The sequence below is a fragment of the Schistocerca cancellata genome, chromosome 4, assembly GCF_023864275.1.
Source record: "Schistocerca cancellata isolate TAMUIC-IGC-003103 chromosome 4, iqSchCanc2.1, whole genome shotgun sequence".
NCBI lineage: Eukaryota > Metazoa > Arthropoda > Insecta > Orthoptera > Acrididae > Schistocerca > Schistocerca cancellata.
Window position 1 is genome coordinate 933809632 of NC_064629.1, and position 144179 is coordinate 933953810.

The following is a 144179-nucleotide window of genomic DNA, read 5'->3' on the forward strand; positions in this document are numbered from 1 at the left end:
GTACTGTTGTGCAAATTCCAGCAGGTAGGACTCTATAGGTGTAACCTCTTCGGAGGGGTCTCTGTGGCTGACATACTATTCCTGACAAGAGGCAGCACCCTTTATGGTAGTTTCACGTTTCAATGTCTGTTGAACTGCCTGATCTGACCAAGTAACATTAGTCCGCGTGGCCTCTCGACGATGGTACTACGGACGGTGATGCCAGGGGAAACGACAGGCTTCATATTTCCCGCAGACATACAGACAGCTCCACTGTATGGTTTAATAATCCAGGCATCTTCTTGTTACAAACGTAAAATAGTGTCTCATTCGCATCTCCAGGAGGGTATTGGTCACGACGGTACTGTTTTCGAGAAAAACATTTCTGGGAAAGATAAATGTGTTCACGTCTAATATAAATTTGTATGTATGGGAGCGTTTTTCGAAGTGTGGCATTGTATGGAAGTGAAACGTAGAAAATAAACAATTCAGGTAAGAACTGTAAAAAAAAGGAAGTTAAATGTGATGCTACAGAAGAATGCTGAAGCTTAAATGGGTAAACCAGATAACTTATCAGAGAAAATAAATTTGACTAAAAGAAGCGATCGACTGATGGTAAACATGTCAACATATCAAGGAATCGACAATATGGTAATGGAAAGAAGTGTGGGGTGAAAAGCTTCACTACAAGAAGAAAGCTGAAGTGGATGTTGGTAGCAATAGTAATACAAAGATGAGATGAATTGCACAGGACAGACAAGCGTGGAGGGCAGCATCAATTCAATCATCGGACTGAAGACCGCACTTTTTCACTTATTTATGCTGGATATAGAACCTCCTTTCTTATGCGATTTCTTTTCTACCTTCGGGACAATTGCAGGGTGCTTTTGCTTACTTGACGTGCTGGAGACGATCTGTTTAGAAACAGAAATGTCACGCGCGTCCATAAGCGCAGGAAACTAGAAATTTGATGCCGAGTAGCAACCAAAGCAAAGAATAACAACCGTAGCTTTTTTCATTATTTAGTTCTTCATTTTCTTCTATTCTTGGCTATGGCACTGCAAGCTCTTAAGCGCCTTTCACAATGTCTTCTCTCTCATATTCCACTCCTTTGTTAATATGGCTCTGGAACAGTCGCTTAAAGAGGCATGAATTTCTACATTAGCGTTGAATATAACTAACATAACTCAAAAGTGCTAATTTTCTCGTCTCGTAGAAATCCTACTTCGCGATGTAGCACGAGATGTCTGTTAAAATTTATTTTAGAGTTTCATGATATAACTGTTAAACATGAGGTGTCGTGAAAGAAAAATGAGAGAGGTGAGCCGTTCGCTGCCTGCCGTCTCGTACACTCCTGGAAATTGAAATAAGAACACCGTGAATTCATTGTCCCAGGAAGGGGAAACTTTATTGACACATTCCTGGGGTCAGATACATCACATGATCACACTGACAGAACCACAGGCACATAGACACAGGCAACAGAGCTTGCACAATGTCGGCACTAGTACAGTGTATATCCACCTTTCGCAGCAATGCAGGCTGCTATTCTCCCATAGAGACGATCGTAGAGATGCTGGATGTAGTCCTGTGGAACGGCTTGCCATGCCATTTCCACCTGGCGCCTCAGTTGGACCAGCGTTCGTGCTGGACGTGCAGACCGCGTGAGACGACGCTTCATCCAGTCCCAAACATGCTCAATGGGGGACAGATCCGGAGATCTTGCTGGCCAGGGTAGTTGACTTACACCTTCTAGAGCACGTTGGGTGGCACGGGATACATGTGGACGTGCATTGTCCTGTTGGAACAGCAAGTTCCCTTGCCGGTCTAGGAATGGTAGAACGATGGGTTCGATGACGGTCTGGATGTACCGTGCACTATTCAGTGTCCCCTCGACGATCACCAGTGGTGTACGGCCAGTGTAGGAGATCGCTCCCCACACCATGATGCCGGGTGTTAGCCCTGTGTGCCTCGGTCGTATGCAGTCCTGATTGTGGCGCTCACCTGCACGGCGCCAAACACGCATACGACCATCATTGGCACCAAGGCAGAAGCGACTCTCATCGCTGAAGACGACACGTCTCCATTCGTCCCTCCATTCACGCCTGTCGCGACACCACTGGAGGCGGGCTGCACGATGTTGGGGCGTGAGCGGAAGACGGCCTAACGGTGTGCGGGACCGTAGCCCAGCTTCATGGAGACGGTGGCGAATGGTCCTCGCCGATACCCCAGGAGCAACAGTGTCCCTAATTTGCTGGGAAGTGGCGGTGCGGTCCCCTACGGCACTGCGTAGGATCCTACAGTCTTGGCGTGCATCCGTGCGTCGCTGCGGTCCGGTCCCAGGTCGACGGGCACGTGCACCTTCCGCCGACCACTGGCGACAACATCGATGTACTGTGGAGACCTCACGCCCCACGTGTTGAGCAATTCGGCGGTACGTCCACCCGGCCTCCCGCATGCCCACTATACGCCCTCGCTCGAAGTCCGTCAACTGCACATACGGTTCACGTCCACGCTGTCGCGGCATGCTACCAGTGTTAAAGACTGCGATGGAGCTCCGTATGCCACGGCAAACTGGCTGACACTGACGGCGGCGGTGCACAAATGCTGCGCAGCTAGCGCCAATCGACGGCCAACACCGCGGTTCCTGGTGTGTCCGCTGTGCCGTGCGTGTGATCATTGCTTGTACAGCCCTCTCGCAGTGTCCGGAGCAAGTATGGTGGGTCTGACACACCGGTGTCAATGTGTTCTTTTTTCCATTTCCAGGAGTGTATTTTCTCACTTCGCTTTCTCTTTGTACTTCTTATACGAATAAATATACTTCATAGAAAATCTGTATCAAATAATACTTCAGATACCATAAGACTGGTAACAAATTTAAACACAAATATGTTTACAAAATAAAAATATTTTGTGTTCACTCACATTACCGAAGACAAAGATAACTTTGAAATTCAGAGTGAAATATCTGAAGGTTCAAAAGCATTTTAAATAGACTCAATACAGCAAATAATGTAAAAGATAATATAAAAGTTTGAAACCAAAACGCAAACAGGATCTTTTGCGCTCTGCCAGGTATCTTAAAAGAGAAGAAATGTCTCTAGGAAAACCGTACTATCCATCTATATGTTAGTTATACAACCTGTTATAACACGCATATGAAACCTGTTTTCTGACAAGAACAGAAATGTTTGTAGCAGTGCAGGACTATAAGTAAGCCAAGCGATTCCATAAAAACCATAGACGTGTATTAAATGAATGTAATGAGATATCAAGAAGAAGACTGTGTCAAAAGAATCTCCAGAATGATGAAGACCACCTAGACGGCGAAGAATGAGAATTTCATAAAATGTGGAATAGTAAGAAATGTTTTGGAAAATTATTTATTGCTGAGAGTACTTTAGAAAACAGAAAAATTTGATGAACTACTGTTAGATGAACAGAAAACAACTTACATCACTTCAAATTGCTTTGTAACAACAATAGCAATAATATTAACTTTCTTTATGTGATTGTGTATATTGAATAGGGGTGTAAGTGTACGAGGGAATTACATTTTTTCCCTCAATGTGTCATCGTACGTAGTTTAAATGTTGATCAACGTGGAATAATGCTTTCCTGTACTTTACCAAACCAAACGTGGCAGAACTATCATATGCATCCTCTGATCACAATGCAGACGTGCAATCATATATACCGTCAGTCCAAACGGTTTGGTAACTGAATTAGTAAAAAATCGAGAAAAGTTGAGATCATGAATTCTGCAGGTATTTTACTTAGTCCTCCTACTTGAATACAACGCACAGAATCTTCACACAACCAGGTGGCCCTGTCACAAAGGTTTCTTTGCGTTGTTGTTCGACTCGTGCATCACACTGACTAGAACGTCCGTCATTTCGTCAAAGCATTGATCATCGATGTTAATTTCTACACTTTGTAGTTTTGTGGAATGTTTGTTTTGATAACACAAAGTCTCATTAACCGTGACGATGTTTCCAGAAAATAACTGTCCTCATTTTGCCTTACAGGCAATTCTCTGTACGGATCCACACGTTGTTATTTTTGTTCGGGAGTCAAGGTCTCCAGGAAAAGCATTAACATACTTTTTTCTTTAGAAAATAAGTCTGTAGAATGTCTTCCACATTTGATTTACAGATATTGTTCCACTGCGATTTTTGATATCGTTATGTTGGCAGTGAAGTGAAGTAAATAAACACGCGAGATGCAGTGGGCTTGACAGAGTAGTTTTCAGTTCAGTCCCAGTACAGTTCAGTCGGCGCTGAAGACCGTCATGCAGGAAGAAACTACATCGTACATAGAAGCACCAAGTCGCCGCTGTAAAGGAATAGCAAGCAGCAGCCTCGCTGCCAGAAGTTAGAAGGTATCTGAAGACTGATTTTTCCGTACGCGGGTGACTCGTGAGGACGGGAAGGAGACGGCCTCACATCAGCAGTCACCTGTGAGCTGGGATGAAGATCTGATAGCCGAAGACTGGCAAGCTGGAGTCCGTTGTTCGAGTCCGGGACACTGGCCTTCCCCAGCCGCGCCGCTCCGCTGGCCGACGCACAACACCGTCACACATGGTCGCATAGAGAGAGAAACACTGGGACGCCACGGGACACTGGCCTTCCCCCATCGCGCCGCTCTGCTGGCCGACGCACAACACTGTCACACGCGGTCGCATAGAGAGATAAACACTGGGACGCCACATCCAAGGTATCACCATCTGATTCACGACTTCGTTCTCAACAATTAAACGGGCCACCGCACGATGAGCGTCTCCAGTCAACTGGGCGAAATGGCGACACGAGATACACATCGCCAGGCGTAATCAGACGCCGCCGCTCACGCAGCAGAGGCACCGCAAACGACACAGCTGCCGCTCTCCCAGCCAGAACAAACCAGTAAGGAGACCATTGTACAAATCTTTCAATAAAAGTTATCTTATGCGAAAATGCTGTTTCATTCTACCTCATAGCCGAGGCAACGAAGAACACACCCTGCCCACATGTTGTTAAGCGAGAAAAAGTTATTTATGTAGTGTTTTTCACCCTGACATAAAGCTTTAGAATCAAATGCCCTTTGTAGTAATGCTGATCTTGACAACTGACTAGCATCAAAAGAGGTTACCCAGTTACATTTGGTGTCAGAAGTGGGCAGAAACAACAGCAGAAAGAAATTATTCCACAACAGAGAAAGAATTGTTAAGTGTTATTTATGGCATCGAATACTTTAAATGCTACTTGTATGGTAGGAAATTCAAGGTTATTACAGACAACGCAGCTTTAAGATGGTTTCTTGGGTCAAAGGATCCATCTAGTCGTCTCACCCGTTGGGCCCTATGTCTTTCCGAAATGGATTTCGAAGTTATCCTTAAACCAGGCAAAAAACCCACGAATGCAGATTGCCTAAGTCGGAAAATAGCACTTTTGGAAGCAACAGGCCGAGATACTGACGACTGGAGAAAGGCAGAACATGAGGATACAGAATGCAAAAAATACACAACTCAAAAACAATTTTGCTTTGAAGATGGTGTATTATGCTATAAAACAAAACTTGGACAGCGAATTGTTGTTCCCCAACACCTTAGACAAGAAATAATGGCAGAGGCCCACGATCATATCCTTGCAGGACACGGTGGACAGCGGACTACCGAAAGACGCATAGCAGAGCGATTTTGGTGGCAAACCAGAAAGCAGGATGTTGCGCAGTACGTTCGTAATTGCATTGTGTGCGCACAACGAGCTGAACTTTCTTGTTTAAAAATACCCTTACAGAGGCTCCCCGAGGCTTCATGCCCATTTCAAATCTGTGGAGTAGATATCTATGGACCATTTCATAAAACACCAGCTGGTAATAAGTACGTTCTTACGATTATAGATCACTTTCCATGCTATCTAGCTACGGTGAGTCTCCCACATCAACAAGCAAATACAGTTGCCCAAGCTTTAGTTAACAACTGGATACTTAAATTTGGCGTACCTGAAGCTATTATCACAGATCAGGGATCTAATTTTATGTCTGAATTAATGGAACAGTTATGCCACTTACTAAAAATACGTAAATTACACACAACTCCATTACACCCTCAGTGCAACGGACACATAGAAAGAGTTCATTGGACAATTGGTAAGATGCTTTGTTATTATATTAACGAACAACATTCTAATTGGGATATGTACTTACCAACAATCGTGTCGGTATACAACGCCAAAACGCATGAAGCAACTGGGATGTCACATTATGAAGTGGTCTATGGGAGAAAGCTGCCGTCCCCTTCTGATGTAATCAGGCAGAAAAACGGAAAAGTCGGAGAAACAGTAAAAGATTTCTGTCGAAGGATTAAGGATGTATGGAAAAAGGTTCAAAAATCTAATACAAAGGCTTTCGAAAGACAGGAAAGATTAGGTAATGCCCAAGCTAAATATCCAAATTACGAAATCGGTCTGTGGGTGATGCTGTCAACCCCATACATTGCGAAAGGAAAAACGAAGAAATTAGTAACAAACTATAGAGGTCCTTATCAAATTATTGAGATCACATCACCAGTCAACATTAAACTGCCCAACCGAACTACTATTGTCCATGCAAGTCGTTTAAAACCTTTTAAGGGCGCTCCAGATGTAATTTCTTCAACAATAGTCTCTGCTTTTCCGAAGGGTGGAAGAAGTGCCCAGAGGGGAAAAAGAGCGGCCACGCCAGCACAACATACAGACATGGCACCATACAATCTTCGACCAAGGATGTGAATGTCCTAGTTGAATCATAGTAGACTGTGGATAGTATGCAAATGTAAATAATTAATAAATGATAATGGTTTATTTTTTAAGAAAAAAAAGTTGAACGTAGAAACATGTAGATCTTGTAGTTAACAATGTATTTCTTCTTTTCTTTGTTTTTGTATTTACTAGGTTGGTAGGTCCATAACCACGTAATTTGCTTTTTTTCAGAAAACGCCATGCAAGCATTGCCTACACAAAACCTATCCTACCTCAATGATTCCCTTGACAGTTCCCTTCTGAAGTCATTAGATATTTTCATAAACTCACAGAAAGGCCAAATTGATGCCAATGTTATGATGCAACATGTCTTAAAGTTAAAAAGTGAACACAAAACTAAAATTATAATGCTAGGAACGGGGGTATATCTGCAAGCTTTGTGTTGCTGTTTCTGCTTTGTACAGTTTTGTTTTATTTAAGACGAAAAAATAAGCAAAATAATAATATACCACTTAATCAGATCCCTGTTAACTGGATAGCGCTCTCTTAACTGGTGTATGTGGTTGTTTTTGAGCATTAGTGTTCATTCATTCATTCATTCATTTCATTGTTGCCCTTATGGACAGTGTTTGAACTCGAAAATCACATGATGACACAATTTTCACTTCTTTCCTTTCTTCCTCTTCTCTTCCCAAAATCTCTTCATCCTTTGGCTGTGCTCCTGTTTCCTTTGCTCTGTCCATAATGTTCCTGTCTTCTTTCTCTCCTTTACAGAAGCACCAAGTCCGCCGTTGTAAAGGAATAGCAAGCAGCAGCCTCGCCGCCAGAAGTTAGAAGGTATGTGAAGACTGATTTTTACGTACCCGGGTGACTCGTGAGGGCGGGAAGGAGACGGCCTCACATCAGCAGTCACCTGTGAGCTGGGATGAAGATCTGACAGCCGAAGACTGGCAAGCTGGAGTCCGTTGTTCCAGTCCGGGACACTGGCCTTCCCCCGCCACGCCGCTCCGCTGGCCGACGCACAACACCGTCATACGCGGTCGCATAGAGAGAGAAACACTGGGACGCCACATCCAAGATATCACCATCCGATTCACGACTTTGTTCTCAACAATTAAACCGGCCACCGCACGATGCGCGTCTCCAGTCAACTGGGCGAAACGGCGACACGAGATACACACCGCCAGGCGTACTCAGACGCCGCCGCTCACGCAGCAGAGGCTTCGCAAACGACACAGCTGCCGCTCTCCCAGCCAGAACAATCCAGTAAGGAAACCATTGTACAAATCTTCAATAAAAGTTATCTTATGCAAAAATGCTGTTTCATTCTACCTTATAGCCGAGGCAAGGAAGAACCCACCCTGCCCACATGTTGTTAAGAGAGATACAGTGTTTCATTTAGTGTTTTTCACCCTGACATAATGCTTTAGAATCAAATGCCCTTTGTAGTAATGCTGATCCTGACAATCGACTAGCATCAAAAGAGGTTACCCAGTTACAAACGCGACCCTCGCAGTAAGGCGAAATTCCGTGTCAGAGTCCCTGTCCTGCACTAACTTTCATTATGCAGCTGATGGTTGTTCACATTCGCAACTGAAAATACGCTTTATGTAGCACATATGCGGAACGAGATCGAATGTCAACTAAATCCCTGCGCCAATATCCAGGATATCGAACAGTTACGAAATTTGTAGACCAGCTACTTCCAGGTGGGAGAATTTTATGACACCCTACTCAACAGAATCAGTGCACACATGCGAGCCAGAGGTAATGTAATGTTATACTGACATGTGAGCTCAAATCCAGGTTCGTTCTAAATTTGATTCGATTTTGTAATCACTGAAATAACATCATCACATACCCTCTCCAAACGTGAAGTTTCATTTCTTTTTCTCCTGCGTTTCTCGGTGCTTCACTTTTATGTCGGGCAGTTGTGCTCGATGGTGAGTGTTCATCGTAGGTGAGGGTATCATCTGGAGTGCCCCAGGGAAGTGTGGTAGGTCCGCTGTTGTTTTCTATCTACATAAATGATTTTTGGATAGAGTGGATAGCAATGTGCGGCTGTTTGCTGATGATACTGTGGTGTACGGGAAGGTGTTGTCGTTGAGTGAGTGTAGGAGGATACAAGATGACTTGGACGGGATTTGTGATTCGTGTAAAGAATGGCAGCTAACTCTAAATATAGATAAACGTAAATTAATGCAGATGAATAGGAAAAAGAATATTGTAGTGTTTGAATACTCCATCTGTAGTGTAGTGCTTGACACAGTCACGTCGATTAAATATTTGGGTGTAACATTGCAGAGCGATATGAAGTGGGACAAGCATGTAATGGCAGTTGTGGGGAAGGCGGATAATCGTCTTCGGTTCATTGGTAGAATTTTGGGAAGATGTGGTTCATTTGTAAAGGAGACCGCTTATAAAACACTAATACGACCTATTCTTAAGTACTGCTCAAGCGTTTGGGATCCCTATCAGGTCGGATAGAGGGAGGACATAGAAGCAATTCAGAGGCGGGCTGCTAGATTTGTTACTCGTAGGTTTGATCATCACTCGAGTGTTACGGAAATGCTTAAGGAACTCGGGTGGGAGTCTCTAGAGGAAAGAAGGCGTTCTTTTCGTGAATCGCTACTGAGGAAATTTACAGAACCAGCATTTGAGGCTGACTGCAGTACAGTTTTACTGCCGCCAACTTACATTTCGCGGAAAGGCCACAAAGATAAGATAAGAGAAAATAGTGCTCGTACAGAGGCATATAGGCAGTCATCTTTCACTCGTTCTGTTTGGGAGTGGAACAGGGAGAGAAGATGCTAGTTGTGGTACGAGGTACCCTCCGCCACGCACCGTATGGTGGAATCGATAGAGGTCTAAATCCTTCGAGTGCTATTTACTACTTTTCAGCCACTAACACTTTAAGCTAGCAGCTAACGCTCTGTTTAAAATAATCAGTATGTCAATAAATCTGTACAGCCTCTATTGTCATCGTGGATCCGTAGAAATTAACAATTTTTAATCGTCCTTTTTTTTTTAAGGTTTTACTTTTCGTACACTGTCGTTCTAGCCGGGTATACATGACGCTACAAGATTTCTGATGTGGTTGACCAAAGTCCAAGAAAGTACAGAGTCCAATCCAACACACAGCACAGTCGAGTATTTCGTCGTCAACCTATCAAAAGACGTGGGAGGAGAGACCACGTAACTGCCTTCGCATTTCCCTGCACAGAGACGTTTGTGAATCTCACTCTTATGATCTGCTATTACTAAAGGGCATATAACTTAGGAAATCTGCCTCAACCTCGCTTAGAATTGGCATCTGGTCTACCTGCACTCCTCTTCTGTTTTGCATAAGTCTGGCTCTTGTACACTGCTTGACAAAAATGTGAAGTAAGCAGAAGGGGAGGAGGAAACTGAATGAAACCTCAAGGGTTAAATAGGATATGTGATGTTATATGAGTGATTACACAAATTCATAAAGGGCTCGGCAGTGTGAGCACACTTGTCATTAAGACGTTGCACCCACTGTATCTTCGATGCGTGCACTTTTTCGAATAGCAGCGCTGTCACGAAGCCGTTGCACCCTATCCTAAGAAAAAGCTGGCCCACAACTGTTCTAACTGGTCCCTGATATCTTGGAAACTTTCCCTAAATTGAGGTGCACGGAGACGCTTCGTAGAGGCACTTGTACCACCGTGTTGAAAAATGTGGTCGCCATACTGCCCCATGAGAGGTAACACAAGAGGATGCAGATTGTCCGTAACTTACCGTTGTGCACTTGGAGTAGTGCTGGACCGTAATTCATGACTAAACACAAGTTCTCGGACAGCAGCTGAAGATTTGAAGGGATCACGGCGTGCTAGGTGCACAATACGACTATCCTGCCTTGTAGTGGTGAGACGTGGTCGCCCGGAATCTTGATGACGAGTACGCCTGTCCTTATGTTCCCGTACTGTTCAAGGTTGGGTGACTGTCACCTCCGAATGCCGCGCAAATCTGTATATGGTACGATTCGACTAGCCAATCAACTGGAGACAATGAGGCCCATTTCGAACTGTGTCAGCTGCTGATAATGCTGTCTAACACTGGTACGTGGCATCTTCGTGTCCTTCAGAGCGATCGCTCAACATCTTACGCTGTTTACGCTTCCTGTAATAGACTACCAGGCGCGTTAACAACACTAAACATGAACAACACTAACGAACGCTTGTGGTCATTCACCCTGTCACAAAGAATCACTTACGCACCCACTGATGCTGTGTACGTGTAAAAATTTACATTGGCATCCGACCATATCTTCTGGGTGTTTTACTGTGTTTGTCATTCATGCAGTTGTATGGTGTCATACAGCAGTCAGATTGTCTTTTTCCGTATCTACGTATTATTTTCCCTGAAATATCTTGACTTACAGTGCGAACATTTTAGGTTAGGCTTTACCGTCACTGTTATTGAAATCAAATGAAACAACAAGTTTACTTTTTATTTAGCTCCAAGACGCGTTTCAAAGGTTGAAACCTCCACCATGAGAAGGATTTACATTTGTTAGTATAACGTATGTGTGACTTGTGTTACGATTTTTGGAGGAACTTATAGCACTGTCTAGTGCAGAAACAAAACACTATTTCAGAACATGGTTTTAGTGTTTTTTGACGAAAAAGTAAACGACATGTAAGGATAAAAATAAAATAAGTAGAGTCCCTTCAGTGGTCACAGATTCGTATCACTGTCGAAACACATCACATACATACTGTCATATTTTGTAAACAAATATGGCGTCTGGAAACCGTTAAGTGCAAGGATCATACAGCAAAAGAGAAACATTATCAAAAAGTACAAAGAATATACATCACAACAACATTATTACAGAATACGTTTTAAAGGATTTAGAGATCGTTGTTTTGAGGTGTTGAACACATGCGTTATAATAAATATATCAGGTTTTATATAAATCTGATTTTGTCAAGTTTATATAGCTTAAACTTCACACTCGTTTATGTAATCAGGTGCCATGTTGCAAGTCTTAAGTACAACAGTTATGTTGGCTACAGTTGTAAAATTATAAACAAATAACAATTTTTGCTTGGGATTCATAGCTAGCAATGAAGGGCTGCAGGCAGAGGGAGAGGAAGAGGAAAAATAAAGAGGGAGAGAGAGGGTGGAGGGAGTGATCGGATGAGAGCAAACTTTCCAAAGCAGGAGGTTCTTAAGATCATATCTGTTACATATAATAACAGACTAAAGGTTGGGGTAATACATTGTCTGATGCTTTAAAATATGCAAATAGATGTACAATTTGTGCTATTAGTTGATATACATATGATTTCAAGCTGACGGTGTGAACTAAAGTAATAAAACAATCAGCTATTGCAAATGCTTATGACAGCTCCATAGAGAGACCCTAAAGCACTCAATAGTGGCAAAGAAATCACATAACAAAAAACAAAAGAAAACAACAACTTTCATACAGTCCCATTTCTTGGCAAACCCAAAACCATTTTCTGAAATGGCGTTTTGTTTCTCCACTAGACAGTGCCATAAGTTCCTCCAAAATCGCAATACAACACACACATATGCCATACTAACAAATGTAAATCCATCTGATGATGGAGGTTTAAATCCTTGAAAAGCGCCGCGGAGGTAAACGAACAGTGACTGGTATCTTGATTTTTCATTTGATGTCATGACTTTTAACATGTACCACCAATCGGCATTGCCCGTTAGAATGACGCTCTGCATAGCTTCATCTTTTCTGGAGTGTCACATCACTGCAATGAACAAGCAATTCGTTTCATTGTGTTTATGTGTTCGCGTCCGCCCTGATCCCATCGTGCACACAATATACTCGGTTCCCTTGTAAAAACTAAATTATTCCTAAATCCATTTGAAACAAAATTCAGCGTTCGTTAACACTTCGAGTCCTTTTTGATTTCGTTGATCTCGTCACAATGAAGACACAATTGTATGCTATTTAAGATTACTAGCGACCGGAAAGCAATAAATACCTTCCAAAGTATTTCGATCGTTCGCTTCAGTTACTCTTATGAACTATTTCATCCGAGCTTACTTTTAGAGTGTGCATATAGTTGAGACGGAGTACGAGCTGGAATTCGACGGAGACGAGGAAGCAAATCGGCCGTGCGCTTTTCGTTGGAACCGTTCCTGCATTCACTTCACGTATTTTTGCAGATTCTGGCTCTAGGAGTTCGTTCTGATGAAATGTTTACTAAACGACACTCATATACTAATTTTCCACATTTTTCAAAGAAAGTGAAGACAGAATTGGATGCTCCGGGAAGCAGAAGTCTCCCGTTTCCAGGTTAATCGGCTTATCAGTAGTGTGGTTTTGTATGATAGAGGAGTTCTTGGGAGAGTACGATTTAATTCACAGCAAAGTGGGAATAATGTCTGTCGTGCAACAGACGTTTCAGTAATTAAAGTAGTCCAGAATGCCTCACACTCGAGTTCAATACCGTAGAAAAAATAGTAAATATCGCTCCTTTGCTCCGAAAACAGACGGAACTTAGCTGTATTCGACACTAGAATCAAATAATAAATAAAGTAATAAATAAAAAAGTTGTTCCAAAACGAATGAGTGTTAGCGACAACAAATCTTAAGTTAATTCCGTATCCTCGATTCTCAGAGGCATTTCCAATCATTTTTCAAACGCGACTTGTGTTCAAATTTCGTGCATACTGAATATGGTATCAGTGATGCGACTAGATTCGTCTTTTTCTTTGAGAAAGGTCACAGTACTTAGTAAGTGGCTGGTACTTATCTATTCTAGACACGTAGCTGGCGTTCCCCAAGGAACTGTGACACACTAGTCGCAGTTCTTGATATATACAAGCGATGGTGGAATAAATCAGATTACTCTACTTAGAGAGTTTGCAGAGCATTCCCACACGTGTACAAAGAAAATAATCCTGAATTTCTGTTACTTGAAAATGATTGATATTTAAGGATTGTCAATTCAGTTTAGTACCTAGGGATTATATTAAGGAAAATCTTAAATAGCAACGAAAGCAAGGATCGATGAACGTGAAAGACACAGAAACAGTTCAAAGAAGGGGGCAAGGTTTTATTGATACGGCAAGCGTATGGGAATAGCACTCATTAAAACAATGGCGTTTCCAGCGTTACGAAATCGTTTTACGAAATTAGAGTTAACAGCTTTCTCCTCCATATACCAATATATTATTTTCCTTCGGCTTGCATTGGGCGGAACGACTACAGTGATAAACTAGGAGAAATTACGACTGAAAGATTGAGATGTTAATTTTTCCTACGCGTTATTCGAGAATGCCACGATGGAGAAACTGTTTTAAAGTGGAGTTTTGCACTTTCTACGCAGCGTTTATGTGTGAATTGCAGAGTAATCATCTAGATGTACAAGGGAAATCAAATGAAAAAAGATTCATATGGAAAAAAATGGGTAAACTGTTTATTATTTCAGAATTAATCGTCATAACTGTTAAAAAGTTTATCCCACTGTGAGACAATAAGGTCAGTGTTTTGGTGGAAAGGTGTTAGCGGTTGCCTACGGACCTATGATTGTACCCTGGCGCGTATGCCTTTGTCTGAAGCAATTCGACGGCAAGGAATGTCTTTCTTTAGGGTTCCAAAACTATGTAAATCGCATGGGGAGACACGAAAGTTGTCTCAAGTACGCTTCAGAAGTTTCGCTTCGAAGCCCTTACACATGCTCCTTACAGTCCCGATCTTACCCCATGCAATTTCCATATTTTTGGAGTTCAAAGAAAGGCATTCCTGGCCGTCGATTAGTTTCGGACGAAGAGGTGCACGACTGGGTACAATCACGGTTCCGTAGGCAACCGCAACCATTTTCCATGAAGGCACTGACCGTCTTGTCTCACAGTGGGATAAATGTATTGACAGGTATGGCGATTACTTTTAAAATAATACACACTGTCTTGTCTTCATTTGACTGCTCCTTACAGACACAGATTCTGTCGTTTCTAAGACACCGCACTTTGGTTTGGTGTTGCAAGAGTAAATTAGTGTCTCGTTTTCCCTAGCCTTAGCCCTTCTAGTACGGTGACCACTTCTCCAGGATTTGGCATTTTTTTTATTCTGAATAACCCTCTTGGTGGTATGATAAATCAATATTGATTGTGCTTTTTTGTTTTGCCAGCTCCAGGTTTCTTTTGGCCCACACTTCTTTCATTCCTCGAGAATCTTTTTCCTGCTCTTCTTGTGTCCAGTATCTTCCAGTAGTAGTTTTTCTCTGTCCTGAAAACCCGCCTCTTCTATTGCTTCTTCACAAAGTGTTCTGTGTATTATTGTGACCAAGTCGGCCGACCGCGGTGGTCTAGCGGTTCTGGCGCTGCAGTCCGGAACCGCGGGACTGCTACGGTCGCAGGTTCGAATCCTGCCTCGGGCATGGGTGTGTGTGATGTCCTTAGGTTAGTTAGGTTTAAGTAGTTCTAAGTTCTAGGGGACTTATGACCTAAGATGTTGAGTCCCATAGTGCTCAGAGCCATTTGACCAAGTCGACTCCTACATTTTCAATATCTCTTAGTACTTACTTTATTTTTTAGCTTTGTAGCCGAATACCCTTCCAGAGGTGAAGGTGACGTAAGGAAAGGAAGTTGTGTAATTAATGTAAATTTGTTTTGTGTCTTATCACACTTTATCTTTGTGTATCGTATTCTCAAAGCCAGCACAGCATTTTCCTAAAAGAATGTTAGAAATAGCCCATAACCCACAGTCAGACTGGCTGTTTCAACAAATCACGATTATTAATTCGGCGCACAGATTCGATCCGTGTTTGTCTCCACTTACGGTCTCGCAAGCTAACGGGCTGTGCGTCACGCTGTAAGAATACGTCTGTAAGAGTAATTTGGTGTAATTCGTTTTTATGCTCATTCTGCAAACTGAAACTTTGTAGAGTCATGTCACAGCGCTCTTGACGGAGTGTGTTATCTGCCCCGTCTGCTGTGACGCGGATGTGTCGCAGAAAGTGCTTTGAGCTGTCTGTGATTTTTATGTGTTGGACACTTGCTTACTCACGCCTACAATCCAGCGTGAATTCGTCGTTGCTTTTATACGGCCGCGGTGAATTTTACTGGCAGTTAAGAACCACAGTCGCGAAAACAAACTACCGTGTCTGTATTTCGATCGTCTTGTTTACATGACGGTAGGCCCACACTGTCTGAATGTTTACTGCCAGTCGGATAATGAAGACGCTCGCATCTCGGGTATCACACATCCAGCGCAAAACATTCAGTTTAATGGTTCCTCTGGGAATGCGGAACTACAACAAATTAAGCGCCGAATTTTCACAACGAGTGGAGTGAAGAGGGTTGTATCGATACACCTGTCTTCGAAACTCAGATCTAGATACCTAAAACTACAAAATAAAATGTTTGATGTATTTTAACTTCGAGGTAACATCCTGGAAAAACATTGCGATTCTGGCCAGAACGGACTTATATAGAGTACACTCCTGATTCTCTGACTGAAATTTCCCCGATACGATGATTTGCGGCAGGAGAATAATAATGGCACATCACTTTGAACTACCAACATCACACTCGCAATTTTTATAGCAAATTAAAGGAACAACTGGCAAAACTGGAAGGAAACGACGTAAAGAAATAACAAAATGGTTCAAATGGCTCTGAGCACTATGGGACTTAACTGCTGAGGTCATCAGTCCCCTAGAACTTAGAACTACTTAAACCTAACTAATCTAAGGACATCACACACATCCATGCCCGAGGCAGGATTTGAACCTGCGACCGTAGCGGTCTCGCGGTTCCAGACTGTAGCGCCTAGAACCGCTCGGCCACCCCGGCCGGCAAAGAAATAACAATAAAAATCGAAATAATAATCACGTACTTCTTCTAATTTACTAAAGATGGCAAACAGCTATTTGTGTATTATGATGTTTATTAACAGATGGTAAATAGCTACTTACGTGATAACAAACTGCTATATCTCAACAAGACCTCCGTTGAGATTGTGACTTCAGCAAACAAAATTCTAATTTCTTTTTTATTTCCTATTAAAATGTCTGACTGACCTTACATATAATCAAGGTACTCTGCAAGTGACTACACCGTATGTGTCGGAGGCTATATATTATAACTATATTGAAGCTACTTTCACTGCTGACACGGTCTCCAATTAACAACGGCATGCAGATTCCTGTTTGGTAAGAAGTTTCCAGCCCAATTAAACACCTTTTCAGTCATTCATTATGAAGGTGCTTTATTTAGCTGAAAAAAGTTCAAAATAATATCGAAAGTTTTTTGGAAGGCAAGAAAGGTAATGTCAACCTGTGATACACTGCCTGGCGTCTTCTGGATATCATAAACGAAAATGGCAAATTAGATTTCATACGATCGGTGCTTGTGGAAAGACCATAAGAGTTGTTGGGCCTCCAGAAAGTACACATAGGCAATCAAAACGTATGTTTATGCTAATAATTTAATACCTCTTCCCTATCCCATTACATCTCACCCCATTGTTAATGATTTGTCATCCAGTCTGCACCAAATGCGTTGTTTCTGTTGCAGTCTACCCCGGAGAACTCTGTACAGTTACCGATGTGGTGTTAATCAACGCCCAATAACACCTTGTGCGTCTGTGTGTGTGTGTGTGTGTGTGTGTGTGTGAGAGAGAGAGAGAGAGAGAGAGAGAGAGAGAGAGACAGTGAAAGAGAGAGAGAGAGAGAGAGAGAGAGATGGTATGAGGTAAAATTTTCCGTGAACTCTTTTCAGTGTGAACCGAAATATAAATCGATTGACAACTAGCACAGCACAATAAAAACACTTCACGGTGTTTAATGGAAATCAACTTACGTGCCGTTTCACTAAATTATACGCTTTCCATTGCCTGTCAAAATACTGTCGAACTCTATTTATAAGCCTTTCCATCATGCGTGATTGCTTCACCTCATGTTTGGGAGAGTGACAGCTGATTGGCAAAAAGTTCACATATTCGGGATGCAGCCGCAGCTCTTAAATCCGCTGCTCCATTCGATACTGTGGTTTTAGCAGGGCAGGAGGTACGTCCGTACGGCAAGATGTTGCCTGCCATACGTTGCTGCTCGTCCTCGTCATACAGTCGTTGGCGAGCTTCTGGAACTGACAACTAAATGTCACGAAGTGAAACTCTCTGTAAGGTCGTCTGTGATCTGAATTGAGTATTTTGGTATAAGAGACACGTGGTCTTTGGTTACTCGTTGTAGAGTAGTAATTTAATTGAGATTTATTCGGTTTCGTACACCAATCACGTTCGTTTCTGTGGAAATACCTTGACAACAGTAAAAACGTCTGCAATATGAAATCACCGTAACACGGAAGGGTCAGGATTCTCGTAGTCCCCTATGAATAGATGCGAAGTACTGTGATGTGGTTGCCTTCGTTAGGACAGCAGCTCAACATAGCGCCGTTGTGCCACTCATCCAGTAGATTTGGTGAACCCATAAAGTGGTGCATATCGGCCAACTCTTCATTAGCAAACCTAACCATATCGCTGTGTATCGCTGTTAATGTACTACTAACGCTGCCGAATAAAGTAAATAGAGACAAACAAGCAGTACTGAATGCAAGCTCTCCTGCGGAGGGATAAGTGGGCATTGTTGTTTTCACCAGCAAGTACCATAAGTGAACAGAATATGTTTGTTAGCAAACAATACAAACAGCGCATACCATCGGCACTTGCACTTTTTCGCAAACAGTTTCAGTGCAACACAGACATACAGATAGATAGGGATAAAAAATCAAACCAATTGCAGCTACTCTAAGAAGCAACCGGAAACCGGCCTTCTCATGATGAAATACTCAGAAAACATCTCTTAACATTATCCGAAAGCTTTTTATTGTAGTTCGGATTCACCCTGTATATTTCCGTATTCCCACACAGAAATGGATACCATAGCTCTGAACAAGATTCTCACCACACAATCCACTAAAAATGCTAAAGATTAAAGGAAGAATAGTCCCTTGCCTCTGAAGTGGAGTGCGAGCAGTTCCGAAATTTGCTGGCAGATTAAAACTGTGTACAGGACTGGAAATACTCTTTCCTCTGGGAGGGCTAATTCAGCAGGATACGCAGGAGAGTTGTGTGATGCTGGAACCTAGGGTAGAGGTACCGGCGGAAGGGAAGGTCTGACGATGGATCGCAAGTTGCGACTGGATAGCTCAGTCGGTAAGAGTGTTGCCCACTAAACGCAAGGTTCCGGCTTATAGTTTTGGTGTGACACACAGTTTGAAGCTACCAGGAAATTTTGCGAAAGGTTACAACCCTTCTACTATTAACAGGGATGTTCAAGCAACGAAACGCTCTACTCATTACCGTAAGACTAATCACTGACAGAAACAGAACGCCTTAACACCCTGAGCTCACGAACTCCTTGACGAAGCGCTGCCAACGTGAGACACCAGCATTTTCATGTGGAGATTGTAACACAGCACCACAGACTACGCATCTCGTCCACACTTTTGGGTTTTAAGAAATGTCGAAGCACCGATGTGAGAAAAAGACAGTTGTCAGTATGGCAATGACTGCAGGACGAGTGATGACAAGATGGACAACTATGTGTCTTAGACGCAATGGGAGGACGTATACTTTCATACCAGTATCTGATCAGCCACGTTATGAGTTGACTTGGCGTGGGATTTGGACATGGCACGAAATTCCTCAACACGACAAGATGACGCGCGAAAGCTGTTTGCTTCCACTTCTCAATGAATACAAGAGTTCGTCCATAGCAGTGGGAATCGTACCTCAAACTGATGCTGGTAATGGACAGCAGTTGCGAATTGAATCAAAGTTTCATCGTTTCATAGCTTTTAAGTGATAAACGTCTCTTTGTAGTTCGGTAAGTATAGGACCGATGTTTCATCGTGTAACCCTTTTCATTTCCGTCAGTGCATGATGAATACCCAACGCATGAAAAAGAAAATAGTGTTAATTAACAAGTTAGTCTCAGTTGGATTGGAAGCCCTTTTATATTGACGGCCTTTGAAGAAAATTATTGGTCTGTGAGGGAAAGGAAGAGATTAAAAGTGCATGTGGTCTTTTTGGTAAACTAAATGACCTCTTAAAAAGTAAGTTTCAAATGTGTCTGAAAATGAACGAAGTCAACAGATTGTAGATACATTAAACAGGCTCTTTGCCGCATTGTAAAATATAATAAAAGACAGAGAGAGTTACCTAATGGAATTTACACTGCCTGAAAAATAAGTCAAGCGAAAAGAAAAAGAGGAGGAATTGGAATTAAACTTCGTGGGTTGAGAGTGTATGTAATTGAGAGCGTGCGTGAGCTTATTCAGTGATTACAAAAACGAGTCAAACTTGCAAAGAACTTGACAATATGAGTCCAATTATCAGTATGACATTACACCGAGGCCTACGAGAAAGACAGGCCGCGGCACGTACGTCACGAAGGTAGTCCTGTGCTCGCTCAAATCAGCAGACAAACTGCGTTTCTACACCTGTTAACTCGTAACTAGGCGTGTCCGTACAAACGAAAACTGTATATTCTACTGGAATCCGCTATTATAAGATCTTACTGTTATTAGTCCTATAATGATGGGAAGGTCATGGGCCTACTTATAATTTGTTACATCTGAACTGGCGTAAAATAAAATAAAATCATGCTAAAATGATTTTAGGTTGCATAAGAGACCACATCCAGCAAATAGTGAGTGCTGTTAAGCAGAAGAGACTAAATGCTATAAACACCCCGTTATACCATTTATATCGAGTATTGATCTTCAGTTAAATTTTTCTGTAGTACCGTTAATCAGTAAGACTTTATAATAGCATCTTCCACTGAAAGATGCAATTCTCGTTTGTACTTACACGCCCAGCTGCGAGTTAACAGGTTTACAAACGCATTTTGTGTGCTGAGCTGAGCGAGCGAGCGAGTTCAGGGTTACCTCGTGACGTACGGGCCGCGGCCTGTCGTTTCGTGGGCCTCTCGCGTTACATCCACACATGCAAGCGGTGTGTCGGCTGGGAAGGATGTCACAAATTCGTTGAATCGTCTCCTGAGACAAGGGGACTCACAAATGTTGTAACTGGTCCTTGACATTCTGGATACTGGCAATGGAGTGGAGTTGTCGCACGAGCTGGACCCACGCATGTTATATCTGGGACTGATGGGATGGGAACTTACTGGCCACATTGGCACCTCATTATCGCGCAGACAGTTCACAGAAACATGTATCATATGTGAATGAGCATTGTCCTGTTGAAAAATGGCGCCACTATGCTGTCGCATAACAGGTAACACATTAGGGCGCAGAATGTCCATGACGTACCGGTGTGTAGTCTGAGTTCCCTTAATCATTGTCAGTCGCTACTTGAAGTCATACACCGTGTTTTTCCACAACATGATGCTACGAGTAACACCAAAGTGGCCTCCGTATTCGTCAACGATAATAAACCGAGGTATTGCAGAATCGACATTCACTGTTGAACACAATTCGACAGCATTCATCAGCAATCACTGTTTGTTGGTCACGGCACCACTCCAAACGCACTCGTTGGTTGTGTTGTGTTACGTATGGGAACCTAATTCACGAGACCGTGTTGCTAGGTTACAGTCTCCGACCGATGTAGTGGGATGACACTGAACGTTGCAAGGAGTGCAGTACTTGTTCTGGGCTACTATGTGCTTTGTGCGCAGTACCGCCATCCTTCCTTTTATTGAACAGACGTGATCGACAGGAACCTTGACACCTACTATACCTGACGTCACGTTGCCATCTACTTGAAAATAAGGCCTTTGTCGCGTCCTTATGCCTCAAAAATATGAATATTGCACGATGCGAATAGCCTGCTAAATGGAGACCCACAATAAGGCCGGTTTCCCTCAGTTGCTGAAAACACTGCGACATCTCCGTGTCCTTCACTGTCGTCACTCAACACCTGAAGCTATTAAGGCACGTTACATGTTTCACAACAGTAAACACGAACGTCACTAATGCACACTGGTGGCCGTTCTACGTGTCACAGGGAATTGCAACTCCAATCGTTTACATACCTGCTGATGGTGTGTATGTGTACAAAACTGCATTGACATTCTATCAAGTCTTCTGAGTGCTTCACTTCTTTTCTTCAGGCAGTGCATTTAGCATCAGAATAAAGTAAATGTTACTCGTTTGTGACTGAAATCGTAGAACTAAACGCATTTAGTAAAGGTGGAAATGTCGACCCAAACGCTTTTGGCACACTGTGGTGTTTGGGGGAGGGAGGTACAGAGGTTAAGGCCTCCGCCTCGCAACAGGATGAGTTGAATACGAATCTGTCCTAATTTCTTGATTTGGATTTTCTGTGGTTAAGCCGATTGCCGACATGATACAATTTAAACACAGAAAGGCTATTTCTTCACTATCCTTGTCCAGTCCATTTGTAAGGACTTTGTGGTCGATAGATATCTCCGGTGGCTCGATACAGACTGATTGTATTTTGTTTGATTTCTTACCCTCATTTTCCTTTGTATCTGCATGGCACTGAAGATATCTGCACAACAGTGCAAATGTCGATGATATATGCTATGTATCGAGCTTGGAACGCCGGGCGGTGTAGCCGTGCGGTCCAAGGCGCTTTGCCACGGTTCGCGCTGCTACTCCCGTCGGAGGTTCGAGTCCTCACTTGGGCCTGGGTGTGCGTGTTGTCCTTAGCGTACGTTAGTTTAAGTTAGGTTAAGTAGTGTGTAAGCCTAAGGACCGATGACCTCAACAGTTTGGTCCCATAACACTTACCACAAATTTTCAAAAAAATTTGCTTGGAACCAAACTTGTTACACTCGCTCACAGTAATGTGTGGATATTTTTTGTTTTTCTGGCGGCATTAGTTGTGCGTTAACAGTGATATATGTGGATAGGTTTCTGATGTACTGGCCAATATGCACCACGTGAACGGGTCACTGAATGCAGTCTAATGCAGACGCTGTTATGTATTTGTGTATTATTCAAAACATTGTGACGTTTACACATACAAACGTGTATAACAATTACTAAGCTCTACAATATGCGTTTTACACATTATAAATTGAAAAATATGTATTTTTCATACATTCACCTTTAAGCATTTAGCACGTGTCACATTACAGCTGTTGTATACTTCACATCAAATATTCGAATATCCCACCACCAACGTCAATGCATTTGCGTACTATCTCAAGTAAATGCTGCGTTGCTTGTCTTAGTGCCTCTGCACGTTCCCTAATCAGGGTAGCAGCGTTCATGATGCAACCACGCAGTTCATCTCGCGTATTCATCTTTCGATCGTACACCTCAGACTTCATCCAACCCCTTAAACAAAAGTCTAATGGGGTAAGGTCTGGTGACCTTGATGTCCATTTAACTGTATTACCACGACCAATCCAACGATTGAAGTAAGACATATACGTGCGCGCCACTAGCCCAGAAATAACCGTAAATTAAGTATATTATGTCTCGGAAACCATTAGGAATACGGCATAAGTCCATACGAAGATTTTTGTTTCAAATGATAATTCCTCACACGCCCTTGAATACTAGACATTTCTCCTGCGACAACATATATACACTCCTGGAAATGGAAAAAAGAACACATTGACACCGGTGTGTCAGACCCACCACACTTGCTCCGGACACTGCGAGAGGGCTGTACAAGCAATGATCACACGCACGGCACAGCGGACACACCAGGAACCGCGGTGTTGGCCGTCGAATGGCGCTAGCTGCGCAGCATTTGTGCACCGCCGCCGTCAGTGTCAGCCAGTTTGCCGTGGCATACGGAGCTCCATCGCAGTCTTTAACACTGGTAGCATGCCGCGACAGCGTGGACGTGAACCGTATGTGCAGTTGGCGGACTTTGAGCGAGGGCGTATAGTGGGCATGCGGGACGCCGAGTGGACGTACCGCCGAATTGCTCAACACGTGGGGCGTGAGGTCTCCACAGTACATCGATGTTGTCGCCAGTGGTCGGCGGAAGGTGCACGTGCCCGTCGACCTGGGACCGGACCGCAGCGACGCACGGATGCACGCCAAGACCGTAGGATCCTACGCAGTGCCGTAGGGGACCGCACCGCCACTTCCCAGCAAATTAGGGACACTGTTGCTCCTGGGTATCGGCGAGGACCATTCGCAACCGTCTCCATTAAGCTGGGCTACGGTCCCGCACACCGTTAGGCCGTCTTCCGCTCACGCCCCAACATCGTGCAGCCCGCCTCCAGTGGTGTCGCGACAGGCGTGAATGGAGGGACGAATGGAGACATGTCTTCTTCAGCGATGAGAGTCGCTTCTGCCTTTGTGCCAATGATGGTCGTATGCGTGTTTGGCGCCGTGCAGGTGAGCGCCACAATCAGGACTGCATACGACCGAGGCACACAGGGCCAACACCCGGCATCATGGTGTGGGGAGCGATCTCCTACACTGGCCATACACCACTGGTGATCGTCGAGGGGACACTGAATAGTGCACGATACATCCAAACCGTCATCGAACCCATCGTTCTACCATTCCTAGACCGGCAAGGGAACTTGCTGTTCCAACAGGACAATGCACGTCCGCATGTATCCCGTGCCACCCAACGTGCTCTAGAAGGTGTAAGTCAACTACCCTGGCCAGCAAGATCTCCGGATCTGTCCCCCATTGAGCATGTTTGGGACTGGATGAAGCGTCGTCTCACGCGGTCTGCACGTCCAGCACGAACGCTGGTCCAACTGAGGCGCCAGGTGGAATTGGCATGGCAAGCCGTTCCACAGGACTACATCCAGCATCTCTACGATCGTCTCCATGGGAGAATAGCAGCCTGGATTGCTGCGAAAGGTGGATATACACTGTACTAGTGCCGACATTGTGCATGCTCTGTTGCCTGTGTCTATGTGCCTGTGGTTCTGTCAGTGTGATCATGTGATGTATCTGACCCCAGGAATGTGTCAATAAAGTTTCCCCTTCCTGGGACAATGAATTCGCGGTGTTCTTATTTCAATTTCCAGGAGTGTATATACCTGCAGAATTCGACTCTCGCGTTAGCAATTTGCTACGTCAATGAATGGAGCTTTTAGGCCTTACACGAAGCGCACCAGTCCACTTTTTAAAAGGATAGGCAAGTTACAGATTGAGGACACCTGTCATGTAGGGGAAGAGATCCCAGAATTTGACAGAAGCCATAAAACAGGACCAGTGAAACCAGACATAAGGCACTCGAAAACTGATATATACTGAAGCCCTAAATTTTACGTTAAAACACATCCCCCTTTAAGTGTGATTATTTATAACGTAGCAGATTCCTAGTATGAGATACTATTCCATATTCTGTGTGACCGTCTTGTTACTACAGAGCGTCACAGACCGATACTGGATTGGACTGCTTCCGGAAATACATTCAGCTGATATTCGGTGTAATTCAACTGCACAGAATAGCGCTCACCACACGCACGCGCACTCCCATTGTTCCAACAAAATTCCCCTCGAGTGTCAAACCTCGGAACTCTTTAATTTTTCTTTCACAGCAGCATCAAAGCAGGAGTCTTTTTGAGACTTAACTCCACTGCCAGACTGTGCTACGGCCGTACTTTTTTATTGGTTTCAGGTAAAGCCCATCTCACCCGGTACAAATACACTACTCGCCATTAAAATTGCTACACCACGAAGATGACGTGCTACAGACGCGAAATTTAACCGACAGGAAGAAGATGCTGTGATATGCAAATGATTAGCTTTTCAGAGCATTCACACAAGTTTGGCGCCGGTGACGACACCTACAACGTGCTGACATGAGGAAAGCTTCCAACCGATTTCTCGTACACAAACAGCAATTGACCGGCGTTGCCTGGTGAAACGTACCATCACGTTTCCGACTTTGATAAAGGTCGGACTGTAGCCTTTCGCGATTGCGGCTTATCGTATCGTGACGTTGCTGCTCGCGTTGGTCGAGATCCCATGACTGCTGGCAGAATATGGAATCGGTGTGTAACAATAATGTACCTATAATAATTTTTTTCTTTATGCATTTAGATAAATGTTTCTTTCTGAATTTATGTAAAATGATGTAAATATTATTTTGGATTTTTTTCCTTTTCGTGTCATGTTAAAGAAACTGTACACAACTTTTGAAATGAATGTCATTACTTATGTTAGATTTTAAGCAATTTGATAATCAAAGGAAAATGTATTTAATGTTAAAACTATTGTAAAATGTGTAAATTGTAATTTAAACACTTGGTCCATACGTAGGTAATGCATTAGAATATGTGTAGTAGAAAACCTGTGGTGAATACCCTACCTGTAGGGGCGCGGGAAAAGGTGGATGCAGGCGAGCGCGGGAAAACGCACACTGGCGCGGTTCGGCACAACGGGCTCAGTGAGTCAGTCGGAGTTGAGTATCGGTCAGAGGAACAAGTACTGTACCGAGGAGGCTATCTAGGAAAAGTGGATTCCATTGAGCCTCGGATGGGCCGATTCCGACGACTACTTGGCATGGCTATATTCTCAGGCACAAAACTGGAAAGATTACGACGCTAAGAAGAATGAAAGTGCCGATACTGTGAGAGCCTTAGCCGTGCTTGTATGTGTGCTGTGCTGCCCGCTATCTCGCTGCCCGCCATCCGCCGCAACTACGTGCACAGGTCAAACATTTAGTTCATCTTTAGAAGTGTATCTGTGTGGACCAGTGTTGAAACTGTTCTAACTGTTCAATAATAACGTGACTTTTACCAGAATTGCCTTAGACATCACTTATCCTTATCATTGACCTAGACAGGGTCCTTACCGCATATTGTGCAACCCGAGTATCCCGAACTGAAAGTTACAGTTAGTACTAAATTATCTGCAGATCGATCTATGCTATAAAGCAGTTTGAAAGTTAGGAGTGCAAATGTAAATGTTAGTAAAGAATATCAGTGGGATCAAATTGAAAGATAAAATTTGAATTGAGCTAGCAATGTTAGTTAATTAATTTGAGACTGAAAGAATAACAACTAATGGATTCAGTAATAAAAGGAATAAAGTAGTTATCCACAGATTGACAATTTTGAGTGTTAATGTACCTTCAGGACTTACTAGTTTCAGCATAACGACCGTAACAGTTTCAGGGCCCCCCCCCTTTCTCTTGCCTATTCTTGCACATTTTGAAGTGTACTGATCAGAATTGAACAGTAAAATTAATTGCTCTATTAAACCTAAGTGTATCAGTGTTTTTTTTTCAGTTTTAATAGTGACTTTGTATGTGTGTTTTCAAAATTGCTGATGCTAGGGTAATCTATGCCCGATTTCATTCTGATCAATATACAAAGTGCAGCTCGTAGTAATCATTGCTGTGTGGTGTTGTGTAATTTTAGCTCGTACAAATTAGTACAAAAGAAGAAAACCTTAGTTCAGTAGATTCTTTCTGGTTCTAAAGTTTGTTATAAAACGCAACATTACCACGTGTCATTATGCTTGTACATGCTACCACTTGTACAAGGAAAAAACTCACTAAATGCCTAATTAGGCTGGCGACCGTATTATTAATCATTGGTAGTATCTGCTGTGTGTACTTCTTGTCCATGCGAACGCGTAATTGTACTTTACATTTACTTGACGCATCACTGTAGTTACTTACTGAATAAGTCCGAATTGCTTCCATTAGGTACACGCGGTCAACTTACGTACTAAATCCTTGTTTACAAGGTGAAGCCCGTGAACTTATTACAGTACAGGCTTTATTGAGCTAACGCACGTCCGACAGGGCGGGAGTGTTACACGTGGCGACCGTGACAGGACATCCAGTTGTTGTCGGTTATAAACTAAAGACCGAACAGTGGATGTTCAGTGGCACGAATAGCAATAAAGTTCAGTAAATTAAACTGTAGTGTGAGTCAAGTATAATAGTGTGTGTGATTGGCATTTAATATGGACAAGAACGGGGACAGGATAGATGTGCCGAGCGAAATGGAGAATGCGGCTAGCAGTAGCAGGAGTCTACGCGGCCAGATAACAGATGGCGTTAGCGGAAGACAATTGGCGTACATACAATACCATGAACACGTCAACGAACAGATTGAAATGTCGCGATCACCTCGAACACAGCAAGGGACAAAACAGGAAGTAGGGGGTGACTTTGTAGATGATAGTGGGTACGTGAACGAATCCACTGACATATTTGATTCACCACAGATAAAGAAAGAACCGAAAGAAACTTATGAAGTAGAATCGGAACACACGGATTCCGTAGAACAAAACAGTGTAAAAATTTTGAGCATAAACGATCTATTAGAACAATTAACCAAACAAATTACAGGACAGACTGAACAGCTCAAAACACAGAATGAGCAGCTTAAAACACACGTTGATGAGCAGCTCAAAACACAGAATGAGCAACTTCAAAGACAAGTTAGCACTCAGGTTAATCAGCTAAAAACGCACGTTGACGAGCAGCTCAAAACACAGAATGAGCAGCTTAAAACACACGTTGATGAGCAGCTCAAAACACAGAGTGATCAGATTAAAGCACAGGTTGAAGGACAGGGAATTAAAATTAGTAAACAAATAGAACAAGTAGAACAAAAAGTAGGTAATTTAAGTTCTGTGGTAAATACTCTGAAATTTGAAATTGATACTATTAACAAAAATATGGATACTATGCAGGAGGAAATTGGAAACATTAATAGTAGATTCGATGTTGAAATTCTCAACATCCAAGAGAAAGTAGAACCTCTGGTTGAAACTAAGGTAGACGAAAAAGTTTTCGGTCTTAAAACTGAGATCGTGAACGAATGTCAACACGGGATATCACAGTTGAAAAAGGTAGTTTTAGACACTGAAAGGGATTTAGATCAAAAAGTAACCGGATGTGTTCAGAATTGTGAACAAAATGCTACGAAAATTCAAGGCAGAATTTTCGATCTAGAGAGCAGAATTAAAGATAGGCCTGGTGTGGTCTGTAATGGCGCACCAATTACGAAGCTGTTAGAAGGCGAGGAACGCTTCGATCCAGCCAAGAAACATAACGGGTGGCATCCGTTAGACTTCATAAAAAATTGCGAGAGAATATTTCCTGGGCACTTGTCTGATCAGGAAAAGATAAACGTTGTAATTAGCGCTTTAGCAGGTGACGCTAAGCGCTGGGGAATAAATTTAGATACCGAACGAATGACGTTCGAAGAATTTAGGCAAAAATTTACCGAAGAATATTGGTCTGAACAAAAGCAGGACCATTTATGGCGCGAGTTTATCATGGCAAAACAGCATGATAGCAGGGGCAGGAATTCTTTGAAAGATTTCTGCGAGTATTGGTACCGGAAATTGACACATTTAAAAGGCCGAAGATCAGATTCAGAAATTATCTGGGAACTGTATAAAAAGCTCCCAGAAGATTCCAAGAGGTATGTAGGAAGCAACCATCGTAGCTTCCAAGCATTTCTGGAAAGGGTCGAAGACGAAGACCATTGGCGCGCAAGTCGTGCCAATTATCAAAATTTTGGTAACCATAATAACCGACACAATGACGAAAGAAATGACGGCGATGGATTTCGCGTCAATATGATACAGAGAGGAAGAGGCAGAGGAAGAGGCAGGGGAAATTATCAAGGTCGCGGTAGAGGGTATGCCGCGCAAAATAATAACGACGCGGGAAACTAATTTCCGCGAACGTTGCGGGCCAAACGGAAGCGGACAATACATACCGGCCCCGAATTAAGAACAGATACCGGACCGACCGTAATGTAATGAGACAAGTTAGAGACAGGAGTGAAGCGACGCAATGTGTTGTGGCGAGACAAGCGTCAGGTGCGAGCCAGCGTGAGTCATATAGGCCGCACAGAATACTCCAGATTAAGGGGCGAGTGGAGCATCAGAGGGCAACGGCCCAGCCTAGCGGAACATCTGTTCAGAGAGAAGCAGCTAGCAATACGGCAGCAGTAGGTGCGAACGTAGCCGTAAGAGATAATGAAAATTTTACGAGTGATAATTCCGTGGCAAAGGAAACAATAGATGAGACTGTGAAAACACAGAGAGGTGCGGTTAGCAGTGTTTGCAATGAGGAAAAGGGCGATAATGAATTAGCAGAAGTAACTGATTGGCGTGTGCAGATCGACGATCTGTACAAGGGCCTAAAGCAATGTGAGTGGGAGGATGTTAAGAAGGAATATGAGGCGAAGAAATTAGTTAATAGAAAGGGAAATGATAGGGGCGTCAATATAGTGACGTGGCCCAAATGTGAAGAAGGGAGAATAAATAGCGCCGCGAAAAGTACGCGTGCTGCCGATAAGGGGAAGGTTAATGATAGGAAGGATTTGGAGGATGAAATCCTCAGCATTGACGAAGAAATAACTTCTGCTAACAATCCGCCAATAGTGCAAGCTGCTACCGAGAGGCACCGTGGAGAAGGGGCAGATGATTACATGAAAGTAATTAAAGTCCACGAGGATTACACCGAATATGAAGTCACAGTAGAGGTAAATAAAGCTGATGATGAGGCCGTTTCACCAAAAGAGGAGATTGAATTAAACTCTAAGCCTGACGACAATACCGAGGAAGAACTTAGTGCCTGTCTCAGAAAAGCCTTTATGTTAGAACCTGATAGCGATCCGGAATGGTCGGATTCCGACGATAGTTCAGATGATGAAATATACGTAAATACAGACAAAATTGAATATACTAGCTTTCCCTGTTGTGCAAAAGTAGCGTACTTAAATGAATCTGATGTGGAGGAAGAGAGTAGTGATGACTCTAGTGAAGATGTATTTTTCGGTGTAAAAGAAAGTGAATATACTTTTACTGAAAGAGGGTATGAAAAAATCAGTGAAATCAAAGGGGATGCAGTTAAGTACGATATTGCACCTAACAATGACGAAGTATCAAAACAAAATCCAGATGTTGTGACTGAACAAAGAAAGAAAGAACCACCGGACGACTCAGAGTTTATTTCGCAAAGGGTTCAGGTAATTAATGACTTTGAACTACCGGAACCAAAGAAACCGCCTGATATATGTGAAGTGAATGTTAAAAGCATATCTTGGGACGATGTAATCGTCGACCCGGATTTGCTCAAGGAAGACCACGATAATGAAAAACATTCGACGGTTAAACAAACAATAATACCAGTTGAAATTTATAACATGGAATTGCAAGTACTTCTTGATACTGGGTCTCAGATAAGTGCAATTTCCCAATCGTTTTTCGAACACATTTGTGATAGGCCTGGGCTAGTAATTATGTCAGTAACAGGTGTAAAAATTGTTGGGGCTACTGGCAAGGCTAGCAAGCCGGTAAAGAACCAGATTTTGGTTGAATTTAGTATAAAAGGACAAAACTTTGAACACGATTTTTTGGTTGTGCCAGACCTGAGTACTGAAATGATTTTGGGGATAGATTGGTTGGATAAAGAAAAGGTTATTATTGATTGTAGCCAGGGAGTGATCAAAATTAATAGTACATTTAGGAATTTGGAATTGAATTTTGAGGGAACTGGGAAAGTGTTTGAGTCAGAAATTGATTCTTTGTTGTTGGAGATTGACCAAGGGAATGATGGGTTGACGAACAAGTACGAGATGTACCATGTCCAGAAATTATTAAATGAGAGTGACAAGCAGGGGCATGAATTTAAGGGAATGGTGGAAAATTTAGAGGGAATATCTCCCGAACAGAAAGCAGAGTTGCTTGAAATTTTAGATAATAACAGCCCCGTATTTTCGGACAAACCTGGCCTAGTTAAGAATTTTGAATACCAGATTGAGACAATAGAGCATAAACCTTTCTTCGTAAGACCGTTTTCGATACCCATATCAAAGAGGCAGGCTGTTCAATTGGAAATAGATAAGATGATAGAGTGGGGGGTAATCGAACGAAGTAACAGCGAGTATAATAGTCCCCTTATCATAGTGAACAAAAGGGATGGGGGAGTGAGAGTAGTTATCGACGCTAGGACTTTAAACAAAATTGTAAAGAAGGAAATAGATAGGCCTGAGAATCTGGACGAAATGCTCCAAAAATTTTATAACGTAAAATATTTAACCAGCCTGGATATGACCGCCGGGTACTGGCAAATCCCATTGAGTAAAGAATCCCGTAAATATACCGCTTTTCTATTCGCCGGGAAATGCTATCAGTATAAAGTAGTGCCATTTGGGCTTAGCACATCTGTGGCAGTATTTATTAGGGCACTGGACTTTGTGTTAGGTAGAGAACTGAGTTCCCGGTTAACCATTTATGTAGACGATTTACTGATTGCTACAGAAACATGGCAGGAGCATTGCGAGTTATTACAGAAAGTTTTTGTTGCTCTACAAGCAGGGGGCATGACACTTAAATGGAAGAAGTGTGAATTTGTGAAATCGGAAATAAAGTTTCTGGGGCATATTATTACTACCAACGGTATTGGCAAGGATCCGGAAAAGTTAAGTGCAATATCGGGATGTCCAGCTCCTAGAAATAGAAAACAGTTGAAAGCCTTTCTAGGTTTGTGTGGATTCTATAGAAAATTCGTCAAGGGCCAAGTTTTTAATAGTCCTCATTTGAACAATTTACTTAAGAAAAATAGTGCTTTTGGGTGGACTGAAGAATGCATGAGAGATTTTGAAAACTTAAAAAGGGAACTTTTGAATGACAATATTTTGCATCACCCCATACTGTCAAAACCTTTCCATATGAGTACGGACAGCAGTGCTTATGGAATTGGCATAGAAGTATTCCAAGAAATCTGTGAGGGCAAGGCAGTCGAACACCGGACTATCGCATTTGCCAGTAGAACCCTAACAAGATACGAGAGAAATTACACTATTTCGGAAAAGGAAGCTTTAGCCATTATATGGGGGCTAAAGAAATTTAGAAATTATCTGTGGGGCCATAAGCTCATTATACATACCGACCACAAAGCTTTGACTTTTCTTAAAGATTGCCGTTTACTTAATGGTAGGTTAACTCGCTGGGCTTTGTACCTGCAGCAATTTGATTACGATATTTGCTATGTTAAAGGTACTGAGAATTACGTGGCAGATGCCTTATCTCGATTGCCTAATGGTATGAGTGAAGTGCCCAATGAAAATGCGGAAGAGGGTACTTTTCAGATAAGGTATATGAAAGAGATTTCAGGAAATAGGAAAATTGAGCAGATATGTAAGAATATGAGGTACCATCAGAATGAGGATTCAACCTGGAAATCAGTGAAAGTAAATTTTGACAGTGTGCAGTATCCTCAAATTAAGAAATATTACAAAATTTATAAAGGCATTTTATATAGGAGGAAAGATTTAGTTACTGAGGAATGGAGGGTATGTTGGCCAAACCAGTTTGATACTGATGTCATAGATTATTTTCATTTGGCATTGGGGCATAGTGGGCCGAAAAAATGTTTGGATAAACTGAATAAGGTCGTAGTGATTACTGGTAATGTAAGTAACAAGGTAAAGGAACGGATTAAGTCATGTGATGTCTGTCAAAAGACCAAAGTACCGAACAAAACTAGTAGGGGACCAATGCAAAGTACATTGCCTGAAGACACCCTAGACTTATTATCGGTAGATTTATATGGTCCCCTCCCAAAGACTTCGGGAAATTGTGCATATCTTTTGGTGATTTTGGAAGTATTTTCTAAATTTGTGAAACTATACCCCTTGAAAAAGGCCACAGCAAAAGCTGTATTTAGTAGGATGGTCGAATACTTCAGGACCATCGGGAAACCCAAGGCAGTACTATCGGACAATGGACCCCAGTTCATATCCAAAATTTGGAAAGAGGGAATGGAGAAAAATGGTGTGGAGGTTAAATATATTGCAGCCTACCATCCTGCAAGCAATCCGGTTGAAAGATACATGCGTGAAGTCGGGAGATTGTGTAGAACATACTGCAGTCACAATCATAGAGCCTGGGGTAGATTCATATCGGATTTTGAGAATGTCATGAACACATTACATCATGAAACTACAGGGTTCCCACCGGAAGAAATTTTGTTAGATAGAAGTAGTAAAAGTTTAATTGAAGAAAAATTAGAGTTTCCACCTTGTACAAGTTTGGGATTGAATCAAAAGAAAGAATTGGTAATAAAAAGGGCAAAGCAAAAAGCCGAATCTAGATCTAGAAGATACGATAAAAATCTAAATGTTTCTAAATTTAAAATTGGAGATCATGTTCTTCTAAAAACCCACGAAAAATCTAGTGAACTAAACCATGAAATTTCAAAATTTAAATATATCTATAATGGACCATATATAATACAGAACATTCCACACGAAAATGCTTACTACCTAATCTACCCAAAATCCAAAAGACCTTTAGGTGTAAGAAATATAGTGGATCTGAAACTATATGTTCCCAGAAACGAGTAATTGTGCTGTATCTTATGCTGAACCCAAATTGTTTCAAATGTAACTAATCTTTGTAAATGTCTGTATTCCATTGAAAGTGTACTAATGTAGTTATGTGAGTTTCAGATTACCAATTGTACTGTAACTATAAAAATGTACGGAGGAAAGGACTGAAAGGAAAGGATAAATGCTTTCAGACAGATAAAAGATGGAACTGTCTAAAATGAAAATGGGCGGTGTATGAACCATAATATGAAGGACTGCCAAATACCAATGAGGGCAGATAAATAGTTGATGGTAAATAGTAAATGTAATCCAGAGGATGTGACAATATGAAGTGAAATGGACTGCCCAAATCCGCATAATAGGCAGCAAATATGTGTAGTAAATTTTCTGAATATTATTTTGTGTATATGTTTTGTTTAGTAAATAAGGAAATGGATTGCTATTTAAAGCAAGCTGCGATAAATTATCCTACAGTGTATACGAAATATGCATTTGTTTTTGTAGTTAAATGTTTGCATTCCAGAATTTTAAATTATTTCTTTAAGAAATTTGGGAAAAAATGATTAAATTGCTATTTTAGTAATGTTTAAATGGGAAGTTGGACTGTGCAAAAGGCACTTAAGTAAATAACAAGATATTGGTCTTAATATATTAAAATAGTAAGAACCTAGATACAGTGAGTGGAAGGAAATATGTAGTGTAAATCTTCTTGAACTTTTACGTAAAGATTCAGAACCAGTGTATCATTGTTAAATTTAGTGTTCCCATAAAATTTGGACTTAAGAAAATTTTCTGGAAACAGGGGCATGTGTAACAATAATGTACCTATAATAATTTTTTTCTTTATGCATTTAGATAAATGTTTCTTTCTGAATTTATGTAAAATGATGTAAATATTATTTTGGATTTTTTTCCTTTTCGTGTCATGTTAAAGAAACTGTACACAACTTTTGAAATGAATGTCATTACTTATGTTAGATTTTAAGCAATTTGATAATCAAAGGAAAATGTATTTAATGTTAAAACTATTGTAAAATGTGTAAATTGTAATTTAAACACTTGGTCCATACGTAGGTAATGCATTAGAATATGTGTAGTAGAAAACCTGTGGTGAATACCCTACCTGTAGGGGCGCGGGAAAAGGTGGATGCAGGCGAGCGCGGGAAAACGCACACTGGCGCGGTTCGGCACAACGGGCTCAGTGAGTCAGTCGGAGTTGAGTATCGGTCAGAGGAACAAGTACTGTACCGAGGAGGCTATCTAGGAAAAGTGGATTCCATTGAGCCTCGGATGGGCCGATTCCGACGACTACTTGGCATGGCTATATTCTCAGGCACAAAACTGGAAAGATTACGACGCTAAGAAGAATGAAAGTGCCGATACTGTGAGAGCCTTAGCCGTGCTTGTATGTGTGCTGTGCTGCCCGCTATCTCGCTGCCCGCCATCCGCCGCAACTACGTGCACAGGTCAAACATTTAGTTCATCTTTAGAAGTGTATCTGTGTGGACCAGTGTTGAAACTGTTCTAACTGTTCAATAATAACGTGACTTTTACCAGAATTGCCTTAGACATCACTTATCCTTATCATTGACCTAGACAGGGTCCTTACCGCATATTGTGCAACCCGAGTATCCCGAACTGAAAGTTACAGTTAGTACTAAATTATCTGCAGATCGATCTATGCTATAAAGCAGTTTGAAAGTTAGGAGTGCAAATGTAAATGTTAGTAAAGAATATCAGTGGGATCAAATTGAAAGATAAAATTTGAATTGAGCTAGCAATGTTAGTTAATTAATTTGAGACTGAAAGAATAACAACTAATGGATTCAGTAATAAAAGGAATAAAGTAGTTATCCACAGATTGACAATTTTGAGTGTTAATGTACCTTCAGGACTTACTAGTTTCAGCATAACGACCGTAACAGTTTCAGGGCCCCCCCCCCTTTCTCTTGCCTATTCTTGCACATTTTGAAGTGTACTGATCAGAATTGAACAGTAAAATTAATTGCTCTATTAAACCTAAGTGTATCAGTGTTTTTTTTTTTCAGTTTTAATAGTGACTTTGTATGTGTGTTTTCAAAATTGCTGATGCTGGGGTAATCTATGCCCGATTTCATTCTGATCAATATACAAAGTGCAGCTCGTAGTAATCATTGCTGTGTGGTGTTGTGTAATTTTAGCTCGTACAAATTAGTACAAAAGAAGAAAACCTTAGTTCAGTAGATTCTTTCTGGTTCTAAAGTTTGTTATAAAACGCAACATTACCACGTGTCATTATGCTTGTACATGCTACCACTTGTACAAGGAAAAAACTCACTAAATGCCTAATTAGGCTGGCGACCGTATTATTAATCATTGGTAGTATCTGCTGTGTGTACTTCTTGTCCATGCGAACGCGTAATTGTACTTTACATTTACTTGACGCATCACTGTAGTTACTTACTGAATAAGTCCGAATTGCTTCCATTAGGTACACGCGGTCAACTTACGTACTAAATCCTTGTTTACAAGGTGAAGCCCGTGAACTTATTACAGTACAGGCTTTATTGAGCTAACGCACGTCCGACAGGGCGGAAGTGTTACAGGTGGGTTCAGGAGGGTAATACGGAACGCCGCGCTGGATCCCAACGGCCTCGTATCACTAGCAGTCGAGATGACAGGCATCTTATCTGCATGGCTGTAACGGATCGTGCAGCCACGTCTCGATCCATGAGTCAACAGATGGGGACGTTTGCAAGACAACCATCTGCACGAACAGTTCGACGATGTTTGCAGCAACATGGAGTATCACCTCGGAGACCATGGCTGCGGTTACCCTTGACGCTGCATCACAGACAGGAGCGCCTGCGATGGTGTACTCAACGACGAACCTGGTGCACGAATGGTAAAACGTCATTTTTTCGGATGAATCCAGGTTCTGTTTACAGCATCATGATAGTCGCATCCGTGTTTGGTGTCATTGCAGTGAACGCACATTGGAAACGTGTATTCGTCATCGCCATACTGGCGTATCACCCGGCGTGATGGTATGGGGTCCCATTGGTTACACTTCTCGGTCACCTCTTGTTTGCATTAACGGCACTTTGAACAGTGGACTTTACATTTCAGATGTGTTATGACCCGTGGCTCTACCCTTCATTCGATCTCTGCGAAACCCTACATTTCAGCAGGATAATACACGTTCGCATGTTGCAGGTCCTGTACGGGCGTTTCTGGATACAGAAAATGTTGGACTGCTGCCCTGGCCAGCATATTCTCCAGATCTCTCACCAATTGAAAACGTCTGGTCAATGGTGGCAGAGCAACTGGCTCGTCACAATACACCAGTCACTATTCTTGATGAACTGTGGTATCGTGTTGAAGCTGCATGGGCAGCTGTACCTGTACACGCCATTCAAGCTCTGTTTGACTCAATGCCCAAGCGTATCAAGACCGTTATTACGGCCAGAGGTGGTTGTTCTGGGTACTGATTTCTCAGGATCTATGCATCCAAATTGCGCGAAAATGTAATCACATATCAGTTCTAGTATAATACGGTATATTTGTTCAATGAATACCCGTTTTTCATCTGCATTTCTTCTTGGTGTAGCAATTTTAATGGCCAGTAGTGTACTTCACATAATGATAGAAATAAGATACTTTTCTGAGTTCATTACATAATCGTACGTGATAATTTGTGGACAACCTACATTAGTATGAGTGCACCATTACAATAAAAGCCAAAGCCACAAATTCTTCAATTTAAAATCACGTATTAAATCAATTATTAAGTTAACTTTTACAGAGGCGGATGGAACGACAAATACATTTGGCAACGGACTTACTCTTGAAACTAAGAGCTACTTTGTGAGGAAAATAACCCGCATTTCTTAAAGTAGTCTACAGTGTAGTAGTTCTTGGATGATTGTATTTATCACTTTGAGACGTTCTCGCCAATGAGTCAGAAACCACAACTTGGAGAAAGTATTAATTTTAACAAATGCCCTGTTTCATTAGTATTCATATGACTTGTTGTTAGTCTGTTAGTAGTAACAAATTCATTTCTCACGAGTACCGAGATGAGAAACCATGTGTAGGGTAGGATCTGTTGCTGAATCATCTAGCACCGTATATCTCTAATTTTACTGTCCATTCAATAAAACTGTCCATTCTGTTTTTAGTTGGCGAATCTGTTATGAAAATCACTGTGTTTTAGTCCTGTCATGAGGAAGTAGTTGCTGCACCATCTCCTCCAGTTGGTCTGCACAATGGGGGCTCGTAATACCGACATGTCACGGTATTCACCGTAGATGAACAAGTTCTGGCAGTTGTTTTGCTGTAGAAAATCGTGTGCAAAGGGTTTACAGTATTTCCTTCGGCTTTTCTCGTAAGAGACCTTCGGGCACTCGTCAGTACTTATTAGCAATTTGATTATTCGTAACTCGACTGTGTAAAGAATGGAAATACCAACATGTCACGGTATTCACCGTAGATGAACAAGTTCTGGCAGTTGTTTTGCTGTAGAAAATCGTGTGCAAAGGGTTTACAGTATTTCCTTCGGCTTTTCTCGTAAGAGACCTCCGGGCACTCGTCAGTACTTATTAGCAATTTGATTATTCGTAACTCGACTGTGTAAAGAATGGATTTATGAGACGTCGTGTTCGTTGACCGAAGGTGTTACATCCATTGCGTCTGCTGATAAAGCAAACATCTATCAAAAACACGTTGAATGCTTTGGATATTAATCCGAAAATAATTAGTATTCATCTGTGTGTTGGGCTTTTAAAGTGTCTGCAACATCTGAAGTTACTAGGTACTCGAGCAAAAAGCTGTGTAGCATCTCAATTTAACCTAAATCTAAGTAAAACGCCGCAACCTCCGTACGGTGCGTGGCGGACGGTACGTTGTGCCACCATTAGTCATTTCCCCATCTGTTGCGCTCGCAAACAGAGCGAGACAAAAACGACTGTCTAGATGCCTCCTTAAAGGACGTATTTTCTCTTACCTTACATTCACGGTCCTTACGCGAAGTGTACGTTGGCGGTAGTAGGATTGTTCTTCAGTCAGCTTCAAACGCAGGTTCTCTAAATTTTCTCAATAGCATTCCTTGAAAAGTTCGTCACCTTGTCGGTAGGGATTTCCATATGAATCACCAAAGCATCTCCGTAATACTCATACATACGTGTAGATAAAACCTAATGGTAACAAGATTAGTAGCCCATCTCTGAATAGCCTCGATGTCTTCCTTTAATCCGACATGGTGTGGTCCCTAAAACTCGGGCACTATTCAAGAACCGATCGCACGAGTGTTCTGTATGCTGTCTTGTTTGCAGGTGAACCACACTTGCATAAAACACTCCCAATAAACCAGAGTCGACCATTCACCACCACAACGTATTTCATATTTAATCGAGCTGACTGTGTCAAGTAGCACACTAATAATGATGAGTCCTTTTGTGATTGTATGTCCCACTCACTTGCATTAACTTAGATTTTTCTACATTTGGAAATAGTTGCCATCGGCTGAAGGTGCGTCTTCGAACTTTTTCTTCGGAGGAGAGGTGGTGTGGTATCACTCCATGGATTGCCGTGTTGTTTCCTGTTCAAAGTGATGAACCCATGTTTCATCGCCTGGTCGATGTTGGACAAAAAATTGTCGCGGTCAGCCTCGTAACGCGCAAACAATTCCTCACAGATGGCCCTTCGTTGCTGTATTTGGTCTCCTGTTAGGTGACAAACAACCCAGCCGGCATATAGCTTTGAGTACCCCAACTGCTGGACGAGTGTATCAACTTACCAACAGAGTCGTTCATTTGAGTAGTGACGTGGTTGATTATGATCCATCGATCTGCTCGAATGCGTGCCTTCCAACGTTTCACGCCACCTTGTTACGATGATGAAATACGCCTCGTCCAACGACTCAGCGAGATTTTTGTTCACTGACAGGTCTCCCCAGAAATTTTGCAACCGCTTATGAGACTTGTGATGCTGTAGTGTTTCGCCAAAAGAATTCAACGACAGCTCTCTGGTGTTTGTAACGGAGGTGCGTTCCAAGCATTTTGAAGGCTACGTATATCGCAGCTACCTATAAAACTATAGGAGCCGAAGTGGGAATATTTCACGATGTCCAAAACAAATTATTCACTTTTGCAACCGAAGATAGGGGAGAAAAAAATGTACTGCATTACTCCTTGAGCGGGCGTCGTTCGCAATTTGCTGCTCTACAGGTCTGTATTAAGCGAACAAGTATCAGTCACGAAGAAGAATGTAGAGCCAACACAGTGAAGGTCAACTTTAATCCTTTCAAAGTCGAAATATTAAAAATTTAACTTCTGAAGTTTCTTGTTTTTATCAGATTATTAGATATACCTTGAAACAGAACAATGTGAAAACCGTTCATACATCAATTGAGCACTTACACGGTGGTTTCAAATGAAGTCATTGTGCATGAAATGTCGTTACTTTTAGTGCAAGGTAAAATGTAGTTCTTTTCTGCAGTTACGCATAGGGCTACTCGAAAGAGAGCACACTTCCATCTGCTTCTGTGACATTCCTTCTTTGCACTACAGTGTACACAGTGCCTTGAGGAATCGTATATAGATAAATGGTTTGCTTCTGTTATATGTTTATCAACTGGAACAACAATTTTACATTTCTTTGCTAATGGTTCTCTGTTTTCACTCTCTGAAATAACGCAAGACAACACGGAGCTTTTCATTCAAACATCTAGATCACTGTCTTCAGATAAAACATCATCTGCACTTTCACTGCTACCGTCAGTCTGAGTTGGTATGAAAATAAATCCCTTCCAAAAGGTACGCCAGAATTTTCTCTTCCTTTATTCAGCCAGGGTACATTGTGTGAAACTGGAAATGCAACAACATGTCACAGCTACTCATGTTGCCCTCAGAACCGCAGTAGTTGCAAAAGGAACCACCACAGCAATGACGAAAATAAATACAAATATTTAATTACTATCGCAATACAGAGATATAAATTTGAACAGGGCGCAAAACTTGCCTTATAGAGACAAATTCAGTCACAATTAGAAAACTCAGATAGTCGTGAACTGCATACAAAGATGGCTCCTATGTCTTTTCGTCCAGCTGCTAAGACTCGAAACATATGAAGCTGTTCAAGCTGCAGCCTCTACTGCAGACATAAAGGGTAGCTACAGATGTAGTTATCGTGCATATACTCCGAATCGATGAAAAAAGCACGTAGTCTGGAAGGGTTCTGTTAACAAGAAGAAAACCACTATCATTCGAAAGTGGAATAGGTAAAATGTTCTCTAATGAAATTCTAATAAAATTCAAAAGACGTGAATTATCCGAGCTGCAGCACACTAGACGTCATGTCTATACTGTTTTGTTCTCTTTTATTAAGTTGTTCGTTATGATGTAGTCTGTGAAAGTTTCTCAATAACACTCAACTCCAAATGAATTAAATAGTTACATAAAGAGTTGTATCGTAGGTGTATCTCGTATATAACTACCCTAGTTTACTTGCACGGCAGGGTGTGGGTAGCAACCGATTTTCAAGAAATAATTTTGCAATGACAGCCATCTGTATGTACACTTTGGTGTTTATGTTAATATCAAGAGCAATCCTCTCTTCTCTCAGAAAAGAACAAAATGCCTGTAATTTTCTCTGAGATACGTCTTTAAGGAGTGTTGTGAGACGCGTTTCATCATTGGCCCAAACAGCTAACTGCATAATGCGTCTAGCGTAACTGTGCGTCAGGAGCTTCTTCGCCACATTCACTGCGAATACATAGCAGTTCAGTTCAGTGCAAAACCAGTTTTTTGTGTGAATTTACAGGAATTTATTTTATTTTCAATCAACTGTTTTTAGGAAACCAATTATGTCGTCACAGACACTATAACATGAATTAATTTGTACTAAGGCAAGTCAGTAAGGAAGGACAATTTTTCCCTGCTCCACAGTTTTACAGTATTGACTCAACAAAACATGCTTTAACCTCACCATTGTTCTTCTAAGAAAAGTGTGACGGTTTCGTGAATAACGTTATGCGTTGTCAATTCAAAGCAATTTACGAGTGCTTCTTTGTTCATATGTACCAAGGAAAGAATAAGGGAAGTGACTAGTTTTCTATACTCTGAAGGATCTAAAGCTGCGGTGGTTATTCAAAGATTGCAACTGCAATGTGGTGAACGAAAAGTGTGCGACTGGGTAAAAGAGGATTTGTATCTCTCTGTGGCAAGAAAGTTCTGGTAGGGCATCCACTTCCAAATGAAAGATCCACTGCTTATCCATTGCACTCATAAAAGTCAAACAGCGCATACTAATAGTTGCTGTGAGATACTAAGAAACCTGAAGCCCAAAATCAGACGAAGAGAAGATTTAAGAATTGAAAAGGTCCGGTTTTGTTTCGGCATAATGCCCGGAACCATGCAGTTGGGAAAACAATGCAGTGCATTCAGAGTCTTCGTTTCGAGCTGTTTGAGTACCACAGCGTACGGTCCAAACGCATGTCTGTGTGACTTTTAAATTTTTCGTCCCATAAAGAAGCGACTGCATGAATCCATGGTTTCGTCCGATGAAGAGATTCTAGAAGCGGTACCGAGCGACATGACGCAGCGGTTACCACACTCGACTCTCATTCGGAACGACGATGATTCAGATTCCTGTGCGACCATCCAGATTTGGATTTCCCGTTATATCACTAAATTGCTTAAGGGAAATGCCGGGAAGATTTTTATTAAATGGCACAGCCGATTTCCTTCCCCACCCTGGCCTAATCCGAGTTTGTGTTCCTTCTAATGGTTCAAATGGCTCTGAGCACAATGGGACTTAACTTCTAAGGTCATCAGTCCCCTAGAACTTAGAACTACTTAAACCTAACTAAGCTAAGGACATCACACACATCCATGCCCGAGGCAGGATTCGAACCTGCGACCGTAGCGGCCGCGCGGTTCCAGACTGTAGCGCCTTTAACCGCTTGGCCACCACGGCCGGCTGTGTTCCTTCTCTTATGACCTGGTTGTCGACGGGACGTTGCAGACTGATTTTCCTTCCTTCCTTACTAGAGACGATGCAAGGGTATATGTGCACGATTTCATAAAGCTTCTGCCAGAAAGGAATTACTAAACTTGTCAATAGCTGGATCATGTGGATAGAGGTTGAGCGAGATTATGTAAGGAAATTATGTTACTTGCAACGCTGGCCGGCCGGAGTGGCCGAGCGATTCTAGGCGCTTCAGTTTGGAACCCTCGACCGCTACGGTCACAGGTTTGAATCCTGCCTATGGCATGGATGTGTGTGATGTCCTTAGGTTAGTTAGGTTCAAGTAGTTCTAAGTTCTAGGGGACTAATGACCTCAGATGTTAAGTCCCATAGTGGCATTTGAACCATTTTTTTGCAACGCTGTTTACCCAGTAAAGCGTTTGTTTTTTACAAAGTTACTTTTTGATTTAGCTTTGTATAGTAACATTTATCGCTAAATAAAGTAGATCTATTGAAAACAATGTCAATATATATGACTGTAATAACTGAAACCCCACGTTTCCGTTTTCTTGCTCTTAGTGCTGAAATTTGATTTCATAATTATTGTTGCCATTACTTGCTGTTTGTCAGTCTCAAGTCTCTAGCGCAAATTCAGTTAAGAAAACAGTTATAAAAAATTCAAAGCTTACTGTCTGTAAACCGTGAAGATTATTCTGGTACGAGTGCTGGCTAGCAACAGTGTGTAAATCTTTGTCCTGGGAGAGCGTGGGCGAATAAGCAGCTAGGCAGCTTGCCGTGGTCGATGTGGCGCTCACAGTTTGACCAGACTTTTATAAAGATTATAATGCTTCGTGCCCACTTAGCCTTACGTAAGCTAATCTCTGTGATTACCGATGACGCAACGTGGCCTCGTGCGGTGCTTTTCTCACGGGAAGTCTCAGGGTGATGTACGGGCCTGCGGCGGGGCCGCGCGGGGATCGCTCTGAGCATTAATTTTAAAGGAAACCGGCAGCGGCTCAAAGGTCAAAGTGGCTGTTACCACAGAGGGTCATTAGAACTGCGGATTTTAGTTTCACCAGAAGAATACAAGTGTCTACAGGCGCATCGACCCATATGGGAAATTTGAAAGGTCTGTACTCTTTAAATTCGGAATTACAATCGCGGAAACTTTTGCCTGGAAGTCTATGATATGCCTGGGAGCTTGGAGGAAGTCAAACTGGTTTCCTTGAAGGATGCAGGGAAGAAGTTGAGTAGTAATCAGATATGGGAGAGTTTTATAACTGGGAACACTTTACAGACTTCCACCTCCAGCCATCTTCGTAATAGAAGTTTAATGTATTTTCTTGCTACATTTTCAAATGATAGCGTTCACTTTATGTGTGCTGCAGGATTCTTCTTAAATTACAAAAATTACTCGGAAAAATAAGATTTTTCCAAATGTGAAAAATTTTTTCAATGTACGACACGGTCATGTACCCGTGGACAGTTATTCTATTCAATTTTAAAACTGTTGGCATTGAGAAAATCTTGGTTAATACAATATTTAATGGTCTCATTTACTAATCGAAGAGTGCTACACACCACTAATCAGGAAATGAAATCAAATTAAGAAAACGTATTATAAAAAATCAGTTAAAAGTCACAAACTTTTGAAACAAAACCTATTGGCAACTAACACATATTTACATATTCAGGACAGGGATAATTGTTAAGATATAAAAGAATCTCAGTTCATTTGCTGATATCACGTGTTAAATGTATGGAGCTCCGAATATTTACAGACGCTGTGCGAAACTCAACCTCTTGTCTCAGAACAACAAAAACATTGGAAAATACCGGAAACTACTTATGGCGGTTTCTAGTGAGCATAACTTCATGGCCGACCTCTGGTGGCCGAGCGGTTCTAGGCGCTTCAGTCCGGAATCGCGCGACTGTTACGGTCACAGGTTCGAATCCTGCCTCTTGCATGGATGTGTGTGATGTCCTTAGGTTAGTTAGGTTTAAGTAGTTCTAAGTTCTAGGGGACTGACGACCTCAGAAGTTAAGTCCCATAGTGCTGAGAGCCATTTGAACCATTTGAACCATTCCTTCATGTCAATCTGATATCAGTCACTAGATTTAAGAATCGACCAGGAAACGAATTGAGTTTCTCTGACACTATCCCCCATGTACAACACTCTACAGTATTTCATTCTCTCCGTGACTCTGATGTCCACGACCGTGACTGTGTACGCTGCAGAGTCAATCTTTCGCAAAATGTTTATTCCTGCACAATACATTTCAAATGCAATGGGTTAACGTTCAAGAGATTTTCACAGTTCTTAAATTAGTTTTTCGTCATTTACGTACCCTTACAAAAATATTGATAAACTACTACATTTTCTTTCAATTTTCTTACAACAGTTTATAACCTAATCAGCGATATATTAATGTAGAGCTGAAACTGCACTTAACTGCGAATATCGAAAGTGACAAGTATGTACTTTGTCACCCCCACAACAGTTACAGTTAGAACACACAGCCTTTTCTTATTTCTCGCAAACGGTTAAAATTTGAAAAAAAAGTCGCAGATACAGAAACTAAAAAGCTGTTACAAAGGTTTTAATTCAGTGTCAAACAGGTCTTACGTTTCTTTAAGCTTGTTAAAGAGAGAAGTACTTTAATTCTTCTAATGGTGCTTCAAAACATATCTGTGAAATGGCTAAAGAAGTTGTGACTATTTTTTCCTTGTCAATGCATACCCTTCACTATGAACAAGATATTCTTGTACGGTTTCAGGAGACTACAACATATTGAACTGGAACGTCTACAAGCGAACCCGTCTCCTTTTGAAACGCTGACAGGGGTAATTTATTTGTTATTACTTTAACGCTTGTAGATCTTTCTCTACAAAATAGGAAACCGAAAGTGGTTCTCCAGTCTGAACGAAAAATGAAACAGATTTAGTTCTGTGTTGAGTGCGATAAAGTGGGAAAAGCCACAGAACTCTGTTGTTAGTCCGTTACTTTTCAGTGATCAGGTTTTAAACACTGCAAGTGATTATGTGTCATTCCAGAAGGCATGGGAGTGGTTATCATTAGCTCGTGGCTTATACAAAACGTAGAAAGATCCATTGTAAGCATCTGGCCGATATCGGACCGATTGCTTCTGATTAACGGCTTTTCATTTCTTTAATCTAAGTTTTTAATACTAAAATTTGGCTGCCTATAACATAATTTCGAATTTCAACGTCATATGGCTTTAAATGTCCATTCTCTTTTCAAATATATCATTTCACGTGCATTTACCCAACATCCTCCATGATGTTAGGCTTTTAATTTTCTTCCTTTTTACGAATGATGGCTAACATTCGCAAGATTTGCTGATAGTCAGAAGCACCTTCAATTCGCAGTGTGGAGATATTACGGGGTAGCTTCAAGAGCTAATATCGCAAGATAGGAAACAAAAGCATTGCAACATTTGGTTTTAAACCTTTTTTAGAAATAGTCTACTGATGTAATTGGTCTCCCTCTGTTGAGTAAAATTCGGAATACGTCGATTCAGGTGGTTCCCAGCCAAAACGAGTTATAGTTGATGTGAATTAACTCATCAGCAATACGAAAACGTTGACTTACTTTCTTACATCACAAACTGTGATTCCATATTAGTATTCCCAAGCTCGAACGTTGAAATTTGATATGTGTGAGCGTAACATTCCACTTTGGTGATAATGAGAGAATTTTTTAATATTTTTCGCATTTTAATCGTTCTGCAAACAGGTTCAATTAATGTGTTATAAACATAATTTGCTAGTATACGGCTTCAGTCTGGAACCGCGTAACCGCTACGGTCGCAGGTTCGAATCCTACCTCGGGCATGGATGTGTGCGATGTCCTTAGGTTAGTTAGGTTTAAGCAGTTCTAAGTTCTAGGGGCCTGATGACCACAGATGTTAAGTCCCATAGTGCTCAGAGCCATTTGAAACATTTTTTGCTAGTATACGAGACCTACATTCTGTTAGCTGTTGCGGTACCTAGAGTTACACGGAAAATTGGTATTCAGGAAAAAATTAACAATATAGACAATGTCACTTGAATTAGGAGCCATGTGTCATTGTGACATCTTGCTTGACGCCACGAATCTTTGGTTAAAAAGAAGAAGCCTCATCTGAAAATGTGTGGAAGTGTTAGGAAAATAGGCGACACATGTGCAACTTATTTAGTAAAAATGTGTTCGTTTACCTGACTTAAAGTTGGCAACAGTGATGTCAGCCATGTTTAATTTTTTTTGTAAGTGTTACGATCTGTTTTCGTCTGGATATGTGAAATAAACGTATTTATTCATTAGCAACACGGTAGATTACCAATATCAGACTACCCTGAAAGCAAGCAGCAGTACCCAGAACAGAGAACGATGTGATAAGTCTTTACGATACACTATGTGATCAAAAGTATTCAGGCACCTGGCAGAAAATGACTTACAAGCTCATGGCGCCCTGCATCGGTAATGCGGGAATTGAGTAAGGTGTTGGCCCACCCTTAGCCTTGATGACAGCTTCCATACTCGCAGGCATACGTTCAGTCAGGTGCTGGAAGGTTTTTTGGAAAATGGCAGCCCATTCTTCACGAGGTGCTGCACTGAGAAGAGGTATCGACGTCAGTAGGTAACGCCTGGCACGAAGTCGGCGTTCCGAAACACAAAAAAGACGTGCTACAGGATTCAGGTCAGCACTCTGTGCAGGCCAGTCCATTACAGGGATGTTATTGTTGTGTGACCACTCCGCTACAGGCCGTGCATTATGAACAGGTGCTCGATTGTGTTCAAAGACGCAATTGCCATCCCCGAATTACTCTTCAACAGTGGGGAGCCAGAAGGTGCTTAAAACATCAACGTAGTCCTGTGATGTGATAGTGCCATGCTAAACAACAAGGGATGCAAGCCCCCTCCATGAAAACCACGATCGCATCATAACAACACCTCCTCCGAATTTTGCTTTTAGCACTATACACGCGCCATCCGCTGTGGCCGAACGGTTCTAGGAGCTTCAGTCCGGAACCGCTCTGCTGCTATGGTCGCAGGTTCGAATCCTGCCTCGAGCATGGTTGTGTGTGATATCCTTAGGTTAGTTAGGTTTATGTAGTTCTAAGTCTAGGGGACTGATGACCTCAGATGTTAAGTTCCATAGTGCTCAGAGCCATTTGAACCATTTGAACTACACACGCTGGCAGATGACGTTCACCGGGAATTCGCCATACCCATACTCTGCAATCGGATCGCCACATTGTGTACCGTGATTCGTCCTCCACACAGCGTTTTATCACTGTTCAATCGTCCAATGTTTACGCTCTTTACACCAAGCGGGGCATCGTTTGGCATTTACCGGCGAGATGTGTGGCTTATGAGCAGCCTCTCGACCATGGAATCCAAGTTTTCTCACCTCCCGCCTAACTTTCATAGTACTTGCAATGGATCCTGATGTAGTCTGGAATTCCTGTGTGATGGTCTGGATAGATTGTCTGGTACACATTAAGACCTTCTTCAATTGTCGGCGGTCTCTGTCAGTCATAAGACGAGGTAGACTTGTACGCTTTTGTGCTGTACGTGTCCTTTTACGTTTCCACTTCACTATCACATCGGAAACACTCGACCTAGGGATGTTTGGGGTGTGGAAATCTCGCGTACGGACGTATGACACTAGTGACACCCAGTCACCTGACCACTTTCGAAGTCCGTGAGTTCCGCGAAGCGCCCCATTCTGCTCTCTCACGATGTCTAATGACTACTGAGGTCGCTGATATGGAGTACCTGGCAGTAAGTGTCAGAAAAATGCACCTAATATGAAAAACGTATGTTTTTAGGGGTGTCCGGATACTTTTGAACACATAGTAAGTATACTCTAGTAAGTTGTGGCTTGTTCATCTACGTATGTACGTCCGTGGTGCCTCGATATAAATACAAGTAAACGTTATGTAGCTCGCACCACGTTACGCAGAATTTACGTAACTTGTTAGCTCTCAAATCGAGAGAGTTCACCCGGCCTACGACGAAAGAAGGAAAACTCGCCATATCAGTGTGATGCTTCGAGGCAGGCATGCAAGAAATATCTACGGGAGAGCGGAAGTAAATTACGTGACGAGAGGGAGCATCTGCGTGACAGTGTATCAGGCTGGCGGCGCGTCACGCACGGGGGCTCGTGCCCCACAACCAGTTCATTTACTTACTTCCTCTTTTCTTGCGTCACGCCGAGTCAGAGAACGGGAATTTTCATATCGATCAAAAGAGCTGTACGGAAAGGCATTCTTTTGCAACATCGACTTGGGACTTTACGCACTCATATGCATACAGAGCCAATATCCTTCTGTCCTCCGGCACTGAAACACAATTTCATTTAATTAGGATTTGACGAGGTGACAACGTTTTTGTTATGAAAGGTGAAACACCTCACCTTTAGCTGCACTTAGATAATCACTGTGAAATGTTTCTGAGAGCGTACTTTTTATTGCACTATATTTTTATGTTGCCTCCCATCATAGGATACCCGACCTACACTGTGTTAGCTGTAACGGCACTTAATGTTCACATAACACAGCGGCACACTGGTAGTTGTCGCTCGATTCGCCTGCGACCTTGGGCTATGGAGGCACATGTCGGAAAAGTCAGCGAATTACCTTTGTATACACACAAGTAAACACACCTACACATAGATAGGCTTTCATACATTTGTCTGGGCCCAAATTTTCCCAATTGGGTCTCTCTCTGCCCCCTATCATCTTAAGTGGTCAGAAGCCGAACGCCCAAACCTGTCTTCAGGGTTAGAAAACGAAAAGTATGAAAATAAAATAATAATAATAATAAAAAAGGCAGCAACGGGTTCGAGATTCAAGGCTCGTCTTTTGACTTTCGGTGTTCGAAACATCTGACCGGGACTACTATAACGACCGTAGAATCCGTCGTAATACAGTATAAAGTACGACAAGTAAAACGTCGTCTCCTTACTTTACAATCGCCTACTTCTTCCCCTGCCACCCAGCGAAGTGGCTGGTAAGGCAGTGGACACGCTTCGGGAGGGCGTAAGTTTAAATTCCCGGCCGACCATCCACACTTAATAAAGCTTACCAAGATTTTCCTAAATCACTTAAGGCAAATGCTGGGCTAGTTCCTTGCAAAGGGTAAGGCCTAGTCCCTTCCCTGCCTTTCCATAATCCGGCCTTATGCTCTGTCTCTAATGACATCGCCCTTCATTTGGAGAGTCCCGTCACAAGTGGCACTTTAACACCTGTCTGCTTTCTGTTCATCAGCTTGTTCAAGAAATAATGAGGAATAGAAAGAATAATGTCATCCATAATAGTAGAATAAATAATAACTCTCATCTTCTTAATTAAAATGGACTTAAGCTAAGAAATTGGTGCATAATGCAGATACCAAAATCTTTGATTGCTTACTGAATGATATTAAATGCATGACAGACTGTAGAGCTAAATTGGACAGTCATGAGTCAATCAGAGCCGTCAAAAACCAGACACGACATTTTGATATTATCTCGCTCCTACATGCAAACTATTAGTACTCTAGAAAACATGAAGAGGACCTTTTTGTAGGACATTTAATGTCGTTAAATTATGTACAGGAATATGTTTTCGCTGGAGAGCAGTTTTCGAGTTATTTAAATAAGACGCGTTTGAGCGTCATGTCCGTACGGTTTTCTTGAATAAGTCGAAAACTACGGCCTCTGGTGAATATGGAACCCAGCACAAAATGTAAATGCATTAAATCGCCTACAAAAACGTCCTGTTAATTTCTACTACATGACTAACAGTTTGTCATAGCGAGCGAGAGAATATTAAAATCTTGCTTATGGTATTTGAAGGTGTTGCATGTTGCATAAGCCCCATCAGCAGGGGCAGCTGAATCATCGTATACAAAGTGACTTGTTCCATAACATTCCGAGTTCACGTTGGAGATGGCACATGCATGTATACATATACCGACTAGCTTTAAAAATAATTGCAATGTTAATGCCCTTTCTTAAGAAAAACTACGTCCTTGTTACCAACTATATTGCCCTGAACAATGAAATAAAACAAAAGTCAATTACTGATTCGTCCTGACTGGTTTCTTTGGTTTTCAAAAGCCTGTATTCTAATGACGCCATGAAAGAAAAAATTAAGATAGTCCATAATAAGCGATTCAAGTTTCAAGAAACGATAGAACTGAGTCTGTAGATCTGTTTCAACTATTTAGAAATCTTCACTGTTTCAGTTTCAATAATTATTTTTATACTGAGATAAATGTCAACTACTACGGTAGACACTTTTATCACAGACTTGAAAGCTTAAAAATCTGACAGTTCCATAATGGATGAAGGTGTTGATCCATGGACATTACATGGATGAGACACTACCGCTTGTAGACGGGAGCGAAAGTGACGTAGGCAAAGTAGTGTGGAAATGTAATGATGGTCATCACGACATTCCATTCACTATAGAGCACTTAAGAAATCCCAGCATTCAGTATATACGCCTAATTGTGAGAAGCCATGGAAGTGTGTATACTTATGATATTTTTAGGAAACTGACAACGAATTATGCTGTGATTTTAAGTAAGTTATTCTTCCCATAAACTTATAAAGAAGCTGTTTTCCAGAACTCGGTGCTCAGGGCAGCTAGTGTACCAATTAGTGTCGGGATGAACAGACTGAATTGAATATCATTTGGAAAACAGCAGTTAATAACGGTTATAACGTGAACTCTGTTAGCCAACTAATATGCGGGAATAATTACCAGGAAAGGAAAGAAAGAGGTCAGAAAAATCACGTATTATCGTAATACAGTACTGCGGTAAAATTTTCGTAAGAATAGCACCGAGCCTTACGTTCTACAGTGTTAAAAGGGATTCTCAAATGATTAGTTTACAGAAATGTAACCCAAAACTTGAAGCAGAAAATAACAGGTCTAGGTTAGAGAAACTGAGTTTATATAACAAACGATGTATACAGGATTACTGAAGAAAGGGGGTGGATTATCGCGGCTTTATACAAAAAGAACCAGGACACCTTCAAGATACACCACTCAGTACTAGCTAATCAGGTATACACAATTGGTCACCAGTTAAGGAGAACTGGGCAACACTTGCAGATATAGCACATAGCAAGCAGCCTGAGCTTCTGCAGGAGCCCAAAATAGCTATCCACGAAAGTAAACACGAAAATTTCATGAACATGCCAATTGGGAATAGCAATGCTGGATATTGTCGGCTTTATAGGAATATCTTAACACGTACGTACAGCGTGCTTCAAGAAGATTAACCGTAAACTTTTGGTACATTTCAATTCTTATCTTTACCCAAATGCTACTGCGCCCTCCATCGAAAACACGGCGAACATCAGGAGCATAGTCAAACTCGTTCAATACTTTTACGAGCATTTCTGGAGTTCCTACATTCACTCATGTTTCTATGCGGCGTCACAGTTCACTCATAGCTGTTGGAAGGGGAGGAACATAGGATAAATCTTCCACGGACCTCATAAAAAATTACGTTCTGCGAGTGCAGGCGACACTGGAGGCGCGATCCTGAATGCGTCTTACAGTCGACCCATCTCATAAGCCGCACTCTTGACGAAAATCACTACGTACAGTTGTCACTGAATTGCACTTCTTGAAGCAGAGAAGGCAAACTGTCTTTCGTTTTTTAGTTATCGCCATCTCGGCTCGCCGCATATTGGGTAATGAACGAACACGCTAGCTGTACAAGGGAGCCCCCTACTGGCAACCGTATGAACCGGCAGCTTACAGCTAGCTCCAAGGTAAACTTTTAGTTTCGATGGATAAGTAAAAATTCAACCCTAGTTTCCATCTTCTTTCATTTAAAAGATCTGGTCTCGGGAAACTGAATGAATCTTTCGAAAAAATAACCGTATTTAGACCTATCGTACCTCACAGATGTGTTAAACAGGAGTAGTCAGAGAACTCGGCACCTTCTGACGGAACCTCCGAAAACGAACAAAGAGGATGTAACTAGCAGGGAGAATTTCTGATTATCGGGTGCCGCGCATTCATAGTTCTTCGGTAAGCAAGAGGTGTACAGTTGTTACTGCTAGTAGGTAGGCGGTGGTGGTGGTAAGTTCCTGTGGGACTAAACTGCTGAGGTCATCGCTCACTAGGAATACACATTACTCCATCTAACTTAAAGTAACTTACACTAAGAACAACATACACACCCATGCCCGAGGGAGACTCGAATCTCTGACGGGGGGAGCCGCGCGAATCGTGGCAACGCGCCCAGACCGCGCGGCTACCCCGAGCGGCGGTGGTATGTAGGAATGGTAGCACGTTAACGTGATCGGAGTCAGCAATTGAAGAAGAGGAAGCATACTGACGTCCAAGAGAGAGCTGTGATCGGAGTGACAGATGGCACAGAACTGGATAGTTGTAACGTTATACGAAGAATTTTTCCCAACATATTTTACATTATAACCGCTAATATCTGTGTTTTAATAGAGTTGTGGGCAATTAGGACATTGATACACCGAAAATGAGCTTCTTGAGTTACGAAACACATCGCCGTGTTATGTAAACATCGCAGGAAAGTTTACTGAATCTTTAACGACTGAGAATAAAAGCCCCTGCCTAACGCCTGTAAAAATAAACATCATTTGACACTGGGAAACTGCAGTTTGTCTAAAACGGAATTTGTATATGTAACCTTTATACGGCCCATACATAAATACGGCTCTGAGGTTTGCGATTCGTAACACGTCAGAGTAGAACGTTTACACTGAAGTGCACTCAGAATTGTCACATATACACTTGAGTGACTGGTGGGAAAGTGTAAGGGGAAAGTTGGAAAGTCTTAGCTCTCTGACATTCGAATAAAGACAGAATACATCTCGCGAGAGCCTGCTTTGAAATCTTCAAGAATCTTCTTCCCAGCCAAAAACTACTAGCGTATTTGTATCTAGCATGTAGAAATAGTGGAGGTGAAATGAGGCAACCAACAGCTCGGATAACGGCGTAGAAGCGCACATTTTTCTCAGCCTCAATCAGTGATGCAACGAGAAGTACTCTTAGCGTAAGGAACAGAAAGTCAATCACGAAATTCTCAGTGGTTCGCAGAGTATAGTTTTTAGATGTAAACTACACTCCTGGAAATTGAAATAAAAACACCGTGAATTCATTGTCCCAGGAAGGGGAAACTTTATTGACACATTCCTGGGGTCAGATACATCACATGATCACACTGACAGAACCACAGGCACATAGACACAGGCAACAGAGCATGCACAATGGCGGCACTAGTACAGTGTATATCCACCTTTCGCAGCAATGCAGGCTGCTATTCTCCCATGGAGACGATCGTAGAGATGCTGGATGTAGTCCTGTGGAACGGCTTGCCATGCCATTTCCACCTGGCGCCTCACTTGGACCAGCGTTCGTGCTGGACGTGCAGACCGCGTGAGACGACGCTTCATCCAGTCCCAAACATGCTCAATGGGGGACAGATCCGGAGATCTTGCTGGCCAGGGTAGTTGACTTACACCTTCTAGAGCACGTTGGGTGGCACGGGATACATGCGGACGTGCATTGTCCTGTTGGAACAGCAAGTTCCCTTGCCGGTCTAGGAATGGTAGAACGATGGGTTCGATGACGGTTTGGATGTACCGTGCACTATTCAGTGTCCCCTCGACGATCACCAGTGGTGTACGGCCAGTGTAGGAGATCGCTCCCCACACCATGATGCCGGGTGTTGGCCCTGTGTGCCTCGGTCGTATGCAGTCCTGATTGTGGCGCTCACCTGCACGGCGCCAAACACGCATACGACCATCATTGGCACCAAGGCAGAAGCGACTCTCATCGCTGAAGACGACACGTCTCCATTCGTCCCTCCATTCACGCCTGTCGCGACACCACTGGAGGCGGGCTGCACGATGTTGGGGCGTGAGCGGAAGACGGCCTAACGGTGTGCGGGACCGTAGCCCAGCTTCATGGAGACGGTTGCGAATGGTCCTCGCCGATACCCCAGGAGCAACAGTGTCCCTAATTTGCTGGGAAGTGGCGGTGCGGTCCCCTACAGCACTGCGTAGGATCCTACGGTCTTGGCGTGCATCCGTGCGTCGCTGCGGTCCGGTCCCAGGTCGACGGGCACGTGCACCTTCCGCCGACCACTGGCGACAACATCGATGTACTGTGGAGACCTCACGCCCCACGTGTTGAGCAATTCGGCGGTACGTCCACCCGGCCTCCCGCATGCCCACTATACGCCCTCGCTCAAAGTCTGTCAACTGCACATACGGTTCACGTCCACGCTGTCGCGGCATGCTACCAGTGTTAAAGACTGCGATGGAGCTCCGTATGCCACGGCAAACTGGCTGACACTGACGGCGGCGGTGCACAAATGCTGCGCAGCTAGCGCCATTCGACGGCCAACACCGCGGTTCCTGGTGTGTCCGCTGTGCCGTGCGTGTGATCATTGCTTGTACAGCCCTCTCGCAGTGTCCGGAGCAAGTATGGTGGGTCTGACACACCGGTGTCAATGTGTTCTTTTTTCCATTTCCAGGAGTGTATTTCGTGAAGCGCCAATAACTACTGATCGGCAACTGCTTCTCAAGATATTGTACCCTGTTCCACGTATGTCAGGAGGTTTTTGGTATTATCATAGACGAGGCTGATAATTTTACACCGGAACACAATATCGGTGTTTTCGTGTGCGCCTTTGTTTTATTTTTCGACTCTACCAAATTCATTTTTTACGGAGGAGATTATTAGTGTGTGTGTGTGTGTGTGTGTGTATGTGTGTGTGTGTGTGTGTGTGTGAATTTCTAAGGGAACAAACTGCGGAGGTCATCAGTCCCTAGACAACAACACACACACCAATGCCCGAGGGATGGTTCGAACCTCCGGCGGAAGGGGCCACGCAATCTGTGACGTAACGCCTCTAACCACGCAGCCACTCCGCAAGGCGAATATTATTAATGTCAGGAACTATAGAAACAAGTTGGAGACAGCAGAGTGAGTTTTTCTGTGCTTGTTTACTAATATAATGTTCGGATTTGGGAGTCTTTCGAAATTAGTTGCATTGCTCCGGCGCAGATATTAGTTACATACGCTAGAGATAATTTTAACTTCACTTCGTGGATCAGAGCGAGGCTGGCGTCCCTTGTCACTCAATTTGTCTCGCACGCCACACTTCGCAGGAGCCTTCCACATACGGGACGAGAAAGTGTTCGTGTGCGAAGACCAAGTCAAGTTTCGTGATGTCAGAGCGTGGAATTTCACGTTCCACAGCATTCATCAGCGTGAAAGACTGAATAAAACAAATCAGAATTTTGGTCCGTGGAAAGGTACGTAGCCCGAAAGATGCAAGATCAGGTTCTAAGTGACAAGCAGAATTTGGGAGACGCCTTATTGGATATAGTCCTTTCAACTGAAATCCCTGTTCCGTGGATATTTTATTGTAATTTACGTTCCATAAATATATGTTGTTTCAGAGCACAAACACATTGAGGATTTCTCGGGAACGAATCGTTAGTGGTACGATTTGTTGCAATAAAGTAACGCGAAACATATTTGTGGTTAAAGAATTCAACGTATTTCGTTGTTTTCGTATTTGAACTTGCGTGTTACGAAAATATGCCGTTTCAAAGCAACAGCACATTTGAAGATTTATAAGAAACGCATTGTTGTAGATATGATTTGTTACAATTAAATTTGAGGTGGGAACATATCCTATATTAAATTGTTCACGAGAACATAACGTATAAGGCAAGTTCGTCAGTTGCAGAAGTTTAGCATAGAGTAGTGGATACAGGTGTCGTGTAACGGCGTCAAGGGTGGTTGTTTCGTGTCCTGTTCACCCAAATACTTTTTTATTCATTTTCACATTTTTAAAGAAAAAAATGGTTCAAATGGCTCTGAGCACTATGGGACTCAACTGCTGAGATCATTAGTCCCCTAGAACTTAGAACTAGTTAAACCTAACTAACCTAAGGACATCACAAACATCCATGCCCGAGGCAGGATTCGAACCTGCGACCGTAGCGGTCTTGCGGTTCCAGACTGCAGCGCCTTGAACCGCACGGCCACTTCGGCCGGCCCATTTTTAAAGGGTTCTACAACTTTCTTACCAATTTAAAAGAAGTACGTTTTGTAATGCTCGATGATATATGTATATGTAAGAGTGCTCTCTTTCAAGAGTGAGTTTGTTCGATTTCGTGACCGTAACACGGAACATGGACCAACGAACTGTAACATTTCTTTCTACGTTACTGTCTGATTCGATCGCAATTCAGTATTTATTTGTTCATCTAAAAAGCATTATAGAGCTTAGGGTGCATAATTCGTTTGTATACATTGTTCATGTGCGTGCACGCGCAAACGTGCAGACATACGCACTTATGTCGAGAACAGATAATGCATCAGTAATATTACAGTAAACGGATCATATTTCTGGCTTTACCTACAAGAGAGTTTGCCCTACTTGCAGTGCGATATTTTAAGGTTTCTTGTTTAAAGTCTTGCATTTCGTATGTCCTAAAAATTCTGCTACTTAATAGAAGCAGTGATGCAGTAAGAATAACCTTAGGCTCTAACTAAAAAGTGAAAATGATGAAACAATTCTGTTGTTATGTGGAGGACTATCGTAAATTTGTATCGGGCTATTTGTAATGGAACTTCTATAACTTGATGTCCTTAGTGTCTCGTTTCAGTAGTTCCCTTTTTGCCTCATTACGTGTTCTTGGATATTGAAGTTCTTATTTGTTTATACTACAGGCGCAGCAACATGAGTAGCATATGGATAGGGGAAGATGTATGGGTTTTAATAGTGCTAACGTAGAAAGCATTCAGTTTTGTAAACAGAAAGTGTGATATGTGAGTCAGATACAGCTGAAAAATGGCCCTGCTGAGAGCTCTGGTCGCATTTCATGACGACGATCACGTTCCATGTGATGCACCACCTCGTTTCTAAGCGTGCCCCAAGCATGATGTAAACAACATCTGGCTTGCTAAACGATGAGAATAACGCCCCTTGAGTGGACGGAATAAGAGAGTGCCCTTTCTGGCCATGGCCTCGAGTGGGACGCCCCGGAAGCTCCCATGACGAGTACGTTTCACGCCAATACATGCTCTCAGAATATGCCTGCACGCGTGTGGATCTGTTGGTACAGGCGCTCAATTTATTTCCCACTTGTTACACTCTTCTATTCATTATGCAGAGATTCTGATAGTCGATATGTTATAATAATGATAATAATAATAATAATAATAATAATAATAATAAGAACAACAACAACAACAACAGCCGGCCAGTGTGGCCGAGCGGTTCTAGGCGCTTAAGTCTGGAACCGCCCGACCGCTACGATCGCAGGTTCGGATCCTGCCTCGGGCATGGCTGTGTGTGATGTCCTTAGATTAGTTAGGTTTCAGTAGTTCTACGTTCTAGGGGTCCGATGACCTCAGATGTTAAGTCCCATAGTGCTCAGAGCCATTTGAACCATTTTTGAACAACAAAAAAAACAACAACAGCTTCGTGTGGCTCAATCCTCAGGTGAAAGTCTTTCAGTTAGACGCCATTTCTGTGACTCGTGTGGCCCTAATCTATCTTATTTATCCATCCAGAGAAACGGGACATACAGTTTAACGTGAAATACGAACCACTTGTCGTTCCTGACGACTCCTCACTTCGTTGAGAGGTGAAGGATAGATTAAAGTGAGACTGGGAATGTCCATGGTCGAGCCGGTATTCGAACCAAGGACGTGTCAGTTTGCAGGCCAGACTAACGATATATTGATTTCACTGTTACACGTAACACCAACATTGTGAATTATCGCATTGTTGCTTCAGTTCATAGTGCGAAAGACAATAAGTAATTAGGATGGACCGCAGCGCATAATCAGTTTCCACGAAAATCGTTAAGTCACGCACATACCTAACATAGAGGTTAAAAGAAATGGATAACCGTCCGTGATTACTAACATTTTGTCTTTCAGTGCCACAAATTCGTTGATGTCCCTATTCTGTGTAGTTTGACGATCCGTCAAAGATCTACCTAAGATCTAAAGCTATCAGCGCCTTTATGTGGCGCTATTAACGCCGGTTTTACATTTTTTTCAGAGTTGTATTGAGTACGTTTTGTAGATGACTTTTCGATCATTTACTTTGATTTTAAGGTTATATAAGGTCATTGAATATATTTATTGTTACCTTTATAATGTTATTCGCTATACAGGGTGTTACAAAAAGGTACGGCCTAACTTTCAGGAAACATTCCTCACACATAAAGAAAGAAAATATGTTATGTGGACATGTGTCCGGAAACGCTTACTTTCCATGTTAGAGCTCATTTCATTACTTCTCTTCAAATGACATTAATCATGGAATGGAAACACACAGCAACAGAACGTACCAGCGTGACTTCAAACACTTTGTTACAGGAAATGTTCAAAATGTCCTCCGTTAGCGAGGATACATGCATCCACCCTCCGTCGCATGGGATCCCTGTTGCGCTGATGCAGCCCTGGAGAATGGCGTACTGTATCACAGCCGTCCACAATACGAGTACGAAGAGTCTCTACATTTGGTACAGGGGTTGTGTAGACAAGAGCTTTCAAATGCCCCCATAAATGAAAGTCAAGAGGGTTGAGGTCAGGAGAGCGTGGAGACCATGGAATTGGTCCGCCTCTACCAATCCATCGGTCACCGAATCGGTTGTTGAGAAGCGTACGAACACTTCGACTGAAATGTGCAGGAGCTCCATCGTGCATGAAACACTTGTTGTGTCGTATTTGTAAAGGCACATGGTCTAGCAGCACAGGTAGAGTATCCCGTATGAAATCATGATAACGTACTCCATACAGTGACGTGGTCAACGTTACCTTGTACAGCAGCAACTTCTCTGACGCTGACATTAGGGTTATCGTCAACTGCACGAAGAATTGCCTCGTCCATTGCAGGTGTCCTCGTCGTTCTAAGTCTTCCCCAGACGCGAGTCATAGGCTGGAATGTTCCGTGCTTCCTAAGACGCCGATCAATTGCTTCGAACGTCTTCCTGTCGGGACACCTTCGTTCCGGAAATCTGCCTCGATACAAATGTACCGCGCCACGGCTATTGCCCCGTGCTAATCCATACATCAAATAGGCATCTGCCAACCCCGCATTTATAAACATTGCACTGACTGCAAAACCACGTTCGTGATGAAGACTAACCTGTTGATGCTACGTACTGATGTGCTTGATGCTAGTGCTGTAGAGCAATGAGTCGCATGTCAACACAAGCACCGAAGTCAATATTACCTTCCTTCAATTGGGCCAACTGGCGATGAATCGAGGAAGTACAGTACATACTGACGAAACTAAAATGAGCTCAAACATCGAAATTAAGCGTTTCCGGACACATATCCACATAATATCTTTTCTTTATTTGTGTGTGAGGAATGTTTCCAGAAAGTTTGGCCGTACCTTTTTGTAACACCCTGTATAAATGGTGTGAAAAAACCACGGCCGGCCGGAAGGCCGAGAGGTTCTAGGCGCTGCAGTCTGGAACCGCGCGACCGCTACGGTCGCTGGTTCGAATCCTGCCTCCGGCATGGACGTGTGTGATGTCCTTAGGTTAGTTAGGTTTAAGTAGTTCTATGTTCTAGGGGACTGAGGACCTCAGATGTTGAGTCCCATAGTGCTCAGAGCCAAAAAACCACGGGTGCAAAATTTTTGAGCGTTTATGGGAAATAAGAGAGAAACTTTTTTTTATGTGGTAAAAAAGTCGCAGGACACAGTTTTTTCGCTAGGATCTATAAAGATTTTAACGCTAGTGAACTTCAGAGACAATGTTCGAACGGCCTTGTGATGAACATTGTTTCAGAGCTGTTGCTGGAAATATCGTTCGTTCACATACATGCATAACTGGCATCTATGTGTACGAGACGCAGACAGAGATATCAGACGAACTGGTTGCTCGTTTTGGTGAAGCTGCAGCTGTTATTCGTGAAACACCTGGTTGTTTAATGCATTTTAGATGATTTTAACAAGCAAGTGCCAGTAATGCAAATGAACAATGTTTTCAAGCAACATTTCTAAAACACTGTTTCAGAATGTCCCTGATGTTAAAACATCCATAGATGCCGAGCGAAGAAACGGTGCACCTCTCTCTTTTAGTTTCCAATAATCTCCTCTAAGCACTCTAAAAGCTTGTATACGTAGTTTATTTACACCCTGTATATCTTCAGGATGTATGTAAAATGATAAACTGATTTTGAAGTGGCCAGATGGTTTTGACTAGTAAGTAGCTCAAGTCGAATATCACACTCTTTAGTTGTTTATTTGTGTTTCAAACTACTCTATGTCGCACGGGTATCTATGAGCAGTTTTCTGTTCTCCTAATTTGAATACACACTGACCACTCAGATAATTATGACCACCGACCTACTGTCAATATAAACCCGTCCATGCGATAGCAACGTTACCTGACGAGGAATAACTGCTAGTTAGACACACTCACGATGCATGTAGTATGAGTCAGCGTGATGTCCGTATAGAGAATAGGAAAGACGCGCTATCTGAGTTTGATCGAAGGCAGACTGCGATTGTCCGGAGGTTCGGCACGAGTATTTGGGAAATGCACGGCTTGTTGGGTGTGGCGGGACCGAGGTGAAAGCACGTCCAGACGTCTTGCGGCTGGGCGGCCAGCCCTCATTGCAGGTGCGGGACATCGTAGACTGGCAGACTGGTGAAGCAGGAGGACTGTAATGCTGGGCACAATACAAGTGTGCCTGAACACACAATGCATCGAACACTCCTAACGACGGGCCTTCGCAGCCGACGACCCGTGCGTGTGCCAGTTTTAACACCACGACACCAGCAACTGCGACTGATATGGGTAATAGACCGTCTGCCTGGACTTTGGCGCAGTGGAAGAGAAATTGAATTTGAACTAAATCTGTGTGTCAGTGCTGTCCGACTTGCAGTTATGTACGATTTTAACAGCTTACAATGCGCTTTCAGAAGTTCTTTCCAGAATACTATCGGTAATTGCTGGTTTCGATGAACTCCTTTTCCGAGGATTAAATCAGGTACGGATACCAGCCAAACGCGGCTAATTGCTATGCAGACCCACTGAATTCAGCCAGTACTGCCATAGTGCATGTTTGAGGGACTCGGGTTTCAAAATCAGCTCGAATTAGCTTTGCCTGCCCTAATATCGCGAATGCTATGCACGTTTCAGCGACCGCGAACGCTCAACACAGCATTAGTGGAGCGATAACTAGCCACCCAATACGAATGTGTCGTATTATGTTGAAGGATTCTTTTATGGAGCCAATGAAAGGTGAGAGCATTTGGAAACTTTTTTCTGCTCCTTATCAATGAACACTTACGAGCACTCGCTCGCGAGGCGAGTGCTTTGATGTAGCAGTGCGCTATTGCAGTTTTCTTCTAACACCTCTTCAATGTGGGAATTAATGTCTGTGTTTGTAAATGTCCGCATGTGATGGAATATTATACCAAATCAGTCCCAAGGTCTTTGTAGCAGTTACTGAATATAAACAACACTCACTGTAACATCGAATAAGTCCGAAAACAGTGTGAAGGCAAACAGAAGGCCTAAGCCCACACCTTCGTTCATTCCTTTACAAATGACGTACAACTTAAGAAACAAATTCTATCAGAATAATGTCTGGGAGCTCTGACAGTGGAAACGTTTACTTGCCGAAACTACTTCAATAGCTCTAGAGTATCCAAAAGGGTGGAGTTGTTTACGGAACAACGAGTTTCGACAGTTTACTTTGCCGTCACGTTCAGGGGATACATATAGAACAGCCGTATTTTCTATACCGCGCCTTCAACTTACAATGTCTAACTTCTTCGCCTCCTCATATATAGACTATGTGATCAAAAGTATCCGGACACCTGGCTGAAAATGACTTACAAGTTTGTGGCTCCCACCATCGGTAATGCTGTAATTCAGTATGGTTTTGTCCCACCCTTAGCCTTGATAACATCTTCCACTCTCGCAGGCATACGTTCAGTATGGTGCTAAAAGGTTTCTTGGGGAATAGCAGCCCATTCTTCACGGAGTGCTGCAATAAGGAGAGGTATAGATGTCGGCAGGTGAGGCCTGGCACGAATTCGGCATTCCAAAACATCCCAAAGGTGTTCCATGGGATCCAAGTCGGGACTCCGTGCAGGCCAGTCCATTACAGGGATGTTATTGTCGTGTAACCACTCCGCCACAGGCCGTGCATTATGAACAGGTGCTCGATCGTGTTGAAAGACGCAATCGGCATCCCCGAGTTGCTCTTCAACTGTGGGAAGCAAGAAGGTGCTTAAAAGATCAATTTAGGCCTATGCTGTGATAGTGCCATGCTAAACAACAGGGGGTGCATGCCCTCTCCATGGAAAACACTACCACACCATAACACGACCGCTTCCGAATTTTACTATTAGCACTACACACGCTGGGAGATGACGTTCACCGGGCGTTCGCCATACCCACAGCCTGTCATCGGCTCGCCACATTGTGTAACGTGATTCGTCATTCCACACAACGTTCTTCCACTGTTCAACCATCCAATGTTTACCCTCTTACACAAAGCGAGGCGTCGTTTGGCATTTACCGGCGTGATGTGTGGCTTATGAGCAGCCGCTCGACCATGGAATGCAAGTTTTCACCTCTCTCATAGTCCTTGCAGTGGATCCTGATGCTGTTTGGAACTCCTGTGTGATAGTATAGATAGATGTTTGCCTATTACACAATACGACCCTCTTCGCTGTCGGCGACCTCTGTCAGTCAGCAGACGAGTTCGGCCTGTACGTTTTTGTGCTGTACGTGTCCCTTCACGTTTCCACTTCACTATCATATCGTAAACAGTGGACCTAGAGATGTTTAGGAGTGTGGAAATCTCGCGTACAGACGTATAACACAAGTGACACCCAATCATCTGACCACATTCGAAATTCGTGAGTTCCACGGAGCGCCCCATTCTGCTCTCTCTAACGACTACTGAGGTCGCTGAAATGGAGTACCTGGCAGCAGGTGGCAGCACAATAAACGTAATATGAAAAACGTATGTTTCTAGAGGAGTCCGGATACTTTTGGTCACATAGTGTACATTCTCTCTCTTCGGTGACGACTAAAATGAGCAAAAGGATGTCATCGTCACGGCGTGACCTCTGTTACAGGTTGTGGTAAGCTTATCCATGGAATATTTCGAAGACAGAGCTCAGGAGAAAGCTGCGCTGAAGCCAACATACTCTTTCTGATATATTAATTGCATACTTGTGGTGTGGCCACACGGGAGTGGAACACCTCAGTAGAGTCTCCAACATAGGAACTCAGCACCCCAGTATCAGATTCGCTATTGGGGTAAAAGAGAACGGCGAACTCCTTTTCTTGGACGTCCTAGTACTGAATGGACGGCACTGTAGGACATTGGAAAGCCACTCCTGTTGATTTGTATCTCCAGTCCTCCAGCTGCAATCATGCTGCACAGTGTCAGTGCGTGCTACATTCACAGGCCCATAAAGTAATATCATACAATGAAAGCCTACCGAGGATGGCCAACCACCGTAAGAACGTATTCAGAAAGAACGGGTGCGGCGGGGGGAACATCAGACGTGATTTCTGTCAGAAGTTACAGACTTCAAAATTGAACACGACAAGGAAGATCAGACAATGGCGTACCTGCAGTACGCTGCCAAGGTATGAAACAAAATCGGCTGAATCATGTCTCGTCATCAAATTCCATGCGCCTGCCGATCACCTCGGAAAACACGTGCACTATTAGGTACGATGAAATATGACTTAGGGTTACGTAAACCGGATGTCTACCGTATTCCTCACAAATGCGGTAAGGTATACATCTAGCAGAAGAAAGGTGATAGGAACAGAGAAGACACAACGAACTCAAGCAATCAATGAAATTCTATGTTGCGGAACACTTAACAGCTACAGGGGATTCAATGAAATATGGAGAAACGGATGTGTTAAGGAAGACGTCGTCGTTTTGGTACTGTGTTCTAAAGGTAGCTCTTGAAAAGCTAGTGGCCAAGGGCTTGATAAAAAGAAACAGTGGCTTCACTCTCATTCAAATGTTGAACCCAGCGCCCAGCCAAGTGAAATCGCCTTCCGTGCTCATCGGGACCCGACGGTCCTTGGGACCGGGTGTGGATGGAAGGGGCAGGAGGCACGGTGTAGCAAAGATGTTCGTTTTACGGGTGTTATCTGCAGATGACAGCAAGGTACGGTGTCGAAATATCGGGTTACGTAAACGACTGCACCCGACTGACCACCAGTCTGTCTCGATGAATCGACTCATCTCCCTTGCCCTCGCCAAAATGCTCAGGATTATTAACACAATTCAAAGAAAAAGCAATATTAACAATTATGAATGAAACACACACAACACTGGTTTAATATACTAAAATATTTATTATCTGTTTCACGAACCGATTTTCGGCTGTTACACCATCATCAAGTACCTGAAACAAATAATAGTTACTGTGGAATTTAACAACAATGTTCCGTGTGATTCATCCATAATGTATAAAATATTCTACCAAGGCCCGAGAGAACCGCCAGTCAGTGCAATTGCCAATAACGACTCATTAAAATATGACTCGTAAGCAAATGAAATTTGACCACGAAAGATGGTCGTTCAGTAAGTGCGATAGCGTTCAGAGATCCTCATTGAACTCCAATACCAAATGCTGCAACAAAATTTTGGTACATAACAGAGAGATTTACGGTTATAATTCAAACGGCTTGCGTTCCAATAAGAATTATACAACATATTACTTCCTCCTACAAACATTCTACGTAACGAGCACGATGAAAAAATTAAAACTCACCCGGAGCCTGAAAGACAATTTTCCTTCCGAAGCACCATTCATAAATGGAACCGGAAATAGGAGCTGGGGCTGGAATGTTAGTGTTTCCGAAAGTACCCTTCGCTACACAGGGAAGGTGGCTTGTGGCGAACAGATGCAGATGTAGATGTAAATGCATTCAGTCTTACGTAAAGGAAGCAGTACCATTATGTGGGAAATAACTGCGCAGTTACCGAATAAAAAACACCTCACTTCCTGTGCAACACCTATCCCACGTAGCAGTGCTGTAATAAAAGACATTAAAACACATAATACCGAGGCGTTCCAAGAGGTAGAGCTGGAAGCACTTCCACTAACTTGTTGCGCACCGTGATAAGAGATCGGACTAGGTAAAAACCCTCTGTGCGGAAAATGTAAAGAAAGGAAGCGTGTACAAATGAAGGAACAACTATGAACATTAGTATTTCTGAAACTAATTTGTAGTAATTTCTTAGATCTCTTTAACAATTTATGCACCAACTGCAAACACATCCGGTGGGCGAGAAAAAGTTGCTTCGTATTATGAACAACTGAAAATAGAATATAGTATTCTATAACGATAGGTACGAGAGTAGATATTGATTGTTCATTAGTTCTATCGTGCCGTAAAATATTTCGCAGCCGCAGATACTGAACTGTGTGCGCAGCAAATCGATAATCCGCGTCGCAATAGGGTCGTTCGTTCGATGAGCCCTTTGTAGATAACCAAGGACAAAACATCAAGGTGAAATATAACTACCACAAAAAGCACGCACTTGTCAGATCTAATCGCACTTGAGATCTGATTGTTTCGTACCATTACCGACTCCTAAGGGATTCTACGTAACAGTTTCATTCATTGTGTGGTTAACTGTTAAACTGAACATGTGAAATTAGTCTTCTTTTGTCATGTGATAGGCTTCTGCCTGTACATCCTCTTTGAAATATCTCAGTTACTTGTCTTGTTTGGTTAACTAGCCCTTCTGCATCTATTTTGATCTATCAGGTGATCTTCCATCAAATGTACTAGAGTCCATTTTTGGTTTCGATATCCTATCGTCATCAGTTTTGCGACAACAGTTGCTCAGTCGTCTCTGTATCCAAAGCCGCGGTCTTTAATCTTTTTAAATTACAGTGTCTACCATAATTAGTGCACAGTACTTTGGTTGCACTACCATTTACAGCTATGTTCACTCATAAACGTCTTACTAAAAAAATGAAGTTGAGCTAATGTATCAAAATCTTTTCTTGGTGATATAACATTTTCTTCTCGAAACTTAATTTATCTTATTGTAATCGATTTTCGTGCCTACTTTCAAACCTGTTCTGTTAGATGGTTCTGCTCGTTGCTGAAGAGCGGTCTGTACAGTGCCATCAGCAAAACGAAGATGGTTCATATATTTTCCTTTAACACGTTTTACCCCTTTGTTTTCCCCGGTATAGAGCTCTAAATAACTACAATAGCAGCATGAACTAACAACTGTAAATTACAGATGTGAATTTCACCAGTTAGTAGAGAGCAACCATGTTAGACAGTAGACATGCACCCATGTGCACCCATGGTCTGTCAATGTTGTTGTGTCACAAACCGCAAAGGAGTAACCTTTCTATCGCATGTTAAAGACATTTTTCTTGAGCCAGAGAACAGTGTGTTCAAAGTTTGTTCCGCACACCTGGACTCCCCAACATAAACAACGACGTGTAGACTCCTGCCACGACTTGATTAATATGCAAAACGCAAACAGTTCTTTCATGGGAAAGCCTGACGAAACTAGGTGTTATCTATACGAACGTAACACAAAACAAGAAGTGCAGAAATTCGCATGAAGAGCAACAGTTTGACGTCATTACCGAAATTCAAGCCAATATGACGCACGAGTTGCACAACATCCCAATTAACGACTTTCCTGACAGTTTCACGTAGTTGTGTGTAAGTTCTGTCCATTGCACTCAAATGAAGGTAGAACACCTAATGCATTAAAACTATCGCCTTAACGTTTCTTTATTTTTTTATCTTTTTGTTAATCCAGTCTCTAGACTTTTACGTATGCTTCGGTACACAATCCTTGTCTTGCTTCTGAAGGACTGGCAGTTGATATAACACACTACATTTAAAACTGTAATGATACTATCTAATATTACTAGAGGGTAAACAGCTTGAAAAATTATGAAACAGCCAAGTGAAACTGACGAAGCCACTGGTGGTATTAACTTTGTTAAAGGAGAGTACTATAGTGAACACAACCAGAAATTATAGTTTGCTAAAGAAAAACCAGATGAAACGAAGGCGAAGAATGATGCTGTAAGCGTCATAGCACCACTTTGGAATCCGCCAACTTGGATGCAACCCGTAATTTTCAAAAGGGAAGGGGATATGTGACATTCCGAACATACAGAGAATTCCACGAGAAAAACATTTCACTTGTGAATAGATTTACTCATTTTCAAGTTACGACCGATGTTATTTCCCTTGCAGGTGACATGAAAGCTGATGACTTTATCATACGTCGAGCGCACTGAGATCGTCCTGATATCAGGAGAGAGGAGCACCCGTGATATTGCAGGGGGTGTCAACCAAGGCATCCAGACCGACCACCCGTTACTCACAGTGCTGTGTGATTCTGTTAAACTTGCTCATTAGCAGAGCAACTGAAAGTTGGACGACAAACGAAGCAACATCAGCGCAGCAGCAGTGCAGTAGCGAGTCGCATATTTAGTTTTCATATTTGTTTTGTAGTTTGATTCTTAATTTATTTCCGAGTGTTTGTACAATTGCGTATTTAATTATATAAACTCCTTGCGTATTCTCGTATTTGAGAGGAGTAATATTGCTTATTGATAGCTGTAAAGTCTAAATTCGCGGAGTCGTTAGTCAGTTTGTTTTGGACAACCAGTGCTTTCTGTTTATTTCGTAGAGTCAGTTAGCAGCAGATAGAGGCCAGAGCAGTTTCATCTGTGCTTGCAGAATGACGTGTGCGAGCAGCAGTATCAGAAACTAGTCGTATATTTAGTTTTTCGTATTAGTCCCGCAGGTTTAATTCAAATTACTTTTTGTGTTTGTGAGCTTTCGTGGTGAAATTTTTCGGATCTTTGCGTATTTTCGAGTTAGAAAGAGATAGTATCAAACTTTAATAACGGTAGAGTTTAACATCGCGTAGGCGGTTGTCATTTGTACTAAGACAGGGGTACATTGTAGTATCTGTATAGTGGCGTAGTCGTGGTCATTTGATTGCTCAGTTCGTAAGTAATTGTTCATATATCGCAGCTCAATCGCGCTGGTGACGCAACTGTGCAATCGCATATTGCTGTTTTATTTGTCGCAACTCTATACGTCCAGATATTAGCAGTGGGATGGATAGGGTGTGTGCATCTGTGTGCGGGCGCAGGAGGAACTGGCCGCGGCTCGCGAGCAGCTGAGCGTGCTGTTGGCCACGGTCAGCCGCCTTCATGCTGCTGCCTCGAGGTGCAGCGACGGCGGAGGTTCTGGCGCGTCGCTTGAGACACCCCAGGTGTCACATGCTGCGTCCGCTGACTCAACCGCCGAGGCAGCTTCTATTGTACCCGGCGGGTTGGGGCCGCCCTCACCTCAGGGTGAGTGGCGGACTGCAACACGTTCGCGTCGCTCGAGGCGGAGGGCCAATGTGGAGGCTGGCCGGTTGGCCTCGCCCGTTCATCCTGTCAGTGGGCAGGTGGCCGCTCCTTCAGCAGGGCCCGAGCAGGCACACGGGGGCAAAGGCTTGCTGGTTACTGGGAGCTCCAACGTTAGGCGGGTGATGGAACCCCTTAGGGAAATACCGTACAGGGCTGGAAAGAAATCCAACGGGCACTCGGTTTGTCTGCCGGGGGCCTCGTCCGAGATGTGGAGGCGGCCTTGCCTGCGGCTATCGAGCGTATGGGGTGCAGTCGTCTGCAAGTAGTTGCTCACGTCGGCACCAATGATGCCTGTCGCTTGGGTTCGGAGGCGATCCTCAGTTCGTACAGGCGGCTGGCGGATTTGGTCAAGACCGCTGGCCTCGCATGCAGGGTCCAAGCAGAGCTCTCTATTTGCAGCATCGTTCCCTGAGTGGATCGGGGTCCTTTGGTTTGGAGCCGAGTGGAGGGTCTCAACCAGGGGCTTCGTCGACTATGTGACGCTCTTGGCTGCAGATTTCTAGACTTGCGCTATTGGATGGGGAATCGTAGGACGCCCCTAGATAGGTCAGGGGTGCACTACACAAAGGAAGCGGCTACTCGGGTAGCAGAGTACTAGTGGCGTGCACATGGTGGTTTTTTAGGCTAGGCAGTAGTGCGAGGTGTCCTCATGAACACTCATCAGTCGACGTGCAGGCAGGGAAATCAGGACGCTCTCAACGTAAAGACACTTAGTTATCAAGATATTAGCAGTAAATTTTCAGAGTGTTCGGAATAAAGTTCCTGAATTTACTGCCCTCCTGGAAGCGTGTGGCACGCAAATTAATCTCGGGACTGAGACCTGGCTGAACCATGAGATAGGAAGTTCTGAAATATTTAGTGAGGGTTGGAACGTGTATCGGAAAGACAGATTAGACACCGTAGGAGGTGGTGTCTTCATTGCAGTTGACAAAAATATTGTGTCTACTCAGGTCGAAGTAGAGTGTGATTGTGAAGTTATCTGGACCCGTTTAACAAGGCTAGGAGAAATAAAGTTAATTGTTGGGTGTTATTACTGGCCACCAGGTTCCACCGTGACAGTTCTATAATCATTCAAAGGGATTCTACACTCTGTATCGCAGAAGTACCCGGATCATGCTATATTAGTCGGAGGCGACTTCAACCTACCTAGTATAGACTGGGATGTCTATGGATTCATTACAGGTCGTAAAGACAAGCCGTCGTGTGAATTAATTTTGAACACATTATCCGAAAACTGTCTGAGCAGCTAAATCGACAGCCAACGAGTAATGGAAATATTTTAGATCTGGTAGCCACGAACAGACCAGACCTCATCGACGGTGTCAGTGTTGAGACAGGGCTTACTGGTCATGATGTTCTCATTACGACTATGGTTACGAAAATTTAAAAAAAAATCGATCAAGAAGGCTAGGAGGGTATTCTTACTAGGAATAGCAGATAAGCAGTTGTTACCATCCCACTTAGTAAATGAATCGACTTCATTTACTTCCGGTACGATGGACGTGGAAGAATTATGGGCAAATTTTAAACACATTGTAAATCACGCTTTGGACAAATATGTGCCGAAAAAGTGGCTTACGGACGGAAAAGACCCACCGTTGTTTAACAGCGCAATTCGGAGAATGCTCAGGAAGCAAAGACAGTTACACTCGCGGTACAAGAAAGATCTGGAGAATGAGGACAGGCAAAAGTTAGTAGAGATTCGTGCTGCTGTAAAAAGGGCGATGCGCGAAGCTTACAACCACTACCACCGTCATACCTTAGCAAAAGATGTTGCCGAAAACCCAAGGAAATTCTGGTCTTACGTAAAATCGGTAAGCAGGTCAAAGGCTTCCATCTAGTCACTCACTGATCAATCTGGCCTGGCTACGGAAAACAGCAAAACGAAAGCTGAAATTTTAAATTTAGCATTTGAGAAATCTTTCACGCAGGAGGATCGTACAAACATACCGCCGTTCGAGTCTCGTACAGATTCCCGTACGGAGAACATAGTGATAGACATCCCTGGGGTTGTGAAGCAGCTGAATGTGTTGAAAATAAATAAATCGCCAGGTCCTGATGGGATTCCATTTCGGTTTTACAGAGAGTATTCTACTGCATTGGCTCATTACTTAGCTTGCATTTATCGCGAATCTCGTGCGCAACGTAAAGTCCCGAGCGACTGGAAAAAAGCGCAGGTGACGCCTGTATATAAGAAGGGTAGAAGGACGGATCCTCAAAATTACAGACCAATATCGTTAACATCGGTTTGTTGCAGGATTCTCGAACATATTCTCAGTTCAAATATAATGAATTTCCTTGAGACCGAGAAGTTGCTGTCCATGCATCAGCACGGGTTTAGAAAGTATCGGTCCTGCGAAACGCAACTCGCCCTTTTTTCACATGATATCTTGCGAACCATGGATGAAGAGTATCAGACGGATGCCATGTTCCTAGACTTCCGGAAAGCGTTTGACTCGGTGCCCCACTGCAGACTCCTAACTAAGGTACGAGCATATGGGATTGATTCCCAAATATGTGAGTGGCTCGAAGACTTCTTAAGTAATAGAACCCAGTACGCTATCCTCGATGGTGAGTGTTCATCGGAGGTGAGGGTACCATTTGGAGTTCCCCAGGGAAGTGTGGTAGGTCCGCTGTTGTTTTCTATCTGCATAAATGACCTTTTGGACAGGGTGGATAGCAATGTGCGGCTGTTTGCTGATGATGCTGTGGTGTACGCGAAGGTGTCGTCGATGAGTGACTCTAGGAAGATACAAGATGACTTCGACAGGATTTGTGATTGGTGTAAAGAATAGCAGATAACTCTAAATATAGATAAATGTAAATTAATGCAGATGAATAGGAAAAATATTCCCGCAATGTTTGAATAATCCACTAGTAGAGTAGCGCTTGACACAGTCACTTCGATTAAATATGTGAGCGTAACATTGCAGAACGATATGAAGTCGGACAAGCATGTAATGGCAGTTGTGGGGAAGGCGGATAGTCGTCTTCGGTTCATTGGTAGAATTTTGGGAAGATGTGGTTCATCTGTAAAGGAGACCGCTTATAAAACACTAATACGACCTAATCTTGAGTACTGCTCGAGCATTTGGAATCCCTATCAGGTCGGATTGAGGGCGGACATAGAAGCAATTCAGAGGCGGGCTACTAGATTTTTCACTGGTAGGTTTGATCATCACACGAGTGTTACGGAAATGCTTCAGCAACTCGGGTGGGAGTCTCTGGAGGAAAGGAGGCGTTCTTTTCGTGAATCGCTACTGAGGAAATTTAGAGAACCAGCATTTGAGGCTGACTGCAGTACAGTTTTACTGCCGCCAACTTATATTTCGCGGAAAGACCACAAAGATAAGATGAGAGAGATTAGGGCTCATACAGAGGCATATAGGCAGTCAATTTTCCCTCGTTCTATTTGGGAGTGGAGCAGGGAGAGAAGATGCTAGTTGTGGTACGAGGTACCCTCCGCCACGCACCGTATGGTGGATTGCGGAGTATGTATGTAGATGTATGTAGATGTAGAACATCAATCACTGGCCTGGCATCGTTAGGAGGAGTCCAGAGCGCAGTACTCTGTGCATCGCACAGGAAATTGTGCCCAACTGTAAATCATCACTGTTAATGCTTGAGCACACGTACGGTACATGTGTTTGTTACGTCTGCAACAGACGGACCCTGCCAGGCAGACTACACTCAAGACACCCCCTTGTACCATATAACATACACAAGCACTTGCAGGCGCAACCAAGAGGAAAACAATTGTTCAGAATAAACAGAACTTGCTAGAGACTAATGTGAACCTTTTTCTGCAGAGGTCGCCTCACAAGACAAAGGGAAAGTTGAAGTACTCCGCCGACCTCCGCCAGCTTTATAACGCCAGCGCAGCAGCAGTACAGCCAGTTCTTCGCTGAGCTAGGACCAGCTCCGACAGACCTCACCGATGCTCTTGATGAATAGTCATGTACATGTTATTTGTTTTCTTTGTGTGTATATAGTGATACTTCGAGAAGTGTAGTTCAGATTCAATAAAAGACATTATACTGAATGTTCTACAATACTGAGTATTCTTCATTGTTGGTTAAAGCCCACCTGGAATGGGCCAAGCGGATATCAACAAAGTCACAGCACCTTGGACAAGACGTCAAGCGAATCCTGTACCCTTTGTGTTATCACCAGCATTTTCCCTGCTCTGTACAAAATGCTATGTAAGTCGAAAATGAATAAATCTATGTTCAAACGACAGGGACCCTTGTTTTACTCTTGTAATTCTCTGTTTCATATGTCACGTGAGTATTGGGACAAGGGCGGCCCCACACCAAAGTACAGTTATCCCAGATGGCGGCGATGACGTCATCCAAGATGGCAGCCATGACGTCATCAAGATGGCGGATTTTAGTGGGAAGTTTGAATTTTGGCAGGAAGGTAGGTCAAGTGGGCTACCTCCACTAACCTAACCCCCTCCCCCAGAAAATGGCGGGAAGTTCAAATTCTATCAGGTTAATTCAATACACCATGGTTACCTCTACTAGCCTAAGAAAATGGTGGGAAGATACGTCACTTGGAGTACTTGGATAATTAATCATAATTTATTCTAGAGAAGCTGCACGGTCATCGATGGTATCTGTTCTTTTGAGAACAGTTACCATCTTCATATATAGTTAAAGGCTACCCAGCCATTGACCTTCATCTGTGTGAATCTGCACAGGTTGCTCTAACTCTTACAGGAATCATCACCTTAGTTGGCACAAGTAATGAGTGGATGGGTAAATATCTATTAGGTACATCACATATGTAGATTGTGAACAGTTGGCAATGTGGGTCTCACGGGAAGCATGCAAGAGATAAGTCCCTGCAGTCACGCTATTTATCTGTGTCCTCGGTGGCTAAGATGGGTAGAGCATCTGCCATGTAAGCAGAAGATCCCAGGTTCGAGTCCTGGTCAGGGCAAACATTTTCAGCTGTCCACATCAAGGTATATCAACAACACCTGTCAGCAGCCGAGGGTTTCAATTAATTATCATCTACTCCTAAATAACGCTCTGTAGACCCGTGAACAACTCCTAATTTACCCAAATAATTTCAATACAGATATGCAAACTCCTTCTAAATAATGCAGTACAGTGATGTGCAGACACGAAACTGAATCGTAAACAGTCCAAATATCGCATAGCACAGCCTACAGACCTGCATGCAAAATAATGCAGCAGACAAGCAAACAACTTATACAGTCACCACCCACCGCCCCCTGTCCACTAGACCACACAGGATGCTAGCGGAAGCCCCCTCGAAGTGAAAGAATGTCGTCAACTGCCAAGCCACGCACAGGTGCCCATTCGGGTCCCTCAAGCATGAAGTGGTGGCATCCGCTTCATACTTGACGCCTCAGACCTTTCTCTCGAAATTAGCGATCACCTAGGCACCGTTGATGACGCGACTGGATGGGAGTGATGACCTAGTTGCAGAGTGCAGATGCTCAAAGTTGGGAAGAGGGCGTCTGTGTTCACCACTGCTGGTGTGAACCTCCCCTCTACCTGCGGTCCGGCGAAAAGCTAATTGCCAAGTGACACTGCAGAAATCTGTTCCAGAATAGCACAAGCTGCTTTCTCCCTAGTGATTCTAATGGACCATGCATGATGTGTGGCTGACGCATCGCCGTGCATAGCTACATACCATTGCAAGCGCATCTAGCAACGTTCTCAATGTTGTACTTAAGCCATAGGGCTATCTAAAATAATAACCAAGTCGAACTGTAGGAAATTCCATAGTGTCCCAGATATACTTAACATGAGATTTTGTAGGAGTTTCCGTGATGCCTCGGCTTGTAAGCAAGGAAATTCTTGCCCTAACAGAACCTGTTTACGAAAATAGCGCAGAATAACATCTAATGAATTCATCCTTGTGGTCCTTACATGGCAGCCCATCCATCTTGTGCTACCCTTCCTGCTTTTAACACACATAAACGTCCTCAAAGCTATCTAGAGACTCCTATATCCCAGCATAAAAGATGTCTTGTGAATGAAATGGGCATTGTCATTGGCTCTTTTTGAATTTACCCAGTGAATTACTGATGCCACTGGTGTGGAAGCACCATCCACCTTTTATTTTAAACAGATCGCCATATTGCACCAATAATTAAACCTTGCAAAGCGCCCCTACATATCGTCAAATACTGAAAAGCTCTTACTCAATTTTACTGCTCACCCACTTAGGACAGGAGCTTGAATATTAGAGCGTGAAAAGGATCTCCAATGTATCAGTATATCACCACATACTGTGTCAATGTAGTAAACATGCAATTCATATCCTATGCCACACAAAAATCGGCCCTTTTACATAATTTGTACATATACAGCGAAGACAGAAAGCACAGTAGATATACTTGTGGTACTAGATATTTCCCTGTGAGGTTCATGGTCATCCACTCCAGACAGGTGACCAGAGTGCCCTCAGTGGGCTGAAGTCACTCTCAGAACTATTCTACAAATTCGGACTCGTTTCACCTCGACACAAACGCGTTACTCTTTCTGGTCCAGACCTGCTTGCCTGCTCGCTATTCTACACAAATTTCCAGACGCTCGGATTACAAGAACATGTTTATCTTCGCGTGGTTTGCCATAATATTATACTATTTTCGCAGTACTTATAGATATCAAGCACACAGCAGGATCCTACCGATCACTCGCATAACATAATTCAGAAGATATAGACTGGAAATTATTTCTCTACAAACCTGAAACTTTAGCTAGGTGGGGTGTGCTGTAAACCACTGACTAAAATAGAGAAAACATATCTCCACTCGCAAATACCGATGCTGGTGATGTAGCAGATTCCTAATCATCCCTGCAATTTACAAGGTCAACTAAGGTGTTTCTCATGTCTAGAGAACTGGTAAACGTGTCTTCCACATGCTAGATGCACTCAACACAATCGATTTTCTCTCAACTAAATAAAGGCGCGAAATGTGCCGAAGTAGTCAGCTGGACAATTTACGTGGGAGGGAAAAACAGTCCAGCACAAACACACATCCATACTGAATCTTCTCATATTTCCACACGGTCTCGAAAGCTATCCAACCCATACTAAGTATTAGTTTGCTATTTGGCTGTCTAGAGGAAAACCCGGTCAAGATGTCTACATTTCTACACTCCAACAGGTCTCTGCATTTGGACAGCTCCTACAGTAAAGGGGAAACTTGAATCATTCCTGCCACAAGTCACAGACGCTGCACTCCAAGCAAGCATAGACAGAATCGTCCTAGGAAGAAATCGGCCACATACATATTTTATCCCTGTACTTACACCTAAATGTTACGCTGGTGGTCTCAGTTGAATGACATTCGGCAAAGAGCGAATTATTGGAAATACACCATGCAGATGGTTGTGGCTCTGGAAACAGAAATATCAGTACCATCTTATGCCTTGACATACTCTTCCCTTTGCTACCACGTCATATCGATACCTTCCTTACTACTGGACATAGTCATTTCCATTGCGCATGTCGGAACACAAACACAGAATTTATAAGTCTGATGCTCAAGATGAACCTATCATGCAGCCCCTGCTACTAAGTATAAGTATAATACTTCGTCAATAACATATTGGTGGTGATACGAAATAATACTGACCTAAAATTAACGATTGGTGGACATGTCTCATAAGTTTTTCTAGCTAGTGCTACCACCGTGTCTTAGAAAGAGAGACATAATCGTCTCATATGTTGAAAAACCCGATCTCCACAACTACTGTATGTTACTGTCACAAGCAGCCTTGATTCTACATGTGCACACAAGTATCCATGTTAAAAACTATACCAGCTTTATTAATCGAGGTGGGGAATTACCTACGAATGAATTAGTTTTCCAGACAAATACCCTGACATTGAATATAGATGATGCACCATCGTAATAAAATTGACGAATTTTAAAAGTGATTCGGCTAAGGAGAGTGGTATGAAACAGGTATTAGCAACCCACTCACGCCACTGCCACTAGATATTTCCCAAACATTTGTAACGCATTCTGTCTCGATGCCATATCATATTTCTGGCACACTCATATCTCGAAACGAGTCACCTTTCTCGAACCTGTCTGCTCCAGTAAAATTCCAACGTGGTTTTGGTCAGTCCCTATGCATCTTGCGAGTGCTGTCATTTTTGCAGCTTGGGGCGTAAGATCGTTCCAGTTTAAGTCGGAATTGAGCAGAAGTCAGAGAAAGCCATATCCATCACCTTCTACAACCCGTGTAGAAACAGAGCGACCTGAGTAAGTGCGACAGCACCATGTTTTGACCATTCGGTGGAAATGGGCGCATTGTGGTGCTTCCCCAAACTACATATAGAAACTACAGTCTGAAGCAGATCTGTGTCCCTCAGGTCCCATTCACATCTTTCAGCCCAACATGCTATCATAGTTATTCTGTACCATCCAACAGAGAAAAATTACGAACTATAGAGGCTCCACTAACTTCATCCGATAGTGAACTCGATAAGATTTTTACCACAACTCTCTCCTCCCATATATCGAAAACAAAAATCCCGCACGCGTGCCGGCATCTATTAAATATATAGGTGTTGAGCCACTGCACCGACCAGTTTAAAGTTTCACCACCTGTACTATTGGAGGATGAATGTATCGCACTGCCCATACTGTAATTCGCTGTGTCATTGTTTGAAACATAGTTTTTTCTTTTTTTCTCCTGTAACATGCTTTGTACACTACCATACATTATGTTTTTCCGCCATGACTTTGAGGTCTATGTCAGATTCTAAACTGACATTAACACGTTCTGATCCATTGCCTCTCACAGAAAACTAGACGTCACACGGTGTAAATCATCTTGTTACTCCGGCTACCATAACATGCTACACACAGTGGATAATATTAAATAAAAGACAGTTACAACATAAGGAAACTGGAAGAGTTTGACGGTGTTGTGGAGATTTTCCAAACTGTAGTCTGAAAGTGATTGATGACCTCTACATTTAAACTCATCTGTCACAGTGACCCAATAGCTGATGGCTCTGCCATCCTTTTCGACTGATTCCTCACATTGCAGTCATGTATGCGATCGCTGTTTCGGTGCTATCCCTCCCCAGAAAGTGTTGTTCCTCCACCAGAACTCTTTCTCTAACTCAAACAAGCGATGTCAGTCAATCATTATGTGGTAACCAACAGTTACCTGTGGACGGATGGGGTGGAAAAGACACCATCGATGTACTCTACTAAAAAACATCACAGTTGACAGTGCGAACAATTTTAGCAATTTTACGGTAATGATGCGACAGCATGTTTATCAATTTCACTATCATAACTAAACCGTCCCCCCCCCCCTCTCTACTCTTCGAATATCATTGCGAATGTAGAGAGATGACTCCATTTATAGTTAATTGTCAAACACATACATAATTAAAGTATACCAGACAGCGCTCTACATATTTCTAACACTTCGAGCATAGTGCTTAATTTATGATCTAACTCTATGCTGATGGGCACCACAGAGCATTCTCACAGTCTTAGGGTTAAATTAGAGACCGAAAGACCCGTCACACTGTCATTGACTAACCCGCCATGCAGCACCGTTACCGATTTAATCTGCAACAGACCAGAAGTAGACCGTTACATTCCATGTTTCGTGAATTAATGGAGCTTGCCGAGTCCTCACCCATCCAAGTACACAAGATTTCCCCAGATGCGCCCATGTCGAGGAGGTTAGCACCCCTTATCGGTGTATAGTAACAGATTTGAAAGTGTTGTGATGTAATAGCAGACTGTTAAGCAGAACAAGGAACGGGTGATTTTTATGAATGATGGAGCTCCAGACGGATGGAGTTTGAAGCATTTTATATAAATCAACTATGCTATCAAATCTAAAGTATGGGTCTAGAGTCTAGGATCGGTACCTAGAAGGTACTGGTAAGAGATGACATAAACACCCACATTCCTAAGGCTACAACGTTCCTCACTTAACACAAGCTATAATGTTAGAATGCTTGAGTTTCCGGCCTATCAGTCGTGTGAAACGCATCGCTGTTAATATTCCAGTGTAAGAAATATATTTCGAGCCATTACATACATCCTTCTTGCAAGTTTCTCTACAATAAACTGTGGTATCGAACCGTAAAACGAGAAAACTACATCCTTAAAAGAATGGCTCTGTGTGATACATGTACAGTATAACTTTCCAGAGATGTATAGCGTCCGCTGTCCAGAGGGGGACGTTGCTGCAGGCCATTTGACCACTTTTTTCCTGATGTTCCGTCAGAATGTACCAGATGAGTGACAGAGCCTGCGTTCGACTCGTATACAACAGCTTGTTCTGTGTGGGTCTTAGAGCAGTGTCTACTTCCGGTCGTTAACAGTAAACCTCTCGCTCATCAGAGGATTTCCATCTCACGTGTAATGAAACGTGACACATTTTTCTAAACGAACGAAGATTTATGTGATATACTCCACTCCCCTGTGTGCACCTTAAGTGTAAAATCGATACTTCAGTTTCATAACTCAGTAAGTGAGACACTGCAATCCTCAGTGTATACATCTACTTCACAGATGTGCTGTTTATAGAGTTAGTGACGACATTATTGTAATTTCACATGCCGGACGTCGCTGATATGCGTTTATCTCTTTCCTTGTAAGAGGTATTCTCAGTTACTATCGATCATTTTATATAGGACTGATGTGGGCATATTATAATTTCTGAACCGTGATCGGATGTGGACAGTAGACGCTATACATCTCTGGAAAGCTATATTTTGCATATGTCACACAGAGCCATAATATTATAACTTGTTTTAAGTGTGGAACGTTGTAGCCTTAAAACTGGGATACGTAGGTGTCACGCTACAAGCCAAATATTGCTCAGTCTACAGAATAAAATACGAATATGCACAAGATTCGAATGGTCGAAGGTTCCTATGACTTGGGAGTTGAGAATTTTGAACGTAACATAAACATTTATAAATGAAAGATTGCAATTAAATAAAATCTGCAGGTGCTATTCTTAACAACTTTAAATGATGAGTACGAATAGTAGATGTACCTCCAACAATGCCGTTATTACTACAACGTCTATGGTCCACCAATTAAATAAAACATAAGTTGAATGACAGGGTAACAATAGATTTTCTACTTCATGCAGTTTGTTTAGAACAACAACACAGCTCACGAGATATTCACTTCTAAACGCTTACTACGTCGTTACTGCAGAAGCCACGGATATCTCATAAGTGCACAAGTTAGCACTACGAAGTATTTCTATCTGCTGGCCGCGGTGGCCAAGCGGTTCTAGGCGCTTCAGTCCGGAACCGCGCGACTGCTACGGTCGCAGGGTCGAATCCTGCCTCGGGCATGGATGTGTGTCATGTCCTTAGATTAGTTGGGTTTACGAAGTTCTAATTTCTAGGGGACTGATGACCTCAGATGTTAAGTCCCATAGTGCTCAGAGCCATTTTATTTCTATCTCCCCGCGAGCACGCGCAAACTGCCGCGACTTTCCGGCACTGCCCCACGTCCAGCCTTCCCCGGACCTTGCGTCCGTCGCGCCGTGCCGTCCAGGACTCTCCTCTCCCGTACTGCCCATACAGTTTCTCCACGTGTCCTTTTTGGAAACGACCGCTGTGATTGGCTAGATCGCTCCTGCTCGGTCTCCAAGCCAACACACACTCACAAACATATTGAAAGACATTCGAAGTACTGGATTTACATTTAAATAACTTGAAATCGAATAAATATTCCTACGACTGGACCATAAACCCGCTCTAACACACATTATTAAATACATAAACAAATCAAATAAACATATATCAAAGGAATAGAAGCGAAAGGTAGGCCAGTAGCCTAGTGTCACTGTGATTTGTAAAGCACAGCAAGTATTTAAACAGGTCCTCGTGAACAGTATATATCGGACAGAAACAAAGACATAGAAGAATAAATATATTTATAAGCATACTGCTACCGTTTTTTCATGTAACTGTGGAGTACTTACGGCCTGACGTGATAGAAAGTAATCAGCCAATTTAACCACCAATTACTCATGTGCTATTCAGGTTACATGCCTGTAATTTAGACCACTTTAGGTTTACACTAATAGCTTTCTGAAGACACATCGATAGACAATATCGGACGAACCGTTTAGATTTTGGAAATAAGTTGCTGGGTGTTACTTATATAATTTATCATTAGATACTAAACTTTGAACTAGTAAAGATATTGAAAATCTGATCACATCATGAGAATCTTCATGCAAATAATGGTAATGTACATGTTTCTTTTTGAGGTATCATGATTCATCTGGCTACTATTAATTTCTATACGAACTGTGAGATGTCTGCCATTAAGGTTTCACAAAGTCCGCCATCTTTGGCACTCCCGGCGTGTCTCCTTCAGTGGCACAGCGTCACCACAGAATTCGCAGCCACGCGTCGGCTGAACCACACGCTGGGGTTACCCCTCTTGCTCAGCTAACGTTCGGCAACACGTGGCTGCTGCTGGGCGGCCCGTGCGGCCACGCAACTCCGAACTTAGAATATTTTCAGGGCGCCAAAACTCGCCCGTTACGTCACACAGAAAGCCAGCTGTCTCCTGGCACTCTGCCACTGACAGCATAGTTTTTGTTCTCAAAGTGGCACACACAACTAGGCCGTCAACCTGTGCCTACGATGTTTTACATGGTTGCGGTTAGTCTTTTTACATCCTACCATCATGTTTATTTTCAAATGCAGAGGGTAACACTGGGTGCACGAAACTTTTGGGTGTTGTCAGGAGAGTACACAGCAGTGACTGGAGTCCCTTAACTCACAATAACTGAAGTGCTAGAAGCTGCTCTTCTAGATTCCAAATCTGTTATTTAAAACCGCTCTGTTTATCGTGTAAAACTGTCGCTGCTGCTACTCCATCCATCGCCAGCCGTCCACACAACACCGACAGTGAGAGGTCAGTTTCTTCTGCCACAGACGGATGCTACTTACGTCGCTGGACCATTCTAGTAAGACCAAGCAGTCAGAATGAGGACGTTGCCTGGATCTGCTACCACAACAACTACAGCCACCATCTATACGACACCATATGCTGCCTGGATAAGAAAATGAGGAAGAACTATCTGCGTAACTTTTGCAGGGCCAATGGCAACCCAGGACACAGCACCCTCTTCATCACCACCAGCTGCATCATCACCAGCAGCGTCGTCATCCACAGCATCACCAGCAACAGCAGCAGTCACAGCATCACCACGAGCCGCGCCAACGCCGCCAGTGTGAACATGCTAAAACACATACACCAACAACAACTGATACCAGAAGGTATGCATTTCCTGCCATCAGTCGTCCCACAACCTACATTCCATCACTAAAACTAACAAATGACCGAGTACAAGTGACCATCGGTGTGAAACTAAAAGGACCGAGATAACTCCTCGAGTTACTGACGACGTGCAGGTCGAAATCATGTGAATGGATTTAGAAAACGTATTTTTAAAACGGGCAAACAAGCAAAGAGTGATAAAACCATCCAGCTACCCTGACATCGAATTCTTGTGATTACCTTCAATCCTTTAAGGTGAAAAACTGGATAGTACCTTCGAAAAGGACACAGCCTTACTTCCATCCTCACCCTAGCTCTGTTTAAGCTTGTGCTGAGTCCCAAATGACGTTCTCGTTGACAAGACGTTCAACCTTTTCTTTTTCCACTTATGAGATTCTAGGTCTCAGGGCTCTTTGTGGTATTGTCAGTTCTGTTACACAGACTCAGACACCATGCATGACATCGTACCTAATTTATGACCACATGCTGATGCTAACAAAACAATGGTTGAAATCCCTCTGACATGAGGGTGTTCAACATCTGGGTACAGTGTATTTGTAGTCAGTTATAATTACATCTGCATCTACATTGATACTCTGAAAATCACATTTAAGTGCCTGGCAGAGGATTCATCGAACCACCTTCACAATTCTCTATTATTCCAATCTCGTATAGCGCGCGAAAGAATGAACACCTATATATTTCTGTGCGAGCTCTGATTTCCCTTATTTTATCGTGATGATCGTTTCTTCCTATGTAGGTAGGTGTCAACAAAATATTTTCGCATTCGGAGGAGAAAGTTGGTGATTGTAATTTCGTGAGAAGTTTCCGTCGCAACGAAAAACGCTTTTCTTTTAACGATTCCCAGCCCAACTCCTGTATCATTTCTGTGACACTCTCTCCCATATTTCGCGATAGTGCAAAACGTGCTGCCTTTCTTTGAACTTTTTCGATGTACTCCGTCAGTCGTATCTGGTAAGGATCCCACACCGCGCAGCAGTATTCTAAAAGAGGACGGATAAGCGTAGTGCAGGCAGTCTCCTTAGTAGGGCTGTTACATTTTCTAAGCGTCCTGTCAATAAAACGCAGTCTTTCGTTAGTCTTTCCCACAACATTTTCTATGTGTTCCTTCCGATTTAAATTGTTCGTAATTGTAATACCTAGATATTTAGTTGAATTTACGGCTTTTAGATTAGACTGATTTATCGTGTAACCGAAGTTTAACGAGTTCCATTTAGCACTCACGTGGATGACCTCACACTTCTCGATATTCAAGGTCAACTGCCACTTTTCGCACCATTCAGACATTTTTTCTAAATCATTTTGCAGTTTGTTCTGATTTTCTGATGACTTTATTAGTCGACAAACGACAGTGTCATCTGCAAACAACCGAGGACGACTGCTCAGATTGTCTTCCAAATCATTTATACAGATAAGGAACAGCAAAGGGCCCATAACACTACCATGGGGAACATCAGAAATCACTTCTCTTTTACTCGATGACTTTCCGTCAGTTACTACATACTGTGACCTCTCTGACCGGAATCACAAATCCAGTCACATAACTGAGACGATATAAGCAGGCAATTTCAATACGAGTCGCTTGTGTGGTACAGTGTCAAAAGCCTTCCGGAAATCCAGAAATACGGAATTGATCTGAAATCCCTTGTCAATAGCACTCAACACTTCAAGTGAATAAAGAGCTAGTTGTGTTTCACAGGAACGATGTTTTCTAAACCCATTTTGACTGTGTGTCAATAGACTGTCTTCTTCGAGGTAATTCGTAATTTTCGAACACAATATATGTTCTAAAATCCTGCTACATATCGACATTAACGATATGGGCCTGTAATTTAGTGGATTACTCATACTACCTTTTTTGAATATTGGTGAGGCCTGTGCAACATTCCAGTCTTTGGGTACGGATCTTTCGTCGAGTGAACGGTTGTATAAGATTGTTAAGTATGGAACTAATGCATCAGCATACTCTGAAAGGTTCCTAATTGGTATACAGCCTGGACCAAAAGACTTGCTTTTATTAAGTGATTTAAGTTGCTTCACTACTCCGAGGATATTTCCTTCTACGTTACTCATGTTGGCAGCAGTTCTTGATTCGAATCCTGGAATATTTACTTCGTCTTCTTTTGTGAAGGCATTTCGGAAGACTGTGTTCAGTAACTCTGCTTTGGCAGCACGTCTTCGATAGTATCTCCATTGCCATCGCGCAGAGAAGGCATTTAATGTTTCTTGCCGCTAACATACTTCACATACGACCAGAATCTCTTCGGATTACTGCCGGGTTTCGAGACAACGTTTCGTTGTGGAAACTGTTATAGGCATCTCGCATTGAAGTCCGCGCTAAATTTCGAGCTTCTGTAAAAGACCGCCAATCTTGGTGATTTTGCGTCTATTTGAATTTGGCATGTTTGTTTCGTTGTTTCTGCAACAGTGTTCTAGCCCGTTTTGTGTACCAAGGAGGATCAGCCCCGTCGTTTGTTAATTTATTTAGTATAAATCTCTCAATTGCTGCGATACTATTTATTTGAATTCAAGCCATATCTGGTCTACACTAATATTATTAATTTGGAGATAGTGGAGATTGTCTCTCAGCAAGGTTTCAAGTGAATTTTTATCTGCTTTTTTGAATAGTTATATTTTTCGCTTATTTTTCGGGAATTTAGAGATTACAGTATTCAATTTCGCTACGAAAACCCTGTGTTCACTAATCCCTGAATCGGTTTTGATGCTCGTTATTAACTCGGGATTATTTGTTGCTAAGAGGTCAAGTGTATTTTCACAACCGTTTACTATTTGCGTGGGCTCATGAAATAACTGCTCGAAATAATTTCCAGAGAATGCATTTAGCACAATTTCGGATGATATTTTATGCGTACCTCCAGAATTAAACACGTATTTCCGCCAACATATCGAGGGTAAATTAAAGTCAAAACCAACTATTACCGTATGAGTCTGGTATGTGTCTGAAATGAAACTCAAGTTTTCTTTGAACCTTTCAGCAACTGTATCATCTGAATTTGGAGGTCGGTAAAGCGATTCAATTATTATTTTATTCCGGTTGCCAACAATGACTTCTGCACATACTAACTCACAGTAAAGTATCTACTTCAATTTCGCGACAAGTTAAACTACTACTGACAGCAACAAACACGCCACCGCCAACCGTGTTTAGCCTATCCTTTCGGAATACCGTTAGGTTCTCCGCAAAAATTTCGGCTGAGCTTATGTCAAGCTGTAGCCAGCTTTCAGTGGGTATAACGATTTGAGCATCAGTGCTTTCTATTAGCGCTTGGAGCTCTGGTACTTTCCCTAGACAGCTGCGACAATTTACAACTGTTATGCCAATGGTTCCTTTATCTTCGTTCCTCCTGTATTCAGCCTGCGCCCTTTGTGACTGAAGCAATTCTTGTATTTTCCCGAGACCCTCTAACCTAAAAAACCGCCCAGTCCACGCCACACAGCCCCTGCTACCCGTGTAGCCGCCTCCTGCGCATAGTGGACACCTAACCTATTCAGCAGAACCCGAAACCCAACCTCCCTTTGGCGCAAGTCGACGAATCTGCAGCCTACACGGTCTTAGAACCGTCTGAGCCTCTGATTCAGACCCTCCACTCGGCTCTGTACCAGAGGTCCGCAATCGGTCCTGTCGCCTATGCTGCTAATGCTCAGCTCTGCTTTCATCTTTCCACTCGAAACCAGGGAGAATCTCTTCTGATTCAAAGTGACACACATCATTGGTACCAATGTGAACAACCACCTGCAGTTGGCTGCACCCTGTGCTCTTCATGGCATCCGGGAGGACCCTTTCCACATCTGGAATGATTCCACCCGGTATGCGCATGGAGTGCACATTGGTTTTCTTACCCTTCTTCTCAGCAAAGTCCCTAAGGGGCCTCATAACGTGCCTAACGTTGGAGCTCCCAACTACCAATAATCCCACCCTCTGCGATTGCCCGGATCTTGCAGGCTGAGTGGTTTCCTTTGAAACAGGACAGGCGACAGCATCTGGCTTAGCGACAGTGTCAGCTATAGACAGCACCTGGAACCTGTTTGTCAGACAAACCGGGGAGGCTTTATGTGCGGCTGCCTGCGAAGTCTTTCGCCGTCTGCTTCGCCCTAGGGTGACCTCCCATTCGACCACAGGTGAGGAGGGGGTCAACCTGAGTGTGAGCAGTAACTGGGCTGGCCACAGGTGAGGACCGATCAGAGGACTCTGACGCGCTGGACGTCCGTTGGATCCCCACAGCCAGCCCACAACAGTGGTGCCCATCCACTGCAGCCTCAAGCTGTGTAACCGAAGCCATCACAGCCTGAAGCTGAGAGCGAAGTGTCACAACTTGGCTTGCATCCGCACACAACAATCGCAGTCCCTGTCCATACTAAAGACCGTGGAAAACTAAACTACGCAGATAAACGGACTATCGGCACGTGCTGCGCAACTCTACTGTACACCCTGACGAAAACGCATGAACTGTGTCTAGTAATACGCAGATATTCAAAAACCTAACTACCGAAGCACTCACGTGAAAGTAAATAATTTGTCCCTGATAAGGAACTTGTAATATGTCACAAAATCGGTTAACTTTCTGATGCAAACGAAAATGCGACAACTGTGGCTATTAAATTTTAAATTTAAACGCAGAAACTCAAGAAACTAAACTATTAAAGAGCACAGATATAATAAAATTCGCTTCTGGTTAGGAACTCATAAATGTCACAAAAGAGGTTTACTTATACGTTACTGCGTCTGTCGCGGTCGGCTACTGCTGCTCAGTGTTGCAGCTTGTGCAATTGGATATGACCTTTACGAAACTTTGTTCAAACCATCTGTAACCCAAGACTTGTCTCATCTTCAATAGCAATGTATTTGTATCTTTTTGCATTATTTTTATCACTTTGTTATCTATATAAGTCTCGTTTTTCTGGAAGGTACAAGTGAATGAAATTAGAAAATACATTGCTATACTCGAATTATTTTTTCTAAAAAGTTCCGCCGGCCAGAGTGGCCGTTCGGTTCTAGGCGCTACAGTCTGGAACCGAGCGACCGCTACGGTCGCAGGTTCGAATCCTGCCTCGGGCATGGATGTGTGTGATGTCCTTAGTTTAGTTAGGTTTAATTAGTTCTAAGTTCTAGGCGACTGATGACCTCAGAAGTTAAGTCGCGTAGTGCTCAGAGCCATTTGAACCATTTAAAAAATTCCGTTTTGGTTTATTCCCATAAATGCCCTTCCATGAACCTTGGACTCTGCGGAGAGGAGTGGATTGTGTAGGCGGCCCGGCTCATCTCATTCAACGCTGCAGCCTGCCAGTCAGAGGCTTTGGCCTGCCTCAGGCCGCCGTATGGTACGTTCTGTGTCAAGGGCAGCGCTGAGCAGATGCTCGTATATTTGTTAAATATACGAGGGCTATTTGGAAAGTAATTTCCGATTGGTCGATAAATGGAAATGACAGTGAAAATACGATGAAGCTTTACACAGATGTGTTGGGCAGTGTCTAGTATGTCTGTCACTTGCATCACTTGCCTCTTTTCAGTACTGAGCAGTGTTCATATAAAGATGTCTACAACATTAGCGCTTCCCGCCAGGTATGGGTGCCCTCTGAAAGATTTCACCTGATTTTACGCAATCCCAGGGTACTGGGGCAAAGTGGTACGGGCGCACTCTGCATTGTTCCAGATCTATCCAAGATGGCGGCGATGACGTTACCAAAGATGGTGGCGTGTAGATTGGCAACAGCACATGACATCATCCAAGATGGTGGCCATTACGTCTGCTGATGACGCAAGCACTGTTATCCAAGATTAAAGCTTTCACGGGAAAGTGCCAAATCCTCCTCCCACAGAATAATCACGGGAAGTTCAATTTCCAAGAATGACGTTATCGCCGCCATTTTGGATAAAGCTGGCAACAATGGAGAGAGTGCTCGTACTCCCCTTGCCCAAATACTCCCCAGGTAACGTACCTGTCATGCATTTCCATCTTCATGACAGTATTTTTGGCCGCACACAGGAAGGGCAATGAGGATGCCCCTGCCGCCTTTCCATTAGGAAGTGTTTGATCACCCACCACTCTCATATTCACCTCTGTTCGTATGAACCAATGGCTATGAAAGGAACATTTTGGCACAGACAATGAACTGTAGACCACCATATAAAAGTGGTGGAAAACACAGGCGGCTGCCTTCTATGATGAAGTGTTGTGTCCAGACACAGGATAGAGGGAAGTCACGGCGTTTGGGGTCAGTCTGCCATTTCTTAGCGGTGAGGAGCAAAGACCGAGAGACAAATTCGCAGTGAAGGCAGGGTGATGACTTGGATGAGCGCCAAGCACGTCAAAAGGCACCTACGAGAGCCACGGATTCTGGGGCTCGACGGGCTGCTTGCTCCAGGAGACTCGTGGATTTCAGGAGTCCAGTTAACACAATTTATTTGCGACCAGACTAATTACTACACTGAAGGCTATTTCTAAACATTAGAAATACATTAGAAATAGTAAAGGAGGCAATTTGTTGTGCAACAGAAATCAGTGTTTGAAGCCACTGGGCTAACGAACGCAGATAACACTAGCAGCACGTTGAGAGCAGCACTCCAAGGACATATCGGAGATTACCAAGGCTGGCCATGAGTGATACGACGTTGGCGCCGCAGTGATCTGACTGAGGGCTTCTTCTGAATACAAAACCATGGGTATTCAAGGAAACGTGGCAGCGCACTATTACTTTTCAAATAATCGTGGTGGCGCACTATTTCGACCCACCAATCCACCAGCACTTACAAAACTACAACCAATCTGGCGAGTCGCTTTACGCTTCAAAAAAATGGTTCAAATGGCTCTGAGCACTATGGGACTCAACATCTTAGGTCATAAGTCCCCTAGAACTTGGAACTACTTAAACCTAACTAACCTGAGGACATCACACACAACTATGCCCGAGGCAAGATTCGAACCTGCGACCGTAGCAGTCCCGCGGTTCCGGACTGCAGCGCCAGAACCGCACGGCCACCGCGGCCGGCGCCTTTACGCTTCCAGATCGCCTCTGGTCAACCACATTTACATTCGTCCCCCTCTCCTACTCGGTAGGTAGCGATGTTTCTGGACTGTTATTAGCAAACGTCAAGTTTGATATCAACAACATTCAGCTGAAAGCTAAACTTCACTGCCACTCCTATTATGGCCAGTAACTCGTCACTTTGCATCGCCCTCCTTCCTTTTCTGGGTGGGGCTACTGTGGTACACCGACTGACTTTGTACTTCTCAGTACCAAGTATCAAGCTTGCTGCCTCTGCTAAGACTTGCATTTTCATGGTCATCTTCTATTGTGACGCCTAGGCGGTGGATGGAGTTATCAGTTAATTCTCTGAAGTAGAACTTCTCTCCTTGGACAGCTGCCCAGAGCGTCTGCAATTTGCAGGGCTCATGCGGTACTATTTAGTTCACGTGGCCTAAACGCTACTACTTTTGCGTGCTCTCAACATTTCGTCTCTGATTTTCTGTCTTGGAGTCCCCTTGAGGACTCCCAAAAGCCTTAAGCGTAAGGACATACAAGTAATCAGGGTGTCAATATATGACAGAGGGTATTGGAAAGTTGGGACCACGCTACGACAAATGTCCAGGTCGGAGCGGTGACTATGTAGGTAAGTAGCTGGAAAATATAACAAACTGTTGCAAATAAATAATTATTTTGATTTCACTGTAATTTCCATTTCACGGTCGATAGGGCCTTACTTTCCTAAGAGCCCTTCTATTATAATTATAAGTGACCATAACGCAATTTTTTGGAAATTTGAGGTAAGTTCCTATGGGACCAAACTGCTCAGGTCATCGGTCCCTAGGCTTACTCACTACTTAATCTAACTGGAACTATCTTACGCTAAGAGGGAGGACTCGAAACTCCAACGGGAGCAGCCGTGCGAACTGTGGCAAGGCGCCTGAGACCACGCTGCTACCCGAGCGGCTACCCCGCGCGGCTGACCATAATGTTTGATGACGACTTCACGGATATCTTTCGCAGCTAGACACAGAATTTTTCTTTCTGACGGTGACTTATTACAGTCGAAATCGGTTAAAACTAATATATTTAATAAATGTGAACAAGACACTTTTGAATGAAACGAAATGTTTTTTCTGAATACTAACTTTAAAATTGAGTGGCTCCAGTTTTTAACAAATTTACCAATATTGACCCTGAGGCTCAATAATAATTTTGAAATGAATCGAGTTTTATTTTAATTCAGTAAACTAAAAGTAATTTGTAAAACAGAGTAGGTAAATCACACATACGCAACAAAACGTGTAATAAACGGAATCATTGTCACAAGTAGAAATAACGGAAAACGAAACTTAATGTGCGAAAAGAGTTTCAACAAACTTTTACATTCATCTGTCTATGATAAAGTTATTATGAATAAAAATAAGAGCATCACCATTTTCCGCGTATAAATTTGACCGTTTTGCGTTGTAAACGAAACGGGAAGATCTCAAGATCCTCTCACAGGCTGTGGTAGATGCTTTGTACTCATAATATTTTTCTAACGATCGTCTGAAGAGTCAGAAAAGTCCGCTCGTTCGTCTTCCAGTAAGAAGCCACATTTTCTACTATTCTGTAGTTTTGATTTAAACATTTCTCAAAACCCATCTGTTGGAGTAGAGTTATCATCAACATCTGTTCACTAAGCAAACATCTTTACTTTCACTGGTAGTGCAGATTTTGCGAATTTGATGAAAGAATTTAACTGACTCTTCGTGATTCGGACGCGGCTCTTTCACCATAATGCTCTTTACCTGAGTGGAAAAATACCAAAATTATTTTAATATATTGTTTTGCATATCAGCGATAATGTGAGACCTCTTCTGAATATGCAAATATGTTGAAAACCAAATCACATGTTCTGTAGCTGAAGTTGGATGAACTGTCTCATTGAATTTGAGGGCTCCGCCAAGATTGCTTACAGAATCTACCAATCGATCTGATAAATCATTCCCAAATATTCGGCGATTCTTAGGCAGCGGAAAACTTAATCTTAACCTATGAGATCTACACTTGCAACTGTGACCTTTCTTGGTTTCTGCCAGCAGTCGGCAGTTACCGTTGGAACTGGACGCTGGGGCTATTAGTAAGCAATAAATGGATTGTATATATAATCTTTATAATGAATTCACGCCTTTTATCCTGATATATCATTTTTAGATAGCGAAATGTTGGTCAGAGGAAAGTTGCTACCTCATGGTACCTCTGAACAACGAACTTTTCCTCTAAGTATAATCCGAGGCGTGTGTGCAAAATTCCTAATTCAGAAGCTTCTATGTGCTGATACAGAAGACTAAAGTGCCATAAAAATGGTGTCTTCCAGGGCAATAGAAGGTACAGTGTATGTGATTTCTCCATCTCTAAATCCTAGGATGTCTCCCTTAAAAGCCGGCCGCGGTGGCCGTGCGGTTTTGGCGCTGCAGTCCGGAACCGCGAGGCTGCTGCGGTCGCAGGTTCGAATCCTGCCTCGGGCATGGGTGTGTGTGATGTCCTTAGGTTAGTTAGGTTTAAGTAGTTCTAAGTTCTAGGGGACTTATGACCTAAGATGTTGAGTCCCATAGTGCTCAGAGCCATTTGAACCATTTTGAATCTCCCTTAAAGGTTGTAAATATTCTAACGTTTGAAAGGCTATAAAATAAACGCTAACGTATAAAAATTAAAGTAATGGGATAGCATCCATACCGTGAGAAGAGAAACTAGTTCATTAATCAGCGTAATATCAGTCCCTTCAAATCGAACTATTTCTCTCTCCTCAGAGAGTTTTTAGCACAGGCCCGAATATAACATAATCAGCCACATATTCCAGCGAGTATCTGCTGACTGTCAGTGTTCATTGTAGGACACTGAGAAGGCCACTTCTCAGCCGCGCGCAGTAGTCTTGCGGTCTCAGGCGTCTTGTCACGGTTCACGCGGCTGCCCCCGTCGGAGGTTCGAGTCCTCCCTCGGGCATGGGTGTGTGTGTTGGCCTTAGTATGAAGTAGTGTGTAAGCCTAAGGACCGATGACATCAGCAGTTTGGTCCCATAGTCCTTACCACAAATTTCCAAATTTGCCACTTGTCTTCGCTTAAGTGACAGATTTTTACATCGTAGTCGAAAGGGCACAAACCTGTGGACAATAGACGCATATATATACTTCGCATTAACAGCATTTTCTAACACTGTATTTATCATATGGCAGGAATAATTCAATCGTGAACAATCACGCAACGCAGCGATTATATTTGCACCTTGGTCCGTTGTCAAAGGTGTGAATTTCAAACCACTCTCGTGATTACCAAAATACATAAATCAGCTCAACAATTCCCTTTGAATGTTATCGCCCTCTTTTGGGTCATCTAGAAACTGTGTTGTAAACAAACATGAGATCTGTGGTTCCATTCAACAAAATAGGAGACAGTATACGTCAAATAACTGTTTTCCTTGCGCTATTTGTCCACATATCTGTAGCAGTTGAGCATTCACTTCTTGTTATTTAAGAGATTACCACAGGCATCTTAGACTTTCTGCAGTTTCTGTGATGCAACGTGACCCGCTTGTGCGAGGGGTATCATAGGCTTTGTGGACACGTTTCCGTAAGTCGATCCAGCGTCGACATCTGAGCAAGTGCTAATAGCTTTCACCTGCTATACTTCCGTAGGAGCTTAAGACTCGAGCAAAAGTGGCTACGCAGTTATCAGTAAACGCCTCCTAATCAAGTTTAGGAAGCCGTATCTCGCCAACACAAGACTCTTGTTTTTTTGGACGTGCATAGATGACGATGAATGTGCAAAGTGGCACTCGAGGCTTTAGCATGAGCGTAAATGTCACTGCACAGCGAACAGCTGACAAAACTAAGATATTTCCCATCGCCATCACTATCGGCTTAGAGACCGCCCAAACTGGACTGGCTCTATATTCACCCCTGACTAGTTTTTCTTCGTTTAATTTTTTTTTTATGCGCTCCCCTTCCTTTTCAAACAACGTTCAGTTTGTACAGACTCCGCTGCTCCGCTCCATAAAGCGCTGCCCTACTCGCCGGTCAGAGACCGTAATTTGCACCGGCGGTCAGTGCCGCCACTACTGCCAACCTGTAGCACTCCGCTGCTTCTGCGACTTGTAGCCCTGTGTGGAGCACGCGGGCTGGGCCTCTCTGCGCACGACTCAAACCGTTATCTCTCCCGACGGCGTGCAGTTCTACGGTATGCTCAAATGCACCATCTCGCGTAAAATAATCCGGACGTTAAATAGTGTTCCACACGGCTCTCCAGGCGCGGACTAGTCGGGAAGATATCGCCATCAGGAAAAACAGAATTGCCGTTACTCGGGTAGGTAGGATAGAGAATTTTAATACGGAAGTGGATAGGTTGAAGGCAGATATAGTGGAAATTAGTGGACTGCAGCAGGAGGAAGAACAAGACTTCTGGTCAGTGAGCACGTAGTTATAAATGCAAAATCAAGTAGTGGTACATAGTAGTATGTCTAACCTTGAATAACAAAACAGGATTGCGGGTAATATTCTGCGATAACCGTAATGAAAGAATTATCGTAGCCGACATAGGCACGAAACCAACACACACCCCAATAGTACAAATCTATATGCCAACCCGCTCTGCAGATGACAAACAGATTGTACTAGCATGTACTAATATATATAATCATCGATAATACATGGTTTAAAAATCATGAACCCAGGTTATGAATGGGGAAGATACCTGAAGAAGATCTGAAAAGTTAGGGGCAGTCAAATGAAATCGAGACTGACGGAAAAAGTAAGTATGCTGTTTATTACCTCAATAGTAACCACCATACACGACGGTCAGTGCCTGACTGTATTCTTTTTTTTCATTTTGTTCGGTATTGTTCTTTTGCGTTTGGTTTTCCAAGCAGCCCTCTGACCGAACACGCTGAGCTACCATGCCGGCGATTTTCAGGCGTGCTCCTCGAGTCGGAAACAAATCGACGCCACGAATGTCTTTCTTCACAGCCACATAAATATGAAAATCGAATGCAGAGAGAACGGGACAGTATAAATGTTGTGTAAGGACTCCCCAGCGAAACTTCTGTAGCGTACTAGGAACAACATTGGCGACATGTGATAGGGCCCATATGTTGCCAAGTCTGATTAGAGTACACTGCAGAAATTCCGCTGGGAAGCACTTCAACATTCTCCATAAATTATCCATCTCTCCCCAAGCGATTTCCATACTTTTGGAGCCCTGAAGAAAGACTATTGTGGCCGTCAGTAGGTACAATCATAGTGCCGTAAGCAAGCCTAGAAATTTTTCCAGGGAGACACTGATCGTCTATTCTCGCAATTACATAAATGTGTTAACACAGATAGCTTTTACTTTTGAAGAAATAAACATTTAACTCAATTAAAACCTGAATACACAGTACTGATGTCCAAAAAGAACATTTATTTAATAGTTCAGAATCGGTTTTCAACTTCTTAGGCCATCGTTAGTTCACTTAACCTTTTCAGTCTGTCTCGTTTTCGTCTGACTGCCCGTTATAGATTACAAAATGGTAAGAAACACATTTAGAAGCAAGATTTTAAGCTGTAAGACGTTTCCAGAGAGATATCTGAAAGGTGAACGTAATTTATTGGTTATGAAATAAAGATTACAAATGTAGAAATTTCAGAAGAGTAGAAAACTGAGGATATGAGACATGGACAGTTTGTATGATTCACAGGTTGTTCAGCGTTTCAAAGGGAGACACCGATTTACTTAAATCGGTATACGAAATACTGAATGCAGCAGAGTATCAAATAAGCAAAAAGACAAGACCCAGTTGAAATCTTTGGCTAACGCGCGAGTTAGTACATTTAATTGTTGAAAGGAGAAAATATAAAGCTGCAGCAAATTGATTAGGGGAATACAGAGAAGGCCTGTTTGAAAATTAAGATCTCATCTCGGACGCCCGTACTAAGCAAAGCAGGGAAAGCTGAAGTGGGGCAGGAAAGTAAAAGGAAGGGCTATGAAAGGGAAATGGAAGCAATGTTACAAGAAGAGAAGAGCAAGTAGACGAAGGTAAGTCACGAGACATGATAATGCGAAAAGAATTAGACAAAGCACTGAAAGGCCTACGTCGCATTAAAGCCCCTGAATTAGACGACAGTCCCTCAGAATCATTTAGATCCTTAGGAGTGCAATCAATGAAGAAACTATCTGAAGTTACATGAGACACTAGAAATGCCCTCAGACTTCAAGAACAATGTAAGAATCCCACTTCCAGTAAAGGCAGGTGCTGTCAGGTGTGTCAAGCGTGAATATTACATATCTATCAGTTTAATGACCAATGACTGCTATATACTGATAGGAATTGTTTACAGAAGAATGGAAAGATGTAGACGTCGTTCTCGGGAAAAATCTGTTTGGGTTCCGGCGAAATGCAGGAACACGCAAGGAAACGCTGATCCTATGACTTATCTTAGAAGGTAGGTTAAGGAAAAACAAACTCCCTTTTATAACATTTGTAGATTTAGAGAAAGCTTTCGATAATGTTGATCGGAATCCACTCTTTGAAATTGTGAAGGTAACAGGGATAAAATACAGGCAACAAAGGTTATTCATCATTTGCTCACAAACCAGACTGCAATTATAATAGTTAACAGGGATAAAATACAGGGAACAAGAGGTTATTCACCAAGTGTACACAAATCAGACTGCAATTAAAAGAGTTAGAGAACGTGAAAGAGAAGCAGTGGTTGAGAAGGAAGTGAGGCAGGGCTGTAGCCTATCACACATGTTATTGAGACTGTACACTGAGGAAATAGAGAAGGAACCCAAGGACTTTTTCGGAAAGGAAATTCAAGTTTAGGAAGAAAAAAATTAAATAAAATTGGGGTTTGCCGAAGACATTGTAAACCTGTCCGAGACAGTGAACGACTTACAAGAGCAATTTGATGTAATGGATAGTGCCATGAAAACATATTATAAGATGAACATTAAATAAAGTGAAACAAGGTTAATGGACTGCATTATTATTAAATCAGGCGACGGTGCAGTAGTTGGATTAGAAAATGAGACACTAAAACTAACATATAAGTTTTGCTATTTGGGCAGCGACATTAACTGTACACAGGATATCACATGCAGACTGGCCGCTGCACGCAAAATATTTCTGAAAACGAAGAATTTGTTAATATTTAATGAAAATGGAAGTCTTGGGAAATCTTATTTTGAAGCTATGTACCCTTGTTCGGAAGTGAAACGTTAACGATAAGCAGTTCAGATAAGAAGAGAATAGGATCTTTTGAAGTATGTTTTACAGAATAATGTTGCTGATTGGATGGGTAGGTCGGCAAAAAGAAATTTATATCGCAAACTGACTAAAAGTAGGGACAGTCAATGAGACACGTCTTGCGGCGTGATGGAATCGTTGATTTGGTAATGGGGGGACACGTGTGTGTGTGTGGGGGGGGGGGGGGGGTGTAGGAGGGGGAAGGTGATGAAAGTAGAGGGAGACCAAAGAATGAATACGGTAAGCAAGTTCACGTGGATGGTGGTTGCATTGTTGCAGTAGTTATTCCGAGATGAAGAGGCTTGCACAGAACAGAGTAGCATGGAGACCTGCATTAAACCAGTCTTCGGACTGAAGACCACAAGAACCTATAAACGTGTTTCTCGGTGGTTCTGTGATTTGCGCTCGATTTCCAGTTGGTACTATGACTTCTTTTCACGTCTTCCTCCTCTGACAATGGTTTGTTAATTTGCAAAATTTCAAGCTGTACCCTGGGTCGGACCCCACATTGAACAGTACGTTCTCATAACTGTCTCGGTAAGTACGTTGAAAGAAGGGAGGAAGACGAAGGCATACCACCCCAATAGGACCATACCTAATAAATCATCGCATGTTCAAACCAATCTTAGGGTTACGGAAGTTTTCACTTTTTCTCACATAAACACTGAAAATTAAGAGATGTGAAACCACAGATAGATTGTATTGTACTGTACGTTGTTACCTAGTGTAATTACCGAATTTGAGAACACCAAATGCTAGGAGAAGAAGCTCTTTCTTACACTATGTAAGTAATTCGAGAATAGAAACGATGTCCTCTCTGACGACCATTGACTATACGCTGCTTTCAGATTGATCCTGAAAATAGTACTGCTAAACGAATATATGAATAACTGAACGAAATCAACTTACTGTCGGAACATGTCAGTTCAGTTCATCGTCGTTGTTCTATTTCATGACAATAACTGTAAGACTGTAGGTTTTTGAAAAGTGAGTCGATTGAACGTTAGAATATGAAGTGAGGGGCCAGAAACACGGGAACCGGAAGCAGCCGCAACATATTTCATGGCTACTGCCGAAGTACAAGGGGCACAAATGTAAACGAGACATATAGAAAAACGTAAGTAAACTTTATTATTTCAAAAGTAATCACCATTACTGTTATTACAATCGATGCAGAAACTTCTCCTAACTTCCACATAGCAGTAAACTAAAAGCTGCTAAAATTCTCAGTCATAATTATGTGTAATACACAGGATAGCAATATATTTTAGTACAGTTTTATTCAGTAGAAAATCTGCGAGTCATAGACGAGGTTTAGTAAGCAATAATTCGTCGCTGTTTTCAAAAATGAACTTGCTTCTGTAGTTTTGTCGATGATAGATTGAAATCTGATGCGAGTTTCCGATTGAGGGCAGAGAACTTGTTAAGTGAAGCTCACACGGATAAGGGGACGCAAGCAATATGCAAAGTTTTCACTTTTCGACAACATTATGATAGAATGCTTTATCCTGGGTAAGTGGCTACTGTAAAGGAATGAAGTGCTACTGCGAGTGCAGAGCGTACATTACTGCAAGTGGCCTCACACGCCAGGTGAATTTGAGTGTATATATTAGTAAACATTAAAACTTCAACACCAAGAAAGATAGCAAATAACAAAATACTGTTTATTAGACATTCACAGTTTAATAGCGAGAATACAGCCATAAATACGTATGTGATTTGGGGGTATAGAGGGTTGTGGAAAGTAGTACACAGAGTTTTCAACTTGTGACCCAAACCCAGATGGGTACCGCATTGAAATGTGCTTTGATGTCAGACCTGGGTATATCATTCCATGCTGCTTCCACTCTGTGCTACAGTTCATTACTTAAGTAGTCAGACAACGGTGGAGCGCCATTTTCCTGGAAAACAATGGCAATATGTTTTCAACGGGAGAGATCTAGAGAACGCGCTCGACAGGGCTACTGTCTAACACACACTGTGTAGATGTAGATTAGGAGAGTACAGGCAATATGCGGTCTTGCGTGACCTTGTTGAAAGATAAGATCACAGAGATCTCGAAAATAGGGCACTGCCACCGGCCTTCACACGTCAGTCATGACACGACTGTTGGAACCAGAGAAGACCGTTTTGTGTATCCAATGGCAACCCGTACCGTCAGCCCCATACTGGGTCCATATGATGATGGGGAATGTCATCTGACAACGTTCGTTCTCCTTGGATCCTCCACACAGAAAATAGACCCCTTTGAAAAGTCGATGTAGTGCCACATTTATGCCGTCCAGTATTTTGTTGAGCGCACCAGTGTCAGCGCGCCCCTGTCTGCTGTTGTGTCAAGAGAAGACGCAACAACGGTCGCCATGCTGACAGTCTGTGGTGCTGCAGACATCGTCACAATGCCCGAGTTTGCCGCAAACGAGCTATGTCGTGACTAAAGGTACGTGGTGTTGGGATGTCACAACGCACGGCCGAACGAAAAATATTTCTGTCCTTTCAGGCGCTAGTCGCATGAGGCCGTTGAGAATCTACACGGTGTTGAGTACGAGCCTCCTGGCCCTCCCGGTTGGCCGTGCGGTCTAACGCACGTCTTTCCGGGCGGGAAGGAGCGCCTAGTCCGCGGCACGAATACGCCCGGCGGATTTGTGTGAGGTCCGGTGAACCGGCCAGTCTGTGGATGGTTTTTAGGCGGTTTTCCATCTGCCTCGGCGAATGCGGGCTGGTTCCCCTTATTCCGCCTCAGTTACACTATGCCGGCGATTGCTGCGCAAACAAGTTCTCCACGTACGCGTACACCACCATTACTCTACCACGCAAACATAGGGGTTACACTCGTCTGCTGTGAGACGTTCCCTGGGGGGTCCACCGGGGGCCGAACCGCACAATAACCGTGGGTTCGGTGTGGGGGGGGGCGGAGGGGTGAAGTAGACTGCGGTAGTCGTCGTGGGGTTGTGGACCAATGCGGCTGCGGCGGGAACGGAGCCTCTCCGTAGTTTCTAGGTCCCCGGTTTACAATACAATACAATACGGCCCTCCTGAACCGATCGATTTCAGATTCGCAAGTCAGCAGTAGGATCCCAACCAACGGGAGCAGTAAAACTGCGGAACTACAAATCTTAGTTTCAGTGTGCCACAGTCTTGCCTTTGGCGAAAGCCGGCACGTGCCGGTAGGTGTTTCTCCTTCTTACACGAGGGAAACACGATATTCTCACAAATAACCAACAAATGGCTCTGAGTACTATGCGACTTAACTTCTGAGGTCATCAGTCGCCCAGAACTTAGAACTAATTAAACCTAACTAACCTAAGGACATCACACACATCCATGCCCGAAGCAGGATTCGAACTTACGACCGTAGCGGTCGCTCGGTTCCAGACTGTAGCGCCTAGAACCGCACGGCCACACCGGCCGGCAAATAACCAACATTCAAATGCGATATCTGAATAAGAAAATGTAATCATTTTCATACCCATGCATGCAGTACGCTTGATGGCAGTTAGTTGTGTGTTGCATACTGTTTTCATGGTGTTGTAATTTTAATGGCCAGCAGCGGAGTTAATGTCATTCGGAAGCGTAATCAAAGAGCACACTGGAAAATCTATGAAATTTTAAACCTTGATGTCTTTGATGATTAAGAAGCTGTAGAGACTTTTCTTCAAAAGTTCATTGCTACGTACTTCGTATATTTCTTCAGTATGAAGCTTCTAATGTGAATTTAATCACAATTTATTCTATCACAAAGAACTGTCCTTAGAGCATAAAACAGTAAATGTAAAAGTAGAGAATAGAATTCTCATTATTTTGATCTCAATAAGTAGCTCAAGAATGTATTTTCCAAATAAAATTTGGTCTATAGCAAAAAGTCCTTAGATTAAAAACTGAAAAAAAAAGTTACCCCGAGTGACGTAATTTCAGAAATCTACGTAGAAGTTAAGCGTAGTAAACATGATTATCGTACTGACGTGGTCTTCTGGGCAGATTTTTTATTTTAATCAAGCAGGCTTCCCCATTATGGAATGAAGAAACTTAACTTAAAACTCTGACCGTGTGTCAGCAGATTCGACAGATCCCAACAGAATTTCTTGGTATTAATGTTTATAATACTGCGGACATGAATCGGTCGTGAAATTCTGACCAGCTACCTTCGAATTCAATTTCCTGTTTGTCTTTCCCTCTTAACCTGTCGGTAACTGCAAACGGCAGTGGCAGGGCAAATGGGAACCTGGAGTTTGTGAGCGGAATTCAGCTGAGAAGGAAATAAGGCAGAATCTGGTCGCGACGACACTTAGAAGACTCTCTCCCCCACCCCCTCCTGTCAGTCAAGCAGCAAGGGTGAAAGCACCTTGTCGCCTGTTTACAGCATTCCAGGGTGGAGAAATACAGGAGATGCATAGTCCTTACTGTGTAAAAGAAAGCAAATGCTGATCAGCGTTCTCTGCTACTGAATGGAAGAGATTCTGTTCGGCAAAGACCGCCAGGCTGTTGTGGGTACAAGGGAAAAACAAACAGCGCACGAGTCTTTCGGTATTAGTCACTCCACGTTTATTTACCTTTCCAGTCGTAAACGTGCATCATAAATTTCATCACCTATTCTCAACTATTAGATTCTCTAAGGCATTAAGAACATACATTGCAGAGCACTGTGTGATAATAGGATATGTAGGGTAAAGCCCATGCAAGCTAGTTTGGCATATGAATACTCCCACATTCCGGTGTTATTATGAGAGTAAGCACCTTCAGAAACTTAAATTATCAATCACTTAAACAAGATACGTGAAATTTAAGTAAGCGCCTAACGTATATTACAAGTTCATTCAGCGTAGCTCATTGTTTCATACAAAATTATTGATTTTGATGTTGAAATTCCTACGGTTAACATTCTGGAACCTGGATTCATCCACACTTATCACATACATTCAGAAAACTGATATGCAAAAAATTTCTTAAAAGTCTGGAGATACTATTCATGATTTATTAAAACACCATCAGTGTCTTTATAGCCATCTCCCTATGCTTATATAGGGGTAAGCGTCGTCTAGCTCATGAGTTGTAATCTGATGTTAGCGACACCTCACTAGTTTAGTGAAGCCATATATACGAGCAGCACTCGCAGCTGTTCACTTCAAAACATATTTAGCACTTACGTCTCATCAATATAATAACGCGAGTGATATGTAAAATGCTGTTCCATTTCAAACAATAACTTTCTGCATCACTTTATTTAATACTCCATGTCTACATAAATTAGGTTCCTCGTCCCACGGACAATACGATCATCGTAATAAAATAAGAGCTCGCATGGAATTGTATCTATGCTTTATAGTTCTAGAAAAGGCATATGACCGGGTTCCTAGGAGGAAGTTATTGTCTGTTCTACAAGATTATGGAATAGGAGGCAAACTTTTGCAAGCAATTAAAGGTCTTTACATGGATAGTCAGGCAGCAGTTAGAGTTGACGGTAAATTGAGTTCATGGTTTAGAGTAGTTTCAGGGGTAAGACAAGGCTGCAACCTGTCTCCACTGTTGTTCATATTATTTATGGATCATATGTTGAAAACAATAGACTGGCTGGGTGAGATTAAGATATGTGAACACAAAATAAGCAGTCTTGCATATGCGGATGACTTAGTTGTGATGGCAGATTCGATTGAAAGTTTGCAAAGTAATATTTCAGAGCTAGATCAGAAATGTAAGGACTATGGTATGAAGATTAGCATCTCCAAAACGAAAGTAATGTCAGTGGGAAAGAAATATAAACGGATTGAGTGCCAAATAGGAGGAACAAAGTTAGAACAGGTGGACGGTTTCAAGTACTCAGGATGCATATTCTCACAGGATGGCAACATAGCGAAAGAACTGGAAGCGAGGTGTAGCAAAGCTAATGCAGTGAGCGCTCAGCTACGATCTACTCGCTTCTGCTAGAAGGAAGTCAGTACCAAGACTAAGTTATCTGTGCCCCGTTCAATCTTTCGACCAACTTTGTTGTATGGGAGCGAAAGCTGGGTGGATTCAGGTTACCTTATCAACAAGGTTGAGGTTACGCATATGAAAGTAGCTAGGATGATTGCAGGTACTAGTAGATGGGAACAATGGCAGGAGGGTGTCCACAATGAGGAAATCAAAGAAAAACTCGGAATGAACTCTATAGATGTAGCAGTCAGGGCGAACAGGCTTAGATGGTGGGGTCATGTTACACGCATGGGAGAAGCAAGGGTACCCAAGAGACTCAAGGATTCAGCAGTAGAGGGTAGGAGGAGTCGGGGCAGACCGAGGAGAAGGTACCTGGATTCGGTTAAGAATGATTTTGAAGTAATAGGTTTATCATCAGAAGAGGCACCAATGTTAGCACTGAATAGGGGATCATGGAGGAACTGTATAAGAGGGGCTATGCTCCAGACTGAACGCTGAAAGGCATAATCAGTCTTAAATGATGATGATGATGATGATGGAAAGATAAGTGCTGGTTTTTCCCGCGCGATGTTGAGAAGTGAAACGGCAGAGAAATAATTTGAAGGCAGTTCGATAAACCTTCTGCCAGGCTCTTGAGTGTGAACTGCGCAGTCATCATATAGATGTAGATGAAACACAGACATGGAACATTGGAAGCGGAGATTCTCTTTTATACAGGGTGTTACAAAAAGGTACGGCCAAACTTTCAGGAAACATTCCTCACACACAAAGAAAAAAAATATGTTATGCGGACATGTGTCCGAAAACGCTTACTTTCCATGTTACAGCTCATTTTATTACTTCTCTTCAAATCACATTAATCATGGAATGGAAACACACAGCAACAGAACGTACCAGCGTGACTTCAAACACTTTGTTACAGGAAATGTTCAAAATGTCCTCCGTTAGCGAGGATACATGCATCGACAACCCTTACCAGGTTGAATTAATAGAAGAGATAGACATGATCCAGCGAAAAGCGGCGCGATTCGTCATGGGGACATTTAGTCAGCGCGAGAGCGTTACGGAGATGCTGAACAAGCTCCAGTGGCGGACACTTCAAGAAAGGCGTTACGCAATACGGAGAGGTTTATTATCGAAATTACGAGAGAGCACATTCCGGGAAGAGATGGGCAACATATTACTACCGCCCACATATATCTCGCGTAATGATCACAACGAAAAGATCCGAGAAATTAGAGCAAATACGGAGACTTACAAGCAGTCGTTCTTCCCACGCACAATTCGTGAATGGAACAGGGAAGGGGGGATCAGATAGTGGTACAATAAGTACCCTCCGCCACACACCGTAAGGTGGCTCGTGGAGTATAGATGTAGATGTAGATGTAAACTGCCTATTGGCGTCTGTCTCGGGTTCTTCGGCCGACGTTCATCTAATGATTTTTCTGACGTTTCGCCAGCACGAGAGGCTGGCATTGTCAAAGCTTCACCCTCCATTCCCGGTGGTGAACTGGAGCCGAGTTCGCGGCCGCAGATTATATGTATCTGGCGCGCCAACGTCCGAGGGCTTCTCCGCGGTCATTTCCGGTGCGGTTCTCCTCTTGCCACCCGCGACGGTCGTTCGCTGCAGTACGGAAAGCCAGGATCCGTTTACCTTAACGTTTTCCTCTTTCTTGTTGAAACTGTTCGCGTGTTTTTGTATTTCCACAGCTTCTCTGAACAAGCGTGTGTGGTAGTGCTTCTCTACAGCCAGAACTTCCGTGTCGGCGAATTTTATTACGTGGTCGGTCTCATTCAGTGCGTGCTCTGCCACGGCCGATTTCTCCACCTGCACCAACCTGCAATGTGGCTTATGCTCTTTGATCCTTGTGTTAATGTGCTACACCGAAGTTCTTGAGATGTAAGCGCCTATTCACCACCACCCAAGCACATCGTATCTACGACAGAATGGAACGAGCTTTTCTTCGTGAGCGATTACATACAACACGGAGAGACTTGGCAAGAACGGATCAGGAACTTCTGGACATTTTCTATCAACTAAGTAGCAGAATGCATCGAGACGACTGGGACAAGATCGACAGCATCACTCACAGGAGCATGCAGAACGAACTCGAGCGCTGCTCCGAGCGGCAGAAGAAAAAGTTTGAAAGGTGCCGGAAGCAGACCAACAAGGCGATTCCCGACATGTCACACACAGTGGTCAACCTCACTGGACGACAATTGTCCGAAGAGGAAGTGTCTGTTCTTCAAAAAGGAGGGAATTTCGCTATTGTCCCGAGAACTATACCTATGGAGGACATCATTGCCAACACCGAAGCAGCCATTCGGACCCTTCCTTGTGAAAGGGCAGAGGAAATACGCACGGAAACAGCCAGGATACTACGCCGAGCAAAACCACCAGCTTGCAACCTGAAGAAAGGAGAGGTACAAGCCATTAAGAATCTCAACGCCGACAAGAGTATATTGGTGCTGCCTGCCGATAAGGGGAATGCGACCGTCGTAATGAAGACCGAAGATTATGAGCAAAAGATCCGAGACCTATTAGATCCGACGACGTACCGAAAACTAAGCGCAGATCCGACGCAGCGTATCACTCGGAATACGAATCGATCAATCAAGGCGTCTTCTCTCCCGGCGGACATACAGAGAAACCTGCGCAACACGGAAGCCCTACCACCTCGGCTGTATGGATTACCCAAGATCCATAAGAACAACGTTCCACTGAGACCGATCGTTAGCGCTCCTGGCTCACCAACGTATAAACTGGCAAAACACTTGGCCTCTCTGCTCCACCCACAGTTGGGGAAGACCGACACATACATTAAGGACTCAGGACATTTCATTGAGAAGCTGAAGAAACTGAAACTTGCACCAAACGACATCCTGGTCAGCTTTGATGTTGTTTCGTTATTTACGAAAGTGCCACTCAGTGACGCTCTGGAGCACATCGGTTCCATGTTTCCGCAAGACATCAAAAAGCTCTTCCATGCATGTCTCACCACGAGCTATTTCACGTGGAATGGCGATTTCTACGAACACCTGGAAGGCGTCGCCATGGGTAGTCCCCTCAGTCCAGTGGTGGCCAACTTCTTCATGGAACAATTCGAAGCACAGGCACTGGACTCGGCGACTTGCAAACTTAAGGTGTGGTACAGGTACGTCGATGATACTTTCGTGGTGTGGAGCCATGGTGAAGAACAGCTCGGTGACTTCCTAAGACACTTGAACAGCCTCCATGCCAACATGACATTTACCATGGAAGTAGAAAAGGACAAGAAACTGCCATTTCTAGATGTGCTGGTCATAAGGGAAGGCGAAAACCTGGGACACAGCGTGTATCGAAAACCGACACACACGCACCGATACCTGCACAAACTGTCAAACCACCACCCGAGCCAGAAAAGAGACATGATTAGTACGCTCGTAACGAGAGCAGGACGAATATGTGAGCCGCAACACCTCAAACGTGAAATGCAACACCTGGAAACTGTTCTGAGGAGCAATGGGTACTCCAAAAATTACATTAGAAGTGTAACAGAGCCAAACACTCGGCGACGTAAGGAACCAGAAAAAGAAATGTCGGGTTCGGCCTTTCTGCCATACATTCCCAGAGTGACGGACAGAATCGGCCGTATATTGCGCAAACATGGCGTAAAGACGATTTTCAAACCGACAAGGAAGATCAATGAGTGTCTTAGATCGGCGAAGGAGAAAAGAGACCCACTTGCAATGTCGGGAATATACCGTATACCGTGCACATGCGGAAAAGTTTATGTCGGAATGACTGGACGATCAATGAACACCAGGATCAAAGAGCATAAGCGACATTGCAGGTTGGGGCAGGTGGAGAAATCGGCCGAGGCAGAGCACGCACTGAATGAGACCGACCACGTAATAAAATTCGCCGAAACGTAAGTTCTGGCCGTAGAGAAGCACTAACACACGCGCTTGCTCAGAGAAGCTGTGGAAATACAAAAACACGCGAACAGTTTCAACAAGAAAGAGGAAAGCCTTAAGGTAAACGGATCCTGGTTTCTAGTACTGCAGCGAACGACCGTCGCAGGTAACAAGAGGAGAACCGCACCGGAAATGACCGCGGAGAAGCCCTCGGACGTTGGCGCGCCAGGTACATATAATCAGCGGCCACGAGCTCGGCTCCAGTTCACCACCGGTAATGGAGGGTGAAGCTTTGACAATGCCAGCCACTCGTGCTGGCGAAACGTCAGAAAAATCATTATATGAACGTCGGCCGAGCGTGGAGGCCATGGAATTGGTCCGCGTCTACCAATCCATTGGTCACCGAATCTGTTGTTGAGAAGCGTACGAGCACTTCGACTGAAATGTGCAGGAGCTCCATCGTGCATGAAACACATGTTGTGTCGTACTTGTAAAGGCACATGTTCCTGCAGCACAGGTAGAGTATCCCGAATGAAATCATGGTAACGTGCTCCATTGAGCGTAGGTGGAAGAACATGGGGCCCAATCAAAACATCACCAACAATACCTGCCCAAACGTTCACAGAAAATCTGTGTTGATGACGTGATTGCAAAATTGCGTGCGGATTCTCGTCAGCCCACACATGTTGATTGTGAAAATTTACAATTTGATCACGTTGGAATGAAGCCTCATCCACATAGAAAACATTTGCACTGAAATTAGGATTGACACATTGTTGGATGAACCATTCGCAGAAGTGTACCCGTGGAGGCCAATCAGCTGCTGATAGTGCCTGCACACGCTGTACATGGTACGGAAACAACTGGTTCTCCCGTAGCACTCTCCATACAGTGACGTGGTCAACGTTACCTTGTACAGCAGCAACTTCTCTGACGCTGACATTTGGGTTATCGTCAACTGCACGAAGAATTGCCTCGTCCATTGCAGGTGTCCTCGTCGTTCTAGGTCTTCCCTAGTCGCGAGTCATCGGCTGGAACGTTCTGTGCTCCCTAAGACTCCGATCAATTGCTTCGAACGTCTTCCTGTCGGGACACCTTCGTTCTGGAAATCTCTCTCGATACAAACGTACCGCGCCACGGCTATTGCCCCGTGCTAATCCATACATCAAACGGGCATCTGCCAACTCCGCATTTGCAAACATTGCACTGACTGCAAAACCACGTTCGTGATGAACACTAACCTGTTGATGCTACGTACTGATGTACTCATTTCAGTAAGACGATAGAAAGTTCCTACGTGATGTTCTATGAAGCACTTGTGCCATAGATATTACCTGTCTGTATCAAAGTGAGTCGCACGGCATTAACATGTGAGAGAAAGCAACAATAAGAAAACTAAAATGGGAAACAAGTTAGTAGTCGTAAAAAGAAATGAGATGCAAACGGAATAACTGCTGGACGAAAATGTTTACGACACGAAGAATTGGAAACTGTCATCCAAAAACACAAATTTAATGTTGAAGGTCATGTCAGCAACGATGTATTCACAGTCTATATTATTAAACGGCCAAAACAATCAACCCTACCAATCGCAGGAGAGGTACTTTCAAGGGTTAACGAAACTTTGCTTTTCAATATTTCATATAATAAATTACCTACTTCAAAAATTTTAAGTGCTGCCACACTCTACTCATTAAGCGACATAATCTTACGTTAAAGGTTTAACACACTCCTTCAGTTACTAAAGTAAGAAACAGTATGTTCCTTCAGACAGCGCAGCTCACGGCGCTCAAATTACACAGAATATATTCATCTAGTATTTGGGATGTGACCACATCCGACGAACTTCACCTACAATTTCACACCTTTTTATAACTTTTTCTTGCTGCCCCCCCCCCCCCCACAAAGTAATAAGAAGTTCCAAGCTGTTTTATATAAGTGTTTTCGGTTATTTAAAGAAACGGGTGTGTGTGTGGTGCAGGGGGAGGGGTCATTGGTTTTTTCCTAACTGAGAATTCAGGCAACTAAACAGACGTCGGTAGACAGTTGAGGGTCACATATTTTGACAAAATTTCCCTCATGTGGTCTTTATTGGAGAAGCATCGCCGATAATTTATGCTCCTAGTGCAACATTTATTGAAAAAATTAGCATCTACTTTTTCTATTTCTCTGAAGTCTTAAATATATGATATGGATGGCAAGCCGTTTCGGTGGGAGAAGGCTTAAGGAATGAGATTTGCAGGTTTGTGATCAAGCTCGCGTTTCCCTTTTCACGAATGTTTCTTCTTGTATCAAAAAAATCTTTTTCGCGAATTTAACAAGATGATAAAACGGTCGTTATGGCTACCAGCGAGCATAAAATCTAATTCAGTCTTAGCGTCCTTTGTAGTTTCATGCACACATTTACTGGTAATAATTAAGTAATTCACTTCTCTCATAGTCGCTTGGCCCCAGGTTGTGTATATCATTTCTTTTCGCTCTACCGAACCAATTTTCTAGGTGCTTCCCTCCATTTTGTTGCCGCAGAGACATTTCTTTTAAATGTCTCGAAGTCCTGTGTGTCGTTCTCAAGAGCTTGGAATGTAAATTAGCTACGTTTTTAGCAACTATACAAAAGGATGAATTAAGAACGCCAATAACTACAAAATGCAGACAGTGTTAGCAAACATTATTTGTTCTTGATAGAAATTGAGGCACCAAGCCGAAACACATTATACATGCCTGTGTGTTCTTCGGTCCAGAGACTGGTTTGATGCAGCTCTCCATGCTACTCTATCCTGTGCAAGCTGCTTCATCACCCAGTACTTACTGTAACCTACATGCTTCTGAATCTGTTTAGTGTAGTCATCTCTTGGTCTGCCTCTATGATTTTTACCCTCCACACTGCCCTCCAATACTAAATTGGTGATCCCTTGATGCCTCAGAATATGCCGTACCAACTTATCCCTTCTTCTAGTCAAGTTGTGCCACAAATTCCTCTTCTCTCCAATTCTATTCAATACCTCCTCATTAATTATGTGATCTAACCATCTAATCTTCAGCATTCTTCTGTAGCACCACATTTCGAAAGCTTCTATTCTCTTCTTGTCCAAGCTATTTATCGTCCTCGTTTTACTTCCATACATGGCTACACTCCATACAAATACTTTCAGAAACGACTTCCTGACATTTAAATCTATACTCGATGTTAACAAATTTCTCATCTTCAGAAACGCTTTCCTTGCTATTATCAGTCTACATTTCATATCCTCTCTACTTCGACCATCATCAGTTACTTTGCTCCCCAAATAGCAAAACTCCTTTACTACTTTAAGTGTCTCATTTCCTAATCTAATTACCTCAGCATCACCCGATTTAATTCGGCTACATTCCATTATACTCGTTTTGTTTTTGTTGATGTTCATCTTATATCCTCCTTTCAAGACACTGTCCATCCCGTTCAGCTGCTCTTTCAGGTCCTTTGCTGTCTCTGACAGAATTACAATGTCATCGGCGAACCTCAAAGTCTTTAATCCTTCTCCATGTATTTTAATTCCTACTCCGAATTTTTCTTTTGTTTCCTTTACTGCTTGATCAATATACTGATTGAATAACATCGGGGATAGGCTACAACCCTGTCTCACTCCCTTCCCAACCACTGCTTCCCTTTCATGCCCCTCGACTCTTAAAAGTGCCATCTGGCTTCTGTACAAATTGTAAATAGCCTTTCGCTCCCTGTATTTTACTCCTGCCATCTTCAGAATTTGAAAGAGAGTATTACAGTCAATGTGGTCAAATGCTTTCTCTAAGTCTACAAATGCTAGAAACGTAGGTTTGCCTTTCCTTAATATATTTTCTAAGATAAGCCGTAGGGTCAGTATTGCCTAACGTGTTCCAACATTTCTACGGAATCCGAGCTGATCTTCCCCGAGGTCGGCTTCTACCAGATTTTCCATTCGTCTGTAAAGAATTCGTGTCAGTATTTTGCAGCCGTGGCTTATTAAACTGACAGTTGGGTAATTGTCACATCTGTCAACACCTGCTTTCATTGGGGTTGGAATTATTATGTCCTTCTTGAAGTCTGACGGTATTTCGCCTGTCTGATACATCTTGCTCACTTGATGGTAGAGTTTTGGTAGGCCTGGCTCTCCCAAGGCTGTTAATAGTTCTAATGGAATGTTGTCTGCTCCCGGGGCCTTGTTTCGAGTTAGGTCTTTCAGTGCTCTGTCAAACTCTTCACGCAGTATCATATCTCCCATTTCATCTTCATCTGCATTCTCTTCCATTTCCATAATATTGCCCTCTAGTACATCGCCCTTGTATAAACCCTCTATATACTTATTCCACCATTCTGCTTTCCCTTCTTTGCTTAGAACTGTGTTTCCATCTGAGCTCTTGATATTCATGCAAGTGGTTCTCTTTTCTCCAAAGATCTCTTTAATTTCCCTGTAGGCAGTATCTATCTTACCCCTAGTGATATGCTCCTTTACATCCTTACATTTGTCCTCTAGCCATCCCTGCTTAGCCATTTTGTACTTCCCGTCGATCTCATTTTTGAGACGTTTGTATTCCTTTTTGCCTGCTTCATTGAAGGCATTTTTATATTTTCTCCTTTCATTGATTAAATTCAGTATCTCTTCTGTTACCCAAGGATTTCTACTAGCCCTCGTCTTTTTACCTACTTGATCATCTGCTGCCATCACTATTTCATCTCTCAAAGCTACCCATTCTTCTTCTACTGTATTTCTTTCCCCATTCTTGTCAATCGTTCCCTAATGCTCTCCCTGAAGCTGCGTACAACCTCCGGTTCTTTCAGTTTACCCAGGTCCGATCTCCTCAACTTCCTACCTTTTTGCAGTTTCTTCAGTTTTAATCTACAGTTCATAAACTATAGATTGTGGTCAGAGTCCACATCTGCCCCTGAAAATGTCTTACAATTTAAAACCTGGTTCCTGAATCTCTGTCTTACCATAATGTAATCTATCTGAGACCTTCCAGTATCTTCAGGCTTCTTCCATGTATACAACCTTCGTTTATGATTCTTGAACCAAATGTTAGGTATGATTAAGTTATGGTCTGTGCAAAATTCTACCAGGCGGCTTCCTTTTTCATTCCTTAACCCAGTTCCATATTCACCTACTACGTTTCCTTCTTTTCTTTTTCTAATATCGAGTTCCAGTCACCCATGACTATTAAATTGTCGTCTTCCTTCACTATCTGAATAATTTATTTTATCTCACCACACATTTCATCAATCTTTTCGTCATCTGCGGAGCTAGTTGGCATTTAAACTTGTACTACTTTGGTAGGCGTGGGCTTCGTATCTATCTTGGCCACAATAATGCGTTCACTATGCTGTTTGTAGTAGCTTACCCGCATTGATATTTTCCTAGTCATTATTAAAACTACTCCTGCATTATCCCTATTTGATTTTGTATTTATAGCCCTGTATTCACCTGACCAGAAGTCTTGTTCCTCCTGCCACCGAACTTCACTAATTCCCACTACATGTAACTTTAACCTATCCATTTCCCTTTTTAAATTTTCTAACCTACCTGCCCGATTAGGGACCTGACATTCCACGCTCCGATCCGTAGAACGTCACTTTTATTTCTCCTGATAACAACGTCATCCTGAGTAGTCCCCGCTCGGAAATCCGAATGGGGGACTATTTTACCTCCGGAACATTTTACCCAAGAGGAGGCCATCATCGTTAAACCATACAGTAAAGCTGTATGCCCTCGGGAAAAATTACGGCTGTAGTTTACCCTTGCTTTCAGCCGTTCGCAGTACCAGCATAGCAAGGCTGTTTTGGTTAGTGTTACAAGGCCAGATCAGTCAATCATCCAGACTGTTGCCCCTGCAACTACTGAAAAGGCTGCTGCCCTCTTCAGGAACCACACGTTTGTCTGGCCTCTCAACAGATTCCCCTCCGTTGTGGTTGCACCTACGGTACAGCTATCTGTATCGCTGAGGCACGCAAGACTCCCAACCAACGGCAAGGTCCATGGTGCATGGGGGGACATAATACATACAAAACACTATTTCAAATAGTGTATCATCAGCGACTTGCTCAAATATTGAACGAACGACAGCAAAACAGCAGGAGTCGCAGCTACTGCTTCACTGCACACAGTGTGCCATGTATCGTGGATATGCAAAATTTACATCTACCTGCATCCTCCGCGAACCACTCAACAGCACTATGACATGTAGCCCAATATCTATTAATGCCATTTGCCTTTGCTTCAATTTCTCTCCTATTTATTTTTTCCATTATAGACAAGCACACAATATCATTCAAAAATTTAATGCATTCAATTGGTGCATTTCATTCACAAGTTTCCTCTAAATTACAAATTAAATATCGCGTGGAAAACTTGATAGCTGTGTAAATGTGCAACAAAGCCAGTTAACATTAACCAAACGTATTCCATTGCTCATTCTCCTGTACAGACCCTCTCGCTTAAACTTAAAGTTTCTACAGACTGTAAAATGTATTACAGTTCTGCAATGAAAGGTCAGTTTACCAGCTGCAGCAAAGGAGAGTGGACGAACGACAGCAAAACAGCAGGAGTCGCAGCTTGTACGACTATATCAACATGGCCTGTTAACCAAAATGCACGTTGTTTTTATCTGGGTTTTGTTACCCATTGTTGCTATTTTCATTCTGTAATTTCGATTCTTATCGACTCCTTCCTCGTAAAACAAACAAACAAACAAACAAACACAGACACACACACACACACACACACACACACACACACACAGACTGTTGGTTTGATGGAGGGAAACTTAAATGAACACACATACTCATTCTCCACATCTTACATACTCGTAGTATTTTTACTTCTTTACAATAAACATAATAGTTCGGAAATTTCCAAAAAATAAAAGAGATTAAGCAAACGCAGTGTATAAATATTATCTGCAAATTTGCACTGCCCGAAATGTGTGTACATACAACAGATTGACTGAAAGATTGCTCCAAAATTATTGAATTTATTTAGTTCTTGTCTCATAAATACTAGAACATGGTAGCATAATCACACAATTAAACCCATATTGCATTAGCCCCATGATGTATTACACCATGATATTACACAATATCTCAATACTTTTTGTTCGAAATATAAAGTGCTTTTTATAAGTATGCTACCAACAATTAGACCTGTGTAATACTTTTCTGTGAAAATTAGCTGTTTCACCTATAATTAATTTCTCCCTGCATGCGCAGCCGCAACACCATTTTAGTGTGATGGGCGTCAACACTGGTGGCTATGTTTTAACTCCGCTGACACAACAAAAATCCAGAGTCCCATCAGGTTAATGCTTGTGCCAGGATGAGTTTTGGAAACTACACCGTGGCTCTTTTAGCTATCTTTGTCGACACTCAGCTTATGATCATTATATAATGACTTGGTCTTCGACGAGCCAAATTGCATCTTAAACTACTTTTTGTGAAAACTGCAGCACCAAGAACGAAATATGTTATTACAAGGAAATTTAATCAACAATTTATGGAAGTACCAGTATACAGACGATTAGAGCTACAGAACTGTATATTAAATCTGTTCGTGAGACTTCAGTTGTTGTTAGTCAGGTATGTGCTGTAGTCAGAGCCTCTAGGCGTCATATCATGAAGACAAAGACTACCCGGACGTGCTGGTAGGGGATTCACTGCCACGTAGTTTATACGTGCGATGCCTCAGGGTTTGTAGGTGCGTCCACAAAGGATTTGCAGTCGTTGCAGGAGGCCCAGACCGAAAATGTTGCTCACTGACCATATCCCAGACGTACACATTAATAGAAATGAAAAGACGCATCACGAAGGAATTATCCGAAGCGACGGAAATCGGTATATATGACGTACATATACAGTCAAACAAAGTATTACAATTACAGATAAAATGGATGATATAGTCAACAGAAAGACTTTCATAAATTGAGCAAGTCAATAACGCGTTGGTCCAGCTCTGGTCCTTACGCGAGCAGTTATTCGGCTCAGAGTTGATTGGTGGAGTTGTTGGATGTCCTGCTGAGGGATATGCTGCCAAATTCTGACCGACAGGTGAGTTAAAACGGCCAAGTGCCGAGCTGGTTGGAGGACCGTTCCCATGATGTTGTAAACGTTCTTAACTGGGAAGAGATCTGGCAAACTTTCTGGCCAGTGTAGGGTTTGTGAAGCCCGAAGGCAAGCAGTACAAACTCTCGCTGTGCGTGGAAGGGCATTATCTTTGTGTAATGTAAGCGGAGGCTGGCTTGCTACGAATGGTAATGAAACGGGGCGTAGACGTACCATTGTGCTATAAGGGTGCCGCAGATGACAACCAAAGGGTCCTCCTATAAAAAGAAATTGTACACAAAACCATCACTCCTGGTTTTCGGGCCATACGCCGGGCGACAGCTAGGTTCGTATCCTACCGCAGGGACCTCCATCCAGTTAGGGATTTTGACGATCTATTGCGCAAATTGGGCAGAATTTGGCACTCTGTCCCTCAGAAGGACATCCAATAACTCTGTCAATCAATGCCAAGCCGAGTAACTGCTTTGCATAAGGACCAGAGGTAGACCAACGCGTTATTGACTTGCTCAGTTTTTGAAGGTCTTTCTCTTGAATAAACTACCCAATTTTCTGAAATTTCATTCATTTGGGAGTATGAATTAAATAACGCCTTCAGTCACAACTTTTTCGTGTTTTATTAACTACACGATGCATTTTGGACCCTGTGGGTCCATCGTCATGTGTAATTTATCTTAATACATGTTTTGTTTCTTCTCTTGCACGAGGTGAAATGCATATTCCTGTCACGAAAATGTTTAATGTTGGGTTATGATTTTCGTAAGTCGAACGCGGAAAATATGTGCAAAGTAGTGGAAAATGAACAGTGTAAACTTACCACATAATCCAAGTAAATCATTTTAAACGTTCTAGCACAGGCAAACATTCATTTCTCCGTCGTTTTAGTACATGTCACTTTATTCAAGAGCTACATTTGCACACACATGTTTATAAACACTTCACAGATGTTTTTGTAGATGGTGTTGTCAAAGATTAATTTATTCGTAGTGCTAAAGATTAAACATTTGACTATTAAACATTTGACATATGCAAGAAATAACTTTAGAATAGGTCTTTAAAATTACTATAGTAACTATGGCTTGCGAAATATTTTTGTTCATTTGACACAGATTCTGGTTTTTTGATTTTGGGGATGTGTACCTCCAGTTGTTCTAACAGGCTTACGGTCTTACCATTGGCTTCGGTATGTTATTTGATGACATGTTTCGTGTCCAACATATGTTGTGCAATGACTGATTTTTCGGAATGATAAATAATACTCAGTTTAGAACACAAATGAAGTAGCAGCTAAAATTAAGCAGATAAATATCCCTGCAGGTGCCAGGTTTGCCCCTTTTGATGTAACTAACCTATTTACAAACCTACCAGCTGAAGAAACAATAGACATAATCTTTGAAAACTTAATAAAACACAAAAAATTGACAGTTGCAAACATATCAGAAGTGAAGGATATGTTACAGCTAATATTGTCTCACAATTACTTTAAATTTAATGTGAAAGTTTACCAACAGAATGAGGGTCTTGCCATGGGCAGTAGCATTTCAGGTTTTCTGGCAGACAGATTTCTCAATCATCTACAAAGTAAGTTTTTTAACGAAGACAATAGACTCAAAAGTAAAATATTATAATACTGGAGATATGTTGATGACACCTTTCTGTTATTTTATGGAACAAGAGATGAGCTCAAAGAACTACTAGCAGTATTCAGTTCTTTCCACAAAACATAAAATTCACAATAGAACATGAGGACAACAAAAGCATAAACTTCCTATATCTTAAAATCACCAACCACCATCAAACACGCACGTTCAGCATACACAGAAAACGCACATACACAGACATAACACTGGACAACTCATCATACCATTCCACCACACAGAAACATGCCGCATTTAGGTCCATGCTACGCAGAGTACACTCCCCTGATTTAGAAGAAAACATTGTCAAGAATGAGATAGATACAATGAAGAGCATTGCCATAAGCAATGTCTACACAGCAAAAACAGTTGACAATTTAAGCAGACAAATACACAAAAGCAAGACAAAGAATAGATACACCGTGAAAGAAGAGAAAGTATTCGCCAGTATGCCATACCTGGGCCCCATATCACAAAAAATTGCCAGCCTTTTCAGAAAAACAAATGTAACAGTTGCAGTCGCAACCAATAATAACTTAGGAAACCTAATCATCTATAACGTAAAATCAAATACACAAACTTACAACAACAGCGGAGTGTACAAAGTATCATGCACCAGTTGTCCTGCCTACTATGTAGGGAAAGCTGACAGAAACATCAAAACCCGTTTTCAAGAAGATGTAAATACTTCCAGGCTCAAGAATTCCGAAAAATCAGTCATTGCACAACATATGTTGGAAACGAAACATGTCATCAACAGTCTAGAAAACAATTTGGTAATATTACATAACGAGCCAATGGTAAGACACTAAGTCAGTTAGAACAACTGGAGATATACATCCACAAAATCAAAAAACCAGAATCTGTGTTAAATGAACAACAAGATTTCGCAAGCCATGGTTATTATAGTAATTTTAAAGACCTATTATAAAGTTATTTCTTGCATATGTCAATTGTTTAATAGTTAAATCTTTAGCACTACGAATAAATTCATCTTTGACAACACCATCTACAAAAACATCTGTGAAGTGTTTAAAAACATGTGTGTGCAAATGTAAATCTTCAATGAAGTGACATGTACTAAAACGACGGAGAAAAGAATGTTTGCCGGTGCTAGAACGTTTAAAATGCTTTCCTTGGATTATGTGGTAAGTTTAAACTGTTCATTTTCCACTATTTTGCACATATTTTCCGCGTTCGACTTACGAAATTCATAACCTAACATTACACACTTTTGTGACAGGAATATGTATTTCACCTCGTGCAAGAGAAGAAACAAAACATGTATTAAGATAAATTACACATGACGATGGACCCACAGGGTCCCAAATGCATCGTGTAGTTAATAAAACACGAAAAAGTTGTGACTGAAGGCGTTGTTTAATTCATACCTCCAATGTTTTGGATACGGTCACATTTTAAGCTGCAAAATATGGATAAAATTAAATTTTCATTTATTTGTTTATCCGTACATGTACAGCACATCTACCGATTACGAACTATTAAGACAATTACTTCGTAGTACATGTCCTTTTTTAGTCTTTTCTTTTTGTCTTAGAATGCATTTGATGGGATTCGCCTAAGACGAACGTGCAGGCCAGGACAGCGGTGGTACCTGTCGCTCTTCGAAGAGGGCTTGTACATTCTTCCCACATATGGTCGGGCATTTTCGTGCTAAAATATGACATGTGGAGCTGCTTGCAGGAGGAGCAGTGCCTCGGGCTCTACAACCTCCGTTATGTAGCGACTGCTGTTCAGACTACTCTCAGTTTGTAGGAAATGAGATTGCATGTTACAGCCAGTGATGCCCAAAACCATCACACTTGTCGTTTGTGCCCTGTGTTGCTCAACAATACGGTTTGCGAGATGGCCTTCACCACAATAGCGTCTAAAAAATATGCGACCAACACTGTAGTACAAGTTGAAAAAGGAGCTGTCTCAAGACACAGCATTTTTCCACCTAGTACGCCTGTGAAGGCATTCACATGTCCCTTGCGTCTCAGGCGTTGCTGGTTTCTGATGAATGGAAGCTGACGCAATGGCAAGTGTGCCACCAGACCAGCCCTCAGCACACTGCGTCAAACTGTAAACACAGACACATCCATACCCATTGCAGTCAGGTCAATGGCAATTGTAATATTATGAGGATGTCCGCTACGTATAAATCATTCAAGGCGTGGATGGTTGGGCTGGGCATAGCGTAGCTCTTTGTCAAGATGCCGTGGGGCGGCTATGTCAGGTAGGTACGTGAGAGCTGTGGAGATCTCCAAGTCGCTGCAGCAGGCATGAGAGGAGGCGGGGTGATGTGCAACGGCCAGTTTGTGGAAGCCAGCTTCAATTCCCATCTTAGGAAGGGTAAACTAAGTCACCAAGAAGTTGTGGACGCTAAGCAGCATGGCGGAATGTTGACTGTGCTCAAACTAAAACTTCAAATATTGACCTATATAAAGACGAGTCGTTTTTTATCATTGTTGTCAGAACACTCGAAAAAATTCTTGACTGCTTTACTTGAGATTTGTACACAATACTCTTATTAAGGTCTGGAAGACATAGGCTACATATTTTTTAAATATACGAATGCATAAATAAAATCCATACTACAATGAAAATAAAAGCTTTTTGATATTGTTGACGGCTCTGAAACAACTGAGGGTGTCGTAACACTGGCCTGCTTTGTGACACGAAATACGGCACTGCTGGGCCTATGAACACACCATCTTTCTGCAGTCTTTATCACTTACTATGGGTCCACTGTTCTACATACGCTCTGATTTTGGAGTGATTCAGACGGTTCCTTCGGGGTATTGTAATTTTCACAAACAGTATTGCGTATTACTGCACCAACGAAGGACATCAAGTTATTGGGAAAAAGCGCAAGTCATTAGCTTTCTCAAGGTGTAGTTGTGCGTGCATCGTGTCAGGGATGAGTAAATTCCAACTTGGGGACTATTTGTTGGTACTCGCACGGTGGGTGCTTCCGTAACCACGTTAGGCGAAGTGTTTGGTGTTTCAAGAGGTACACTATCGAAGATTTATATCGCATACAGGGAAAGCAGGAAAACGTCATCGTTTAAAGTCACACCTGAATGTCGCACTTAGAGGGGAGCTCGGTTTCCAAAACCACTCATTAGTAATAAAAATGCCCATAACTGAAAAACGTGCTGCTGAAACTACAAAACCTTAACTATGGAACAATGGAAGAATGTCATTTTGTCGGTTGAGTCCAATTTCACACTATTTGTAACTTCTGGGTGAATTTACGTCCCAAAAGTCATACATGGCGCTGGTTCGGTGATGATTAGAACAGCCACATCGTGCTATTGCGTGAGGCCAAGGGTACTCAGCAGGGCCGCATTACTTAAAAGGTTATATGAGCATTTTGACTGACCAGGTCCGGCTCATTGTTAATGGGAAGCTGATACTGTGTTTCACGACACTAAGTCCCCTGTTCACATACCTCGCATTGGCCAGGACTGGTTTCTTCTTCAGGGTGATGAAGTCTTGCGTCTGCCCTGGCCACCACAGTACTCTGATCTCTATATCATTGTACCTTTGTGGTCTGCTTTGGAGAGAAGGGTGCCTGATAGATATCAATATCCACTAACTTTACCTGAACGTGTCACTATTTTGAAGCAAAATGGTACAAGATTCACATGGAAACCAAACGTGACCTTTATTTATCCATTCCAAACTACTGGAAACTGTTTTGCATGCTAACAGTTATACAACACTGAATTAGGTGTCATAGTGTGGCGTGTTTTGTCTTTGGTGTTTCGATATTTTTGTACATCTCTTGTATGTCACTGAAGTCAATTCGTTGTAGAACTATGGAACGGAAATTTTCTCACGTTTTTGACCGGTTCAGAGAACGAAATACAGATCTCTCTGTTCGCTCTTGAAATCTAGAATGTCGTAAATATCAGCTGAGTTATTCTGTGTTCCTCGACATCAGGAAGACGTTCGACGCTGTTTCGCATTATCTCCTGATGAATAAAGCATGGGACTTAGTTTGGAACAGAATGCAGGACTTCCCAGAAAGTAGAATTCAACACATCGTTTTTAAGGGGATACTCTATTAGGATGCTTAATGACTCGTCGAATACCTAAAGAGATTGTTGTATAATGATCTACTGAATCTTGTTGGAAACTCTATAAGTCAGTTCAAGGACGAATATGTTGAATACAGGAAAATAGTTATACCAGAAATTTTTAGTGAAATATGGGAAGACTTGCAGAGGATCGGCAACTGATGAAGTAATTGGTGGTTGACCCTTAATAAACAAATTTAATTTACTGCCTATAAATAAGCTGAAAAATCATTGTTCGATTACACACCTGATGAGATATCACTGAAAACAGAAACAGCCTTAAAATATCTAAGACTAATAGTCTGGAAAGACCTGAAGTGGGTGGGACCACATAAAAGGGGTTTTAAGTTCTAAGGAAAGCAGATTACAGGCTGAAATTCAAAAGAAAAATCACACGGAATTCATCTATGAAAGAAGGGGCTTGCGAAACACTCATACGCCGATTCTTGAATAAAGCTTGTCAATTTGCAACCCTTACCAAGTAGAGGCAATGGAGGAGATAGAGGAGACCAGATGAAGAGCAGCTTGTTCGTCAGCGGGTTGTTTACTATGTATGACAGCGTTATAGAGACTCTCACATAATTCTTGTAGTTGATGCTACACAAGGGACACAATGCATCACGGACAGGTTGAATTTAAAAATCTGAAGGAATATCTTCAATGAAAAATCAGACAATGGATGAGTACCTCCCACACGAATCTCGCGGAATGACGAAGACAGAAAAAAGTGGAGCTCGAGCTGATAAGGAGGTTTACTGAGTCCTCGTGACCTACCATTTGCGAATAGAACAGGACTTTGGGAAATTACAGAGGTGTCAAAAATACCCGCCAGCACAGAACCCCAGTTATCTGGGGACAGATGTACATGTATTGGCGTTAAACTATAATCTCGCTTCCGTTTTCCTTTCCGTCTCATTTACTATAGGTCTCTCTACTTGAAAAGAATACTTCTTGTGTAGGCCCACTTTGATTTAGTAAATTCTTAATGTTCATATTCTATTTCCTTGCCGTTACTCCACACAGAAAAAACTCAAGCATTGTGTTGCAGTGGACCTGGCGTGATATTTGCAACAGCCAGTGACATGAATCCACGCACGCTAACAGTGACGCACTCAAGCAGGGCCAAACGCTGAGGCATACATGAAAGTATCGACAGCTCCTTCCACTTCGCCCCCCAACTTCAGACGGTCCTTCTGCTGGCTCTCGCGATTAACGCCGATACAAGGAACTCCTCTCAGGCGGCCTGGCCTAGACTGTGTAAATGTTAGCACTGCCTGCGGCTTCCTAAGATGGGAGATAAGACCTCACTGAATCGATAGAACAGAGAGATAGGCGGAATAGAAATCCCCTATACTCAAGGTAGCTTCATGAATGCTAAAGTGCGTCGCTTGAACGGAAGGCTAAACTGTTCGACGCACAATATGTAGGTTGTTTTGACGCGATAGCCTAAACAGGTGTATGGGCAATTCGTGCTCTCTCATTTAAACATTTCATCACACTGCATTTCACATTCTGTCGTTAATTGTTCACAAGAAATTAAAATTTGTAGGAGATAATACTTCAAAATTAATTTTCTGACAATTTTTCGAAGGTGATCTTACTATTGATACTATCCCATGTTAAAATTTTTCGTAATGGGGGAGGGAACAAACTAATTAGCAAGATACGTTCTTCATTTCAATAAGGGAAATGCCCCGCACTCTCATATTACTCCTTAAAATCAAATAAATGAATTTTTTCGAAGAGAGTGCACAGAATATCTTAGACCGCGTACTGAACATAGGAAGTGGAAAGAGCTCTTACACATCAGAAAAGGTTTTCCAGAATATTCACGAAACGAAACTATGAAAACACTACGTCTAATTACAAGTCATTACTGCTTTGCTGAGGATTTTCACTGAAATCGTGAATATCCGTGGTTCAGATACGTAATTTATAATACAAAATCGTGTTACTGAATGGGTTCTACAAATGCAACACAAGTGTAAATCATCATCAACTGAAAAATTGAAGTAGGGTACCGGAAACAAATGGCTATGTACCAAAGGTAAGAGAAGTAAATGAATAAAAGTCTGAAAAATATGTTTCGAACCTGCACTGTAATATGTGTATCCTTTTATGTGTCTGTGTATGGGTTAATTTAATAAAATAATTATAGGTTTTGACCATTATTATTTACATCTGAAAGCTCTTGCAACGTTCTTTCTTTTCAGCTAACCTCTGCTGTGAAGATGCTCGACAGAGGTTAATACAAATTACACATGAATAACAGATATCGCCCGAATATTATCGGTTCATCTGCAGACTGATGGTAGGACAAAGAAAAATGTGACTTATTGAGCACCTGCAGGTTATTTTTATTTCGAAACGAGAAATTTTCCGATTTAAGTTCCAATAATTCCAAAAAATCTTACGTCCCCATGGGAGTGATACTTTGTGCATTTACTAGATAATGAAAGTAATAATTAGGGAACGTGTCATAATTTTATCACGAATTGAATTTGGTCCTTTAATTTTGTTGTATGTATGTTTATAATGTCAATGTTACGATTAAAATACAGCCCTTGCACTTTTATGGAGAGTATCCCGGAGAAGACTGAGGCATTAAGACTTGGCTGGAGCCACATTTACTCCTGAGATACAACAGTGACGTATCGCGTCGCCGCCGGCCGCGGTGGTCTAGCGGTTCTGGCGCTGCAGTCCGGAACCGCGGGACTGCTACGGTCGCAGGTTCGAATCCTGCCTCGGGCATGGGTGTGTGTGATGTCCTTAGGTTAGTTAGGTTTAAGTAGTTCTAAGTTCTAGGGGACTTATGACCTAAGATGTTGAGTCCCATAGTGCTCAGAGCCATTTGAACCATATCGCGTCGCCATCTGCAAATTAATCTCAGTATCGCTTTAGGATTTGATCTGACGACGCATCAGTGCGATATCCTGTATTTTAAACCTTGATTCTTATCATTTATTTATGAAGGCAGGAAAAGCTTTAGTCATAAGCTGGAGCATTTTAATAAGCAATTTACAGCTGTTTGAACCCCAAGGATGTTCGTCAACAATTTTTTTGCTCAAACATTCCACGGATAAACTGTATGCTCACAATATTTCAGCGACCAGACCTGTCGCGAGGCGCGCTGACGAACTGAGCTCCCCTCCCCTGGCGAGGCGTTCTCTCCGCGGTCCGCGCCCGCGCGTCGCCGCTTGGTGAGACGCTGGCGTCGGCGTCGGTCTAATTGCCTCGTCCGCCCTAGTCACCCGCTCGTTTCCTTCGCTGAGCGTCTTTCTAATTAGACTCAGTGCTGGTTCCCATGCCCTGCTGAGTTTGTAGCCGCAATCTCGATTGATGAGTCTGTCCCTGGTAGAAATTTCGATAGCCTCTCTAACGACGTTGTCCCAGTATTTAGATGTATGTGCCAAGACCCTGGTATCTCGGTAGTCCATTTCGTGAACTTCGGACAAACCGTGCTCTGCGACCACCGACTTGTTTGGGTACCCAAGTTGAGTGTGCCTCTGATGTTGTCGGCAACCATCTTCGGTGGTGTGCAATGTGTCCAATGTGAGTCTTCCCACATTGACATGGAATCTGGTATACGCCGGCGTTCCGCAAACCGAGATCGTCTTTGACACTTCCCAATAATGGTCGCGTTTTATTTGGTGGGCAAAAGACAGTTCCTACTCGGTGTTTCCTCAATATTCGTCCTATTTGCCCCGATAGTGCGCCAGTATACAGTATTTAGGCAGTGGCTATCTCTTTCTCCGCGACTTCTTCCGTCTCCACTCGCTGTACTGTAGAGGTGGGTTGAACAGCGCGTCTGATTTGCCATTCCGAGTACCCGCTTTTCCGGAATACAGTTTTGAGGTGTTCCAGCTGTTGGGGCAGACTCTCTGCATCAGGGATGGTGCGCGCCCTGTGCACCAGTGTTTTTAGCACCCCACTGCTCTGCGCAGGGTGGTGGCAGCTATCTGCTTGCAAATACTGGTCGGTGTGCGTTTTCTTCCTGTATACCCCGTGGCCCAGGGTGACATCCGCTCTTCTTTTGACAATGACGTCGAGGAATGGTAATCTACTTTCTGCTTCGGTCTCCATGGTGAATTTGATGTTCGGATGTATGGAGTTCAGGTGTGTAAGGAAGTCTTGGAGCTTGTCCCTTCCATGGGGCCAGATCACGAACGTGTCATTCACATAACGTAGAAAACAAGTAGGTTTCCCTTTGGATGACGCCAAAAATTCCTCCCCATCAACCGAGATTGTGGCTACAACCTCAGCAGGGCATGGGAACTAGCATTGAGTGTAATTAAAAAGACGCTCAGTAAAGGAAAGTAAAGGGTGGATAAGGCAATTACACAGACGCCGACGACAGCGTCTCACCGACTGCTGACGCGCGGGCGCCGACCGCGGAGAGAACGCCTCGCGAGAGGAACGGATTTAAGACGGCCGCCCGCCCTCAGCAGCTCATTTCTTCAGCGCACCTGACGATGGCCACATGTCTGATCGTCGAAATATTGTGCCCGTTGGACACTATGGCCCGGCAGTACACCCGTGGACTGTTCGAGCAAAAAATACGCTGGGAGAAACTGAAGAATCACAAAATAATTTTTTTTCTTCTGTGCTATCCTAAAGAATGGTGCCTGCATATAAAAACGCGTTAATTCCTTGCTTCAATGGATTGCTGATATATACATATAGAAAAAGAATTTATTTGCACTAGTGCTGTGAAAATCCAGTGTTAAGAATAACTGTCGTGGAAAGTACGGACGAAAGAAATTTGAACCTCACACAACTTGTTGAAAGCGCATTTCCTGAGGCTACATATTAATATTTTCTCAGTATGCTGCACCGAAAGAAGTTATGTTTCTTTTAGATACTGCTTTTTCTTTGGAACAAACACTTCGTTTCATTTTTGATTAGTTAACTCCGCAAACCTGGACCTCTTCAAATAGCATATCGCAAAAAGTTAGTTGTACGCTTTCTCTTGTCAGGATATCATAAAACACGTAGGAATGTGATAAAAATCAACATGTAATGGCGCCCCACATTCCCGCCGGATGATGTGATACGATGGTAGGTCCCATATCTGTAATGGAACCGTTTAACTCACACACTGATTTATGACCACCTACTTAGTAGCGTGTTGGCCCACGCTTGGGACATAATACAGCAGGGATTCTGCCTGCTATGAATTCGATAAGTCCTTGGTAGGTTTACGGAGTTATGCGATGCCAGGTCAGATGATTCCAGACGCTCCAAACTTCCACATATCATACTGTCTACGACCCCAGTCAATATGACATACATAATTTTCTCTCTTAGTTCTTGATCCCACTCTCTCACGATCTTAAAACTGAAGAGAAAGTGTGATCGGACAGCCTACGTGGTTAAGATGACCCTCACGACAGGCAGGCAATCGAGCTTCAAGTCCCGGTGCGGCACGATTTTTCGTGTGTTACCAGTAGGTAATATCTTCATACCTAATACAGCTATTGTCAGAAAGATTCCATAGTTGCCAATAAAGTATACATGGCTGCCAGTTCAAAATCGAAGTCCCGCGCTACAGTAGACGTGGCATTAGTAATAATGATACTTTCAGTAGCGGTAAAGGCTGGTTGGCTGTTGCTGTTGTAAGGACAGGTAGTACTGACTCTTACTGGTGCTGTGATGGAGATTTTTGACTACTGACTGTTACTGGTGCTGTGATGGAGAGTTTTGACACCCGTAATATACATATTCGTATGTGTAGTTTCTGAACCCTTCAGTATCAACAGAGAAGTTTAGCAGGGTTATGGACTCTCACCAGTTCTGTTTTGTGTTTGATACTAGACAAGATCATGAGAGAGTGGGATAAAGAGCTACAAGAGAAATATATATAAGGAATCCATCTCAGACCAGCTAGAGGAAGATTCGAGGTGAAATATCTTGCTTTCCCTGACGATGTCGCAATAATTTTTAAGGACAAAACACATGCAGATAATGACAGAAACACTTCAGAAAATTGTAGTTGAAACTGCATTACAGGTATCATTCGAGGAAAGGAAATACATTGAACGGAAAGACAACAAGAAAAAAATATATACAAACACAATAAGTAAACATCATAACAGTTCATAAGTTTTAGCATTTGGAAGAATGGATGCAATCAGACGGCTTATTTAACACCATAGGTAGAGAAAAAGGAATTAGAATATGATCTCACCCGAAACTGATGCAATAAAATATCAGTATTGTTACAGACAAAAACTGAACACTATGGAACAGTAATTAAAAATGGATCTGAATGCCTTACAGTAAGTAAACGAGGTGAGGAAGGATAACAGGAAAAGAAAGAAAAGAAAATAGATAAATTATAGGACCACAAAAGAACAAAAACAACCACTGGACAAAGAGTAGAAATGAAGATTTTTTCGGATATACAGAAACAATCATACAAAAGAAAAGGCGAGCCTTATATTCATACTCAGAGAATAAATGATAACAGGGTAACCAAAAAAGTTTTTAATTTAATCTCCAAATTAAAAAACTCCACAAGATGGCTGGAAGAGACAAAGACTTAATACAGAAAAAAATACCATACAGAACAGGAAAAACTCAGGTTTCTATCAATACTACGAAATATCCTGTGCAACAACAAAAAAAAGGACACAAATTTGGAAAGTGGCGTCGAATGAACAGAGAAAGGTCATCAGCCAGTGCATGAAGAAGTTCTGGGAAAATGAAACCTGGCCAAATTTTGTACTTATAAATAAGATGTATCGATGAGAATCAAGTCAATGAAGATTCAGTGACACGAAATAAACCGTTCAAATATGCCGAATCAGAAATGTAATACTCCGTCCAGTCACATTATTACGACCACCGAAAAAACCCTCGCCGGCCGCGGTGGTCTAGCGGTTCTGGCGCTGCAGTCCGGAACCGCGGGACTGCTACGGTCACAGGTTCGAATCCTGCCTCGGGCATGGGTGTGTGTGATGTCCTTAGGTTAGTTAGGTTTAAGTAGTTCTAAGTTCTAGGGGATTTATGACCTAAGATGTTGAGTCCCATAGTGCTCAGAGCCATTTGAACCATTTTGAACCATTTGAACCATTTTTGAAAAAACCCTCAGGAACCACCTTTTGCAACGGGGGCATACAGTAAGAGAGTCAGTGCGGTTCTGGAAGGTACCGAGAGGGTTGTGGAATCCAGTGTCGTGCCCAGCCGCACTAGGTTTATCGGTTGAGAATCCGTGGCACGAACAGCCCGGTCGATGTGGTCCCACACATTTTCGATTTGATTTAAATCGAAGGAATTCTGTGGCTGGGGACAACGGTAAACCCACTCTGGTGTTCTTCGAAACGCGCGAGCTGTGTTATTTATTTTTTATTTTACTTTTCATGTCTAGTTCCATGGTAACACATTAAGGAGCAACTGTCTAAGGCCATGGAACGTGTCAGTACATGAAATTACAACTTAAAAGTGACAACAGTTAAAATGAAATATTTATGAACCCAAAAATGACAAGCCATAAGTTTACGTAAACGCGATCAGCTATATAATATAAGAATCAGCTTAATTTTTTAAGGAACTCCACGACAGAATTGAATGAGTGACCCATGAGGAAACACTTCAGATTCGAGGTGAAAGCTCGTGGATTACTGCTAAGATTTTTGAATTCTTGCGATAGCTTACTGAAAATGGATGCAGCAGTATACTGCACACCTTTCTGCACAAGAGTGAAGAAAGTGCGATCCAAATAGTATTATCTGAGTGAAAGTTGCTGATTCTTGGGAATAAGCTGATACTGATAATAAGAAACGACACTGAAAAATATATATGTATACTGAGATTCCAATGTCAGAATGCCAGACTAATGAACATGGGTCGACAAAAGCTTCGCCAACTTACACCACTTGTTGCCCGAACCGCTCGTTTCTGAGCCAAAAATATCCTTTGGGAATGAGAAGAGTTGCCCCAAAATATAATATCATACGTCATAAGGAAACAAAAAAAAGCAAAGTAGACTACTTTTCATATCGAACTATCACTTACTTCAGATACCGTTCGAATAGTAAAAATGGCAGCATTAAGTCTTTGAACAAGATCCTGAACGTGGGCTTTCCAACACACTTTGATATCTATCTGAACACCTCTTCTGTGAAATAATAACGTCGGGTTTTGTTGAACTTTGTGTTAGAAACTGTAAAAACTCAGTGTTACTGTGATTTAGCGTTACTTTATTTTCTACACGCCATGAACTTACGTCATGAACTGCACTATTTGAAACAGTGGCAGTGTTGATCACAACATCCTTTACTACCAAGCTAGTGTCATCAGAAACAAATATATTTTCGAACTACCTCTAATACTAGAGGGCATATCATTTATATAAATAAGGTACAGGAGTGGCCCCAGCCGTGAACCCTGGGTACCCCCATTTGACCGTGCCCCACTCAGACCCCACATCATATCCATTCTCAACGCAGTGGATAATGATCTTTTGCTAACTGTTGTTAAAGTAAGATGTAAACCAGTTGTGAGCTACTCCCCATATTCCGTAATGGTCCTACTTCTGGAGAAATAATTTGTGATCAACACAATCAAACACTTTAGTTATATCAGAAAAGATGTCTTGCGTTCGTAACGTTTTGTTTAATCCGTCCAATACGTCACAGAGAAAAGATAATATAGCATTTTCATTTGTTAAATCACTTCTAAAACCGAATTGAACATTTGATAGCAAATTATGGGAAATGAAATCGTTAATTATCCTTACATACACAGCCTTTTCAATAACTTTAGCAAACCCTGGTGGCATAGAAATAGGTGTAAAACTGTCTGCATTATCACTTCCTCCCTTTTCATAAATCGGCTTTACTACTGAGTGCTTTAATCGTTCAGCAAACTGACCATTATTAAAGGAAAAATTACAAATATAGCTGAGAGCAGGGCTACCAGGTGCAGCACAGAACCTTAGTAGTCTGCTAGGTACTCCATCATGTCTATGAGAGTCCTTAGTCTTCAGTGATTTAACTGTTGACTCAATCTCCCCCTTGTCAGTATTACAGAGGAGTATTTCAGACAGCAGTGCCGGAAAGGCATTTTTCAAGAGAGGTATATGATTCTTCGTAGAAGCTAAGTGTTTATTTAATTCATCAGCAATGCTCAGAAAATGATTGCTAAATACTGTACATATATCTGATTTATCAGTATCCTTATTCCACTAGACTGCCACCAAAACTACCTTTTGCTGTAAGTACCCTGTTTAGAACTTTCTAATGGAAAGCAACTTTCAAAAAGCATGAGTAATGAAGGAAGGCATTGCATTTGTCATCTATGTTATCGAGACTATAAATATCCGGCTCCTCTTATTCCTTAACGATGTTTAAAAAAATCTCTATTACCGTTGGATTAGCTTTACTACGTTGTTTGCAATTACATATAACATTTGTCTGAGCGCAAAAAGCTTTTAGAGTTAAAATTTGTGCATCATGGTCAGCAAGGCCATTCACCCTTTTACGAATAGAATGCCCATCAAGTAAAGAAGAATGAGTAAAAGTATTGTCTATGGCTGTACTACTGTTACCCTGCACCCTGGTTAGAAAAGGAACACAATCTGCATCAGATCATATGAATTTAGGAGATCTGACAACATCCATTTTCTTGCAGAGTCAATACAAAATTAATACTGAAGTCACCGCATATAACTAATTTTTGGTACTTCCTATAAAGTGAACCAAGGATCCTCTCTAGCTTGAGCAGAAATGCTGTGAAGTCCGAGTTAGGCGATCTATGAACAACAACAATTAGAAGTATAGTTTCACTCAATTCTACTTCTCCTGTACAGCATTCAAATACCTGTTCAGTACAGTGCCATGATACGCCTGCGGAGTCAAATGGAATACTGTTATTTACGTACCTGACTACTCCCCACTCCGCAAAGAACTCATTGAAAAACAGCCAGCTAATCTGTATTCTGTTACATAAAGACTCTGAATTGCCAATTATTTAAGTGGTGCTCCGATATACCAATAATGTCATATTCAACATCTAAAAGCCATTCACTAACTTTATCTCTAATACCTGTTATATTTTGATTAAATATGCTAATCCCTTCACTACTTGGATACCTGACCTCCTCGGAGGGTGATTCCTTTTTAGAGAGACTTACTTTAATCAACTATACCTATTAGCTGACTTCAGTCTAGGGAAGGTGCAGCTCTAACATAAACTACTACAGGAATTTTCCCATGAGTGATCGCTCCACCCACTACACTGTCACCTACAAGCTTTGCCAGCCTCAAATGGTTCAAATGGCTCTGAGCACAATGGGACTCAACATCTTAGGTCATAGGTCCCCTAGAACTTAGAACTACTTAAACCTAACTAACCTAAGGACATCACACACACCCATGCCCGAGGCAGGATTCGAACCTGCGACCGTAGCAGTCCCGCGGTTCCGGACTGCAGCGCCAGAACCGCTAGACCACCGCGGCCGGCCTTTGCCAGCCTCCCCTTCCCATACTTATTGAGGTGCAGGCAATGCCTGGTGAAACCCTATCTATTGAAAGACTCAGCTGGCACCACTGCGCCGGCCTGAGTGGCCGAGCGGTTCTAGGCGCTACAGTCTGGAACCGCGCTACCGCTACGGTCGCAGGTTCGAATCCTGCCTCGGGCATGTATGTGTGTGATGTCCTTAGGTTAGTTAGGTTTAAGTAGTTCTACGTTCTAGGAGACTGATGACCTCAGAAGTTAAGTCCCATAGTGCTCAGAGCCATTTGAACCATTTGGCAGCACTGCACTGTGAGCCATCCCCTCTGCCATCAGTGCCTTATCCAGCCCAATGTTAGCATGCCTAACAGTTGTATTAAGATGAGGCCGATCATGACGCCGAAACAGCTGCACGAAGTGCACGTTAGTGCCAGCAGTTTGAGTAGCTATCTTTACCAGGTCACCAACTACGTCGTACTCCCCGTCCTTATCAAGACTATTCCCAGCTCCACCCACAATCACTACCTGATCCTCTTTCGTAAAATTCTTACATAAATGCCCTATGATAACAGTCACCTGAGCCTACCCTGCGGTAGACTTCACAATGCTGGTGACTTGGTATTCATTCCCCAACACTTCCTACAACTGCTGGCCCACACATCTGTCATAATAACTACCTAGCAGCAGGCCCTTCTTCTTTCTGTTAGAATTTGCAACTGACTTATGATTCCTAACAGCTGCATGTTTCCTACACCTACTGCTACAAGAGGCTCCTCTCCACTAAACTCTGACAGTTGGTCAAATCTATTGGTTATACTCAAAGTACAACTGTCTGAATATCTCCTCATTCCAGCTGCCTTCTTACCAACTGCCCGTTTCCACTCCCTAGTGCCATTCACTTCCTCAACCTATCTAGTTTCTCCTTATCTCCACCTGAAGGGTATATATCTTACGCTCCTGCTCCTCTATCACCTTACTTCTGCTACAAATTCTGCAACCCCATTAGAGGATCTCGCTATAATGCCCACTGGCTTCCCCACTGCATCCCATCCAGTGCAAACACTTTGAACAAATCTCACACCATAACCCACTCACAAACCTACGACTAAGCCCACACTTCTCACTCATGGTAAAAGGTTAACAGTTACTGAAAAAACTAAGCGTCTACGTTACCTAAGTTCATTTTCAATAGTAGAACTATTTCAAGAACTAACAACAGTGGTCTCGAATTTCGCTCTCGTCTAAGAAAGCAACTACTTTTATTAATACTTCTTAACCATAACTAATACCAATATCACAAAAAATTAAAAACATTTCTTATCTGAAACCAAAAATTCAAGCGACCTCAGGAACACTCGATGAAATTAAGCACATTAAACGAAAGTTTTACTGACACGTTGCTATGTACTGCTGGTAGATGCCACCCTGCTGTGGAAAAACAAACTGCATATAGGTATGGACATAGTTCTCAACGGTAGATGCACACTTCTGTCCTACCAGGATGATGAGGTCACCCGAGGAATGCCACGAAACGTTCCCCATACCATAATTCTTCCTGGACCTTCCGGCGACTGTTGTGGGCAGGTTCGCGCCAATGGCCATCTGTCCGATGCAGCATAAAACCTGATTCATCTGTAAAGAACATCTTTCGGCACTCGGTGGACATCCAATTGGTGTACTGGCGTGCTAATTCCAGCCTTAGTCGCCGATGAAAAACAGTGAGCGTGGGTGCAGGAAGCAGGCGGGTGCTGCGGAGGCCCAACCACAGCAACGTTAGCTGAACGTTCCTCGAATACCGCTGGTAGCTCATTGGTTAATCTGGTCCCTCAGTTTCTCAATATTTGCACATCTATTCGCCCATTCACATCGCGGCAGCCGTCGTTCACAACTATTATTTGTGGCCTGTGGTGCACCGCATTCAGTGCCGGTTTTGGATTGCGGTGTTTTGCCATTCACGGTATATTTCAACTGCGGTGGCACGTGAACAGCCAACGAACGTACCGGTTTCGAAAATGCTTCCACCCTTGGCCCGAATGCCACTAACGATGTCCTTCTGTACGCCAGATAAATCGCTCCGTTTCCCCATTACGAAAACAACTGCACCGTTTTCCACGTCCTCCCGACACCATTTACATGCCATGGCCAGCCAGTTTGCCACCTGCCGTCTATGACTGGTTATTTCACGTCGACGTCCAACATACGTGGTGTTCACATTAATATGATATGACCGTGTACATCTCATTAATATCACCCCAGTTGATCTATTAATGTTGTTTCAGCGCATGTAATTAATTTATTTTATAATTGTGCGGTGTGCCGCGCAAAATTTAAATTAATACAGACTAAATCAGCTTCCTCCTTTTTGATACGGCGAGGAGCATACTTAATTACCAATCATCTAGGTACTTTGAGTTTATTTTATTTTGTTTGCAGGCGTTGGATTGGAAAAAAAATGTTTATCTGCATATGTATATCTACACTATCAACACGCATCACTTATATCAGTAGTCGAGACTTCCTTAATGTGTAAAATCATTCATGCCAGAACGATGTTCGTTGAAACAAGAATATCTTTCCTTGGCATTTTTTTCCCAAAATCACTCGCACTACACACAGTTCAAGTCTTTCGAGCTGCCTCCTCTGCATTCACTCCTCTATTAAACCAAAAGTAAATACTGTGTTGCTTATGTTACACCTTTCTCCACTTGCAACCCACAACGCTTAACCGTAGTCCATGATTTTCAAGTATGCGATCTTCAATGCTTAACTGCAAGATGATAACTAGAACATCAAATTCTGAAATGACAGCTGGTACATCCACCGACAGCGTCGCACCGCGTTCACCTGGGTGGCGCCCGATTTCAGGTGGCGGGTGGCATGTGGCCAGTCGCCGGTAGCCGCTGCAGCGCAACGAAGCGCTCAAGCGTAAATTGTTCTGATCGCGACGCAGCTACGAGCTGTCCTGCGGAATTGTTTCTGAAAGTAGTTGTTATTACTGGTGGGTAGAAAGTGAAGCGAATTATCTTCGATGTTCCATCAGACTCGTAACCTTAGACGATGGCCGAAATGTTAAAAAAGAAGGGGCACAGTCGAACGCGAACACGAGACTATAAGTTTAGAATGCACGACGACTACCACCTTTTTTTTTTGTTTTCTGGAAACAGGATATCCCACTTATCCCAATCTGTCATCTTACCGTTTTCTTCCCCAAAAACTCTATCCACTGCACCAAAATTTTTTCCCTCCAAAGAACTTATTTAAAACAATCAATTAAAATAAAACAAAAGAAGTCATTTCGACAAAAACAAAAGGTTTAAACCCGAAAAACGTATGTGAAGGAATATGGCGTTAATCTTCACGTATTCACACCTTCTTTCCTCCTTCACCTCAACATCGTGGAACATCTAAATCCAAACAAGAGTGTCCACAAAAAAGGGGGCATATCAAGTCATGCAACTCCTTGTCGATGAAAAAAAAGATACAGCATATTAGAAAAAAGCTGACGATAACGGGCATCCTGAGCCACGTCCAATGGGCTGTGGCCATATGTTGGGAAAAGGCACACGGATATGCGTCATATCCACTCACCATCACGTAGTGGACATAATGTCCAACAAGGCATACGATGGCATTGTTCTTCGATCGGGGAAAGAAGGTTGAATCAGGACGAGCAAGAATCTCGCCCGAGATAGCTGCCCGCCTCCGAGAAAAGCCAGTTGTCAGCGAAGCAATCTCCAATGGCCATGACCACAGGAGATCAGCCGATGATATAATGTACCATTTTCATGGCACCGATTGCAACGATCCTGCACATTGAGACCAATACTAAAAAGTCGCACGTTGCTAGGTACAATACGAGGAGCAACTTGGTACCACGGGGACCCCACTTCCACCGGGAAAATCGGGAGGCTAGCTTTAGACCAAACAATCTTCCAATTCGATTCTGGTGACAGGGCTTCCACAGAGGGAATACTATGAGGAATTGGCTAGAGGCTTATCAGCATTTTTAGGGAGAGATTCGCTTGGTAAAGGATATTTACTCCTAAATAACTGACTTCAACAAAAATTTCCTTAACGTGCCGTAGATTATAACTAATCCTACCAATATCTACTGGTCACTAGAGCACGGGCTCACACAACACGACAGCCGGCCAGAGTGGCCGAGCGGTTCTAGACCCTTCAGTCTGGAACCACGCGACCGCTACGGTCGCAGGTTCGAAACCTGCCTTGGACATAGATGTGTGTGATGTCCTTAGGTTAGTCAGATTTAAGTAGTTCTAAGTTCTAGGGGACTGATGTTAAGTCCGATAATGCTCAGAGCCATTGAACCATTTTGAACAACACGACAACAACCCTGGCGTAAACAACACGTACTGACACTTCCACATCTCACAGTGTTGCCAGATTGTGCAGATGGCCAAACTTTGCGTTGTGACGGGCCGTCGGTTTTATTGGCCACCTCAGGTCGCGGCCGGCCGGCGGTGAATTTTCTTGTCTGAGACTGTTCATTGTGAGAAGCGCAGTGGTGTGTAAGTGTACAGTATGTTATTTCTTGGGGTTATTAATTAACTTTCAGTTCCTATATTATGTGTCTTGAATTTTACCTGTTATGTTGCTTATATACTTAGTGTTCAGTTACAGATGTTACAGCCCCACAGCGTTCTAATGACATCGGGATGGATATGCCTGCTGTTTATACTTAAGCTGGAACCGGTTTACAGGGTTGATTGTTAGCGCCATTTTGCCACCCACGCACGTTATGCTTTAACCACAGCGGTACGTGAATAGGTTACAGGCTTAGTCATTTCGGAAATTCTTCCACCCTTGGCTGGATAGCCAATGATTATGCCCTTTTGGACGTCAGATAAATCGCTCCATTCAGTCATTACGACAGCTATCCCAACTGTTAACTGCGTGTTGTTTTCTCCCCCTCCCCCCTCACATCTCTTATACACCCTCCACTGCTAGTGCTCCCACCTGTCTTCTGTGGGTGGTTACTGCATGTTGACGTCGAACATAGGTGTTGGTCACATCAACGTGACTGTACTGTGTATAATGTTCTCTGTTCGTTCCATTCGCGGATGGCGGGTGAATGAAGTACTTGTATGCTTATGTGTGAGGTATTTCCTGTATGAATTCTACAGAATGTATACTTTGAGGAATAAGGAATATTGATGGTCGCTAGCCCTGGTGATTGTCCTAGACGTTTCCTAAGCAGGTGCTCGTTAAATGTACTGCGTCCTTCTGTACATTTGTCGTTATTCGTAGAGCCATGTGAGAAGATTCCCGTTACTTTTTGTTTTTTGACATTTGCTTTACGTATTGATGCTACCTAATGCTTGATTACTGACTGAGCCGGAAGTTGAATTTTCTTGAAATATGGGACCAACTTTTTACCATATGCCATGTACTTGAAGTCACTGTGCTTCCTGTCTTCTCGAAACAGTATGTCTCTGTATGCAAGTTCCAATGAGTATAATGTCTTCTGAGGTCATTAAGTGAATCTACATGAATGTTGCCCCATGGTCAACCTCAAATGAGTATGGCAAAACTGAATAAAATGTTTTCAGAAAACTGATCAAGAAATGACTTTCATTATACACTAAGTAAACATGTGTATCACGCAGGGATGTTATTATCAGTCATCACAGGAGGTGGAAAGAAGTGGCGGAATGCACGTGGGAAAAAGACTCGCGAACTATTGTCTATGGAAAAGGACATTTATTAAAACACCTCTCCACGAACTTCGATAATCATTTCACAATTCAAAATCTTCGTAATATTATGTTCCTTACAGGGATTGATTTCTTAACAAACTCTCTAGGCATAATTCTATCGCACAGAAGGAATTGGCATTGAAAGGAAGGAACACGGTTGCTGTACTAAACACATTTCAGCTCCTACCCCCTCTACTGCTGGGAACATAAAGTCGCTAAAAGATAAGTTCACCAATGTAACAAAACGCTAAAAATTCCAAAGAATCATGAGTGGTTACCGTCAACCCTGGCTTGAAACGATTCATTTTGCTCAAGAGAAGACGCAGAGGACAATGTAGGGATCCCAGCATGGGTATGTAAGTGAAACCAAGTAGCCCTTTCAACGACTACGTTGAAACACCGAAAAAATTTACATGCGCCAAATTTACCCACTTGTCTCTTGACAAGTTAAATTAACCATCACACGAATTGTCTACATTATCATACGAAACGTGTAACCTGCATTCCAACCAAAATTTAATCCAAGCGCACGCAAAAGCAGCACGTGTTACACACCACCGCGTCAGCCCACCATTAATTTTACAGTTTTCTAACAATTTTAGACGCTTTGACCTGACGCCTCATCCGTGAGAGAAGTGTCGCGGAGACCCAGCCAGCCTAAAGGAAACGACAGTTGCGGCTTCAGGCCCACTGTCCGACTGGAAGGTTGTGGCTGTTACTCAGTTTCCACCACCAGTTTTCCGCAGGAAATGTGAACAAACGCTCTTTGGAATTTTCCACTGCTTGAACGTTGGCCTGACCGACCAAACGCAAATTGAACATTTCGAAAGAGTGGGACAACTCTTACCTTCAGTCCAGGCACGCCGCCAGCCAGATTTCAAAATAGGTATTAAACGGATATTCCCACACCTCTAGAACGAAAACAGAGAAAGCTGTACTGATACTACCAACACACATGCACATCCATCTAACTACAAACTCGTTCATCACAGAGGTATCCGTGATTATGAGTAACAGACTGCTGATATGCAATAAAAGGGAATAAAATTCAATAAAGCTGGTTCCTCACGCAGTGCTTCTCCTAGGTATGACTATATGATATGTAAAATGCAGAAACGCAATGTGCTGAATGAGATGAAGCCACGTTAATTGTTGCAAACGATAATCTCTTGAAAAATGCGCGAAATAGGTGCCTTTCATTACGACCATTCACACTGCTCTGAATGTGCTCGATGTGCCTAGTGTTAACTCAGTTGGCTCCCATACACTTTACAGATGTTACATTTTGGGCCACAAAATGTTTTGAATGCAGTCTCCTTTTGACGTAAACTAAAAAAAAAAAATGGTTCAAATGGTTGTGAGCACTATGGGACTTAACATCTGTGGTCATCAGTCACCTAGAACTTAGAACTACTTAAACCTAACGAACCTAAGGACATCACACACATGCATGCCCGAGGCAGGATTCGAACCTGCGACCGTAGCGATCACGCGGTTCCAGACTGAAGCGCCGAGAACCGCACGGCCACACCGGCCGGATGACGTAAACGAAAGCACCCTAGTAAGTTATCAGTGAATTGTAGTCTGCCAATATGCATTAGTGAACTTAAATGTTCTTCCATGATATTTACTGCCCTTGGACCCCGTTCGTAAGATGTTAACATCATTATAATATACGTTCAGGTGGACCAAATTTATACCAACAATTTTTTTGCATTTTATATTTAGCTGTAAAATTGCTTTTTGCTGGTATTATACCGGACGATTATAATCGAACTTTCAATACTAAACAATTTATAACACGGAAACTAATTACTGTATGAGGATCGAACTCGGCAGCATTAATTTCAAGGACATGGGGACGGAAATTATGCAGAATCATTTCAATTTAAACACTGATAATGTGCTGCTAAGGTACGTCATACCATTACTCACCGGTACCATTACTGCTACAAAAGGGGCTCAAGATGGCGTCCATCAGTGTCCAGAAGAGTCTGAAAGCCCAGAATTGCATTCTGCACAGCAGAACGAAGCATGTCCGTAGGTATACTGGATACCTCTCTTGATACGCTATGCTTCAGATCCGCACATGTGTGAATGTTCCCCTGTCTTTCAGGTAGCTCACCACCCAGAAATCACAGGGAGTGAGACCAGCTGATCGTGGCGACCAAGCATCTGGGAACGATCAGCTGATAAATCGATCGTTCCCAAAGGTGTTTCGTCGAAGTGGATGAACTTCACGAGCGACGTGCCACGGGGCCCCATCTTGCATGAAAACTGTTGAGTTCCGTCCGTCTCTCTCCTAAAGGGCGGGATGACGTCTTCGCGAAGCATATCCCAGTAACGCTAGCCAGTCACACTACACATCTTTGATCCTTGAGCGCCAACCTGTTCAATAAAGAATGGGCCAATGATGAACGTAGCCTTGAAGCCACACCGTGCAGTGACACGTTCACCATACAGAGGAACTTCATGCCCTGTGACTGGAGGTGAAGATCCCCACACTCGGCAATTCTGTGTGTTCACCTCATCCATCAGAGAAAAATTAGATTCGTCTGTCGATAGGATGTTCCAGATCCAGACCTGTCAACTTGAGTCCTTGCGAGAAAGTGGAGAGCGAAGTCAGCATGTCGTTGTGCGTCCTGTGGTGCTACGTGCTGTACGATATGGATCTTATACGGATACCACTAAAGAATGGTTGGAAGCACCTTCTGCACACTAGACCACGGGATGTCCAACTGTTACGAAACAGCAAGCACACTGCCTGGCGCTCGGGAATTGCGCTCAGCATTGTCTGCTATAGCAATAGTGGTTTCGTAAACCCCCTGTGGTGCAGCCGGTCGTCGGCCTCTTCCCGGAGTGACGCCCAGTTCTCCAGTTGACTGGAATTTCTTCATCGTGCTGCGCACAGCAGGTGGAGGAAGAGAACCCTTCTGTAATCCTTTCAGCCGGAGATATTCTCGAAGTGCAGCTGTAGCATTACTGTTGTATTCATAATAGAGCTTCATCAATTATGCCCTGCTCCTTTTGTCCAAGCTTATGTTGACAAGGCTGGCCGGAGTGGCCGAGCGGTTCTAGGCGCTTCTGTCAGTCTGTCTTAACCATAATGCGACATTTGCACTAAGCAGGCAATGTTCACAAGTCTGGTGTAGGAGTACTGCATGCTCTAATTCGAAACACCATAAATCAATAGAGTGACTACCATTGCAGATTTGCTTGAACGTCATCAGGTCGCTCATTGAGCATTTCTATGCAAGTCTGTTACCGGTGACGAGTTTTGATGCTTTTATCGTTAACTTCCTAATAAGAAATGAAAAACTGAGCCCTATTAAAAGACCTTAACTCAAGCAAAGAGTAGTGTGAACATAATATTTTCCATCTGATACTATCAAAAGCTTGTTTTGCACTACATATTCTTCCCCAAGGATTATCAATCAAAGCTGGAATATGTTGGGAACAATCAAGACACCTTTCGGTCGCAGTGTAACAAAATAGACTGACAAAACTACATCACGTGTGCTACTGCATGATAACGCACTCTGTTGATTTGAGAAATGCAACTATCCAGGAGATTGTTAGGGAAGTCATCTCTCAGGCACTTGTATTGATAGTTAAGTCATCACTCAGTTACTTCTTCCTTTGATCACGTAGCCATAAAATTTTATCTTTCCTGCTCGTGATTGACCAACCGCCAAGGTTACTCTTTTCTAGATGAAAATGCTCTTCAAACTACAGTGGTATAATGACATCGTTAGAACCAATAGCTTTCTACAGGCATAGAACTTGTAAACTACTTTAGCATTGTCAGATTGTTTCAGATATTGTCAAAGAATATATGTTTGATGATTAATTTCTTTTTGATGATTACTATTGTCTTCAATAAACTAACGGAAAACACAGTTAAAATATTCACTGTACTAATACAAATTAAATTCAACTTACACTACTGGCCATTAAAATTGCTACACCATGAAGATGACGTGCTACAGACCCGAAATTTAACCGACAGGAAGAAGATGCTGTGATATGAAAATGATTAGCTTTATAGAGTATTCATACAAGGTTGTCGCTGGTGGCGACACCTATAACGTGCTGACATGAGGAAAGTTTCCAACCGATTTCGCATACACAAACAGCAGTTGACCGGCCTGGTGAAACGTAGTTGTGATGCCTCGTGTAAGGAGGAGAAATGAGCACCATCACTTTTCCGCCTTTTATACAGGTCGGATTGTAGTCCATCGCGATTGCGGTTTATCGTATCGTGACATTACTGCTCGAAATGGTCGAGATACAATGACTGTTAGCGGAATACGGAACTGGTGGGCTCAGGAGGGTAATACGGAACGCCGTGCTGGATCCCAACGGCCTCTTATCACTAGTAGTCGAGATGACAGCCATCTTATCTGCATGGCTGTAACGGATCGTGCAGCCACTTCTCCACCCCTGAGTCAACAGATGGGGACGTTTGCAAGACAACAACCATCTGCCCGAACAGTTCGACGACGTTTGCAGCAGCATGGACTATCACATTGGAGACCATGCTGCGGTTACCCTTGATGCTGCATCACAGACAGGAGCGCCTGTGATGGTGTACTAAACGACGAACCTGGGTGCACGAATGGCAAAACGTTTTTTTTCGGATGAATCCAGGTTCTGTTTACGGCATCATAATGGTCGCATCCCTGTTTGGCGACATCGCGGTGAACGCACATCGGAAGCGTGTATTCGTCATCGCCGTACTGGCGTATCACCCGGCGTGATAGTATGGGGTGCCATTGGTTACACGTCTCGGTCACCTCTTGTTCGCATTGATGGCACTTTGAACAGTGGACGTTACATTTCAGATGTGTTACGACCCTTGGTTCTACCCTTCATTCGATCCCTGCGAAACCCTACTTTTCAGCAGGATAATGCACGACCGCATATTGCAGGTCCTGTACGGGCGTTTCTGGATACAGAAAATGTTTGACTGCTGCCCTGGCCAGCACATTCTCCAGATCTTTCACCAACTGGAAACGTCTGGTCAATGGTGGCCGAGCAACTGGTTCGTAACAATACACCAGCCAGTACTCTTGATGAACTGTGCTATCGTGTTGAAGCTGCATGGGCAGCTATACCTGTACAGGTCATACAAGTTCTGTTTGACTCAATGCCCAGGCATATCAAGGCTGGTATTACGGCCAGAGGTGGTTGTTCTGGGTACTGATTTCTCAGGATCTATGCACCCAAATTGCGTGAAAATGTAATCACACGTCGGTTCTAGTATAATATATTTGTCCAATGAATACCCATTTCTCATCTGCATTTCCTCTTGGTGCAGCAATTTTAATGGCCAGTAGTGTACTACATAATTGTTGTGGATGGGGTGCCAGGAAGTGCCGTATTAAAACTGGGCAAGAACTTTCCAAATGATTTATTTGTTTCCATTATAGCGCTCCGTTCACCTAGGTCCCCGCAATGCTGAGGAAGCACCCCAGCGGCCTGTGCAACCCGACGCTGTGTCCCGCCGGCCTTGTACGCCAGTTGCAGAGTTCCGATTATGTCAAGATGGGTGCGCCAGCAGCCGATTTAGCGGCCACGGTCCCCGTTGAATCCGCGCTGCTCCGCCGGAAACCGTAGGCTGGCCCCACTGCTGCCTCTTCCTCGCTGGCATAGCTGAGAACGCGGCGGCAACGACCGCCCACGATCCAGCGTCTGGATCTACGGCCCTTGCCTTGCAAGTCTCCGGCATGTGTCAGGAGCTGAGACGACTGTCTGCTGCGGTAATGAACCAAAGTGTGGCTCGCTGCTGGCTGGGTGTGAACCCTGCGGCGGCCTCAGAGGGTCGAACCAACGACCCGCCTTGGACTGGGACGCTGTCGCCCCATCTGTTGCGTGTAGCTTGGCGGTGTAACACGCCTCACCATCCAGGAGGGCTGTCACACTTGAATGAGTTTCGTTAGAAAACAACACCTATTTACACTCTGCTGTACACCTCTTTTTTGCTAACGCACCACTTCGCATCACATACGCATAACACTTAGGTTGCCTAGTGGCCCTCTTCTTCCTGTGACTTGTACCATAGAAACTGCTGTGTGCGCCCTCTTTGTCAGTTCTATGCCCGCGTGACCTGTATTTGCCTTCACAACTAAAAAATGATTCAGACGGCTCTGAGCACTATGGGACTTAACATCTGAGGTCATCAGTCGCCTAGAACTTAGAATTACTTAAACCTAACTAACCTAAGTACATCACTCACATCCATGCCCGAGGCAGAATTCGAACCTGCAAGGAAACGAAGTTAGGGCCAAGGGTAGTAGTGCCAGCGAAGTTGAGGGATGAGGTTTTAAAGGAAGCACATGATCACGTGTTATCCGGTCATGGAGGGTGTAGAGCGACGAATAGGAGAGTGGCGGAGAGGCATTGGTGGAGAGGTAGGAAAGTAGATGTGGATCAGTATGTCAAGAATTGTATACCACGTGCGCAGAGAGCAGATTTGAGTCGCAAACAGATACAGCTACAACAATTGCCGGAAGTTACAAGTCAATTTTCTTTGCTAGGGATCGATGTCATATGACCTTTTGGGTGAACACCATCCGGGAACAGATTCGTTCTGACAATAATAGACCATTTTTCAAGGTATGTGGAGATGGTGGCAATGCCAAATCAACAGGCAGCAATGGTCGCGCAAGCGTTAGTAAATAACTGGATTTTGAAGTTTGGTGTACCGCATTACCGTGCTTCTTCCCAGGCTTGTTCACCACCTCATAGTCGAGTTCACTAAGCCTCACAGTTCATCTAGCGAGTCTAGTGGACGAATTTTTCAACCCCAACAACCACTTCAAAGAAGTATGATCTGTTACTACCCGAAATCTTCTCCCATATAAATAACATTTAAAATATGTGATTCCATAGAGTAAGCTTAGCATCTCCCTCTATTTTGGCGAGTAGTTCCTCTCTGCTACATTCAACTGCCTTGACGCATAGGCTACAAGATATTCTTTCCCACCAATTTCCTGACTTAGAACGCACCCTAATGCTTGATTCGATGCATCGCATGCTATTATAAAGTCCTTTTCAAAATCTGGAAACGCAAGAACAGGACTTGATGTTAACATTTCTTTCAATTTGTCAGACGCTTTCTGACACTCTCCTGTCCACTCAAATTTCACACCCTTCCGTAAGAATCGCGTCAACAGCTGTGCTAGATCTGAAAAACCCTTCACGAACTTTCGATACGAATTGCAAATTCCGACGAATGACTGCACTTCCTTAGCTACTTTCGTTTCCCGAAAATTCCTTACAGTCTGCATCAACCCCGGATCTGTTCGCTCTCCGTCCTTACTGATAATATGACACAAATATTTTACTTCTTCTGATGCGAAATGACACTTCTCCAGGCTCAACGTCAAACGAGCTGCTCTTAACCTCACAAAGACTTCCCTTAACCGCTGTCTGTGTTGCTCCATACTACTTGAAAACACTATAATGTCATCCAAATAGACAAGACACTACCGTGGTTT